This window comes from Macrotis lagotis, chromosome 3 (assembly GCF_037893015.1).
Source record: "Macrotis lagotis isolate mMagLag1 chromosome 3, bilby.v1.9.chrom.fasta, whole genome shotgun sequence".
Classification (NCBI taxonomy): domain Eukaryota; kingdom Metazoa; phylum Chordata; class Mammalia; order Peramelemorphia; family Peramelidae; genus Macrotis; species Macrotis lagotis.
Genome location: NC_133660.1, coordinates 104,083,032 through 104,227,210, shown reverse-complemented (window position 1 = coordinate 104,227,210; position 144,179 = coordinate 104,083,032).

Here is a 144,179-nt window from a genome sequence, read left to right as displayed (position 1 = left end):
TTCTGTCTTCACCTCTTTGTCCACAGAATTTATATAAAATTGGAACCAATTGTACCTTAAATGCTTGATAGAATTTACTTGTGAATCCATCTGGTCCTAGAGATTTTTTTTAGGGAGTTCAATAATGCATTGAATTTCTTTGTTGAATTGGTTGAATTTCTTTTTTTCTTTGAAAGGGTTATTTAGGTATTTAATTTCCTCTTTATTTAACCTAAGAAACTTATTGATTTACATTTTGTTGAATTTCTTTTTCTGAAATAAGGTTGTTTAGTTATTCAATTTCCTCTTCATTTAACAAGGGCAAATCATGTTTTTGTAAATATCCATTTCACCTAGATTTTCAAATTTATTGGCATACTGTTGGGCAAAGTAATTTCCAAATTATTACTTTAATTTCCTCCTCATTCCTGGTGAGTTCACCTTTTTCATTTATAATACTAGCAATTTGGTTTTCTTCTTTATTTATTTTAAATCAAATTAACCAGAAGTCTATCAATTTTATTGATTTTTTCATAAAACCAACTCTTGGTTTTATTTATTAGTTCAATACTTTCTTGCATTTGATATTATTAATTCCTACTTTAATTTTTAGGATTTCTAATTTGGTATTTAATTAGGGATTTTTAGTTTGTTCTTTTACTAATTTTTTTTAGTTGCATGTTTAGTTCATTGATTTACTCTCTCTAATTTATTCATGTAAGGCTTTAAAGTTATAATATATCCCTTGACAACTGCCTTGCCTGTATCCCATAGGTTTTGGTATGCTGTTCTGTTATTGTCATTATCTAGTATAACATCATTAATTCTTTCCATTATTTGTTATTTAATCCACTCAGTCTTTAAAAATGAGGCTGTTTAGTTTCCAATTAGTTTTAGGTCTATCTCTCCCTGACCCATTACTGCATGTGATTTTTATTGCATTATGCTCTGAAAAGGATGTATCACTATTTCTGACTTTCTGTATTTCATTATAAGATTTTTAATGCCCTAGGATATAATCAATTTCTGTGTAAGTGCCATGTACTGCAGAAAAAAAGTATATTACTTTCCTGCCCATTCAATTTCCTCCATAGGTCTATCATATTTATGTTTTCTAACAGTCTCTTTGCTTCCTTATTTCCTTCTTGCTTATTTTATGTTTAGATTTATCTAAATCTGAGAGTTGGAGGTAGTCCCATTTGTCCCACCAATAGACGTTTGCTGCCGTGGCCTTCCTATAACTCATTCTTAACTTCTCTAAGAATTTGGATGCCATGCCACTTGGTCCATACATATTTAGTATTGAAATTGTTTCATTCCCTATGGTACTTTTTTGGAGGATATACTTTCCTTCCTTATCTCTTTTAATGAGCTTTATTTTTGCTACTGCTTTTTCTGAGATAAGGATGCTACCCCTGTTTTTTTTTTACTTCAACTGAAGTAAAATATATTTTGTTCCAACCTTTTTTCCTTTACTCTATATCCATCTCTCTGCTTTGAATGAGTTTCTTGTAAGCAGCATATTGTAGGATTCTGGTTTTTAATCCATTTTTTAAATTCACTTATGTTTAAGAGAGAGTTCATCCCATTCACATGCAAAATTCTAATTACTCTTTATTACCCTCTATGTTATCTTCCCTCTGTTTGTATTTCCCCTTTTTTCACTGTATACATTTTCACAGTATTTTTTCTGAATGTCACCAGAGTGTTTGCCAACCTTATATCCAATCACCTCCCCTTTATTTCCCCTTTCCCTTTGCTGCTCTTCCTTCCTTTCTTTTCGTTAGTTCCTCTTTTCTTCTCCCCTCCCCTTTTCCCCTTTAATATTTGAAAGGGTAATAAGTTTCTTAAATAAGTAAGTGTATGTTAAACCTTATTTGAACCAAATCTTATGAGAGAAAGATTCAGGTGGTTTTCACCTCCTTCCTTCTTCATGTCTATTGCAATAGATCCTTTGTACTACTTTTCATGTAATGTGATTTACCCTATCCAATTTCCTCCATCCATCCTCCTGTCTCTTTGCTGTTCCACTTTTTAAGGAGATATTGTTTCTAAATCATTCTGATCACAGGCAGTCATGAGTGTCCATCACTTTTGACTAATTATATTCTCTTTAATAGAGCTACCTTTCTTGAGAGTTATGAGAATCTTTCCCCCAAAGTGGGAATATAGCCAGTTTCATCTTATTAGATAGCAGTTCTTTCTTTGGTTAACCTTTTCCAGTGCCTCTTGAGGTTCCTGTTTAAAGTCCAAATTTTCTATATAGCTCTGTACTTTTCATAAGAATCAGATGGAAGTCTCCTATTTCATTGAACATAATTTTTTTTTCTCCTGGAAAAGAAGGCTCAGTTGTACTGGATAGGGAATTCTTGGCTGTATTTCAAGCTCACTTGTTTTTTGTAATATCATATTGCAGGACCTTCTATCCCTTAATATTGATGCTGCTAGGTCTTGTGTAATCCTTCTTTCTGGCTGTTTAAAGGATTTTCTCTTTTATCTGACAGTTGTGGAATTTGGCCACACTATTGCTTGGTCTTTTCCTTTTGGGATCCCTTTCAGGAGGGGATCAATGGCTTCTGGTTCCATTATATCAAGGCAGTTTTCCATAACTCAATCCTGTAGTATTAAATCCATGTTGTTTTTCTCTTCAATGTTTTCAGGAAGTCCAGTGATTCTTTAGCTGTCTCTCCTGAATCTAATCTCAAATTCACTGGTTTTGTGGATGACGCATTTGACATTTTCTTCTAATTTTTATTTATTTTGGTATTGTTTAATAAGAAAGATCCTGTAATTGGACTCTGGGAGAATGAAACAGAATCAGAGTAAGGAAGCAAAAGCAGAGGACATCAGTCTTCAAATGATTTTGGTGGACATACTCCTTTCATAAAACAGAGGGCAGAAATTGGTATCAATGAAATAACTGATCAATCAGGATCCCAGAGGACTTGCCACAAAATATTCTAACTACCTCCTGTCCCCAAGAAGAACATTCCTAGAAAGTATATCAGAGCAGGTGAATTTAAGCCATCTATTGGGCAACACTGAGTTTAAACAATATGGGGGAGTTTGAAGGAGGAGGACTGGGGATAGCAATGACTGAAGGGCTCTAAGAAGGGTAGTAGGAAGGATGACTACTTCACAGTTTTACATGAGATCAGTTCTTCTCTTAGGTATCTATTAAAATATTCAAATAACTCAGAACTATTTCATATATTTTATCATGGCTTTAAACTTCAAGGAGTAGCTGTTACTGTTAGGCAGTTTTAGTTATTAAATAATTATGCTTAAGTTAAACAAAACACCTTCTTCTCACCTCCATAATCCAAGTGGTCTCACATGATAAATTTGAATCTAAAAATCTAGAAAATGACCTTTGTGACAGTTTTTGACACCTATAAGTTTCCCCGAAGAAAGTCACAAAGCCTTTATTTTTGTCATTCTATAAAACATTATTTCATAGCAGAAGGAAGATATTAAGCATACTATGCTAAATGATTGCAGATTAAGCACAAAAGTAATGGAAGTAAAAGATGAAATAGATTATCTTGACTTGAGAAACCATTATTATTTTTCATTTACTTATTCTTATTTATTAATGGTCTAAATTTACACAGTGTGTGGAAACAAAAAAAATGGAAACCCTCTAATGCCTCCATTTTGTGGACCCTCCCTCCAACTCAGAAATTGGCTGGAAATTTCCATATTTTCTAAAACTTCACAAATTCATTCCTCCCAATTGATGACAACCAGAAGTGAGGCATCAAATAGGAAAAAAAAAACAGAATGAGACCTTTTCCCCTACAAAACATTTGCCTCTTATTTTCAAGTCTGACTATCCTGGGGATGCTTGACCATGGGTGTTGCCAGATCAAAGTAAGTCCTATGATGGGAACTAGAATAACCTGTTTGGAAAACTTAAAGCCTTCCAATTCTCATCAGATCACTGATTCCTTTCTTCCTGCCATAGCCTGAAGAGCAGATTTATCCTCCTAATATCATTCTGTATCATGTCTCTCCAAGGACTGCATTCCTGGTATGTCTTTGTCCTTCATTAACTTACCTACATCATAAATCCTGGATCCCCCTTCCCCAAAATCTTTGGATATCTTCAGTTAGGCAACAAAATTTACAATATGAAAATTAAAATACACCGAGTAAAAATCTGCTTCTTGTTTAGTACTGTTTTTCTTCTGTGCAAATACTGTCCCTTCAAGACAAATAAAAGAAACTAGTTGTCAAATTGAATAAATCTATATTTCTTTCCCCATATCTCTCTCTCCTCTGTGTTAAACTAACTAAAAGGATGTTTTAGAATTTTAATTGCCTTCATCTTCAGAAGCAAATGCCTCATTTTAGAGACAGGAACATAAGGCATAGAATCAAAAAAAGGATTTTAAGAGGCGATCTCATGGGATGCCATCATTTTAGAGATAAAGAAATTATGGATAAAAGATATGTAGTGATTATCCCAAGGCCAGACATAGACTAAGAAGTGAAACTGGGAATCATATTTTTGTCCTCTGATCCTTACTCCTTTCCACCAACCTCCTACCATTATACTTCTACTGAAATATTCTAGAATTTTTCATCTACAATTTTCATTATAATATATCACCCTGATTATCCTTAAACATGAAACAAAGAAAATGGTTCTGTCATTGAATAAACAGAAAGACATTTCCCTAACTATTCAAGGTTTGTTAAGAAGAAGTTGATTTAATTCCACTTATTTTTATAAACAAAGGATGTGGACTGGGGTGAAATATTCAAAGACATCAAAGTAGGAATTCTCAGAAATGAATAATGGAAAATGACAAAAATGAGTAAAAGCAAAGAAAAAATCTCAAAATTGAAACCTTTTTTCTGTCTATACCATGAAGATATATGCATATCCATATAAACACAAACATACATATTTTGAAAACAATGACTTCTCCAACATGTGGAAATAGGTAGCAACTATTTGTGACAGATTATGGAGAATATAGGCAGGGTGTTTGATATTCATTATGTATTCACTGAACTTGAATCAATTTCAACAACCATTAGTAACAGAACTTGTTTCATTCACTTTCAGCATATTAAAGATAAAAGTTCTTCCACATTCATCAAGATAATTATGTTCAAAGTAAAATTCAGAAATGTTATGGAGACTGAGGTTATTTTTAATGGTGTGTTACAGTTACACACAATTCTAAGATTGGGGAGAAACAAACTATAAGATCACTCTGAATGCCAAATTATCTTCAGACCATAGGTATCATTCATCATCAAACAGAAGAAAAATCACTTCCCTTACAATTATTAGCTTTATGGAATCTCAAAATTTTTAAGTTGTGAATCTGAGTTATGTTTTCAATTAGCATTTATTTGTTCAGGATAGTTATATCGAGATCTGTCAATTTCATGTAGAGTCAAAGAACTTAATTGATCAACCCAATAAATAAATCAATATGTGTTGATCTCTACATTCCTGGACTCTTTTTTAGCAGAAATAAAAAAATATTAAAAAGTGTAAGCCAGAATCTCTAATGAAGTTATCATACTTAAGTTATTCAAGGGGAAAAAAAACAAGTAAATTACCATTAAAAACACTTATTTTTTTTTAAAAAAAAATAGAATGTGCCATTTAGCAATAACTACTAAAGAAGTTCCATGGAAGTAATCATCTCTATAGGTTAGAAAAGTCACAAGTGGGGAAATGGAGATGGTGGAGAGAAGCATCCCTCAAAAATCACATCAAATCAAAATCCAAAATGAATTATAGAGCAACAAAACCCATTAAAAAGTCAGAGCAGAACTATTTTCTAGCTTAAGAAATCATGGAAGGACTTTCAGAAAAGTCTGTCTCACTTGGCAGAGGGGGAACAGAGTCCAGCACAGGTGTAGTGCAGCTGAAACCCCTATATCTAGATTCCACTAAATAGCACCATACCATACCAGACCAGGTGTGGGGGCTTCTTCTGCTGAAGTTTATTGCAACCTCTAATAATACACCATAGTTTGTATAACTAGACTGGAAAATTCTAGTACAGTGGGTAAACCACAAGGACATGACTCAATAGCTCAAATAGTCAGGTAACAGGCCCCTAACCAGCACAAGACACTTACAACTTTTCCTCCTGTGAGATAGTAGCAAAACTCAACTTTAAAAAACCATGACACTAAAAAAAATGACTAAGAAACAGAAAAAAAAAGCCATGAATATAGATAGCTACAATAGGGAGACCAGAGAGATTAAAAAACCATCTCAGATGGAAATATTAGGAAAAAGACTTACATGTGATGTTCTAGAAGGGAATAGGGTGTCAGGTTCAAAAGTCTTCTTGGAAGAGGAAAGAATGTATATTAAAATCAAGATGAAAATTTGAGAAAAAAAGAGAGGTATGTAAGAGAGTTAACCATCTGAAAAAGAAACAAAAAATTAACAGGGAAAAAAACCCTTTCAAAAATCAAATTAACAAAATGGAAAATTGAAAACAACTCTTTAAACAAATTTAACTGACCAATGAGGGAAAATAAATCCACTTAAGAAAAGAGTATCTTTAAAAATAGAAATGACCAAATTGAAACTAAAAAGATATAAAAGTTAACTGAAGAAAATAATTACTCAAAAACTAGAAGTTGCCAAGTGGAAGCAAATAAATCTGAAACATGAAGAATCAGTAAAAGAGGGATAGCTAGCTGATGCAGTGGATAAAGCACAAGCCCTGGCCTCAGATGGATTCAAATCATATTTGACTTGAAGAAGCAATAACATAACATTTAATTTGTTTTCAAATGAAAATCTTGGAAGAAAGGAAGGGAGAGTAGAATTGGGAAGGGAAAGGGCAAAGAAAAGGGGAGGAGTTGAAAGAAAGGAGGGCAGATTGAGGAAGGTAGTAGTCAGAAGCAAAAGACTGAGAGGAAGGGCTGAGTTATGACTACTAGAATCAGAGATTTGTATTAAGATTACTAAAATAAAGTGGAGGAAAATATAGAGTTAGTAATCATAACTGTGAATGTGAAAGGGATGGATTCTCCCATAAAATGGAAGCAGATAGAAGAGTATATTAAAAAATTGAATTTTCCACTGTGGTGTTTACAAGAAACACAATCAAAGCAAAGACATACACAAAAAGGAAAAGGAAAATATTGCAGCAGAATAGATCATACTTCAGCTGAGGTAAAAAAAAGGATAACAATCCTATTATCAGGGGAATCAAAAACAAAACTAGATATAATTAAAATAAATAATGAAAGATACTTCACATTGAAAAAAATTACCATAGACAATGAAGTATTAATACTAAAGACACGTGGAGCAAGGGGTAGAGCACCCAAATGAATTATAGGAATTGGTAGAGATCAAAACTATTCATATAAGGGACTTCAAACTCCCTCTCTCAGAACTATATAAATAAAGCCACAAAATAAAACATACAGAAGTTAAGTAAGTGGATAGAATGTTAAAAACTTTAGATCTGAATAGACCTCTGGAGAAAATTGAATGGGGATAGAAAGGAACGCAACATTTTCTCAGTGTACATGATAGCTATATAAAAAATGAATATGCATTTGGCCATTAAAACCTTAAAATCAATGCAAAAGTCAAATATAGTAAATGCATCCTTTTCATATTATGGTGCAATAAAAATTACACTATATAAAAGGAATAGTTTATCTGTCAGAGCTATGATGAGTGAGGAAGTTTATGAACAAATAATAATTAGAGAAAATTATAAAATGTAAAATGGATAATGTTGAACACATTAAATTAAAATGATTTTCACAAATTAAATGAAATATTATCAAAAGGAATACAGAAAGCTACAGAGCATTTTCTTCTTTTTTTTTTGCTGCCAGAATTTCTGGCAAAGTAGTCATGTCTAAACTATATAGAGAACTGAATCAAATTCATAAGAATACATATCATTCCACAATTGATACATGATCAAAGGATATGAAAAATTAGTTTTCAGAAGAAAATTTTAAAAGTATAGTAATATAAAAATGCTCTAACTATTATTGATTTAGAAATAAAAATTAGAACAATCTGACATAACATGAGATTAATCAATAAGACAAAAAAGGAAAATGACAATTTTGGAAGAGATATGGGAAAACTGTAACACTAATGAACTAATGGTGAATTTGTGAACTAATACATCCATTCTAGAAAACAATTTGGAGCCATGCCCAAAAGACAAAAAATGCATTCTCTTTGATGCTGCTATACCACTGCTAATTTTATATCCTAAAGAGATCATAAAATTGGGGAAAAGGTATGCATCTATAAAAACATAAATCAGGGCAGCTGGGTAGCACAGTTGAGAGAGCACTGGCTCTGGAGGCAGGAGAAACTGAGTTCAAATTCGACCTCAGACATTTAATAATTACTTGGCCATGTGATCTGGAGCAAGTCACTTAACCCCATTGCCTTGTTTAAAGACAAAAAAACATCATACTAGTACAGACTTCAGAAAAGTCTGGGAAGACATATGTGAACTGATGCAGAGTGAAATGAGCATTACACATTAATAGCAATATTTTGTGATTAAATATGAATGACTTGATTCTTCTTAGCAGTGCAATCAAATACAATTCTAAAAGAACTGTGATGAAAAATAACATTTAAATTCAGAGAAAGAACACTGGAGTCAGAATGAAGACCAAATCATAATATTTTCACTGTTTAAATATTTAAAACATTTTTTCCTTAAGTTACGATTATTTTGTCACAACATGATTAGTATGGAAATTTGTTTAAAATAATTATAAATGAGTGGGCAGCTAGGTGCCAGAATGGTAGAGCACATGCCGTGGAGTTACGAGGATCTGAGTTCAAATCTAGTCTCAGACATTTGATGCTTATTAGCTGAGTAACCTTGGACAAGTCAATTAACATCCCCCTTTGACCCATGAAAACAAAACAAAACAAGATTGTACATGTGTATATTATATCTGATTATTCTTGGGAAGAGAGGCGGGGATGAAAGCATAGAGAAAAATACAGAATTCAATAGCATATAATAAACATTCAAAACTATCTGTACGAATTTTACATGTTATTAGAAAAAATTAAATTAAAAGAATTTAAAAGAAAATCTCAAGTGTTTGGAGCTAATGACTTAGAAGTGGATAAGATTTATAGAGGGAGAAATGAGAGGTAAGGCTTCCTGAAGAAGGGAAGGCATGAGCAAAGTGAAAGTCCCAGGAGTGAATCTGGTGTGTTTTTACTTTTACTGTTGATGAACCCAACTTCAGATTAAAGATTAGGAGGAAACATATTTGCATAATAATTGTTAACAGAAGCCTTGAAATTCCATGTTTCACATGAAAAATTTGATTTGAGATACTTCCTAAGACAATTACTAGTTATTTTACCTTCGATAAGACCCTGTGTGTCTTAATTTCCTTATTTGTAAAATGAGAGGGTTTGACTCAACATCTAACATCCCTTCCAATTCCAAATCCATGATCCTATGGTAACTCAGGATAGCAATGCCATTGGACCTCTGAACCTCCCTGATGCTAGCTCAACTACTCAAGCCTTGAAAAATTCTATGGATTCTACAATGTCGTGGAAATATCTTTTTACCTCAGTTGCCTGAAATTCCAAGGGTCTATTAAATGTGAAGGAAGCGTTCACTAAGAATAGGTCTACCTGCTCTCAGAACCCCCAAAGAGAAGTCATGGATAGGGTTATGAGAAAACTATGGAGACAATACAAGAATTTTTTTCTCTTTTCTCCCCTTTTTACCATGTTTTATTAATGTATGTATGTCTCTCTCTCTCTCTCTCTCTCTCTCTCTCTCTCTCATTGCTTAAGTGAAATCAGAAGGCTATTGACCTTTAACTTCCAAGAGTAGTCATATTCATATTATTAACTTATTAACCTACTTAGATGCATATGTAAATTACATTAAATATCTCTTCTATAAAATTATCACCGTTTTAAACCACTCAGGTAATCCTCTGAATGAACTATATCCTCTTTTATCGGACTCAGAATTCTTTCAGGACCCTGGTCTCCTTGGATGCAAATGTCTTCATTCTAAATGAATTAATATTCTTTTCCTCTTCAAATTTACTTGTATGTATAATGAAATCTTGTTGACAAAAAAAAGAAAAATGTGATTTAAAAAAAATACTTTCCAATATCTAGTTCATTGCCCTGAAAATAGCTGATCCTTAACATTTGTTGGTAGTAAAATTAATTCAAAATTTTATGTCACAGAGAACTTGGTGCAATGTTGCTATTCTAACTTCTCTGAGATTTTTGTCAAAGATGCTTCCACTTTCCTTTACTTGTTGATTATCTTGAGTAAAATGTGAATACTGTCTCTAAACTAAAATTGATGCATTATAGAATCTCAGATAACGTCAAGATCAATGTACAATGAGAAAACCAAACTCTTATTGGAGTCTGTTCAAAAATGAATATACTGTTCTTTCTCTTAAAAAAAAAATTAAGTACTGTATGGAACAAGGGTCCGAATTTGGGTGAAGAACCAAATAGTTACTTATTATTCCAGGTCTTTTCAGGAATATTAATTGTTGTCAGGATAGAAGATATAAAGATAGTTTTGTAGTCAGGAGTCCCTTAAAGTCTTCTTTCTGATAGAGATTAGTCATTTGGACATGAATAAGCCATCTAACTTCTCAGGAGCTTAGGAAACTTTTTAGGACAATAAGGTATAAAGATTTTACTTTTATTTATTGATAGGAGAGAGAGGTCAATTTGGGTGTAAATTATTTATTTTTATTTGTATTTTCTATATTTTCATCCATTCGCACATGCATAATTTCAAGTTACAAAATTTCCTTCCACCCTCCATTCCCATCCCCTCCCCTTAGCAATGAATAGTTAGGTTAGCATTATACATACATAAACATGTTTACAGATCTGTATTAGTAAATTTTGCTATTAGGAACTAGGATTAAGGGAGAGTGATACATAAAACATGATTTTAATAATATGTTCATCAAATTCAGAAGGGTTGGTTTTTGTTTGTGTTTGTGTGTGTTTGCATGTGTTTTGCTTTGTTTTTCTTCCTCTGGATGTGGATAACATAATCCATAACCAGTCAAATATATTTGTCCCAGCTTGCTGAACTAGTGAGAGGAGTTTCTTCCATCATGTCTGTTCATCTCACAATGTTGCTTTTGTTATGTACATTGTTCTCTTGATTCTACTCCCTTTTTGCTCAGTATCAGATCCCATAAGTCATTCATGCCTCTCTATACTCTGATCATCTATGTTTTCATATAAAACAATAGTATTCCATACCATTGGGTGCAAATTGCACTAAATAAATCAGAGATCCTCCTCATTTTCAAGAATATGAAACTTTAAGACATATAACATTAACATAATATGTCACATAACATTAACCTCTTTCATCTTCAGATTTGGTTATAATATATATCCTGCTTTCATCTTTCAAAATGATTATGAGGATAAATAGGATAATGATGGTTTGTAAAGCACATTCATTTATGCATGCATTTGATCTTGACAATAATCCTATGAGTTGTGTTATTTTTGCCTAATTTTATAGATGACAGAATTGGGCTGGGTTCAGCTAATAAGAGATAGAAAAATAATGTCAACTCAGATATTCTTGATCAAGTTCAAGCCTCTACTGTCCAACTTACTGAATACAGTGAAGTTTGAAGTATATGGATATCAATGAGAGTAATGATTATTGTTCTATCCTAAGTTACTATGTGGAAATTTAGAATTCTATTAGAAAGACTGATATGGTACTTTTCTTCCAAGAAGACTGATTTCTTTTTATTTACTACTCACCTTGTCATCAAAGAAAACAGTGATTAAAAAATAAATAAGTTAATAAGTGCTTCTGATAATTCTGAATGAGAATTTTTTTAGGTTTTTTTCAAGGCAATGGGGTTAAGTGACCACACAGCTAGGTAATTATTAAGTGTCTGAGGCCTGATTTGAACTCAGGTACTCCTGACTCCAGGGATGGTGCTCTATCCACTCTCCCACCTAGCCACTCCTAACGCTATCTAACCACTACTAGAAATTTTTTGAAAATATTATATTTTATAATCAAAAACATCATTATGAATGAAAAAGGGGAGAAAGTGGAATCTTACAATGTGCCTATAGAATACAGGACAAAGTACGTGCCACATAGGAAAAGTGGGAGAACTAGCATCTCAATAACATTTTAGAGATGTAAGGATTATTAAAAAAAAAGAAGAGAAGAAGAAAAGGAGCTACAAATCTCTTGCAGTTGTCAAGGGAACAGTAGTTATTGATATAATTCCTTGGGAACTGCTTTGAAATTTTAAAGCTGAGAGCTCAAAAGAAGAGTACAAATGCACAAGAAGTTCGAGATTGAAGGCATTTGTGAACCAGTGGTCATATGATTAAGCTTGGGAAAAACTCAAAAAAGTTAAGATCTTTCAATGAAGGCATTTGTGCTCTTTTTGACTATGCCAAAATCGTAATGAGCCAGAACAATTTTTCTGAGTGAGCAGAAACATTTTTTATCTCTTTCCTTGCTCTGTTTCTCCCTCCATCTTACTGTTCCAAAATCCTTGTGAATTTAAAAAAAAAAATTAATTTTTCTTGATTCTAGTCTCTACCTAGCCTCCTCTCTAATTCACCATATAAACCATTGCTCAGTACATATCTAATCACATTATCTTCCTGATCTATGATGAAAACACATGTACATACATTCATACAACTTTTCCTACAGCACAATATTCTTCTATGTTCATATAAAATCTTTATTTTCCATTAAACCAGTTTCCATTTGGTGGGCATTCACTTTGTTTCCAAGTCATTGCTACCACATAGAATATGGATATTTTGATATTTACTTGATCTTTGGTTATGTCCTCCTAGAAGAGCTACCCCACTGTTACATACTGGGATTGCTGGGTTAAAAGGTATGAATTTAGTAGACATTTTATTAAATATATCCAAATTGAATTCAGAATGGCAGATTACTTCACAGCTCTGTCAACAGTTTATTAATGCATCTTTCTCTTCCTACTTCCTCCAATAATGACTGTTAACTTCATTTGTCATCTAAGCCAATTAACATGAAACAGATGCTCAGATTTCTTTTACTTCGCCAGTTATTTGAGGAATGCTTTAATATAGACATTTTACCTTAAAATATTTAAATAAAATCATTGTTTGAAGTCTTGCACTACTTAATATGGGATATTTAGCTTTTGTAAATTTCTGATTTTATTTTTTTGGTTTATTATCTAAACCATCCTTGTATAAGAATTCTGACTCAGCAATTTTTTTTGTTTACTTTGCTTCTTTCATTTTTTTCTCTTTTTTTTCTTCTCTTCTTCCTCCTCTATTTTACAAGTAAGGATAAAATAAACTGAAGTTAAGAGAGATTAAATGAGGTTCCCAAAATTACAAAATGACAAATGAGAACTTTCTCCCAAGCCTCATCCAATATTCTTTCTATTTTAGTTGACTCCAATACTGCAATTTGATTTGGACAATGTGAATATTCCCACCAGTGGTGCCAATGAAAGAATGCCATTCTAGCTTATTGTATGCAACTCTCAAAACCTTCTTCCTGCAATGCTAAATTAAAATATAGTTACCTTATTTATACTTCAAATGACATATAGAATTTTTAAAAGTGGATACTAAGAAACATGGGAAATACAATTTTCTCATGAGGAAGTAACAGTAACTTGATCTGGTCATCTCTGAGGATAATAATATTTGAAAATCTTCACAGAGAAAGCTGCCTCTAGTCATATCATATACACACATTTATGCATGCATACATGTATGATGTTAACCTTTACAAACTTATAATGTTAGGAAATTAAGGAGAAAATTATCAAGAACATATTTAGGAAGTGTCATAAGGTTAAATATTCCTCAGCAACCTGATTATGGCCTAATTTCTTTTGACCCAACAATTCATCTTGAGAGAAAGGAAAACCTCAGGTTATGTAACCTATAATTCAGGTTCAGTCAAATTTCAGGGAAAATTTCTTCATTTAAAATATTCTTTCAGTTAACAAATTCCCTAAACTTTTTAAATTTTAAAAGTAATTGAGATTAAAGAAGAAATACAACTGTTCTGATTACCTATTTGAGAAAATAGTTAAATTATATTTTCCCTCAGGTCTTTAGCTGTTCTAAACACATTGAATAGCTTCAATTAACAATTTTCAGTAGGGTTCTGTCTTTGTTCTGTTAATGAGGAAAACTTTGAATCAGCAGTTCTTGGGAATCATAAGATCTCCCCAATCACAAAACAAACAGATCCTATTCCCACTGAAAGTTATTAACCAACTTACATACATATTCACTTGTTAACAAGAAACAATGCCAATGGAAGTTGCAGGAGAGGGAAACAAGATTGGACATGTTAACTTTCCTCACTAACACATCATGTCCCTATCAGAAGAATTTAAAATTTCCTTATGTTTGCCTGGTCTTACCAGAAAGAATTTATACATATACATATACATATAGATATACATATAGATATACATATAGATATACATGTAGATATACATATACATATACATATACACATACACATACATATACATATATACATATACATATATAATACAGATATAGAGATAGAGATACATATATATATATATATATAAGTATACATATATATATATATATATATGTATAATTGCATTTAATAAGAACATTCACATGTGGACTTTCCTCACAAAGGGTTCTCCTTCTAATAGAACATTTTCAGTTTTTAATTGTAGTAGTTCATGATTCCCGAGAATTATTGCACAGATCTAAAACATTTACAAATGAAAAGCTGCATCAGATGAAATGATAATAATAGTGTTAAAGGTTGGGAAATAAATAATGATAGTGAGATAATATCACCAGAGTGCAGTCTGATATGATGGGAATATTGCCTGGGTGCAAGAGATCTGAGTAACATTTAGAGCCTTGCCATTATGAAATCACCCCCAAAACATAAGAGAATGATCAGAAAATAACATTCAATAATATTATTTCAAGATGCTTCTCTGGGAGTGAGAAGAATAGAGAAATTGGGAGAGGATGGTAAAATTAAAAAAAAAACAATGAAAATGAAAATTTTTAAATATAAATTAAATTACTCATTTAGTGTATAAAATCACCAAAATATTATTATTTGGAGCCGGGAAGAAAGCAACGTCAATCAAATGGAGGAGAAAAAAATGTTAGGAATCTCATAGGTGTCACAGTGGATAGAACACTGTCTTTGGAGTCAGAGTTCAAATCTGACTTGACAGTTGACACAATAGTTATGTGAAGCTAGACAAGTCACTTGTGTCAAATAATACTAGAGAAAAATAATCATGTAAAGTGTTTAGTCCTGAAAAATAAAGATTTTGAAACATCATGAAAACAATGCAAAGAAAGAACACAGAATCATATCATCTGATAAATTCCAAGCCCTTAATTACTGAAATTGAGCCAGAAAATAAAGACTAAAATTTTGTGTCATATTTCAAGTTATCCATTTTATATTATAATTTAAATTCTAAATGCATTTGTAATTTGAGACTCAGAGTGAGATTGTCAAGAAAGTAGAGGAAAAAGGAATAGTCTATAATTAAGGAAAGGTTCCATGACCAACCAAGGAATATAATTTTGTTTTTATAAAATTCTTCCCCCAAAAAACAAAGAAAAATTAACAAAAAGTTAAAGCCATGAGTTTTTGAAAAAAGGAAGCCAAATTATTAACAGTTATAACTGCTCATCTCATTTGACATCAATAGTACTAGTTAGCCTCTACTCCAAAGGTGTGAAGGAAAGAAGAAATAGACCCATATATACAAAAAACACATTAAGTTAATTGATAAAGATACATCTATTAATCAGCACCACTGTGGCAGGCACTAGGCTATGTGGAAGATTTAAAAAAAGAGCAAAAAATAAAACATTTCATGCTCATAGAGCTTATCTTCAACTAGTTCCAAGACTTCCAGAAATTATTTAACCTATCTGAAACTCAGATAATGGTGATAATGAGACGTGAAAAAATATTTTCTGGCAATATACTATGAATAATAAAAATTTAAAAATGAATTATGTAATGTATATTATGATTTTTTTGTAAACCTTGAAGTACAGTATATATGTCATTTATCATCAATGAAATCACAAAAAAGGAATTTGGAATGTGAAACAATAGAAATCTGCTAATAATATGTCTTCAGAAATTTAAAACTATTTCATTAATAAGTGATATAATGAATGATTACTAAATAAGTTAATATTCACTGCTTCATTTTTATTTTGAAATTCAAACTTAATCTCATTGAGTTGTTTAGTTGTGAATTTGTTCTATAGAAAGATAGCTTTCAATACGAAGGTATTTCATATCTTTGTATTTAATTGTTGTAGAATTTAGAAACAAAACTGGAGAATATGGATAAAGTAGAAAAAGGGGAAAAATACAAACAGAGGCTAACTAGTACTATTGATGTCAAATGAGATCACTTGTACCAAAATATTCATAGCAGCCCTGTTTGTCATGGAAAAGAATTGGGGAATGGTTGAACAAATTGTGATATATATATATATATATATATATATATATATATATATATAATTTATAGAACAGTATTGTCCTATTATAAAGCAGGAGGGATGGGAATGCAGGGAAGCCTGGAAGGATTTATATGAACATATGCTAAGGGAGATGAGCAGAAAAACATTGTACACTCTTAACAGCAACATGGGGGTGATGATCAAACTTAATGGACTTTCTCATTCCATCAGTGCAACAATCAGGGACACCTTTGGGGTATCTTTGATGGAGAATACCATCTGTATACAGAGAAAGAATTGTGGAGTTTGAAAAAATGAAAGAATATTACCTTTAATTTAAAAAAGAATGCTATCTTATATAACTTTGCTATCTCATTACATTATTTTTATTTTCATTAAGGATATGATTTCTCTCACATCACATTCATCTTAGATCAATGTTTACCATGCAAAAAACATGTAAAGACGAAAAGATTGCTTTCTTTGGGGGCTGAGGGTGGAGGAGAGTAAGATTAGGGATAAATTGTAAAATTCAAAATTAATAAATAAATTTAATTTTAAAATAGTTGTGCTATGCTGAGAGAGGAACAACAGCAACAACAACAACTAAAGGGGAAAATAATAAACAAACAAGATGTATAAAGTCCATTTTTTTCAAAATACAAAGAATACATGGATAAATAAGACAAAAATGATGCTTCTTAATGTAACTACCATTTCTATAGGGTGGGACTCCATTGACCTTTTGTGTTTTTAATCATGGTATCTTCACATTCTTCCTTACACAATACAATATCTCTCTACCAAGGGCCTTACATTCTCTATAACCAATTTCCAAAATACTTTGGCTAATTTATCCTTTAAACACTTGTTTGTAATTTTCTTACAAGCAAGAAGTCATGCTACTAGAATCCCTCATTCATTGAAAATACAATTTATCAAAATTTGTTTTTAGCTAAGGTACATATGAGGGACATGGAAATTAAGACTATCAAATGGATGCCATTGAATCAACTTCTGAAAAACTAAATATTATAACTATTGATCTGAGATATATATATATATATATATATATATATATATATATATATATATTTGTTTGTGTGTCTGTGTGTGTGTGTGTGTGTGTGTATGTGTGTTTTCATTTTTTGTATTCTATGTTTTTTGGATTCAGAAACTTTTTTGAATAACTATGTTTTGTAATTGCAGTTCTACAGTGTCTTTTGCACTTTTGCCTTGTCTAACCAATCTGTATAAACTCTGCAATAGGTGCCTATAAGTATTCATTCATTTTCTTTTTTTAATTTATTTATTCATTTTCATACATTTGTAAATGCATATTTCCAAGTTACAAAATTTGCCTCCACCCTCCTTTCCCACCTCCCTTCCCCTCAATAAGAAAAGTCAGGTTAGTATTTTACATATATATTTTGTTAAACATTTTTACATATTAATAATTTTTGGCAAGAGGAATTTGGATTAAGGAAAAGAGACACATAAGAGATAATTTATATAAAATGTTTAGATTTGGAAGAGTATTTTCTGTTTGCTTTGTTTTGTTTTGGGTAAGATTATTTTTATTGTTTCAATTGGTTTTATTGAGTCATAGTAAAATATTCAGCATCTTTGTCTTTTTCCACCTTTAATATTTGCCCACTACCAGAACTGATTTGGTTTAAATCAGTGATCTTAATGTCAATGAGAAGGAGCCTTATATAGATTTTAAAAACCTCTAATTAACTCCTGTACTTCATTTAAATTTATTTTGCAAATAGTAACAATTATTTTTTTTACATTTTTAATTTTTCCCAGTTAACATGCAAAATCATGTTTCAACATTCTTTTTAAAACCTTGAGTTCTTTTCTATTACATTAATCCTCTTCATTGAGAAAGCTAGTTATTTGATTTGGTCAAAAATATGTAGTCATGAAAAACATTACCACAACAGTCATGTAATAAAAGTAAACATAATGCACCAACCCCCCCACAAAAAATTAATAAACATTTAGAAAAATAAAATAAAAATATGCCTCAATCTCTATTCAGACATTATTTGTTCAGTTTGGGGGATGGATAGTTTCTTTAGAATAAGTCCTTCAGAATTCTCTTGGGTCATGTCATTGCTGAGAAAAGGTAACTCATTCACAGCTGGGCATCCTATAAATTTGCTTGTGCTTTGTATATAATTTGCTTCCCATTGCATCGCTCATTTAATTTTTTTTTTGAGAAAATCCTATTTCTTAAAACAGAATAGCATTTCATGTTAATCGCATTCTATAATTTCATAAACCATTCCCCAACTGATGGGGAATCTCTCAATTTCCACTTCTCATAAGAAAAGAGTTGTCATAAATATTCATATGTATATATGTAGACACACATACATACAAACACACACACACACACACACATAGCCTTTGCTTTTCTATTAATGGCATTGCTAAGTGAAAGAGTAGGTGGCCATAGTTACGCATAGTTCCAAATTGCTCTACAGTACTGTTGAACCCTTTCACAACTTCTCAAACAGTACATTAGTATCTCATTTTTTTCTACCCACCTTCAACATTTCTCATTTTCCCTTTCTGTCCTATGAGCCAAATCAAAGAGTATAAGGTAGAACCTCAAAATTGTTTCATCCCTCATTTCTCCTCTTAATAGTGAAGACATCTTTTTTAAAAAAATAATTTAAATAGATGGCACTGATCTGAAAACTGTTTTTTTTATCATTTGTCAACTTTGTCAAATGGTTCTTATTTTTAATAAATTTTTAAAAATATATTTGAGAAAGGAAAAAATTGTTTCGTTATTTTTCTCACAGTTGCTATTGCTAACTGTATTTTCCACCATCCTATTGTCACCACCCTATTTTGTTCTATACACTATCTCCTTTAACTCTTCTCAAAAGTATTTTGCATCTGACTAAATCCTCACACAATCATGTATCACCCACCCCCTTTCTCCCAACTCTTTCATCTCCTATTTTCCTGAAGGGTAAGACAGTATTATAGAGCCAATTGAGGTTTTTGTTTGACCTCTCTGAGATGATTCTAATGAGAATAAGACCCAATCATTCCCCCTCTCCACCCCCTCTCTTCCATTCCACAGCAAAAACTTTTTCATGCCTTTTTTTTGCATTTTTTAAAATATTTATTTTATATTATTACAGTAATTACATAATATTAGAGCAATATTATTACAATAATCTTGTGAGTGTAATCATAATCCCCTCCCCCCAACAAAAACGCATGAGAAACCTTATGAACAGTAAAAGACAAAAAAGTGTACTTCAGTTTGTGTTCAGATTCCAACAGCTCTGTCTCTGAAATGAGTTGCCTTCCCCATCATAGCCACCAGAATAGGTGCTTCAATATTTTTCCCATAGTTGTTATCACTAGCTATCACTCCCTCTACTCTATTCCTCCCCACTCTTATCCACTCTTATCCATTCCATTCTCTCATTCTCTCTCTCTCTCTCTCTCTCTCTCTCTCTCTCTCTCTCTCTCTCTCTCTCTCTCTCTCTCTCTCTCTCCTTTAATCCTGTCCTTGTCTAGAAGTGTATTATATCTGAGTACTCTCCCCCATTATCTTCCCTCTCTTCTATAACCTACTACCCGCTTCCATCTCCCCCTTTTCCCCTTATCCCATCTCTTTCCTCTCACTAGGGTGAGATAGATTTTTATACCCTATAAAGTGTATATGTTATTTCTTCTGTGAGCCATGTTCTGATAAGAATGAAGACTCACTCATTCTCCCTCACCTTCCCCCATTTCACTCCATTGAAAAAGCTTTTTCTTGACTCTTATGTGAAATATCTTAGCCCCTTCTTCTTCTCCTTCCCCTTCCCCACAGTAATTTCCTTTATCGCTCATTGACTCCATCTTTTTACAATATTATATCATTTTATTCAGGTCCTTCCTGTGCCTATGGTTCACCTGAGTCCTGTACTTGGAGATCAAACTTTCTGTTCAGCTCTGCTTGTTTCAAAAGGAAAGTTTGAAAGCCCCCTTTCCCCTGAAAGAGGATGTTCAATTTTTCTGGGGAGTTGTGTATATAAACCAAGATCTTTTGCCTTCCAGAATACCATATTCCAAGTCCTATTTTCCATCAATGGAGATGCTGAGAGATCCTGGGTAATCCTGACTATTGAGCCATGGTAGTTGAATTTTTTTTCTTCTTACAGCTTTTAGTATTTTCTCTTTGACTTGGGAGTTCTGTAGGTTGCCTATAATATCCCTGGAAATTTTTCCTTTGAGATCACTTACAGGAGGTGATCGCTGAATTCTCTAAATTTCAATTTTACTCTCTACTTCTAGGATCTCAGGGCAATTTTTCTGTATTATTTTTTGAAAACTGAAGTCTAGGCTCTTTTCCTTGTCATGACTTTCAGGTAACACAGTAATTTTAAAATTATCTCTCTAGATCTGTTTTCAAGGTCAGTTGTTTTGGAATAAGATATTTCACATTTTCTTCTAATTTTCGTTTTTTGGTTTTGTTTTGGTTTTGGTTCTTTGGGGGATTTTTGCTATAGTTTTATTTCATCCTGACTTCACACTTCCAAGGCTTTGGGGAGTTTTGGGAGAACTCACAGGGACCTTAATTCCTCCAAGTTCTTATGGGAGCCTTTGACTGCTCTCTTGCCTGTGTTCATAACATTCCCTCTACTCTGGAGCTATGAGGATGGTCTCTGCTAGGCTATAGTGGTTTTGGAACCCAAACTGAAACCTGGATCTGAGTGCAAGCAAACAGCTAAGTCCTGCCCCAAGAGAGCTGAGAGACCTCTGCAGTCTCCCTGACCAAAAACTGAGAGCTCTGGATGTGCTGCAGGCCTCCCACTGCAGGTACTCACTGCAGGGATGCTTTAAGGCTGGAGTTGCACTCTGGTGCAGCAGAGAGTTCTTTCCCCTCCCCTTACACCTGTTCCTGATGATTAAACCTCCACCTCTTCTACAGATAAAGGCTCCAGGCCCAGGCTGTGCTGCTTTGAGACTGTGACTTTACTATGTCTTTTTTCCAACCCCTGGTCTCCATGGAACAGACCTGTCCTGGAGATATTTTATGTGGTTTTGGACTGGGAAATTGTATTACTCAGTTTTACTGTGGGTTCTTCCCCCTCTCCTGGATATGTTTTCTAGATTAATTTTCAAATGAGATATTTCACAATTCCTCTAGTCTTTCATTCTTTTGTTTAATTTTGTCTTGGGTTCTTATAAAGTCACCAGCTTCCCTTTACTCCATTCTATATTTTAAGGAATCATTTTCTTCAGAGAGCTATTGTATCTTCTTTTTTCATATGACCAGTTCTTCTTTTAAAGACATTCTTCTCCTCATTGACATTTTTGACATCTTTTTCCAGTGTGTTATTTTTTGATTTTGTCTTTATATTTTTCATACAGCAATGGGGTTAAGTGACTTGCCCAAGGTCACACAGCTAAGTTATTATTAAGTGTCTGAGGCCAGATTTGTCCAGGGTCGGTACTCTGCCCACTGTATCATCTAGCTGCCCCTTCAGAGTGGTTTTTAAGATACTATTTTCTTATATATGCTTCTGGATCTTCACCAAGCTGTAAAGTCTATTTTCATGATTTTTACCTCATCATTCTCATTTCTCTTGTCCATTTTTTCCTCTACCTCCCTATTAGCTTTTGAAAATCTTTTTTGAGGTTTTCAAGTAAAAATCAGATATTTCTTGGAGTCTTTGGATGGAGAACCTTTACGTGGTTATCTCCAAGCATGTTTTTTGATCCTCCATATGACCATTGTAACCGTTTATAGTTGAACTTTGTTTTTTATTCTGTTGTTTGTTCATTCCCCAATTCTATGACTAGATTTTAACACTTTCTTAAGGTTTGCTTCCCGGGAGTAGAATGCATTGTCCTAAATTCATGGAGGATTTTGCAGTTGTTTTCAATGATACTTCTAGGGACCTGCAAGTTCTCAGTAATGCCAAGGTCCTATTAGAAGCTCAAACTGTTGTCCTAGCCTGTTCTCTTATCTGTGGGTGATCATAAGCACTCTCCTCTTCTCTGGAGCTTTGAGAAGGATCCCTGCTATACTGGTACTATGAGCTCTATTGTGATTTTACTCCTCTTTCTGAGACTATGGCCTCAGACTGCTACAAAAAGCAATAGAGTCCTGGCTCAAGGGTGACAAAGAGACCCCTGTAATCTCCTTCTGACATACTTACAATAACTGGGCTGAGAGCTCCAGAATCAGGTGCTATCGCAGATTCAATGGCCTAGCTCCCACAGCCTGCTGCTGGTCTTCCAGGTAGGGTACTGCACTACAGGTCTCATTCCAATAGGGAAAGCTTTTCCTACCGACTGTTCAAGTTGTCCTTGTCAATCCCTTTTCTGAGAGGTCTGGAAACCACCATTGGTGCCACTGACTAGTTGCCCATTCCTGAATAATTGCAATTGGTTAACTCCAAATGGACTCATGCTTCTTTGTGTTCCTCTCTGACCCTGGTGCAGCAGACCCTTCCTGCTGATCTTCCAAGATGCTTGTGTTGAAAGATAGTTCCAGTCTTTTTGTGGATTCTGCAATTCTAGAATTTGGTTAGATCCATTATTTATATGTATTTGGAATGGTTTGGTGGAGAGTTCAGTGAGTCCTTGTCTTTACTGCCCACCCTGCAATTAAATTTTAATCTTGTTTTGGTTGCCTTTGAAGATCAGGGGTCTTAATTCTGACATATCTGGTTTAAAATGCCCTAAGACATTTTTCCATTAAAAAGTGTGATTCAATTCTTTATTCTTTGAAAATGAAATTAATCTATAATATGTAATTATCTTTCTGGCTACTGATTAAGTCATATTCAGTATGGGTATTCCATTTTGTGCCAAAACATAAGATTTCTTCTTGTCTTTTTATTGAAGTCTTCAGTAAGTCTTTTCCTCTATGAGTATTTTTATGCTTTATGATTCTATGACTATTTTGATATTTATATAATCTTGAAACAGCAATTTTAAAAATGTTGCTTTTTAATTGTTTGACTATAAATAAATTATATGATTTTTAAGGAGTTTGAGTCTTTTTCATTTTTAGTTTTACATGAAATAAATTAATCTGACCTAATCTGAGTAAAAGTCAATAGAATATGGCTGCTATAAAAATGGGCATTTAGAAATAGCAATCTAGGATAGGATTTTGCCTCCTATCTGGCATTTATGCCCTATGGAGCAAAAAATAAATGTCAACAATAGCTGGTATAAGGATTAATCTACAAGCATGTACATTTGGATATAAACTTGGTAAATTCAATGATATATAGAAACTGACAAGTCTGAATCTACTCTACTCAAAAAAGTGAGTTGATTTTATGAGTATGCCCCTGATATGTTGATGGGACAAAAGTTTGTAATTTTATTATTACTATTTTTTTCAAAATAAATATCTCATTAAAAAAACAATTAAGATAAGTGGTTGAACAGAATTGTGATGCTAGGTATTGTCCAACAGGAGAAGGAAACCAGGCATTGCAGAATTGAGTGGCTGACTTTAGAAATGGGTTACCTTAAATTCTTTAGGGTATCCCTAGATCAATGAGTAAAATAAGTTACCCTTGCTCTCAGACAACAAACCTAGACATGCTTTCTATAACAGTAGAAAATAATCCTAGCATTTAAAATGTTTCTCACAATCCCATCCTGTTCCAACCTATCCTTATAAGCTGATGATGCATATGCTATCTCCCCATTTTGAAGTTCAACTCAATTTGGAAACCTACACAGCTTGAAATAGATATTCTTATCAATAAAATCAGTTATCATTGAAAAATTACTATATTATATTTGACCATTGGTCCATCAGAAAAAAAAATTACAATTAGTAATTAACACTTCTGTTACTCAGTGTTAGAATGATTAATAAAGGGATCCAATAGAATGTAAGCCTTTGGAAGGAGCAACTGTCTGTTTTTTTCTTTTATAATCATTTCTCCCACAGTATCAATAAACTGCAGCTATCTAATAAATCCTGAAAGATCTGAACTTTAATACTAGATACAAGAGAAACAAACTGCATATTGGGGCAGGTATAACATTAATAGTTGAAATAGGAAATAGCTACATTTTATAGGACTTAGGAGAAATATTATTTGCTATTTGTTGTGTGTCAATGTTAGCTTCAGAATAAACATCATTTCAGTTTTTGACTTAGCAAATATAACTCTCAGACTCAAAATTTCATTGTCCAGAAAGCTCTCTGAGGCATTTTGATCTACAAACTGTTTTCTTGCCCTCAGGGCAATAGTTTTTGGCTTTCTTTATAAAAGCTTCCATTTTAAAGTGATGGTTTGATCATCTTACATTGTAAAAAAATAAGCACTGCTCAGCCAGTCTCTGAATTCTCTTTTGATATGCTGATGAATATAGACAGTAAGAGTTCATTATACATATACACATATAAAATTACATATATATATATGCATGATGCATTACATATGTATGCACACATGTAAATTTGCACACATGCACCTATGTAAGTATACATGTATTCTTTGGATATGATGAAGTCCACTTTAACTTTTTTCTAGTGCAAGATTCCCTCCATCTTTACATATAAGGTTTCACAATTACATTTTGTTAGAATTGGGAGTGATGTGTTTGGTTACCAACAATGCGGGTCATCTAAAAAAATATTGAATTTAAACATAGATATCTTTAAGTAGGGAAAAAAGATACAGTAGCAGAAAACTATCGATTTTATCTAAAATATGGCACTGGAAAGGAGAAAGTAAAAATTTTCAAAGTTTAAAATCTAAACAATCTCTTAATTTGGAGGGAGACTACTTTACTTAATATTTCAAGCACAGTAAGATACATTATGTACTCAAATCATATTTCTGGGGCTAAGAAAGTGCAGACTCCCTTCCTTCCCCATCCTTGAATACTGATAAGTGCTTCAGGGGACTAATGAATAATAAACCCTTGTTTTTATGTGCAATCCCTCTCCTGTTCCACTACAATCTTTTTGGCTGTGCCTTCTGGATAGAAGATTTTAGCTTTTTCTGATTGTCTGCTGGTGGCATCTGTGAGAACTGACACTTGGGTTGGAGGGCTGAGGGACCACTTCACCAAGTCAATCTTAAACTTATACTATGAGGAAAGACAAACTCTCCTAAAAAAATGGAATAATGGCTGAGTCTTGACTAACATTAGGGGAATAGTATAATTACTTTGGAATAGAAACAATTTCTATAGTGTGATATATTTAATTTTTTAATTGAATATGAAAAGGATTTGTGCATGCCAGCACAGATACGCACATGCATGCATATTATTTTTTCTCTGTCTGCAAACTGAAAGAGAAAAGAAAAATGATCAGAAAGAGAAAGTGCTGAGATTGTAATAGACTTTATTCAGAACTAGGAATGGTCCCATTGCTGCAATAACAAATGAGTAAGAGGAAATATTCCCTAATCCCTCTTGCAAATTACTGATGGATAAAAATGCTTAAAGAACTGTTTCCATTCCCCTATTCAACATGCAAGCAGTTCCTGAAAACCAGACATGAACCACTCTTTTAATATAGTTTGTTTTTATTTTCTCTCTTCTCTACTGTGATAGTAGTTGGAATTGTAAAAGGATCCAAAGGATTTTATCTAAGGATAAAATAAGTATTATATATATATATATATATATATATATATATATATATATATATATAACCCTAGAAGTTGTTAAATTTTACTAAGTAAAATTATAGATCAAATGTTTGGATATAAAAATTATTTTAAATTTAAATAACATGAAAATCAAAATCAGCTTCATCAGAAGAGCAACAATAGTCAGGCAGTAAAAGTGATGTAGGAATGAAGCCTCAATAAAGTGCCAAAAGTATCCTAGGGCAATCACAAGTAAAGTAATTACTCTAGGAATCTCTAGTTTCCTTAAAGAACTGGCTTCTTACATTCAAGTTCTCTCCTGATATTCACAAATAAATGAAATGACAGCAAGGGTTTGGATCTGGAGTTATGATCACTGCAGTCTAAATCCAACCTGTGACACTTACTAATTCATATGAACCTGGACAAATGACTTAACTATTCTGTCACACAATTTCTTCATTTGATAAAAGGAAGATGATAGTAACACCTCATAGGATTGTTGTGAAGAGAAAATAAAATAATATTTATAAAGAATTTACAAATACTAAAATGATATATTAATATATAGCCTCATCTTCACTATTTTATATTGCCCCTAATTATTAAAACATTTTTGAAATTATTTCACATTATTTTGGTTTTATACATAGAATATATATACATATATTATATAAGCATATGTATGTTTTTATTGATCTGTTTATAAGACATATTAACCAAAAATAAGCTCCTTGTTTATTGTTTTGTTATTTTTGGTTTTATTTTGATTTATTTTGTTTTCTTTTTATCAAGTATGTGGCATTGGTGAGAAGATAGAAGTTGCTGCTAGGCCTGGGTTGGAGAAGGAAATGAAAACCTCAGCAGTTTCTTTGCCAAGAAAATCCCAGATAGGGTCAGGAAGATTCAAACATGACTCAAAAAAATTGAACATCAGGAAAAAATTTAATACCAGTGCTTCATTAAGACCATTGGTCTTGTTCATTCAGTTCAGTTATATCTAACTCTTTGTGTTATAATTTGGGGTTTATGTTGGCAAAGCTACTAGAATACTTTGTGATTTCCTTCTACAGATTATTTTACAGGTGAGGAATTGAAGCAAATAGGATCAAGTTACTTTCTCAGCATTTCACAGTTAGTAAGTGTCAAAGACCAGATTTGAACTCAGAAAGATGAATCTTCCTGATTCCAGGTTCAGCACATATAATAGATACCAAATAAACTTTTTTTTTAGGTTTTTACAAGGCAATGGGGTTAAATGACTTGCCCAAGGTCACACACCTAGGCAATTATTAAATATTTGAGGTTGGATTTGAACTCAGGTACTCCTGACTCCAGGACCAGTGCTCTATACATTGCGCCACCTAGCCACCCTCCAAATAAACATTTTTGACTCAAGTGATTTAAATGGAAGAGAAAAGCAAAAGAAATTTAACACTGACCATAGAAGCAGCTTATTTTGTTGGGAATGGGAAAGGAAGGGGATGGGAATTTAATCTCATGAATTTCTCATACCCTTTATTTGCCTTTTCCCACAAAACTATATAAATATATATATATATACATATATATATATATATATATACATACATGTACATTCACATGCATGTATGTATGTATACATATAAAATCAAACTATGGATTTCCAGTAAAATATATGGTCTGTACAGTTATTTCAGCTATATCAAAAATAAGTGCTCCCTGCCACATGTTTCAAATGTTGAATAGAATTTAAAACTTCTGTTTTTCAAGTCTAGCATTTTGTGGATGCTTAAGTCTAAATTGTTTTAAAGTCACTTTCTTCTTACCCTGTGAAAGAAGCAGTAGAATTTTCCTTAAACATGTTTTGTACATAGCTACTTTTTTTTCTCAGGACATTTCTGATATTTGGAGCTGTGATTTCATTGATACAGAAAACTCTCAGTGGGTAAACTCTCACTACAGACACAGATCAATTTCTAATCCATAATTCAATTTTAGAAGGTGACCTGGAGATCCTGAATAATTGTGAATAGCCCAAGTCAGATAGCTACGATATATCAGAAGCTAGATTTGAATCTGGGTTATTCTGACTCAGAGGTCAGCTCTCTGTCCACTGTCCTTTGCCTTTGTTCTTTATTACTTGTGTTGTCATTAATTAATATTGATTAAACATCCACATTGATATAGTTTAAACTTGGGTACAATGTAGAATACCTGGTCTGAATAGATATGGTCTCCTGTCCAGGGACTTACCATTTATCATGTGGTGTAATGAAGTCAGGTAAATTCCCCCAAATACAAGGCAATATATTTCCCATTTGTAATACTATAAGATGATATATTAGGCCAAATTAAATTTTGTGTCAAATCACCCAACATACTGAACATTTCATTAGTCAGTTATTTGAAATTAAAAAATAGTACTTTCCCTGATAAATTGAAATGTGTTTAGAGTATTATGTAAATCCAAGCTCTCTTTAAAAGATTTTTTAAAAAATGTTTAAAATGGAAAGAAGAATAGAGTTTAAGGCATACAAAAAAATCAGAAATAAGTTTTGTATGCAAAACTATAAATGATACTCATTTTGCAAATACTGGGAAAGCTTTGCTCCAGTGAAGCAGCACAAGTATTCAAAGCAGTAACAAAAGATTTGTGGCTATCCAGAATGTTTCGGTGGAGATGGTTAGGAATGATTTCGGCAACATTTAGAAATGTGATGATTTATTAATTAAGTGATCTGCAGAACAAAGTTGGATATTCTACTGAATTCTGGTTGAGTAATGAGAACTTTAATTGAACTGAAATTCAACATCACTTTTTGTGTTTTTCCACATTCTTAAGTTTCTAGAATCTGACAGAATTAGGAAAGGATCTTCTGAATTATTCTTAGTCCAATGTCTTCATCTTCTAATTGTGCAAGCAAGAACTTAAGAGGGGTCTACTAAGTACTAGATAACAAGGAAGAAAGACTAAAGTGTTTATTAAATTAGAAAGTATTAAATTGGTTTGTGGGAGGTAGACAAGGTAAATAGATTCTTCCAGGTAAAACATGTTAAAACCAATTTCATTTTGGGGACAACTAGGATATGGACCTATCAGAAAGGGACCAATTGAGTAAGTATTTAAAGTATTTCTAAGAGAATAGAATATTAAATAATTTAAAAGGACAATATTTTCAATCTCACGCTAAAATGTTTATTGAAGTTTATGATTTTTATTGACCATCTTTAAAAACTTTCATAGTAGTAGTGAAAAAAGCATAGAGCACCAGCCATGGAGTAAGGAGAACTTTAACTCAAATTTGGCCTCAGACACTTAATACTTATTTAGCTAGATGACCTCAGGGAAGTCACTTAACCCCATTACAATGCAAACATTTTTTTAAAGTAGTCTTTGTGACAGTGTGAATAAGTTAATATTGCTCAATTTATTATCTTTGTGATGATTGTTCAAATAGAGAGAATTTTCTATTTTTCTGTACCTTCTATAATTTTATCTAAATTCTTTTAACAAGCCATTTAAGAAATATTATGTTTTATTTAAAAAGTTTTTGAATACCTGATTACCTTCATCTAGATCTCCTTGTTTGGGGGAAAATAATTTTATTTTAATTTATTTTTCCAATTATAAGAAATGATAGTTTTCAAGATTCATTTTTGTAAATTTTTCTATCTCTGACTCTTCCCTCCCCCCACTCTAAGATTTTAGTAATCTGATATAGGTTATATAATACTACACATAGCTCCATGTTAATCACAGTATGAAAAAGAATTCAAAACAAAAGGGAAAGCTACAAGAAGGAATGAAAAACAAAACAAAATAATTTCAGAAATTGAAAATAGTATGCTTTGATCTGCATTTAGTTACCATGGGTTTTTCCATGAATGCTTAGTAGTTTCCTTTAAAATTCTGGGGGGAAACATTAAGGTAGCATTATCTGAAAAGGCATGTAGCTCACTCTTCTCTTCCTTTGATTTCCCACTTCTATTGCATCTAGTAACTCAGTGTAGAATTGTATCAGGCCTGGAGTCAGGAAAACTCATCTTTTCCAGTGCAAATCCACCCTCAGACATTTACTAAGCTATGTGACCCTGGGCAAATCACTCAACCCTTTTTCCTTTGGTTTCTTCATCTATAAAATGAGCTGGAGAAGGAAATAGCAAACCATTACAGTATCTCTGCCAAGAAAACCCCAAAAAGTCAGTTACAACTGAAAAGTGACTGGACCATAACTGAATCTTTGGAGTATATATACCTTAAAAACTCTGCAGGAGTATATTGGGAATTTAAACTTCTTCATGTAGGTCATAAGACCTAACTTAGAAGGAAAATTACCAAGCAACACTTAATAATTTTTAAATAATTCCAGGCACAACTGAGGGAGCTATGTGTCATTCAGACACATATTTAGTGATGTGGTCACTAGTGTTGGGAAACAATTTCAAGCATTATGACTTGTGGCAACAGAGGAAAGAGCTATAGAGAGTTGAGCTTTCCATCAGGAAAGAAGAGATATCAAGGGTCTGTAATATTGGAGCTGTGAATTACCTTTGCCTCATGTATATTTTACTTCCCTGCTTCAATGCCTTTATATTCTGTGACCATACTTCCTATGGATGTCAGTAGCTGTTATTTCTTCTTAGTACATTTCTTGTATAAAAGGAGTTTGTTATACTGAATGAAGATTAATGGGAAGCACATTAGTATGGTCTCATAAGCTTCAGTATTTGAGACCTGGACCCAAAGGGTAGCAACTAGAAACTGTGGGCATATTGGTCATAATATATTACCATATTCTGTGAAAATAAATATCTTGTGGTCCATGGGGAACACCCTGGAGGAGATCACAATAGAATTCAGAGTAATAAGGAATCTTAAATGACACCAATTTCAATACATTTATTTTACAGAAAAATTCAGTGAGTTTTAGAAAGGTTAAGTGATATTCCCATGGTCACAAAAATAATAAGTATCAAAAGCAAAATTTGCTTATTCCAAGTCTGGGTCTCTCATTCCAACTAAATTTTACTCCATATCATCATTTGTACTTTTCCTTCTCTCTACATTACTGTCTCTCATGACCGAACTTAACCATCCTTCACATAGTTCTGTATTTTAAAATTCTTCCCTCCTTTTCCTTTTTTTTAAACTCAGATATCACCATTTCCAAGTAACATCCCTGACTGTCTGAATGAAAGCAAATTGCAACAAATTTTTAAGAGTAGTTTCAAGGATTTAGTTCACTTACATTTTCTCATATATCATAACTATTGACATGAGTATATTCCCTCACAGCTAATACATTCGGAGTCTTTCTCTCTACTCACATAGATATCAACTTAATTCAGACCTTCATTTCCACTCATCAAAACTTTTTCAGATTTCCAGCCAAGATGGAGGAGAGCAGACATCACTGTGGTAAGGTCTCCTGATCTTCCCTCATATATAATATGAAACAAACCTCTTAACAGAAATTTGATAGAGAAAACCCAGAAAAAAGAAGCTAGGAGAAGAAAATATATCTCAACATTTGTCTTTGGGGATCATGGGTTTGTGGGTACAGGAAGCAGAGCCTGCCAAGAGGGGTGAGAGGCTGACTATCCTAAGACCTGTTGCTGAGGCATTGACTGTGGGAGCCACAGTCCAAAAGCCAACTAGGGTGTGGTGGATTTGGCTTTGCGACTGGAGGTCTGAGGTGCTCCGGAGGCCAATTTCTAACATGAAGAGATGCAGATGTCGATTTGCTGAGCTCCTATGGTCAGGAGGACCTCAGACTCCATACTTTCATTTCAGCAGAGTCCAAACAAGAAGCCACAGTAAGGATTATGCAGGACCTGACTGCATCAACATTGAATGTGAAGACAGAACTCTGACTAACTCTTTCTATGACACCAATATGATGCTGATGCCTAAACCAGGAAGAGTTAAAACAGAGAAAGAAATTTGTAGACCTATCTCCCTGATGAATATAGATGCAAAAATCTTAATCTTTTAGCAATTAGATTACAACAAGTTATCACTAGAATAATACATTATGATTAAGTAGGATTTAACCCAGGAATGCAGGGTTGATAAAATATTAGGAATACTCTTAGTATAATTGATTATATCAATAACAAACCTAACATAAATCATATGATTATATCAATAGAAGCTGATAAAAAGAAATGTAGTAAACTGGGAAAAATATTTGCAATTATTATTTCTGACAAAGGACTCATTTCTAAAATATACAGAGAACTGAGTCATTTTTTTTTAAAAACAAGCCATTCCCCAAAGGTCAAAGGATATGCAAAGGTAATTTACAGAAAAGGAAATAAAAATGATCCATTGTCATATGAAAAAAATTGCTGTAAATCATTACTTATTAGAGAAATGTCAATTAAAGCATCTCTGAGGTACCACCTCACACTTCTCAGACTGTCCAATATGACCAGAAAGGACAATGATCAATGTTGGAAGGGATGTGGGAAATCTGGGATACTAATACCTTGTTGGTAGAGCTGTGAACTCATCCAACCTTTCTGGAGAGCAATTTGGAATTATGCCCAAAGGGTGACAAAAATGTGCATACTCTTTGATCCAACAATATCAGATCTAAATCCTGAAGAGACGATGAAGAAGGGCAAAAACATCACTTGTACAATAATATTCATAGCAGCCTTGTATATGGTGGCAAAGAACTGGAAATAGAATGAATGTCTATCAACTGGGGAATGTCTTAATAGGCTCTAGTATATATATTTGTTGGAAGACTTGTCCTATTAGAAACCAGGAGGGATGAGAATTCAGGGAAACCAGGATGGATTTGCATGAACTGATGCTGAGTGAGATGAGCAGAAGCACACAAAAATTGTACACCATAAACAGCTACGTGGGTGTGTTGATCAACTTTGATGGAATTGTTCATTCCATAGTTCAATAATCAGGCACAATTTGGGGGTATATGTGATGGAAAATACCCTCTGTATTAAGAGAAAGAATTGTGGAGTTTGAGCAAAGATAAAAGACTATTAGCTTTTATGAATAAGAAGAAATGTTTTCTTATTATGTAATTTTGCTTCTTCCTTGATACACCTTACTCAAATCTCTCCTCAATTCAATCCATCCTCCGCACAACAATGTAACGGAATCTCCTTAGTTTCCCATGCTTCTTCCCTATTCAATAATTTTCAGAGGTTCCCTCTAGCTTTTAGGTTAAAAAAAGAAACAGCCTGATTTGTCTCTAAAAATAAACATTTCAGTATTTTTTACAACCTGGACCTAAATTCTCTTACTTTCTTCCTTTTGCATTATTTCCATTTCTACTATGAATAATAGATACAAACTCTCCATTTTTGACTGTTTCTCATATATAGTGCTTTCATCTCCCATTTCCAATCACCCTATTTTTGTGCTATACATAACCTTTACTTGAAATAACCTTTTCACTCACCTTTATCTCACTCTTTCTTTGTTCAATGTAACCTAAAGATTGTGTTTTACATGAGAACCATTTTGGTACCCCCAGACTCTCACCACATCCCTGTAACAATCTTGTATTTATTTAACAACCCAGCATATACCTGTCCAGATGTACATGTTATCACCATTTTGTAGACTGTAAGGTCCTGGAAGGTAGGTGTTGTTTCAATCTTCCTTTGTATCCTTAGAATGAAGTCCTATGTTACCAAATGGTAAGGATTTAATAAGTACTTTATATTATAGATTAAAAGTCATTGTGATAATTTCTATCTCCAGCATCTAGTGCCTGGTATTTCTTGTCCAAACCTATGATTTCTTTAAATTGAAGAGCTCTAGTGAGAATTGGGAAACCTCCCTCTTCCCTAGTAGATATGCAAGTATTGGTTTTCTAAGAATACTGTACCATGCAATGAAAGGTTAAGTGTCCAAAGTCATACAGAAAGGATTTAAAGTTGGATAGTTGTGGTTTTGCTTTTTGTTGTTGTTGTTCAATCCTTTCAGTCATGATTGCCTCTGAAACACTATTTGAATTTTTCTTTCCAAAGATGCTAAAGTGATGTGCATTTCCTTCTCAAGGTCTTTAAAGAAAAAGGAAACTTAAGCAAATAGTGTTAAATGACCCACCCAAGATCGCTTAACTAGTATATGTCTTGGACAACACATATCTTCCTAACTTTCTAACCTGAACATTCTTTCCACTGTTCACCTGATAGTGACAGTAGTATATATACTATATTATAAATTGCTACCTATGATCCTTGTGCTCAGTAGATGCTTAAACAAGTGTCAGAGCTTGCTGAACTGAAGTGGATTAAAAATAAGTTTTACCAGTGGATTTGATTCCTTTATTTCAGTGAAACATTTAAAAACAGATTTTACACATGAGCACACTGGGTTCACATGCACAGAAAAAGTCATATTTTTTATTTTATTTTTTTAAATCACCTCTCTTAAAACATAATTCTGTTTACTATTGCTTTTAGATTGGTGGTTAATGCCTTTGTGCCATGTCCCAGAAAACAGAAAGAAGAAAATGTTTGTTATATTTGCTTTGGACATCAGCCCAAACAAAAAATCCTCCCATTATATGTAACTCCATGTGTTCATTGCCAATCCCAGAAGAAACCAATGAAGTGTAAACTTGTCTTCTTGCCTATTTACAACAAAGTCGGTGATTTAGGGAACATGTGCAGCTTTGTGGCAACCTTTTTTTCTGAAAAGGAAAATTGAGAGGACTCTTTCTAAACATGAAAGGGATCTGGTAGGGGCTTATGTGTTTTTATAGAAAAAGAAATCACTAATTTTCAAAAGCTGTCACAGATTTTATTGTTCCACACCTGGAGATTAACATTTAACATAAAGATAGTAAGTCATAAGGATAATATAGTTCCCTGTTGAAAATACATTCACTCCCAAAATTTTTAGAAATTTTAAATAATTATTTAAAGGCAGTACTTGATAGGAGAAAATATAAAGCTTCTAGTAATAAGTAATCTTATTTTGTTTTCAATTCTCTCTTTTATCAAGATGCTGTAGATTTGTTTTTCTCAGACCTGGTAAATTGTTACCAATTTTGCCCTGTTATACTTTCTAATAATCACAGGTGATATAAACTTGAACAAGAATTTCATAAATATATCAGTGAAGAAGAAATTTTTATTTAATTAAACTTTCCCCTTTTTACTGAACTCTTCATCTTGGAGTTTGAGATTTAGAAAGAAATTTTTAGGAAAGTGGATTTCATCATTTTCATAGAAAGAATATTCAATATACTATAGGTTCGAATTCACAGTAGATGGCAATGTAAGTGGAACAAGATGGTTCTCAAGAATGAAAATTTGAAGAGTAACAATGAGGAAAAACAGAAATCTTTACCTGATAAAAGTCAATGTGAAACATGGGAAACATAGCATTCACTAAATTTTACTAGGTCATATGCAGTCAGTGGAAGGCATGCATTTGAAAAAACTGAATACAAAAGTATGACATGATAGCAAATGAACAGTCCTAGGTTTCTTTAAACCCAGCATGAAGTTATAGTGGAAAGCTAATAATGACAAGTTTTGTTGTTGTTGCTGTTTATTTTAATTGAATGCTATTATGTTATCAAAACTATTTTATTTTATTTTTAGCACATTAAAAAAGGGACAGCTTCACTGATTTTGATACATAGGATAGTGAATTATTTAGACTCTTATTTTGTGTCTGTTCTGTCTATTAAAGGAAATGCTCATTGCCTTAGGGAAGAATAGAAAGGATAATAGAAAATCAAACCCCCAAATAAATAGGAAGACAGTAGAGAAGAGAACATCCTGTTTCCCTTAATAATTCCCTTAATAATGAAATGAAAAGCCTAAGAAATATGATTACTAAGACTCTGTCAATGATCTTTGAAACATCATTCAGAATGGAAGAAGAATCATGGGAGAACAGAAGAACAAACAGTTCAATTTTCAAGAAAGGAAAGAAATGACAATTGCAAGGGATTGTATAGTTTGTTTAACTTTCATTCTTTCCAACATTCTAAAACACAGCAAGTAGCCAGTTATTGTTTATTTAGAATACAAATCAAAAAATCATCATATTCTCAAGTAGTCCAATGGATAGTATTAGCCTGTATTTAATAACACCTCAGTTCAATTTAAGGCTAAGATGCATACTTACTGTGTGACCCTATAGAATATGAACATACATGTTTCATAGGCATGTGATAAGGAAGCTAGATAGCACAATGGAGTGAGCACTAAGCCTAGAAACAGAAAGATTGGAGTTAAAATTTTCATTAGATATTTACAAAACATGTGAACTTCAGCAAGGCACATAACCCTTATTTGCTTCACTTTACATATCTATAAAATCAAGATTATAATAGCATTTATCACCTAAGGTTGCTTTGGGGGTCCAATGACTAATAGTTGCAAAGTGCTTAGTGAAATATTTGACACGTAGTAAGTGATGGATAAATGTATATTATTATCAAATACTGGCCATTATAGACCCACTTGGTTACTAAATTGATATGTCAGAAGAATGTCAAATTTTCAAACTTCTCATACATAAAACTTGCATAAAAAGTTAAATATAGATATATGGGTTAAAGCAAAATATACTCGTATGCATTATAAAGTCATTGAAAAATCATATAAGAAGAGCAGTCAATGGTTTTATGTACAGAAGAGGGATCTGTAATATAAAGGCCTTATTATCTCTGTCTGTACCATAGTTGTTTAGTATTCCTCCCTGTATTTGGAGTAAAGGTGCATATGGTATGCAGAAGACACAAACCTAGGTGTGGAAGGGGAGAACTAGAATATTACACAAAATTCTAAAAACAAAATGATATTGACAGACAAGAGAATTGGGTCAAATAAGACAGGCTTGCTGCCGCTGCCGCTGCTGCTGGTGGTGGTGGTGGTGGTGGTGGTGCTGGTGGTGGTGGTGGTAAAAATGCACAAGTGATAAATGAAAAACTTCACTTATATTTAAAAAAAACAGAATCATAAGATAGGGAAGATATAGTTAGTTGATTGGGCTATTAAAAAACTTTAGTGATTTGTAAGATAAATGGTATGAATTTATAGCCAAGAAAGCCAATGCAAATTCAGAATCATTAAGAATCATGGTTGTTCTTTGATCCATTAGTTCTCATTCTAAACAGATGGGGAAAAAAAGAGGGAAGTTTCCATTAAGTATAAAACTATCTATGACAATTGGGGGGGGGGGTGTAGAAGAAATGGAAAATAAGGAGATAACCTTCAATTTGGGAATGGCTGAAGAAATGGTATATATTTAATTGAATTGTATTATGTTATCAGAAATAGCCAAAGGTTCCTTTTTAGAGAAAGCAGGAAAGACATGTTTGTGTTTATTTAGTTGTTTGATCATATGTCACTCTTTAAGAATCTATTTGTGATTTTTCTTGGTAAAGAAACTGTAGTGGTTTGCCATTTCCTTCTACACTTTACAGAAGAGAAATTAAAACAAACAGGGTTAGGTGACTTTCCAAGGGTCTCACAGCTAGTAAAAATTTTTGGTCAAATTTAATTAAGGAAATTAAATTTTCCTGACTCCAGGCAGCACTCTATAATCAGTAAGTCAACTAGCTTCCCTTATGACTTACTAGGACTTACTAGGACTTAAGGGCGGCTAGGTGGCGTAGTGGATAAAGCACCAGCCTTGCAGTTGAGTACCTGGGTTCAAATCTGGTCTCAGACACATAATAATTACTTAGCTGTGTGGCCTTGGGCAAGCCACTTGACCCCATTTGCCTTGCAAAAAAAACCCCTAAAAATAAAAAAAGACTTAACTTGAGATTAAGTTAATCAAAAATGAACTGAGAAGAATCAGAGCAATTTTTGCCTTAAAAATACCATTGTCAAGGAGCAGTTAAATGGTACAGTGGATAGAACACTAGGCCTAGATTCAGGAGAACTCAAGTTCAAATCTGACTTCAAACACTTAATAATTACCTAGCTGTGTGATTTTGGGCAAATCACTTAATCCCATTGCATTGCAAAACAACAAATAACATTAACAAAATGAATAATTTCAAGTTATTTAAAAAGTCTGATCCATGAAATGATCCATAGTGATTCCAGGGGATATCCCCTGACAGGGAAATAGCAGACTAAAGATAATTAATGATTCACTCATTTTAAAACATGAATAATTTAGGATTTTAAAAATTAATTATGCATACTTGTTTTATGATTTTTTTTAATTATCATTATTATTTTCTAGTATTAGGAGGGAAAAGTGGGAAAGAGAAAGAAAATGGTTTTTTTTCTTAATATATAAAAAAATGAAGAAAGTACCCAGAGAGTTAACACATCAATTTCAATTTAATCACAGGAACGAAGAAATGACTCTGATATAGTCATAGGCCTATGAAAATGACAATTTGATCTTTTCTAGTGAAAAGGTTTTAATAATGGGAGAAAAGGAAAAAAATGAGAGTAAAGTATGCAATTTGGAGGGCAATTAGTGGAAGGAAGAAAAAGTTTTTACAAAGGCAACTTGCATATACAAAAGACAGACAAGCAATATTCCATAATTATTGCTAATGTCAGATCTCTCAGTGAATTTGAGTGGATAACTCAAATTCCAAAAACTCAACTACCAATAAGAGGTCTATTTTAGTTCAGGGGCACCAATTTTTCAGGGAGAAAAATAATAAATGAATAAATATAACATAATATAGTTTGGTTGCACAACTGATGAAGTCATTCAAATGTTATTTATACAAACTGAGATATAGATTGCAATATTGAAAACAATTATTGATGGTGTAGAAATTGTCTCAAATATTCTCACATTCTAATCTATTTTTAAAGGAGTATTTACACATCTACACAATGGATAGCATAAATCTCACTTGTCATTTGATGTGCATTTTTTGTATGTCTTTTAAAAGACAAGAGGTTAAATTGTGACTTCTGACTTTGATGCTCATCAGCCACAGCATGACAATAGAAATAACTGGGAAGCTCAGTATTCTGGGACCAAAAGGGTCATGAGTTCAAATCTGGTCTAAGATACTTATCAGTTTACCTGCTTACCTCAGTTTCTTCAGAAGAAATGTAAAGTCTCTCCAGTGTCTTTGTCAAGAAAACCCCAAAAAGGAGTAAAAAAAAGTTAGGTAATTTTGAAAATAACTGTACGACAACAACAATGTGACTCTAGACAAGTCACTGCCCATTGAACTTCACTTCTATCATCTTTGAATGGAGACAGAAAATACATGTATTTCTAGTGGAAATGACATTATAGAATTTTGCAAATAGTATGCATATCTGTTGCAGATAATGCATATGTGAGACATGTCCACATTGGAACAGGATGTTGAGAATGGGCTAAATTGATTTTAGGAAATTGTAAGCTTCTCAAGAAATCAAAGGACCATCTGGAATTGCTATATATATCTGTAAGACATGCTCCAACTACCTTGAAAAAATTCAAAGTAAGAATCACATAGAAAACAATGGAAACAGTTCTCACATGGAGAACAATAGATCAATAAAGGAGTTATAGAACATCAATTAATACATAGTTACATATATATGTATATCAAAGAAACGAAGAAGAAAAGCAAAAGAGCTGGTCACTTGGCAAGAATGAAGAATGATAAGTGGGCAACTAGATTGCTTCAAAGGTGTCCTCGCAGTTGAAGGAGATAGCAACAGATGTTTTAGACAGCAGATTCCTGTGGCAAACTTTTGGGAAGGGGGAAAAAAATTACAATGGATGCATAGGCACAGATTTACTGTCTGCATCACTAAGAAGAATTACATGGTAGAAGAGAAAACAACTCAATTTGAGCACTTAAGAGCAATACTTTCATTACTGACTTCACAGGACTGAAAAACTTTAAGTTCTATATTAATATATATATATATATATATATATATTATCTATAACATTATAATTTCTACCAATAAATCTAAGTGCACTAGTAATAAATTACATTAATAGTAGAATTTATAATTATTAAAATTAATTTATTTACATACATTTACTTAATGAGATCAATGAGGGACAACTGAGTACTACAGTGCATAGAATGCCAGGCCTAGAGTTGGGAAGACTCATTTTGCAGAATTCAAACCTGATCTCAAAGACTTGCTATCTATATGACACTGTGCAAATGATTTAGCCCTGTGTCACTCAGTTTCCTCACATGAAAAAGGAGTCGAAGAAGGATATGGCAAATAACTCTTCCTTTTTCAAGGAAAAAAATATAAAGGGGAATCACAGAGTAAGACATGACTGAAAGAACTTTGCAATAATAATGAAATGCTCAAGATTTATTCTCTTTTCCTTAATTCATGAACTACTTCTAGAAAATCTAATAACTTCTCTTTTAGATTAACACATGGCAATACAAAATCCAAATGAAAATTAATGTTTTTATAGTCAACTAACTTCTTTTGTTATCCATGTCATTTTTTCATTATAAAAATGCTTTCTAATGGAAAGCCCATTATTGTCAGATAGGCATCTTTCCTTCAAATAAAGAAAGAGGGAGGCTGATCATGACATTGGAAATCTGTTCAGTAAGGAAACATCAATTTAAAACTCTTCAAAATCCTGACAACACATTGCTTTTAAATTAAATAATGTGTCCACTTCCAAATAATTGATTTCTTGACTGAAGAATGGTCCATATAATAATGCTGTCAAAGAAAAGAGACAAAAGGTCTTTAATTCCTTTTTAATTTGTAGCTCTGGAATGTAACCAAGCTTCACAAGTGTACAAAAACATGCTTTTTAATTAATACTATAATTCTTTATTGGACGAGCTAATGATTACTAACCTTCCCAAGATCTACAAGAGAGAGGTTTTATTGATCCCTGGTTAATGGATCTTTTTCCTGTGGTATTGTTCTTGTCACAAGATCTTGAATACTTCCTAAAAAAATAGAAGTTAATATGGTATTTGCTATTATTTAAAAGCTATACCTTCTGTTCAGTATGGAAATGGTAAAATCTAGATGCTGCACACAATACACTTTAAGTGAATGCTGAGAAGAATAAATGACCAGTTTTGAAATTTAAAAAAAGTAATATTTATGAGTCATATATACCTTTATTAATTGATATAATCATCTTTTAATTATGTTCATATGCCAAAAATATCATTCAATAAAATTAAATGTTTCAAAGGAATTTATTTTATATTATCTTGGAAATTAAACATTGGAAATCATGTAAAAACAATTTGAATGCAAAGTTTATGACATACAACATTTCCTGTCCTTGAATTTTGATCTTGAATTTGTGTCTCACATTTAACAAATTTGATGATACATTCAATTGCTAGTTCCTATGTACACTGATTGAGAATCAGTTTAGTGAAATGCAGTTAATGCTGCCCTAAAATCAAAGCCATCATATTAATGTTGACAAATGTTTTAACCTCCATTACCTCAGATAAATATTAAGGATCTTCTCATTCACAATCAGAACACAGTCTGAATCAAGAAAATTGAGAAAAAGATTTTTTTTTAAATAGAATATAGCATGGGTGCAATAAGAAAATGATGACATACTTTACTGAACCATTCTTTATTTTTTAAATAAAAATGGTTAAAGTGAATAATTTTTATTTAATACATCTATTAAAATTATTGAATAATGCTGTTCATATAGATATTCTTTTTAACTTGGAGGATACTCTCTATTTCTTCTTTCTCTCTGTCTCTCTGTTTCACTGTCTCTTTAATCTGTCTCTGTCTCTCTTTTTCAGTTTATATTAATCAATAAATAGTGGCTTCAATGTTTCAGTCACATTACTATTAGGGTATAAAGAAAGGCAAAAGACAATCTTTGAAAAGCTCACATTCTAATGGGGGAGACAACATATAAATATCAGAATACATGGGAATAATCATTGGATGGAAGGAACAAGAATTAATTTATAGTTATATATCATGTATAGTCACATATATTTGCAATACACCTATATATATATATATATATATATATATATATATATATGTGTGTGTGTGTGTGTGTGTGTTTGTGTGTGTATGTTCATGTGTAAATATGTTTATATGAATGCATATGTAATCCACTTTGTTTTTCCAATGTTGATGGATAATATCTTACTTTCTTAATTCCTTTCTCTCTTTCTTTAATTACATAAGTGTGCCTTCTTTAGTATTCTGGAGCTTGAACAATTTGTACACTGTCTTCTGTAAACAGGTACATGATCAACAGAGTTGTTTTTTTGGACTCTTCGTAAGAAACACTAAATGGTTCTGGAAAACATATGAGCAAATATCTACCTCTTTCATGAATCATTTGATGTTAATATCCTGTGGGTCATTGACCAAAATTATGTCTGAAATAGTATCTGTCAAAGAATGTTGTAGAACTTAAAGCTAAGTTATTTTGGGGAAAATTTTATGATAGCATATTATTCTATCAATTCAAATGCTTTGAAAAAAGCAAATAAAGATGTAGAAGCATGTTTTAATCTCAGTATTACTTGTTGTGTGATTATAGAGCTATACTTTGTTGTAGAAAATCATTTATATAAAAACACTTCCTATTATCTTTCCATTTTTCATCAAATATATCTTTAATATATAAATAGGAATATTTTCATTGCTATGAGGCAGAATTGTAAAGATAAATATATATGAAATGAGTTTCTGATATTTTCTCAGTTGTCTGTTTTTGTAACTAAACTGTTAATATAGAGTTTTCCTATTCTTTGAGAATCTTATCAAGAATTACAATGAAATATAATTTAGATTATCATTAAATGTGTTTTCTCTACATACTGTAAAATCAATGAGTTTTCCTAATTTTGTCTTTTTTAGGGTCAGTGTGCTTTGGGTACTAAGGTAGCAATAAAAATGAGATGTTTCCCTGAATAATACTAATAAAACTAGAACCTTATAGAAAAGACAGCAGACATTTCATTTCCTATTTATTGTTTCCATTATAATTTATCTATAAAAATTTCTAAAATAAATTGATTCAGATAAATCTCACATTACATTCCTATTGGTCTCATAATTATTTTTTGATTATTTCAAGAGCAACAATTTGATCACCCAACAATATTATTGGCCAGACCTGAGGGAATGAGGAATGAAACAAGAAGCAAATAAATACAAGGACAAAAATTGAACACATTTTGATTTCACTGGCTAGATATGATTATAGGTTTGAATCATAAAAGAGTTGTGAGCTCTCATAAAAGACTACTGACCATTAATCTGTGTTGAAAAGACCAAATAGCACTAAAATGCTGAACAAGAAGATGACAATTATGAAGAAAAGAATGAACAACAGAAACTGCCAACAACTTCAAGCTCAATAGGGAAAGTAGCTCATAATCTAGTAGAAGAAACAATTAATCAGCAAAGTTAGGCAGATCTGTGAGTAATCAAGTGGCATTCAGGAGCAGAGCTACGTATTGATAGAGTGCAAAGAATCATGGGTCAACCAGGTTACTTAAGTTGCATATTTTAAAAGAATGTTTCCTTTCTCACTAGTGATATGAGTGTCCAAATGCTTGCCTCTGTGCATTGGAAAGAATGCAATTTGAATTTCCTTTTGTAGTCTCTAGTAATTAAATGTCATTTTACCTTGAAGATGAAGATGCTTTGATCAGGTAGAATAGAGAGTATGTAAAAGTGTGTTTGTGTGTGTGTGTGTGTGTGTGTGTGCAATCCATTGTCTTAACATTATATGAAGCTTCCACATCCAGAGGAAGAACAACAAAACAAAACAAAACACACACAAAACAACCCTTCAGAATGTGATGAACACTGTATAAGTATTACCTCTTATGTTTCTCTTTCCCTTAATCCTTATTCCTCATATTTAAAATTACTAATCAATAAACATATTTATCAAAATATCGATGTACAGTGCTAACCTGACTATTTGCTGCTGAGGGTAGGGGAGGTTGGAAGTGAGGGTAGAAGGAAACTTTGTAATTTAAAAAATATACATGTGCATATGGATGAAAATAAATAAATTTTTAGCAAAGAAATTATATGAATCTTTCAGGGATCTTATTGAAACATGTGCTACAATATATAAGATATTTTGCTAATTTTGCATTATAGATAGTATTTTGTTAAGTGAAACTTTTATTAGCTCTGTAATTTTATTTTTTTTGATTTTTTATTTTGCAAGGCAATGGGGCTTGCTCAAGACCACACAGCTAGGTAATTATTACGTGTCTGAGGTCAGATTTAAACTCAGGTACTCCTGACTCCAAGGCCAGTGCTTTATCCACTACGCCACCTAGCCACCCCTGTAATTTTATTTTTAATTATCTTTTGTTAAAATTAATTTTGCCTTTCACTGACATATCTTTTTATTTAAAAGAGTGATAAAATGCCTTGCTAACAAAGGAATTTCATGGATCTTATACACTTCAAGAGCAATTGTTTCATAATGGTTTTATGTTTCTCATTTTAAAAAAATGCAACTTTTTTTTTACCTTACCTGTGTATTTTCTAATTTAGGGAGCTCCCAAGTGGAAATTTCTTCTTCAACAATTCATTACTCTCTATTATTTCCTTAACAGTTCCTCCAGTTTTTGAAAGTGAAAATGATTACTAAATCAAAAAAAACAACTAATTTCTCACCTTTCGGCAAAAAGAGAACTGAACTAGATGCCCAAGTAATTACTTTTTTTTTTATTTTTAAGGTTTTTTTACAAGACAATGGGGTTAAGTGGCTTGCCCAAGGGCACAAAGCTAGGTAATTATTAAGTGTCTGAGGTTGGATTTGAACTCAGGTCCTCCCTGACTCCAGGGCCAGTGCTATATCAACTGCGCCACTAGCCATCCCTTATCATTACTTTTAAAGGACTGTTTTCTGTGATTGCAACCTGCTCACTTAACATGCCATATTAGTCTTCTTTCCAGTCATGTAGTCCATGCTAAACTTCATAAAAAATAATTTTTTGCTTCTACTTTCTTTATGTTATCCAAAGACTTTCTGTATTTTTCATATTTATATCTTCTAGATAATGTAACCTTAAATACTCCTTTTATGCTTGTTCTATTCATTTTGAATGAGGTATACTACTTCCTATCTTTGGACCAATCAAAATTTTTTCAGCCCACCAACATTTAATGATACAGTTTTGTCTCTTTATATTAAGATTTATAGTTCTTTGTATTTGTTGCTGATATTTAATGTAATTACATATATTTTTTTTTACTTAATTTTAAAAGAAAAATTTTGCAAGGTAATAGGGTTAAGTGACTGGCCCAAGGTCACACAGTTTGGCAATTATTAAGTATCTGAGCTCGGATTTGAACTCAGTTTCTCCTGACTCCAGGGCTGGTGCTCTATCCACTGTACCACCTAGCTACCCCTTTAATTACTTTTTTCTTGGATTTTACCCCTTGAGATTTTTTATATAGCTCATTTTTTTTCTTTTTAATGTTTCATTTCCTTCTATAGAATCTACTGAAAGGGCTATTTATAGTCAAGTTTTCCATTTGCATTTTTTTACATTAAGTTTTTTTTTTTATTATTCTTTAGAGATACATGGCAAATGCATTCTTAGGATTGAACCTAATGATTTTCCATTTCTGAAAGAATTTAAGTACTTTCCTTCTATGTAACAGCTGATGAATTTACTTGAATTACTTCCCTCGTATCTTCAGAGTAGAGTGTTGTGGTATACCAAAAGCATACTTTATTACTTGAAAATATGTTTGGGACTTCCAGCCAAGATGGTGGAGAGAATACAGGCAGAGATCTAAAAATCTCCTGATCTTTCCACACAAATGATATGAAACAAACCTCTTAAAAGAAATCTGAATAACAAAACACAGAAAGAAAAGCCAGGAGAATGAACATGTACCTCAGGATTTGTCTTCCACAGTTGTGGGTGAGTCCAGGTAAAGAGGGTTGATAAAAGGGGCATTAGGCGATTAGCCTGATTAGCAGCAGGGTTGGAGTCTGGGAGCCTGAGATCCCAAGAACTGGACCTGCTAGATCAGCAGAGAGGCTAGAGCCTGGTCAACTGTGGGGGCTTAGGTCAACCAGAGAGGAGAGGCAATGGTGTTGACACTGACAATCTGGAGCTTTCTGACAGGGCTGGGGGTCAGGGCAGAGTTTCTGTGCAGGAGAGCTGCAGACAAAATCCTTGGTTTCCTCTGGTCAGAACTCTGAATCTACCTCCATTTTGGCTGAAGCTTCTTCCCAGAGCAAACACAATTTCAGACCTTCTGCCCCAGGTGCATGTGTGTGAGCAGAAAAACCAGCTCAGCTGACAATAGGGAGAGTGATAACCTCACCCCAACATTGATTGAAGGCAAAAGTATGCAAAAGCATCAATCACCCCCTCCAGGCCAAGAGAGAAGGTTTCAAACAAGAACACAGACACTCCAGAAAAAGAAACTAGCACCCCTACTGGAAAACTGTGCATATTGCATTCAGTGAGTAAAGCCTTTAGGGATTCTAACACCAAACCTCTGAGAACCAGCCCCTCCCCAATTCAAGGTCTTAGCAAAATAAAGAAAGGTTGTTGGAAACATGGATCCATATAAAACTTTTTGGAAGGAAAACACCCTAACTCAGAGAGACCTAGAAACTCTGAGGAGAATATGATCTGGTCTCCAGCAGAGAAAGGCTTCCATGAAGAAATAAGGAATGAGTTTAAAAATCAATTGGAAAATTTGGGGAAAGAAATCTAAGAGAAGATTAACACCTTGCAATAAGAACACAAATCATTGGAAAATACAATTGGACAAATATAAAATGAGAATAGTTTTCTCAGATCCTCAATTGGGCAAATGCAAAAAAGAAAATAATGCTCTCAAAACTTCAATTGGTCAAATGGAAATCTCTCTCAAAAATAGAATTGACCAATTGAAAAAGGAGTGCAAAAGGTAAATGAAGAAAACTCCTCCCTAAAAATAAAGATTGGAGTCTGAGGAAACTAATGAATTCATGAGACAGCAACAGCCTGTTAAACAAAACCAAAAAAAAAAAAATAGAAAAAAAATAGAGAAAAATGTAAAATACCTCATGACTAGAACCACTGACCTCGAGAATAGGTCAAAGAGGGACAACCTGAGAATTACAGGCTTTTGTTAAAACATTGAAGAGAAAAAAAAAAAAAACCCTGGTTTAAAATTACAGGATCTAATGATGGAAAATTGCTCTGATATCATGGAACCAGAAGAAAAAAAAGTTATGGAAAAAATATATTTTCCCCTCTATAAAGAGATCCTAAAATGAAAACATCAAGGAATGTTGTGGCCAAATTCCAGAATGATCATAAGAAAAAGAAACTCAGACAAGCAGCCAGAAAGAAACAATTTAAATACCAAGGATCCACCGCAAGGATTACACAGGAGCTGGATGCATCAACAATCCATCAATGAACTCCCTAAGAAAAATCTCCAGGGCCTGATGGATTCACAAGTGAATTCTATGAAACATTTAAGGAACAATTGTTTGGAATTCTATAAAAATATTTTGGAAAAATAGGGGAAGATGAAACTCTGCCTAACTCTTTCTATGAAGCCAATGTGGTGCTGATACCTAAACCACGATGAGTTAAAACAGAGAAACAAAACTATAGACCGAACTCCCTGATGAATATATATGCAAAAATCTTAAATAAAATAATAGCAAAGCAATTACAACAACTTATCATTAGGATAATACATTTTGAACAAGTAGGATTCAACCCAGGAATGCAGGGTTGGTTCAATATTAGGAAAACTGTTAGTATAATTAATTATAACAATAACATACCTATCAGAAATCATATGCTCATATCAATAGATGCTGAAAAAGCTTTTGACAAAATACAGCACCCATTCCTACTAAAAACACTAGAGAGTGTAGGAATAAATGGACTGTTCCTTAAAATCATAAGCAGTATCTATCTGAAACCATCACCAAACATTATATTCAGTGGGAAGAGGCTAGAGGCATTCCCAATAATAATATCAGGTGTGATACAAGGATGACCGCTATCATGACTACTATTCAATATCATATTAGAAATGTTAGCTTCAACAATTAGAGAAGAAAAAGAAATTGGAGGAATTAGAATAAGGAAGATAGAGATAAAACTCTTACTCTTTGCAAATGACATGATGGTATACCTAGAGAATCCCAAGAACTCATCCAAAAAACTACTGGAAACAATTAGCAATTTCAGCAAAGTTGCAGAAGATAAAATAAACCCTCATAAATCCTCAACTTTTCTACATATGACTAGCAAGATACAGCAGGAAGAGCTAGAAAGAGAAATTCCATTCAAAGTAAACTCCGACAATATAAAATACCTGAGAGTGTATTTGCCAAGGTAGACTCAGAAACTTTTTGAAAACAATTATAAAACACTTGTCACACAAATTAAGTCAGATTTAAATAACTGGGCACACATCAACTGCTCATGGATAAGTCAAGCTAATATAATAAAAATGACAATTCTACTGAAACTAGACTACCTGTTTAGTGCCCTACCAATCAAAATTCCAAAAAAAACTACTTTAATGAATTAGAAAAAGTTGTAAGCAAATTCATATGGAGAATTCAAATATCAAGAATTTCCAGGGATTTAATGAAAAAAAAGTGCAAAAGAAGGGGGCTTAGCCCTAACTGTACTAAAATTATATTATAAAGCATCAGTCATCAAAGCTGTAGATAATGGCTAAGAAATAGAGTGGTGAACCAGTGGAACAGAATAGTTATAAGAGCATTAAACGCTTATAGTAATCTGCTATTTTATAAATTGAAAGAGTCCAGCTATTGGGATAAAACCTCTCTCATTGATAAAAGCTGCAGGAAAAATTGAAAGTATGGAAGAAACTTAGATTAGATCAACACCTCATACCCTATACTATGAGAAGATCCAATTGGATACAGGATTTAGACATAAAAAACAATACTATAAGCAAACTAGAAGATCAAGGTCTAGTTTAGCTGTCAGATCTATGGAAAGGGAAGCAGTTTATGACGAAGGAAGAGATGGAGAACATCACTAAGAACAAACTAGATGCTTTCAATTATATAAATTAAAAAGCTTTTGAACAGACAAAACCACTGTAACCAAGATCAAAAGAAATGTAGTAAACTGGGTAACAATCTTTACAAACAAATTTTCTCACAAAGGAGCCATTTCTAAAAGATATAGAGAATCAAGTCAATTTTTTAAAAGCATAGCCATTCCCCAATTGAGAAAAGATCAAAGGTTATACAAAGACAATTTACAGATGAGGACATCAAAGTAATCCACAGTCATATGAAAAATTGCTCTAAACCATTACTTATTAAAGAAATGCAAATTAAAGTTTCTCTGAGGTACCACCTCACACCTCTCAGACTGGCCAATCTAACCAGAATGTATAATGATCATTGTTGGAAGGGTTGTGGGAAATCTGAGCCACTATTACATTGTTGGTGGAGCTATGAACTCATCCATCCTTTCTGGAGAGTAATTTGGAACTATGCCCAAAGGGCTACAAAAATGTGCCTACCCTTTGATCCAGCAATACCACTCCTGGCTCTATACCCTCAAGAGATGATGAAAAAGGGTAAAAACATCACTTGTATGAAAATATTCATAGCAGCGCTGTTTGTGTTGGTAAAAAATTGGAAATCAATTAAATGTCCTTCATTTGGGGAATGGCTTAGAAAATCGTGGTATATATATACATCATGGAATATTATTGTTCTATTAGAAACCAGGAGGTATGTGAGTTCAGGGAAGCCTGGAGGGATTTGCATGAACTGATCCTGAGTGAGATGAACAGAACCAGAAAAAACACTTGACACCCTAACAGCTACATGGGGGTGATGACCAAACTTGATGGACTCGCTCCTTCCATCAGTGCAAAAATCAGGTACAATTTGGGGCTGTGTGGTATGGAGAATACCATCTGTATCCAGAGAAACAACTATTGAGTTTGAACAAAGACCAAGGACTATTACCTTTAATTTAGAAAAAAACTGATTTCTTATTGTCTCATCTTTCTATCTCTTATACTTTATTATTCTTCCTTAAGGATATGATTTCTCTCTCATCACATTCAATTTGGATCAACATATACCATGGAAACAAGGTAAAGACTGGCCAATTGACTTCTGTCAGTGGGAAGGGAAGTAAGAGTAGGGGAAAAATTTTAAAACTCAAAATAATTAAATCTTTAAAAAATAATTTGTTTAAATTGACTCAGATTTATTGATGTAGTAATAGAATTCTCCCTGCTTGAATTTGCATCTTATGAAATCCTCAAAAGCAAAATATGTAATTCAATAAAAAATTTGTGAAATGCTTATAATTTACAGTAAATGACCATATTCCATCATTTTATTATATTGTCAAACACAGTAGAATGTGGAGAAAATGGTCTCTGTTTAGATGGCAGTGCATGCATCTTAGAAAATATGTTCTGTGCATTTGTGTGTCTGTGTGTCTGTGTGTGTGTATATGTGTGTCTCTGTGTGTGTGTGTGTGTGTGTGTGTGTGTGTGTGTGTGTGTGTGAGTTTAAATTCATTTCAGGAGGGATCTATAGACCATTTGTGATTTGATTTGCTTGTGTCATTTCTCAGTCTCCTGGACTCTTTCTCACTTTTTCATTAGCATATACTTAGTGTGCTGGTCAGGTTGACTTTCACCCTAGTCATGTTTATCATTTTTTGTTAGTCTTCTGTTGTTCACATTTGTAGGTAACATCTCATTAGGGACCCAAAAAAGGGGGAGGATAGTTTCTTTTATGAAATGTAAAATCTTTGTAGAGATAGTGAAATAAAGAAAATAAATGAAAAAGATCTTTTAACCCTTAACTTCCCTACTAGCATAATGAAAGATTCAGTTCACAATGCCATTCTGAATTGACCCATCAAAGGTATGATTAGATCTATTTTATTAACCCCAGAGCTATGGATGCACTCACTGTGGAATGATCTAAATCAATAAAAGTCCTTCTAACTCTAATTTCTGATATTTTGAAATACTCATTTTTTTTTTCAAAAGAAACAAAAGAGTTCTTTGAATTTGTACTAGCATTTAGGAAGCAGAATTTGTTCTAGATATTACTGTAGTTGTTGCTAATAGTGAATGAGTTTGTGGGTTGGTGAGGGTAGAGGGATTTGCTATTCATGAATTTCTTTCCCTTGGAGGCTCTATGCAATAATGAAGAGGTCACTGGAGCGAGATGATCAAATCCTCGCTTTTTTTCTTGCTAACTATATGACAATGAAAAGATTATTTATTATCTCCTGGATTCATTTTTCTTTTCTGTAAATTTGAGGATTGTTTTGATGACTTCTAATGTCTCTTCTAATTCTCAGATTTTCTGAACCTTCTCAATTCTCCCTAACTCTTTCTAATATTCATTGTTTTGTATACTTTTTAAAGCTGTCAATTGACTCAGAGTAGGAGCAATTAAGACAGTAAGATTCCTTTGCATGAATTTAAATCTGACCTCAGAAACTAGCTGGGTGACACTGGAGAAGTAGTTTAATTGGAGATGGAAAATGCAAATGACTCCAGTACTTTTTCCAAAAAAAAATCCCAAATAGCATTAAACAAAACTGAATAAAAGACTATAAGCAAGTATTCTAATCTGTAACTTCATTTGGATTCATAAAACTACCCTTTTAGAAGTATCATCTTGGAGTGGCTAGGTGGCGCAGTGGATAGAGTACTGGCCTTCGAGTCAGAGTACCCGGGTTCAAATCCAGTCTCAGACACTTAATAATTACCTAGCTGTGTGTCCTTGGGCAAGCCACTTAACCCCATTTGCCTTGCAAAAATCTAAAAAAAAAAGTGTCATCTTACATTGAATATCATTTTATTCTCCAACTCTGTCACTGTGAAATATTTAATAATAGGAAAGGAAGTAAGCATGTTAAACTTCGCATAAGAATCTCTAACTACTTTACCAACTTTTTGAAAGTTCAGTTAGTCATAATTTCATGTCCTATTGTCCTACAAATCTAAGATATTTTATCAAATATAAGATATTTATTTCATAGGAAAGCTTAGAGATTATCTAGATCAACTGCCTCTTTTTATAAATGGCGAAACTGAGACCAAGGGAAGTTAAATGATTTGCTCAGAATTGCAAATAAAGTTTAGAAGCAGAAATTGAAGTAAAATGTCCAAAGCAAAAATGGTATAATATAATAATACCTAACACGGTATAATATAATAGAAAACATTGTTACAAAGCAGGAAAAAATAATCGTATATTGATAATAAAATATTGGGTTTGAATCATACTTCTGACAAATATTAACCATGAAACCCTAGGCAAGTCATTTTCAAGTGCCCAGTTACATATTTAAAACTCTACCTTGCTAAACAGAAAGAATTTGGGAACAGAAGCTTTTTCTTCGAAACTGCTTCCATAGATGGAATCACTGGAAAACTGATAATATCCTGGATGAAATTTTCTGAAACATATTCTTCCTCTTTTTGAAAATATTCTTATTTAAAATAAATACTCCATTAGTTTTGTAAATTCAAGTGATGATCACAGTCCTATATTAATAGTGTAGTTTATCAGATTCTGCCTTAAAATTGATTAAATTCAAATGCTTTAGAAAAATTAATCAATTGCATTAGTTATGATTTCTTATATTTCCTTGGACTGAATCCTTCACCGTTTCAGCAATTCAGTTTCAAATTCATTCTAATCTCTTAAAATCTGCTTTGTCAAACATAGCTTCCTTTTTTTTTTGATTCAATACTCATTTAGGTTAATACCATGGGACTCATTTTGTAAGAGCTAAGGAATTTTAATAAAGGAAATTTAATTCATTGAAAAAAATATTTTCACATATTCTCAGAGTTGAAGCAGTTCTGGAGGTTTTTCAGTTGAACTATAATAATTCCATATTATTATAAACCTGTAATAATAACAACAAAATATTAATAATGATGTTAATAAATAATAATAATAATAATAATGATAATAATATTTTCTACAAGTGGTCATTTCACTTTTGCTTTCTATTAGTTTCCAAGAAATGTTTTCCTTGACACTTATTTTTCAGCCCCTGTAAAACTTCCATTAAATCTTCTTACTTCTACCTTCTGGTTCCAAACAGCCCAAGGTTAATCCCTCTTCCATATGACATCATTTCAACAACTTGAAGAAAGCTGATTATTAATTTCTGTTTCCCTAAAATCATCTCTTTTCTTCATGACATATTCCTGATTTATTCAATAAATTATGATGTGGCATGAACTGAAAGCCTGTACTCTATTTTCTTTATAATTCACTCCTGGAGGCTCTCCACTTTGTGAATATGCTTTCAAATATATGGTAACAAGAACAAAAAAAAGTAATCTACATACTCCCATCTCCCCCACCCCAACCATCTTGTTAATAAATTATATGTGTGGTGTTCAAACCTAACAAAATTCAGAGAGACTCAACCAATCGGGTCTAAAAATTACAATTTGTTCAATTTTTTTGGCTTCTATTACTCTCAAAGATCATTTCCAATCTTTGTGAAATGAAAGCTCAGTCACAACTTTAATATGAAGTAAACTCTTTAGGGATATGCTATTATTATTTTTGTCTTTGCATACATAGAGTCTAGTATGATATTTGACCTGTAGTAGACACTTAATTTCTTAGTAAATGTTTTGATAAATGAATAAGCTATGATCTTCTTATCAAAGTGTCTACCAACATTGATGAATTAACAGATTCTTGATATACTAAAGTTTTGAAGAAAATGAAAATTACTGTAAACTATGTTTGTAGGGAAGAGGTGGCTATATATATCACATCTGGACTGGGGTATAAAGGGTTGAAGTATTGGAACACAGCATTTTCAACATGAACTAGTTTTGGCGGAAAATATAATGGATGCTTGTCTGTATATAAATGAGATTCACAAAATTGTAAAAAGAGGGTTTTGGAGCAACATGGTGGTGATAATGTTCAATATGATTTTTTAGCTACTTTTAGTAAAAGATTAATGACAGTAAGGGAATGTGACATAGATTTTAGCTTCTGGATTACTTTGTAAGCAGTTCATTTTAACATGGGAGCTACAGGACTTATATCCAAATACAGCAGTGATACATATACTGGGAAGCAATAATGCCAGAATCTGCTTTGTTTCAACAAAGTTTCTCTATTGCTTTCAAAACTAGTCATTTAGTTTCATATCTCCATCTTCCTTAAATATTGGTACATGAAGACTGAAAAAAAAACCTTCCATGTTGACTTTATTATCCCAGGATGGAAGTTGAACTAATGTCCAGAAAGAAATTCTGCTTTCTGGAGAGACTGGTTTGGCATAGAATTCAATGCATAACCTCTGTATTAAATGAAAAGAATTGTTTTTTTCTTTTAACATATTAAAATATTATTTTAACATATTAAATATTATTTTAACCAATTCAAACTTGGAAATAAGATTATGACACTGGCATAAGAACATTTGCATAAATTTGTGAAACAAAAAAGACAATGGATATATAGTCAAAAAATTATGGGTCACAAGTAAATAAAGATCTCTACACTCACAAGGAAACTCTGATTACCCCATAAAGTGGGCAAAACTTAATGGTGAAAGAACTTTTATGAGTTCTGAAGACATAAAGGACTTGATTGGCACTGGGATAACTTGTGACTATGATTACAGGCAATTTTCTTGATTTCTGGTAGATAAGGTGGATCCACTTTATTTTCTCATTCATACAAAATTGAAGTGGCACATAAAATTATTATTATGATAATTTTCCCCAGAATGTACTTTTTATACTAATAGAAACCTTAATTTGAATGTTCTTCATTCTTAAAAATATTTGACATTGGTGCTAAATAGTCATTACAATGTATCCAGTTATTATGTTTATTTTCTTTTATTATGTATAAATCAGTTGAGACACATTTTCCTTTCAAATTCAAAAATTTTCATTGTGTTCATATCTATTTAACACATCATTATACTGATAATCTAACTTGAATGCATATGAGAGCAGTTGTAAATTAAAAGGGGGTACTGATAAAAAATTGCATAAGTTTGTATGAGTATGTGTATGTGTGTAAGAAATTCTATATGTATAGTAGTGAACAAATCATAATTTTATAGGTGTTAATGGTGGGTGATAATGTTTTGCCTGACTAAATGGGATCTGAACTTACATTCATAAAAGTACAAATCCTGTTAATTGATTCACTGAAGAGACAAAATATTGTCCTATTTTCAGAATGTTTTACTAGCTGACTTGACTTTTATGGTCAACCAGGGAAAAGCTGACACCATAAGTAATCCCTAGATGTGATTTATTCTATAATAAGAGAATTTTAATACACACTCTTGAAGCCTCTTTGAAAAGTTTCTAATTATGCTCCTTTGCCACTTTTGTTGCTAAATTGGGCAAAGAGAGAACTTCAGAGTGCCAACACTGCATTTTTAACTGCTTCCATTAACTCATTAAAATGAATTGCCTCCATCCTTCTGCAGGGAGCACTGGAGCTCACTGGAGCTCGAGGTTGCATTGCTTCAGTGCTGATGAAGAGCACCTAAGAGCTTTCCCTTTGGCAAAATATTCCTTTTGCTGAATGTGCAATACACATAACCTGAATGTGACCTCTGTCAGACCCTGAGTCACATGACAATAAAATTCAAAGAAAAATTAAATAATATGCAAGAATGAATGAATCTCTCAAATGAGATACATCAATTAAAAAAAAAAAAGATTGTAAGAAAAATTCCATGGATAAAGGTAATGATCTTTGCTTAAAAAGACATCACAATGATTGACTGTAGCAATAAGTTTTGTTTTTACCATTTCTTGGATGCAAAATTAAAAAGAATGCAAGAAAAGCTCCTAGGCCATGTGTTGTAGGTTTCTTGTTGCAAATTTAAGGAAAGGCAAGATATAAGTAGTAAAGGATGAGAAACTATAGATAAGCTGCTATCTGTATCATTGGAAAGAATGTTCACATTGCGAAGATCATAGTTTCATTAAGATATTGATATTGCTTTTTAAAATTCTAAATGAAAGTTTACATTTTGCTTATTGGAGAAAAAAGCAGACAGACATTTTTTGAATCCATAAATCAGATTTTCTTTAAGTTGCAGCAACAATTCACACCTCAAATGCATTCCTGAAGGGTCAAGAAATATTGAGGGAATTACTTCTCCATGCTAAAGGATGTTATAAGCTCAAAACAGTTTAAGAAAAATTCAGAAGTATACTTCTTCACTTGCTATATATCGGACACAAATTGTTCACTAAAAGCCATAAGAAGCTTTTAAAGCAATGTGTCTCTGTCTTGAGAGGTGGTAAGAGAACCCCTCTGATGCCACCAACCAAACTGGTTAGAGCAAATAAGTCTAAAGAAGTCTCACAGTTTGAAAAATTCAAAATAATTATAGTTGGTTTTCTTGCATAAACTTAACTGAAGATTTCAGAAATGCTGAAGAAATAGTTCTATATTTCACCTTTTCTCTCCATTTTCTCTCTCACCTTGGGATACACATGAATTCCAAACTAGAACTTGAGATTCTAACCTTTCAGGAGGGAGAAGAGGGCTTGAAATTACAAGGATTCCAAACTAAAGTTAATATGAATAAGAAATTTGACTAGCTATCAGCCTGGTTCAGATGCTAATTAATGTAAGATTATTGCATTACTCTAGACCCAAGTGCCAGGCAAATTCCTAGCTTTGGGTAATACATGTAGATCCAGGAATATCACCATGACTCAGAATCTACATCCAATTCTAGAAGAGGATCCCTTTGAATTTGTAGTGGAGTTATTAGAAAGTGACTTTGCCATTTATTTATTTTAATTCAAAATAAATTTCTTACATGCCTACCAAGAGGATCTGCAATAATTTGTGGGTTTTTTTATGTATACTAAAAGCATCTCAGAAGAGTTCAGTACAGAAGATGCTATTCAGTAAAGAAAGAAAATGAAAGCAAAATAATTGGGACCATGGGCCTATGAGATATATTATGTAAAGTGTGATTACTTATGTGCAATAAAAAGAAGTTGCAATAAAATTATGGAAATTTAATATTTGTGTCTTATTCACTATATAAAGAGAAACATTTTGACCCTGTAGACTAAAAACAGTATATGCAGGAAAATAACATGTTGGCCTTTATACATAAGTGAGAAAGGCAGCATGGTATATTTACTAGGGTACCGGTCTTGGAGTCAGGAAGACCTGAATTCCTTTTCACCTGCTAACTAGAAGTGTGACCTCAAGCTTGTCATTTATTCTCACTTTGCCTGTTTTTTGCCAATCTAGAAAATAAGGAGCGTCTAGATTCAAAAATCCTGTGATATTATAAGTCATTTTTGGATAACTATTCCTTGCATTCAGCACACATATATTATTTCTGTGGAGTAGGGTAGAAAGAGGGAACAAGAAGGGGAAGAGACATGTATTTGCATAGGACCCATTACATATCAGCCACTTGATCTTCACAACAATCCTGAAAATTAGGTACTATTTTTTTAGCCCAATTTATACTCAAAAAATTGAGATGGAAAGAGATTTAAGTGATTTGTGAATCATATAGCTAGATGGTACAGAAGAATGAGTCAGGAGTTATAGGAGTTCAAATCCAGTTTCAGATATTTGCACTTACTAGCTGTGTGTTCTTGGGCCAGTTACTTAACCCTGATTGCTTCACATCCAGTTCCATCTCCTGTCATTCTGAATCATATCTGGCCTCTGCTTCTAAATGACTCTGGATGAGAATTGAGGTTGGTTAGCATGGTATTCCCCTCACTCAAATCCAATTCATGTGTATGTCATGGTGTTACATCCTCTGATGTCATGATCTTAGAGAAAGAAGGAAAAATTTCCTCACCATCATCATACTAGCAAGCATCTAAGACAGATTTGAAATCAGGACTTCCTGACCTCAAGCCCAGTCGTCTGTCCACTACAATACCAGCGCCTTCATTTGCTACTTTAAGACTGCTGAGTATAAAACAAGGCTATTTCAAATGTTGTCCTATAAAATGATATCATTTCAAATGGAAAGAAAATTATCTTTTGTTATAAAAATGGATGTTGTGAGTGCAAAAGATGAAAAGAACTTATTAAGGGGGAGGAGGAATCAGTATCACATGGCTTATCACTTCACTTTTGTATTTTATAAACTGTTCCTTCATTTAGACAGCCTTCAGTAGAATTCCTGGGTAGAGCCAAGATGGTGATGTGAAGCTAATTTGCTTCTGGTCCTTTCCCCTACCAAAGATAAATGAAGGCTATCCTGCCAAGATGGTCAAGAGAAAATAGGCATAGTTCTTAACTCTCCTGATCTTTCCCCATCTATGATATGAAACAAAACTCTTAACAAAAATCCAATCCACAAAACCCAGAAAGACAAGCCAGGAGAAAGAACATCTACCTCAGGATTTGGTTTCCATTGGCCTGGGTGAGAACCCAGCACAGAGGGGAGTCAGCCGCGTATCAGCCTGATTAGCAGTGGCATTGGAGCCCCCAGAGCCTGAGGGCCTGAGAGCTGGAACTGCTTGATCAGCAGGGCTAGAGCCTGGTCAACTGTGGGGAGCTTGGGTCAACTAGGGAGAAGAGGTATTGGTGTTGGCATTGACCCTTAGAAGCTTGCCAACAGGGATAGGGGGAGAGTTCCAGTGCAGGAGAGCTGTGGACAACATCACTGGCCTCCTCTTGTCTGAGAAACTCTGAGTCCAGACCTCCAGTGCAGCTGAGGAATCTTGCCAGAACAAACACAATTACAAAATACTTCTGCCCCAGGAACAGATGTGTGAGCAAAAAAACCAACTCAGCTGAGAATAGGGAGAGGGATGACCTCACCCCAGGGTAGATCCCATCACTGACTGAAAACAAAAGTATTTAATAGCTTCATTTACTCCCTCCAGGCTAAGGGAGTAGGCCTAAATCAAGGTCACAGACACTCCAGAGAAAGCAACCAGCATCTCCTACTAGCTGGCTGGAGGTACTGAACTCAATGAGTAAAGCCTCTAGGGATCCCAACACAAAAGCTGTGTGAACCAGCCCCACCCCAAAGCAAGGTCTTAGCAAAATGAAGAAATGTCAGTGGAAAAGTGTATCCATAGAAAAATTCATGGAAGGAAAAGACCCTAACTCAGAAACACCTAGAACCTCTGAGGAGAATATGATCTGGTCTCCAGCAGAGAAAGACTTCTTTGAAGAAATAAGAAAGGAGTTTAAAAATTAATTGGAAAATTTGGGAAAAGAAACCCAAGAGAAGATTAAAACCTTGCTACAAGAAAACAAATCACTGGAAAATACAATTGGACAAATACAAAATAAGAATAATTCTCTCAGATCCTCAATTGGGTAAATGTAAAAACAAAGTAATTCTCTCAAAACCTCAATTGGTCAAGTGTAAAGCTCTTTCAAAAATTGAATTGACCAAATGGAAAAGGAATTGCAAAAGGTAAATGAAGAGAACTCCTCTCTAAAAAAAAAAAAAGAGTGGAGACTGCAGAAACTAATGACTTCAGGAGACAGAAAGAGCCTGGTAAACAATACCAAAAAATAGAAAAAAATCAAAGCAAATGTAAAATAGCACATCAGCAAAATGAATGACTTCGAGAATAGATTGAGGAGGGGAAACCTGAGAAATAGTGGACTTCTTGGAAACATTGAAGAGAAAAAAAAGCCTGGACTTTATATTACTGGATCTAGTGATGGAAAATTGCCCTGATATCATGGAATTAGAGGGCAAAGTAGTTATTGAAAGAATACATTGATCCCCTCCAGAAAGAGATCTTAAAATGAAAACACCAAGGAATATTGTGGCCAGAACTATCACATAAAAGAGAAAATCCTGCAAGCAGCCAGAAAAAAACAATTTAAATACCAAGGATCCACAGCAAGGATTACACAGGAGCTGGATGCTTCAACATTAAGGGATCAAAGGGTCTGGAACAAGATATTCCAAGGAGAAAGGGATCTTAGAATGCATCAAGGAATCCACTATATGGCAAAACTGAACCTTCTTTTTCAGGGGAAAAGATAGACATTTAACAAAATGGAAGAATTCCAAAAATTCCTGATGAAAAGACCAGAGATAAATAGAAAATTTGGACATCAAGCAAGAAGTTTGAGATAAACATGAAAAAGTAAAAAAAAAAAGTAGGGTAAAGAAAAAAACTGCTGTCCAATAAGTTTAATCTAGCTATATCCCAGCATGGGAGAAAAATTCTCATAACTCTTGAGAATTGTAACTCTAACAGAGAGAATATACCTAGCCAGAAGTGATGAACACCCATGACTTTTCCATGAGATTGCTATCCAATGGGATGAAACTGGCTATAACCCTACGTGGGAGAAAGACTCTAATTACTCAAGAATCGTAGCTCTATTAGAGAGAATGTATTTAGCTAGAACTGATGGATACTCAGAATTTTCTAAAGCTCAGAACGGTTTAAAAACACCTCCTCCTTAAGAATGGGGAGAGGAAGGAGACTGGAGGAGGTAGGGGATTGAATGGTGTAAATCACATTACATTAAGAAATACAAAATACCTTTTGGCTATGGGAATAGAGGGGAAGAAAGGAGGACATGAGAAACCCCTGAATCTTTTTCTCATCAGACTTGGCTTAAAGTCAACTTACACATATACTCAGTTAACTTAAAAAACATTTAACATTTCAACTATTAAAATGGGAAAAAGGGGAGAAGGGCATAGAAAGGGAAGGGGAGGAAAAGGGGAATTAACAGAAGGAAGGAAAGGGAAAAGGGAAAGGGGAAAGAAAGGGGAGGGGTGGACATAAGAGAGCAAACACACTGAAGGGGGTGGTATTCAGAAACAAAATACTGGGGTCTATGGAAAAAGAAGGGGGGAAGGGGAAATACAAACAAAGGGAAGATAGCAGTGAGGGTAATAAAGAGTTTACAATTGTAACTTTCAATGTGAATGGGATGAAGTCTCCCTTAAAATGTAAGCAAATAGCAGGGTGGATTAAAAACCAGAATCATACAATATGCTGCTTACAAGAAACTCATTTGAAGCAGAGAGATACATATGGAATAAAAGTAAAAGGTCAGAGCAAAATATATTTTGATTCAGTTGATTTGGAAAAAAGCAGGGGTAGCAATCCTTATCTCAGACAAAGCAACTGCAAAACTAGATAGCATTAAAAGAGATAAGGAAGCAAACTATATCCTCCTAAAAGGTACCATAGACAATAAAGTGAGTTCAATACTGAATATATATGCACTCAATGGGATAGCATCAAAATTCTTAGAAGAGAAGCTGAAAGAAATCAGGACAACTTAGCAAAACTCTACTAGTGGGAAACTTCAACCTCCTCCTCTCAGGTCTAGATAAATCGAATTATAAAATAAATAGGAAAGAAGTTAACGAGGTAAACAGATTATTAGAATGAAACTAGATATGATAGACTTATGGAGGAAAGTGAATGGGGATAGAAAGAAATATACCTTTTGCTCTGAAGTATATAGCATTTATACAACAATTGACCATGAACTAGGGCATAAAAACCTAATGATCAACTGCAGAAAGGCAAAAATAGGAATAAATCCTTCTCAGATCACAATGCAATAAAAGTCATATGCAATATTGGGCCAGGGAGATATGGACCCAGAACTAATAGGAAACTGAATAACCTCATTTTAAAGAATGAGTGGATCAAAAACAAATTATAGAAAGAATTAATTATTTTATCATAGTTAATGAAAAGAATTAAACAACATACTAGAACCCATGGAATTCACTCAAAGAGGCTGTTAGGGAATATTTTATATCTTTAAATGCTTGCATTAATTAATTAGAGAAAGAGGAAATCAATGAAGTAAATATGCAATTTAAAAATTAGAGAAAGAACAAATACAAAATCCCCAATTAAATAACAAATTAGAAATTCTAAAAATTAAAGGAGAAATAAATAATATCAAAAACAAAAAAAAAACTACTGAATTAATTAATAAAACCAAAAGTTGGTTTTATGAAAAAAGCAATAAAATTGACAAACCTCAGGTCAATTTGATTTAAAAAAAAGAAGAAAACCAAATTGGTAGTATCTTAAATGAAAAAAGTGAACTTACCACCAATAAGTAAAATTAAAGTAATAATTCAGAATTATTTTGCCCAACTCTATGCCAATAAATTTGACAATCTAAGTGAAATGGATGAATATTTGCAAAAATATAAGTTGCCCATTTTAAATGAAGAGGAGATTAAATACTTAAACAACAATATTTCAGAAAAAGAAATTCAACAAGCAATCATTGAACTCCCTAAGAAAAATCTCTAGGGCTTGATGGATTCACAAGTGAATTCTACCAAACATTTAAGGAACAATTGGCTCCAATTCTATATAAACTCTTTGGGAAAACAGGGGAAGATGAAACTCTGCCCAACTCTTTCTATGAAACCAATATGGTGCTGTTACTTAAACCAGTATGAGTTAAAAAAGAAAAAGAAAATTATAGATCTATCTATCTGATGAATATAGATGCAAAAATCTTAAATAAAATCTTATCAAAACAATTACAACAAGTTTTCACTAGCATAACACATTTTGGCCAAGTAGGATCCATCCCGGGAATGCAGGGTTGGTTCAATATTAGAAAAACTGTTAGCATAATCAATTATATCAACACCAAATCTATCAGAAAATATCATATCAATAGTTGCTGAAAAAGCTTTTGACAAAATACAGCACCCATTCCTACCAAAAACACTAGATAGTGTAGGAATAAATGGTCTATTTCTTAGAATAATAAGCAGTTATCTACCTGAAACCATCAACAAGCATTATATTCAATGAGGAGAGGCTAGAGGCATTCCCAATAAAATCAGGGGTGAAACAAGGATGTCCATTATCATCACTACTATTCAATATTTTAATAGAAATGTTAGCTTCAGCAATTAGAGGACAAAAAGAAATTGAGTGAATTAGAATTGGGAAGGAAGAAAGAAAATTCTCACTCTTAGCAGATGACATGATGGTATACCTAAATAATCCCAGTAAATCATCCAAAAAACTACTGGAAACAATTAGCAATTTTCACAAAGTAGCAGGATATAAAATAAACCCTCATAAATCATCAAGTTTTGTATATATGACCAGCAAGATACTTCAGGAAGAGCTAGAAAGAGAAATAACATTCAATGCAACCTCAGACAATATAAAATAACTAGGAGTCTATTTGCCAAGTCAGACTCAGGAGCTTTTTTAAAACAATTACAAAACACATCTCAAAAATTAAATCAGATTTAAATAACTGGGCAAACATCAACTACTCATGGATAGGTAAAGGTAACACAATAAAAATGACAATTCTACTAAAACTAAATGACTTAACAATCAAAATTCCAAAATATTACTTTAATGATTTAAAAAAAAGTTATAAGTAAATTCATATGGAGAAATAAAAAGTCATGAATTTCCAGGGATTCAATGAAAAAAAGCTCAAAAGAAGGTGGCTTAGCCCTACTTGTTCAAAAATTATAATATAAGGCATCAGGCATCAGTACTGTCTTGTATTAGCTAAGATTTTGACTGGTGGACCAGTGGAATAGGAATAGACTGGGTCCAATAACAGGACGCACTTATAGTTATTTGCTGTTTTAAAAACCCAAAGAGTCCAGTATTGAAATAAAAACTCTCTCTTTGATAAAAATTCCTTGGAAAATTGAAAGCTAGTATGGAAGAAACTTAGATTAGATCAACACCTCACACTCTATACTAGGATAAGATCCAAATGGATACAGGATTTAGACATAAAAAATACTATAAGCAAATTAGAAGGTCAAGGACTAGTTTACCTGTCAGATCGATGGAAAAGGAAGCAGTTTGTGTCTAAGGAAGAGACAGAGAACATCACTAAAAACAAACTAGATGATTTTGATTACATTAAATTAAAAAGTTATTGTAGAGACCAAACCCCTGTAACCAAGATCAAAAGAAATGTCATAAACTGGGAAACAATGTTTACAACTAATGTTTTGACAAAGGACTCATTTCTAAAATATACAGAGAACTGAATCATAATTATTTTAAAAAATCCATTCCCCAATTGACTATGGTCAAAGGATATGCAAAGTCAATTTACAGATGAGGACATCAAAGCAATCCATAGCCATACGAAAAATTGCTCTAAATCATTGCTTATTAGAGCTACCTCTCAGACTGGTCAATATGACTAGAAAGGATAATGATAATTTTTGGAAGGATGGTGGGAAATCTGGGACACTATTACATTGTGAGTGGAACTATAAAGTCATCTACCTTTCTGTAGAGAAATTTGGAACTATGCCCAAAGGGCAACAGAAATGTGCATACCCTTTGATCCAGCAATACTAAGACAGTGTCTATAACCTGATGAGATGATGAAAAAGGTAAAAAATATCATTTGTACAAAAATATTCATAGCTTCCCTGTTTCTGCTGTTAAAGAAATGGAAATCAAGTAAATGTCCTTGAATTGGGGAATGGCTTAGTAAACTGTGGTTTATGTATGTCATGGAACAATATTGTTCTATTAGAAACCAGGAGTAATGGGAATTCGGGGAAGCTTGGAGGTATTTGCATGAACTGATGCTGAGTGAGATGAGCAGAACTAGAAATCTCTGTAATATAGGGGTGATGATCAATCTTGATGAACTCACTCATTTCATCAGTGCAACAATCAGGGAAAATTTTGGTTCATCTCCAATGGAGAATATCATCTGTTGCCAGATTAAGAACCATGGATTTTGAACAAAGTCCAAGGACTATTTCCTTTAATTTAGAAAAAAAATACTGATAACTTATGGTCTGATCTTGTTATCTCTTATACTTTATGTTTCTTCCTTAAGGATATGATTTCTCTCTCATCACACCCAATTTGGATCAATGCATAACATGGAAACAATGTAGAGACTGAAAAATTGCCTTCTGTGGGGTGTGAGGGGAGGGAAGTAAGAGTAGGGGAAAAATTATAAAACTCAAAATAAATATAATCCTTAATGAGAAAAAAAGATAACTCATATAGTACGTGCTCATCCCTTCAGTGCAATAACCTGGGTAAATTTTCGGTTATCTGCAATGGAGAATCTAGAGAAAGATTTATGGACTTTGAATAAAGACCAAAGACCAAAGACTATTACCATCAAATTAGAAAAAAAGTTATATTAATCAGTAATTTTTCTAATTCATACTTTTTTTCCCTTAAGGATATGATTTCTCTGTCAGTCACATTCAACTAGGAACAATGTATGACAGGGAAGCAATGTAAAGACTAAAAGACTGCCTTCTGTGTGGGGTGGGGGAAGGGAAACAAGAATGGGTGAAAATTTGTAAAACTCAAAATAAATAAAATCCTTCTTAAAAAGATAAATGAAGCTTCTGCATGGACATTAAAGCTACAAATTCCATCAAGAAAAAAGACAAGATTCAAAGAAGTTTTCAGTGGTAGGCCACATGGAGGATATTCATTAAAGGCCTGTCTCTTTGGAGGGAAAGGGAAAATATAGGCCACATAAATAGGAGAGTGCAAAAGCCAGGAGGAGGCTTTAAGTCACAGTGCATTGCAGGTCCCTACAGCTTGTCAACGGCAGAGGTCCTTACAGTTATAGAACAAGTCAGCAGGGAGGATTCCAAACACAGATAAAGTCTGAACTCTGCAAATACCAGGGCAAAATATAGGACTGGCTTGGGAACAAACCACTACATAGTCAGAACCTGGATGCAAAGAAGGAAAGTAACCTCTACAAAAGCAAGACTCAGTTTGCATAGGCAACACCTTGGTCAATGACAATCCAGGGAACAGACTCCAGCCCCACTATAAAAAGTATGGATCTACTTGCCCCATAACCCAGGAGCAAAGCTCAAACAACAAAGTTAAACAAAAATGTTCAAAGAGTGTTCACTAAAGAAAACTATATTTCATTTAAAGATGATAATAATTCCATGCCAAAAGAAATAATCAGTGAAAACTTCATCATATGGGAAGATTCAAAATAGTCTATGAATTTAATTCAAATCCAAAAACTCATAAAAGAACTTAAAAAAGTATTTAAAAACCAAAGAGGAGAAGAAAAATGGAAAAAAGAAACAAGAGTCATGTAGGAAATTTATGAAAAATTGTTGAAAGAAATCAGCTCCTTTCAAAGTAAAAATAACCAATAGGAAAAAGAAACTGAGAAGTTTATTGCAGAAAATAAAATCCCAAGAAATATAATTGAAGAAATATAAGCCAATTACTATATGAGGCTACAAGATTCCATCAAAAAAATATAAAAAGACTGAAAACATTGGAGAAATGAAAGTACCTTTTAGGAAAAGCAAACAACATGGAAAAAAGATTCAGGAGAGAAAATTTACCAATCCTTTGCTACCAGAGAGTCTAGACCAAAAAAATGTACCTGGAAAATATCATGATGGAAATCATCAAAGAAAACTGTTCAAATCTGCTAGAATAAGTAGACAATCTATGAATTCTAGGGTGAAGCCAAGGTGGTGGTGGGAAACTAACATGCTCCTGAAGCATTTCACTAACAAAGATAAATGAAGACTCTCTTCTGAAGTTCAAACTACAGATCCCATCAAGAAAAAGAGAAGATTCAAAGAAGTTTTCAATTGTAGACATCATAAATGACTTTTTTTTGCAAGGCAATGAGGTTAAGTGGCTTGCCCAAGGTAACAGAGTTAAGTAATTATAAAGTGTCTGAGGCCAGATTTGAACTCAGGTACTCCTGACTCTAGGGCCAGTGTTCTATCCACTGAGCCACCTAGCCGCCCCCATAAATGACATTCAATGGAGGTCTGTCTTTGGGGGGAAAGGGGAAGCAATGTCCAGGAGCCAGGAGAGCTGGAAAGCCAAGAGGAATTTCGTAACCACAGATCAATCCAGGTCCAGTCAGCTTAACAGTAGCAGAAGTCCCAGCATCTAGACAGCAAGCCATCAGGGAGGACTCCAAACCCAAACAAAGAATGAACCATGAGAACACCAGGGTAAAGTACAGGAGTGGGTCAGGACTAAACCATTGTTAAGTCAGAAACTGGATATAATGGAGGGAAAATATTTTTGCAAAGGCAATATATTGACCAACAACAAGCCAGAGATCAGACCCTAGTCACAGAAAAAAATAAATGAATCTATACTCCCTGTACCTTTGGAGCAGAGCTAAAGATAAAAAAGATGAATTAAAAAAAGGTAAAAGAGTGCTCACTATAGAAAACTACTTTACAGACAAAGATGCCATGTCTAAAGAAGAAAACAGTGAAAAATCACTTAGAAGATAAGTATCAAAACAGTCTATAAACTGTACTCAAATACAAAAGCTCATTGAAGAGCTTTAAAAAAGAATTTAAAAAAGAAGAGAGGAATAAAAAGTTGAAAAAAATTATGAAAAATTGATGAAAGAAATCAACTCCAGTAAAAGTAAAAAATAACCAACTGGAAAAGGCAACACAAAAGGTAACTAAAGAAAATAAAACCCCCCAAATTAGAATTAAACAAATAGGAAACCATTGAATCTACAAGACTACAAGATCCCCTCAAATAAAATAAATGTGTGAAAAAATTGAAGAAAATTTAAAATATGTTTTATGGAAAATGAATGACCTGGGAAACAGATCCAGAAAAGACAATTTACAAATCATTGAATTACTTAGGAAACCTGGATCTAGAAAAGAACCTGGAAAAACATCATGCAAGAAATTAAAAGGGAGAACTGTCCAAAGCTACTAGAACAAGATAACAATATAACTATTGAAAGAATGCATAGGACCCCTCCAGAAAGGCATCCCAGGATAAAAACTCCAAGTTCTGTAATAGCCAAATTCCAGAATTCTCAACTAAAGGAGAAAATATTTCAAGTAGCAAAAAGAAATTCAAATACAAAGGAAACACAATCAGACTCACACAGGACCTATCAGCTTCAACACTGAAAGATCAGAAGACATGAAATAGCACATGTCAAAGAGCAAAGGACCTGGGATTACAACCCAAAATGTAACACCCTGCAAAATTCAGCATATACTGTAGGAGAAATGGAGGTATGTTCAACAAAATAGAGGACTTCCAGAATTTCCTAACACAAAGACAAGAATTGAATGAGAATCCAATCACCAAATAAGAAAGTCAAGTGTTACATAAAAAAGACAAATGAAAAGGGGAAGTAAAAACAAAATAAAAAAAAAAAAAACAAATATTCACCAAGACCATTAAATTGTATACAATCCTAAAAGGGAAGATATAACACTTCTAATTGTTTAGAACGTTACTTCTCTTAGGATAATTAAAGGGTACCATATAGTTGGAGAGAGTAAACCTAAAGGATGTGGATATAATTGAGTCTTATTTCTCAATTAAAAAGGTCCAAGATGATATCACTATGCCTGAGACAAAGAGCCCTGAAGAAAAGCAGGGGTGTTACTTTAAACCTAAGTGTTTAATTATCCTTTGACCCACTTTAATTCTACTGTATTTAGAACCATGTCTAATGATGCCATCATAAACTTTGAGGTCCTGAGACAGTGTCTCTGTAATTTATAATTATTTGTAAGGTACTCTGGTGAGACCTCAACAACCTTCTTGTACTTGGAGATCTTTAAAATTTTTGCAGTTGATTATATCAGGGCTAGACGTAACTGGTACTTCACTGAACAAGGGTTTAAGTACCCTGGGTGGGGGAGGGGGAGCAAAGTGGGAGAGAGAATAGGTCTTGCTCATTTTAACAACGAGTTAAGAACCCTTACCCTCTATGGGTTAGGGGGGAGGGGGGCAAAATGTGAGAGAAAATAGGCCTGGGGTGATGGGCACAAATACTTCAAGAAATGGTATGGCTTTGGATGTTACAATGGCTTATGAAGAGAAATTTATGAACTTGAAAGATACTTAAAAAGTTGTATGGTTATGAATAATTATAATTATAATTTGATACAATTTGAGTCAATGTTGCTTATCAAGCAAACAAGCAATCTGCGATATCTTGATAACAATATGAGTTTATCAAGCAATCAAATGATCAAACTGTGATTGTTGATACCTGATTAATAGTATTAGAGCAATAAATAACACTGAGGGAAGAGGCACAGAGATTTACAATTTTAGAGGGAAAGAAGGGAGAATGTGAATCCTGAGTAAATTCTATTCAATAGATTTAGCCCAGAGAGGAAATAAGATATATTCCCTCTTGGGATTAACAATCTAACTTAACCTATAGGGAGGTGGGGCCTGGGAAAAGGAAAGAAAAGGAGAAGAAGGGCTGATAAAAGGGAAGAGAAGGCATAAGTGAAAATAAACTGGAAGTTAAATTTTTAAAAGAAAAGTCAAAGGGGAAAGTTAGTAAATTTTGCTGAGGTGGAATAAGAGAAAATGAAATAGAGAAATATAAATGGATAAAGTTAGCATGGAGGGAAATACAGAATTAGTAATCTTATCTGTAAATGTGAATGGGATGATCTGTCCCATAAAACCGAAGCAAATATCAGAATGGATTAAAAATCAGAATCTTGAGACTTATTTGCAACAGAAAGGTACACACAGGGTAAAGGTAAAAGGTTGGATTAAAGTACGTTATGGCTCAGCTAAAGAAAAAAAGTCTGGGGTAGCAATGTTAATCACTGTAAAGTAAAAGAAAAAAATTAGTCTCAACTTTAGTGATAAGGAAGGAAATTACAACTTCATCCAAGGCACCACTGGTAATGAAGCTATGTCATTACTAACATATATGTACCTAGTGATATAGCATCCACATTCCTAGAAGAAATGCTAAATGAATTACAAGAAGACATATACAACAAATCTTTGATAAAGTGAGACCTTGATCTCTCTCACTCAGAACTAGATAAATCTAACAACAAAAATAAACAAGAAGGAAGTTAAGAAGATGAATGAAATTTTAGAAAACTTAGATATTATAATTTTGGAGAAAACTTAATAGGGATAGAAAACAATAAATGTTTGTCTCAGCAGCACATGGTACATACACCAAAAGTGATGATGTACTAGGAATCAAAAACCTTACAATCAGATGTACAAAGGCAGAAATAATAAATAACCACTTCTCAGACCATGACATAATAAACACATGTAATAAAGGGTCATGGAAAGATACACCAAGAATGATTGTAATTTAAATAATTTTATCTTAAATAATGGGTGAATCAACCAGCAAATAATATAAACAATAAATAATTATATCCAAGAAATTTACAAGAAAATTACACTAATGAGACTTTATACCAAAACTTTTGGGGGGCTGCAATGGCAGTTTTGAAAGGAAACATTTATCTCTAAATGCCTATATGAATAAAATGAAGAGGAGATCAGTGAATTAGGTGGTTAAGCAACTAAGCTAGAAAAGGAACAAATTAAAGATTCCTAATTAGATACTAAATTAGAAATTCTGAAAATCAGGGGAGAGAATAATAAATTTAAAAGTAAGAAAACCATTGATCTCATACATAAAAGTATGAGCTGGTTTCATGAAAAAAAATAATATAGACAAACCTTTGGTTAAGCTGATTAAAATAAAGAAAGAAGACCAAATTTTCTGTATCAAAAATGAAAAGGGTAAACAAACCACTAATGAAGAGGAAATGAAAGAGATAATTTGGAGCTACTTTGCGAAAGTGTATACCAATAAATTGGGTAACCTGAGTGAAATGGATGAATACAAAAAATAGCCATCCCAGATTAACAGAAGAAGAAATAAATTACTTAAATAACCCCATTTTAGGAAAAAAAGACAATGAAGAAGCCATCAATAAACTCCCTAAGAAAAGGTGTCCAGGTATAGATGGATTACAAGTGAATTCTAATAAACATTTAAGGAATAATTAGTTCCTATCCTAAATGACCTATTTTAAAAATAGGAGAGGAAGGAGTTCTACCAAACTCCTTTCATGACACCAATATGTTGCTGATTCTTAAAGCAGGAAGAACCAGAATAGTCAAAGACTACTAAAGATCAATTTTCCTAATGAATATAGATGCAAAAATCTTAAATGATATTTTAGCAATGAGACAATAACCAGTAATTCCTAAGATAATCCACCATGATTAGGTAAGATTTATACCAGGTACAAAGAGATGGTTCAACATTAGAAAAACACTCAACATAATTAAACATCTCAATAGCAAAACCAATTGAATTTATATGAATATCTCAATAGATGCTGAAAAAAGCTTTGATAAAATACAACATCCATTCCTATTATAAACAATAGGAAGTTTAGGAGTAAATGGAGTTTTACTTAAAATATTAAATAGTATCTATTTAAAACCATCAACAGATATTATATGTAATGGGAATAAATTTGGAGCATTTCCAATAAAATTGGGTTTTAAATAAGGAGCCCCATTATTACCATTACTATTCAATATATTATCAGAAATGCTAACTATAGCAATAAGAGAAGAAAAAGAGATTGGAGGAATCAGTATTGACTATGTGGAAGAAAAACTTTCACTCTTTGCAAAAGATTCAATGGTATACTTGGAGAATCCAGGAAAATAATATCAAAAAATTCCTTGAAACAATTATCAAATTCAGCAAAATCACATGACATACAATAAACCAATATAAGTCATCAGTATTTCTGTTTAGGAACAACAAAGCCAAGGAGTAAAAGAAAGAAAGATAAATAGCACTTAAAATAACTACAGACAGCATCAAATACTTGGGAATCTACATCCCAAGGCAAACCCAGAAACTCTATTAACAAAATTATAAAGCACATCTCACCCAAGTAAAGTCAAATCTAACTAATTGAAAATATTTCAAATAATAATGATTATGTGGAGCTAATATAATAAAAATGACAATTCTACCCAAATTAAATTATTTATTCAGTGCCATACCAGTCAACCTACTAAGTAACTGCTTAACTGATGTGTAACAAAATTCATTTGGAGCAACAAAATGTCAAGAACAGCAAGGGAACAGATGAAAAATTTTGTAAAGGAAAGTGGCCTAACTCTACCAGATCTAAAACTGTACTACAAAGTGGCAGTCATCAAAACTGACTGGTACTGACTAAGAAATAGAGAAATGCCTAGCCGTGTGGCCTCAGGCAAGCCACTTAACCCCATTGCCTTGCAAAAACCTAAAAAAAAAAGAAATGGATCACTGAATTATGATAGGTTCTAAAGAAGTCACAATAAATGACGACAGCAATGTACTATTTGACAAACCCAAAACATCAGCTCCTGGGAAAAGAGATCATATTTGGCAAAAATTGTGGGGAAAATTGGAAAATAGGTTGGCAAAAATTAGGCATCCACATCTCATACTCTATAGCAATATAAGGTCAAAACATATACAGAATTTAGACATAAATGTGATACCATGGATAAATTAATATCAATCTTTCAGATCTATGGATAGAGGCTAAATTTATGACCAAACAAGAATCAGAGTGCATTATAAAAAGAAAAATGAATGATTTTGACTATATTAAATTAAAAAATTTTGCACTAATAAAATCAATGCTGCAAAAATTAGAAAGAAAGCAGAAAGCTGGGAGATATTCTTCTCAGCTAGGATTTCTAATGACAGGCCTATTCCATATATATATATATATATATATATGGAAATGTATCAGATTTATAAGGTCACAAGTCATTACCTAATTGATAAATGGTCAAAGGATATGAACAGTTCTCAAATGGAGAAATTAAAGCTATAATCATATAAAAATGCTCCAAATCATTATTGATTAGAGAAATGCAAATTACAACAACAATGAGGAATCATTTCACACCTATCGGATTGGCCAAGATGTGAAAAAAAGAAGATGATCAGAGACAGTGGGAGGGTTGGGATATTGATGCATTCCTGGTGGAATTATGAAGAGATCTGATCTTTCTGGAGAGCAATATGGAACTATACCCAAAGACTAATAAAAATGTTCATAGCTTTGACTCAACAATTCCAATTCTAGGTCCATAATAAAAAAATTAAAAAGGAAAGGTTCTACATATTCCAAAATATTCATAGCAGCCCTTTTTTCTAGTGGCAAAGAATTAAATAGTTTTGGGATGCCCATCAATTGGGAAATGGCTAAACCTGTAATTGTACCAAGAATACTATGGGATATTATTGTTCTATAAGAAACCTTAAAATTATTGAACTCTAATGAAATCTGTAATGACTTAAGAGATCTGATGCTGAGTGAGGGGAGTAGAAACAAGAGAACAATGTGCATATCAACATTAACATTGTGAGATTAACACATTTGTTGAAAGCAACTCCTCTTAGAAGTTCAGAGTGCTAGGACAAGGGAAATAGTTTGGCTATGGGCTATGTTATCAGCATCCAGAGGAAGAAAAACAAAACAAAACAAACAAACAAACAAACAAAAAACACTCAAGAAAAAATGAGCTTTCTGAATCTAATGAACACTTTATGAAATCTATCTCTCATATATCTCTTTCCCTTAATCCTAATTATTTATATAAAAAATAAGTAATACTAATCTGTACATATGTTTATGAAAATATGTATGTATGATTGTAACCTGACTGTATGCCTCTGAAGGGAGGGGGGGGTAGGAAGGGATGGTGGAAGGAAATATTGTAACTTGAAAATATATATGCATGTGCAAATTGATGAAAATAAATTTATTAATTAAATAAAAAATAAAATAAAATATTTAGTGAATTGCATCAAATTTATAAGGTTTCACATCATCCCCAATTGAAAAATGCTCTTGTGATATAGATAGATTTCAAATGAAAAATTTGAAGCTATATATATAGTCATGTGAAACAAATGCCACAAATCATTATTGATTAGAGAAATGCAATTAAAACAACGCTGAGTTATCACCTCATACCTTTCATTTTGATTAAAATGAGAAAAAAGGCATGATTAATATTGAAGAGTTTGTGGCTATATTGGGACATCAATGCATTGTTAGTAGAGTTGTGAACTGTTCCAACCATTATGTAGAGCAAAATAGAATTAGACTCAAAGAGCAATAAAACTGTTCATACCCTTTGACACAGCAATTCCATTTGTAGGTCGATATGCAGAAGAAATCATAAAAAATGGGAAAAGTCCCACATGTTCCAAAATATTCACAGCAGCTCTTTTCATAGTGCAAATAATTGGAATTTGAGGGGATGTCCATCAATTGGGGAATGATTAAACAGGTTTTGCTATATGATTTTTATGGAATGCTATTTCTCTTTGAAAACAACCACAAATGATCAGACTCTACAGAAAGATGTAATGAATCACAAAATATGATACTGAGCAAAGGAAGCAAAACCAAGAGTACTGGGTACACATGAACAACAGCATTGTTCAATTATCGGCCTTGATGAATTAAATTCATCTCAGCAGTTCAGTGATAGAAAACCATATTAGACTGGCTATGGATAATGTTATCCCCATTAAGAGGAAGAAAAACAAGGCAAAACAAAACAAAGCAAACAAGCAAAAGACCATTCATGATCTGATCAACATTAGATTCAATTTTTAAAAAATTCTGTTTGTATTTATTTTCTTTAATTTTAATTACTCATAATGAAAATGACCAATATGTAAACCTTTTTCTAATTTGATCATGATTTTTAGACAGTCCAGTAATATTTTTAGGTTTTCTTCAAGGCAATGGGGTTAAGTAACCTGCCCAAGGCCACACAGTAAGGTAATTATTAATTGTCTGAGGCCAGATTCCAGACTCTAGGGCTGGTGCTCTATCCACTGCACCACCTAGTTGCCTCAAGTCCAGTAATTTTTAAATTCTCTTCTTTATCTATTTTCCAGGTCAGTTGCTTTTCAACTGAGATATTTCATATTGCCTTCAATTTTTGAATCTTTTGGTTGTTTTTATTTTTTCTTGATTTCCTCATAAAGTCATTAACTTAAATTTACTCAATTCTAAATTTTAGGAAATTATTTTCTTCAATGATTTTTGTATCTCCTTTTTCATTGCACTGATTAAGTTTATTAAGGCAGTTTTCTCATGAATTTTGGAGCTTTTTTACCATTTAACCTAGTATTTATTTTTATCAAGGTCTTGATTTCTTCGGCATTTGTGTTAGGTGTATGTGTATGTGTATGTGTATGTGTATGTGTATGTGTATGTGTATGTGTATGTGTATGTGTATGTGTATGTGTATGTGTATGTATGTGTCTCCAATTCCAAGTTGTTAATTCACTTTTCATTGTTTTCTTGCATAACTCTCATTTCTTTTCCCCTTTTTCTACTCTCTCTCTCTCTCTTACTAGATTTTCAAAATCCTTTTTGAGATCTTCCATAGCATCAGACCATTTTATATTTTTTCTTGGAAGGTTTACTGTAGGAACTTTCACTTTATTTTCTGAGTGTGTGTTTTGATCGTCCCTGCCACCATAGTAATTTTCCATGGTTAGCGTTTTTTTTCCTCATTTCTCCAGCTTACTACTTGACTTGATTTTTAACCCTATTAAAGTAGGGCTCTAGCTTCAATGGTTTTGTGAAGTTTTCAATGATACACTTAGGGACCTTTAGGTTTTCCCTTCTTCTAAAGTAGCATGATCTAAGGACAGGTGTGTTAACTAATCTCTGGGACTGTGCTTTGGTTTGTGATTGAACACTATCACTTTTTTTTCTTCACTGGAACTGTGGGGAGGTCCCTTCTCCCACAATTTTGGTATGCTAGGTTAAAAAAAGTTATTGTGGGAAAGAATGCCTCAAAAAGAAAATTGGTCAGATAGAAAAAGAGATACAAAGCATCATTAAAAATATTTTTTTTATTTCATTTATTTCATTTTGCAATTTTTACCTAATCTTTCTTCCCTCCCCTCCATCCCACAGAAGGCAGTTTGTTAGTCTTCACAATGTTTCCATATTCTAAGTTGAATGTGATAAGAGAGAAATCATATACTTAATGAAGAAAAATAAAGTATAACAGATAGCAGAATTATATAGTAAGATAATAGGGTTCCCTCCCAAATTAAAGGTAATGGTCTTTGGTCTTTATTTTCAAGTTCCACAATGAGTAAGTACATCAAGGTTGTACATCACCCCCATGTTGCTCTTAGGGTGTACAATGTTTTTCTGGTTCTGCTCATCTCTCTCAGCATAAGTTCATGCAAATCTTTCAGGCTTCCATGAATTCCGATCCCTCCTGTTTTTTTTTGTTTTGTTTTTTTTTTGCCAGTGAAGTTTATTATTACTATTATTACAATAATTTTGTTATAAGTGTAAACATAAATCCCCTCCCCCCAAGAAAATGAGAAACCTCAAGAATAGTGGGAGAGAGAGAGAGAGAGAGAGAGAGAGAGAGAGAGAGAGAGAGAGAGAGAGAGAGAGAGAGAGAATGTACTTTAATCTGTGTTCAGATTCCAATAACTCTGCCTATGGGGTGATTTGCTTTTTTTTTAGTTTTTTTTTCAAGGCAAACGGGGTTAAGTGGCTTGCCCAAGGCCACACAGCTAGGTAATTATTAAGTGTCTGAAACCAAATTTGAACCCAGGTACTCCTGACTCCAGGGTCTGTGCTTTATCTACTACGCCACCTAGCCGCCCGATTTGCTTTCTTTATCATAAGTCCACCAGAGAAGTTGCTTCAATATTTTTCCCACATCTGCTATTACTAGATGTACCTCTACTCTATTCCCTCCCACATTTATTTATTCAATTCTCTCTCTCCTCTTTCATCCTGGCCCTGTCCAAATGTGTGCTGTATCTGAGTACTCTCTGCCTTGATCTTTCCTTCCTTCTATCACCTATTCCCCCCCGTTTCCTCCCCCCATTTCCCCTATCCTGTCTTTTCATCTCATACTTCTCTAGAGTAAGATACATTTCCTCACCCTATTAAGTGTGTGTCATTTCCTCTCTGAGCCATTTCTAATGAAAATGAAGGCTCATTCATTGCCCCTTGACTGTCCCCTTTCCACCCCATTGTAAAAGCTTTTTCTTGACTCTTATGTGAAATTTCTCACCTTCTTCTTCATCTCCTTTCCCTTCTTCACAGTATTTTCCTTTATTACCCATTGACTCCATTCTTTTACAATATTATACCATTATATTCTACCTGTGTCCTGTCTATATATGCTCCTTCTTATAGCTCTTATAAATTAGAAAGTTCATATGTGTTATCAATATCTTCTTTTCATGCAGGAATACAAACAGTTCAATATCATTAAGATCCTTATAGTTAGTCCTTCTCCTCTAGGGTTCACCAGAGTCCTGTACTTGGAGATCAAACTTTCTGTTCAGCTCTGGTTGTTTCAGTAAGAAAGTTTGAAAGTCCCCTGTTTCATTGAAAGCCCATCTTTTCCCCTGAAAGATGTTGTTCAGTTTTGCTGGGTAGTTGATTCTCGATTGTAAACTAAGATCTTTTGCCTTCCAGAATATCATATTCCAATCACTATGAGACCTTAATGTAGATGCTGCCAGATCCTGTGTAATCCTGACTGTAGAGCCTCTGTAATTGATTTTTTTTTTCTGGCAGCTTTTCGAATTTTCTCTTTGATTTGGGAGTTTTGGAATTTGGCTATAATTTTCCTGGAAGTTTGTCTTCTTGGATCTGTTTCAGGAGGTGACCAGTGATTTCCCTCAATTTCTATTTTACCCTCTGCTTCTAGGATCTCAGGGAAATTTTGCTGTATTATTTCTTGAAAAATGAAGTCTAGGCTCTTTACCTGATTGCAACTTTCAGATAGCCCAGTAATTTTTAAAATATTTCTTCTGGACCTGATTTCAAGGTTGGTTGCTTTTCCAATGAGATATTTCACATTTTCTTATAATTTTTGACTTTCTTGGAAGTTACATTTCTTCCTAAAACTTTCTGATTTCTTCCTGATTTCTTGCAAACTCATAACCTTCCTTTAGTTCCATTCGGCATTTGCAGGAGGCATTTTCTTCAGAGAGCTTTTTCAGCTCTTTTTCCACCTGGACATTTCTACTTTTTAAGGCATTATTCTATTTTGCCTTTTGTTTTCCTTTTTTCCATTAGGACTAAACTGGTTTTTAATATGCATATTATTTACTTCAGTATTTTTTGCATTTCTTTCACCAAGGTGTTGATTTGTTTTTCATGATTTTTCTGCATCACTTTTATTTCTCCTCCCAACTTTTCTTCCAGCTCCCTTAATTGCTTTGCAAAGTCTTTTTTGAGCTCTTCCATAGAATGACCTCATTTTCTGTTTTCCTTGGAAGTTTTTGATATGGAAGCTTTGATTTTGTCATCATCTGAGTATTTCTTTTGATCTTCCATGGGACTAAATTAATTCTCTATGGTCAGATTCTTCTTTTCCTGTTGTTTACTCATTTCCTCAGCCCAACACCAATCCACAGCACTTCCAAGGCTTTGGGCTTTTTTTTGGGAGGGACACCCCACTGGGACCTTTATTCCTCTAATGTCTTATGCTCTCTTGCCTGTGCTTTGATATGTAGATTGCCCCTCTACTTCCCTCTGCTCTGGACCTGTAAGGAGGAGTCCTGCTCTGCTATCTTAGTATGGAAACCCAAACTGCAACCTGGATCTGAGTGTAGGCAAACAGCAGAGTTCTACCCAGAGGGAGAGCAGAGAAATCTCTGCAGTCTTCCCTGACCACCTTACTGTATCTGGGGATGCAGGCTGCTTTCTCTAGATTTTCTCTGCAGGTTCAAGCAGCCAGTCAGTGCTCCCTCACTCCACACTCATTATGGTGTAGCAAAATTCTCTCCTCACCCCTTCAATTTGTTCCTGCCCCGTGCTGTGACCAAGAATTTTTCCAACTCCAAATCTTGGTAAAACACACCTTTCTCATGGAACTTCTAAGTTATCTTGAACTAGGGAAAAGTATCACTTAGTCTTTCTGTGGGTTTTGCCCTCTAAATTTTGGTTAGAATCATAATTTGTTGGCCTTTGGAATTTTGTGGGGCTCTGCCCTCCAGAAAATAATTTCTTAAAAATTAAAATTTTTCATCATTGCCTTGAGGTTGCCACTCCTGGATTGCCACCCAGATCTGAGTTGGGCAAAACACTAGTTTTGCTCCTGTGTTAGCAATTAGACCCTAATAATCTCCTTCTGATAAGTTGTTTACCATCTATGGGCTAAGAACTCCCGATTCAGTGCTACTGATTTAGTGGCTCCCAAGACCAGCTCCTGGTTTATTGGGCTCAGGGCTAGTCTGGAATGATTTGTGCTGTACTAGGTTACTGTCTAATCCTGGTGCAATACCTTTTCTACTGAACTTCTATTTTGTCTTTGTTGTCTGTGACCAGAAAGAACTAAAAATTTCTACTGTTGCCAATTATTTATTAAGCCTGAGGTCTATTCCTGGTTTGGTGGATCTGGTTTGCAGTTGCCATGGCTTGTGATGGATGGTACTCCTCTTTCACTGTGGTGCAATAGACTTTTCCTTAAGACCTTCAAATTGTCTTAGATGAGAAAAAACTTTTCATTCTGTATTTTTGTGGATTCTGATCCTCCAGAATTTCATTAGAGTCTTTATTTAAAGGGATTTAGAGGGATTTGCAGAAGTGTTCAGGTGAGTCACTGTCTTTACCCCATCATCTTAACCCTCCTAGTGGTCTCTCTCAACTTTAATCCAACACTCATTGAGTCGACAGAGTGCTTTTTCTAAAGCACAAGTTTTACCTTGATGCTGCTCTAATCAATAAACTTTTGCTTCCAGAATCAAATACAAAATTTTGTAAATGACATTCAAAGCACTTCATAACCTAGCCTCCTCCTACCTTTCTAATTTTCTTACAACTTACTCCATGTTATACCCTCTTTGATTCAGTGACATAGATCTGATTTCTTTTCTTTGAAAAAGACTCCCCACTTCTCAGTTTTACTAATTATCTCTATCTGGCTTGCTTGGAATGGTCTCTCATATCTTCTATGCCTAATGATTTGTCTGGTTTCCTTCAAATTCTTATTAAAATTTCATTTTTACAGAAATATTTTGCCTACCTCACTTAATTCTTGTGCCTTATTTAAATTTTTCCTATTTACTTTTATATAACTTGTTTTCCATTATGATATTTATTTTTTCATTTGTTCTCATTCATTATAGGATCATTGAAAGAGGAAAATGCTTATTTAAAAATGTTTCTCATGTGTCTGCAATACTTAAAAAATGCCTATTGATGGATTAATTATTGCCAATTAGGGAGAATATGGTTTGACAAAACAGAATTTGGTTATTCATGGTGAAAAACAATCAAGAAAAAAGATCATCTTTCACAAGTGCAATAATCTAATAGAAATAATAAATTCCTATTTCAATAATCAATTGGAAAATGCTAAAATGTTACTATAGTGTATGGGGGTGAGTAGAACTAAATATGGAAAAATATTTGAGTTCAATATATCTTCAATTAGCTTAAAGTATACTGAGAAAATTAAGCCATGCACTGGAGGAAAGAGACTTTCAAAAAGCAAAGTATATTGTTTGGGTAGTCTTGCTAAGAGGCTGTAGCCCAATATCCAAAAATAAAGAACCAAAAACCTAAGTCTCTGTATCAGAATGGTTTTCAGGGTTTTTTTTTTTTCTATGCTTCCTGTTTTTATATTATTGCATCAATTAAAAAGTGATCGCTTTGAGGGATCTGAATGTGTTTCCTATGGTATCAATAATCCTTTGATAAATGTTTTTTGATTGAATAAGAGACTGATTCTCTGGAAAGGATAACATGCGACATCATCCCAACTAATAACAAAACCTCTTCCGATATTATCCATCATCATTATAGAATACATTGATATTATTCCAGAAACAAGAAATGCTTTATATTTAATAAAGTACACTTGGGTTCCAAAGGATCATTCAAAATTGCCTGGATGATTTTACTGGTTGTAAAAGTAGTCACAGACTAAAATTTTATTATTATCATTATTTATTGTCTTAGATGCCTTTGTTATGTTTTCAGTTGATCTATCATCACTCTACTTACATTTTCTGCTAACAGAAAACAAGATAAGAAGTCTCTAACTTTTTTTTTTAATTTTCATCTAGCTGAAATGTGGATTTGTGATGAGATATTTAGGTCTTCAGGCAGTTAGGTGGTGCAGTGGATAGAGCACTGACCATGGAGTCAGGATGACCTGAGTTCAAATCCAGCCTCAGATACTTAATAATTACCTTGTTGTGTGACCTTGGGCAAGTCACTTAACCTCATTGCCTTGCAAAAAAATAAAAACAGCAAACAAAGATATTTAGGTCTTCTCAAAGTCATAAGTAAATACAAACAAAAAGGAAATATACAAAGAACAGATAAGTCAGCTTAAAAAAATACCTAATCTTACTCCTTTACTGCATACCTATCTACAAATAAGCTGGCATCAATAGAAGATGGAATGGTATCAAATACCAAAAAATCAAATATTGTTAAATCATAAAATCAATATAAATAAAACCAAAGAAGAGTAAGAATTCATTTTATTTGGGCTCTCTGATCTTGACTATATTAAAAAAACTATGACTATCATTTGTTTGTATAATAAAATTACCTTTTTATATTTTCTAGGACATTAGGAGGTCTGGGAATGAATAGAATTCCTTGTCAATCACCTTATCATGCAAAATCTGAGAAGTAATCCATGGTCTTTGAATTACACTATCACTATCTACATGCTTCAAGATCATGGACAAGAGAAAAAATTTTGAAGGGTATCAGCCTCTTTATGAAACCTGATGTATGCACAAAACATACCAATCAAGTGAAAAACAAAGATTATATTGCACTCTATTTTCCTTTTTTATCTAATTTGGTGCATATAATGTATAGGTTCTTGTTTGTCCTTCATTTTTGAAAAAGATATTGACATCAGGGATGTGATATCATGTTAAGCAAGCCAATTGAATTTAAAGAAAGGAGACTGTGCAATGCCAGCAGCTTCACTTTCACTTTCTCCTCTAGAGTTATCTGAGTCCAGGGGCCAGATGCAGATCAGGACAAGTGGAGATGATCCTAGATCCATTGGGAGTCCTTGGACTTTCTAAGCTAGGGTCAATTACACCCATCACTTTGACTGATTTAAGTCCCTGATAAGAAGGAAATACGGCAGAGATTGACCATTTTAACTGAATCATAAAATATATTTAAAAAATCAATTTGGGAGGAGGTAGAAACTCAGGGCTTCTATCCAAAATAGAAAGAATTGTTATTTGCATTCACTCTTAACCAAACAGCAATGAAACAATGCCCAAGTGTAATTTTACCTTGTTATTTGTTCATTATTCAGACTCTGGTTTCAGCTTGGACCACCCCATTGCTGTAGAGCATGGACTCTCCTCACAACTCCAGGGCAGAAGGGTGTGCTTGTGGTCATCCACAAAGCACAGGCAGGAGGACAGTTAGATTCTCTCATAAGACCTTGAAGGAACTACGATCCTTGCAGGGATGTCTCAATAATGCTTAAAGTCTCAAGAAGCATCCCATAACCTGGACACAGGCTCGGGAAATAAATTAACAGAAAAAAGGAACCTGATCATAGACATTTAATTTGGTGCCATGGAGAATCAGAACACACACTCAGAAGATGAAAATTTAAAGCATCTGTATACCAAACCACAAAGAAATATAGGAATTGTGCTCAAGCTATGGCAGAGCTCAAAAAATGTGAAAATCAAGTAAGGGAGGTAGAAAAAATTGGAAGGAAAAATGAGATAGTGACAGTAAAAACATGAAAATCAAGTCAGCTGCATAGTTAAGGGGATCCAAACAAAATGTTGAAGAAAACAACATGTTAAAACCCATTTAAGTCAAATGGAAAAAGCAGTTCAAAAAGTTAATGACAAGAATGCCTTAAAAAAGCAGAATTAGTCAGGTGACAAAGAGATAAGAAAAATCTCTGAAGAAAGCAACCCAAAAAAATGTAGGGTGGAGTTAAAGGAAACTGATGACTTTGCAATCAATCAAGAAACAATAAAACAAGAGCAAATGAATGAAAAACGAGAAGGAAACACGAAATAACTCATTGAAAAGAAAACTGATCTGGAAAACAGAATCAAGAGAGACAATTTAAAAGTTATTGGACTACCTGAAAGTCATGAACAGAAAAAGAGCCTTAACTACATTTTTATGCAATTTCTACAAGAAAATTGCCCTGATATCCTAGAAGTAGAAGGGAAAATAGAGATTGAGAGAATCCACCAATCTCTTCCTGAAAGAGATCCAAAAAAATAACCTCCAGGAATGTTATAGCCAAGTTCCAGAACTCCCAAGTCAAAGAGAAAATATTATGACCAGAAAAAATGGAAGGAAACAATTCAAATATCGTGGAGCTATAATCAGGATTACATAGGACTTAGCAGCATCCATATTAAGGGATTGTAGGCACTAGGAATATGATATTCTGCAAGGCAAAAGTAGAGCCTGGAATGCAACCAAGAATCAACTACACAGTAAAACTGAACATTATCTTCCAGGGAAAAAAAAGATGGAATTTCAATGAAATGGGAATTTCAGTTGTTTCTGTTGAAATGATCAGAGCTGAACAGAAGTTTGAACTTCAAGTACAGGACTCAGGTGAAGCATAGAGAGTGTGTATGGGAAGAGCAAATTATGAGGAATTTAATGATGTTCGAACTGTGTGTATTACTGCATGGGAAGAAGATACTGATAGCTCACATGAACCTTCTCATTTATAAAAGCAGTTAGAAGAGTATATGCATAGACAAGGCACAGGAGGGAACTGAATATAAAGGTATAATATATTATAAAGATGGAGTCAATAGATGAAAAAGTAATGAACTGGGGAAAAAAGGAAAGCAGAGGTAGAATGGGCTAAGATATTTCACATAAAAGCCATAAGCAAAAGGTTTCACTATGAAGTGGAAGGGGGAAGGTCAGAGGGAATGAGAGAAGATTTATTCTCATCAGAAATGGATCAGAAGAGAAGTAATATACACACTCAATGAGGTATAGAAATCAATCTTACTGTAGAGGAAAAATTAGTGGAATAGGATGGGATAAAAGTGATAGGTGGAGGGAAGGGGTGGTAGGTAATAGAAGAAAGGGAAGATTGTGGGACAGGGTGGTTAGATACAACACACTTTTGAGGAAAGACAGGTGAAAGGAAAGAGAATAGAATAAATGGGAGTGGAGAGGAATAGAATGGAGGGAAATACAGATAACAGTAGAAACTGTGGGGGGAAAATGAAGCAACTTCTCTGATGGAGTTTTGATAAAGAATTCATCCCATCCCAGAGACAGAGCAGATGGTATCTGAATAAAGACTAAAGTACACTTTTTTCTCTCCCTTTATTTTTCTCTAAATTTGTCTGCCTTTTGGGGTTGAGGGAGGTTATGTTTACTTTCCCAGTATGATTACTGTAGTAATGTGAAAATAAATAACTCAATCATTGAATAATTTAAAAAAAATTAATGGAAAGGGGAAGCTAGAAATTATGGTGAATAGATGACCATCCCTGGAGTGAGGAGAAACTAAATTCATATTCAGACTCAGGCACTTGATACTTGCTAACTGTTTGAACTTGGGCAAATTTTTAACCCCATTTCCATAAAAAAGGAAACAAATGAATGGCAAAGAATAGATATGTAGTGCAAACTGTTCACCAAAGTTTGATTAACTTCAAGGTCAACAGGAAAAGTAACATGAAGGAAATAAATCAGAATGGTCACTCTAATGTGGCCTCTCTATTTGACTGAATAGACTGTTTACATCATGGCAAAGAAAACTGAAATCCATTGCCTTTACTAAACTAACATGTCACTCAAAGAGAATAGAAGTATTTATCTTTAACAAAAAGACAAATAACTTCACTTTCTGGTAGCCTAAAATAAATATTTTAAGAACACTTAAGGCTATAGAATGAGAACACAATAGAGAGACAGTTGCTACCAATTTTAGTATTTGTGGAAAGCTGTAGGGAAAAATGATGATGATGACTTCAAACTACTGAAAGATCTTAATTTCATGAGTGTAAATGACCAAGAATGTATGGAATCCAGAAGCCAATTCTGGAAAATATATAGAGAAAGTGATATATTTCTTGTTGTTTCTATGTGATTATTGATAATACCCTTGAATATAGTATTTTCCTAAATGACTGTAATGTTCTAATGCTAAACCATAGAATATTAGAGTTGGAAGGTTGTTTGGGGATCTTTCCCCAAAGAGTAAAAACTGTGATTAAAAAAATTTAAGTTCCTTTCAGGCAGCAGATGAGAATGTGTATGTATACACATATACATCTTTATATAATTGATGATGATGATGATGATGATGATGATGATGAGTATAATGATAAGGAAAAAGCTGCCATTTATATAGTATCTTTTATATCAGGCACTATGCTTAATGCTTTATCAAATTTATCTCATTTTTTTCATATAATAAACCTGAGACATAGGTGTTATTATTTTCCCTGTTTTGCAAAAGAGGAAATTGAGGAAAACTGAGGATAAATATCATCCTTAGGCTGTCTGATGCTGTAGTGCTCTAAAATGTGTGAACTATTTTGCTTTAACAAACTCATTTGATTCTTACCATGCCTAAGTAAGATAAATGCCACTATTATATGCATTTTATGGTTGAGCCAAAAAGAGGTTAGGTGATTTTCCTCAGATCACATAGTTAGTAATTATTTAAGGCTGATTTTTTTTCTTTTTTAGATTTTTCAAGGCAATGGGGTTAAGTGGTTTGCCCAAGGCCACACGGCTAGGTAATTATTAAGTGTCTGAGGTCAGATTTGAACCCAGGTATTCCTGACTCCAAGGCCAGTGTTCTATCCACTGCGCCACCTAGCCACCCCTAAGGCTCATTTTCAACTGAAGTATTTCTCATTCCAGACCCAATGCTCTATTCAATGCAGGCCCTTAGCATTTGTCATGCTTTTTTTTAAAGACACTTTACATAGATATAAAGAGATACATGTCTTCAGATCATACATTTTTATATTTATATATATACAAATTTGTATCATATATATAATGCATGAGTTTATATTCATACATGCATATGTATGCAAATATGAATACATATAGATGAATGCACTTTATGTGTATATGTAGGGAATGTTTGTATTTAGTTACTAAAATAGTTCATCTAGCAAATCATTGAAATAATCTTAATATCTAGGGGTTTATTTTTTTAATAATGAAACAAAAAAAGATGAAAAATCAATCTGCAAGGCAAAATGGATGTGTTCAAATTCTGGTTTCCTCAAGTAATGAGGAGACTCTATCAGTATAGTCAGAGATAGAAGAGGAGGTACTTAGATGCTGTACTGTAAAAAAGACTTTTCAGGGGTAACAATATCTATTGATAGATGGAGACACAAACTGGATTCACATTGTTTATCAAAATATGGAATGCAAATCAAGCAAAAAGAGATGCACCTGAGGTTCAACAAATAAAAACACCAACACTGGGAAATTTTGTAAATCAAGGATCATTTAACTCTAAGAAACAATCAATCTTGCTCTTATATTCTTTGAGATTTTATACTTTAAGAACTTTCTGATTCATGATCATGCATCCTTTTTTTTCCTGTTCTGAGCATTTTCCCCTTATTTCTGCTGATCCACTGGTATGGTACTTGCAGTTCTAATTATTCAAATTCCTCTCCTCCCAGACCCCCCTCCCGCAAAAAAAAAGTTAGTTTTTTTTTTCACTTTGGTCAATGTGGAATTTAGATTATTGATTGATTAATAGTTAAGAAACCAAATTAGTAACAGAAATTAGTATATATAGATCAAATATGATTTTAATTAAATAGATATAAGTAATAGTGTTTGTAAGAGTTTGTTTCCCAATTTTAAGAGCTTCATCTGGTCCTGTCTCAAGAGAGAGATAAGCAAGATGGGTGGAGGATGAGTTAATATGGTCAGGAGATGTTTGCCTAGCACTGGATCACGATGGTATTAAGTGGCATCTGCCACAAGACTTTCCAGAGTCTGGTTCCCCCCATTGCTATAGATTCTGGATACCCCTTCTTGCAAGTAAGGAAGATTAAGCAAAAATATCAGATGAGTTTATCAATTTTATTACCATATATTTTGTTTAAAATGTACTAATTTAATAGTTGTATGGAGAAATGCAAATTAGAACAATTCTTAGATACTACCTTATTCCTGTTGGATTAACTAATATGGAAGAAAGGAAAAATGACAAGAATTGGAGGGTATGTAGGGTAAATGAGATATTAGTACACTATTGGAGGAGTTGTAGAACAATTTGAAACTATGACTAAAGGGGATAAAACCATGCCTTCTCTTTGATCTAGCAATGACACGTATAAGTTTATATTCCAGAAGGGAAGAAAATGAAGAAAGAATAGAACTTACATGCATAAACACCTTTCTAACGCTTCTTTTGGCAAGGAATTAGAAATTGAGAGATGCCCTTTAGTTGTGGAATAGGTAAACAAAATGTGGCATGGGATTATGATGGAATCTTATTCTGTTATTAAAAGAATAATGGACAGAATGCTCCTGTAAAAACCTGGAAACACATGAGTAAATGAATTGGGAAATGTACTGAATATAAAGGAACAACAATATTGTAGGATGATCAGCTGGAAGTGACTTAGCTTATCTTAGCAGTTTTGTGCTAATTCTGCAACATTGTAGAGATAATGATGTCTGAATACAAACTGAAGCAGTTGGTTTTTAAAACTTGATTTATCTTGAGATTTCTTTATTGGGGGAGTCTATGTTTTCTTTCACAACCTGACTATTTTGAAAATGCTTTTCATGATTACACATTTTCAATCCCTATCAAATAACTTGCTCTCTCAATGACAGGGTGGGGGTGGGAAAGAAGGAAGAAGAAAGGATGTTAAAACTTTTTTTTTACATGTAACTATCAAAAATAAAATAAAATATGAGGATTTAATGAAAAGGTTTTCTGAAAAAAATATTTAATTTCAGGATGTATCTGCAAAGCGATGACAGAATAATAAATTCTATTGTAGAACTGGGCTATCTTTAATTATAGCTTTCAGACATAAGGAGTAGATAATCCCTGTTTAACGTGGTCAGGGCAGACTTTGTAGTATTATGCTTACTATATGACTCAATACTTTAGCACCAAGCCTGGACAATGTCCAGAGGTGGGCAGCCAGAATGGCAAAGGGAATTGAGTTATTGTTTTAAGAGGATCAATTGAAAAATTGGGTTTGAAAAATTGGGCCACAAGGAGGAATGTGACATGCTATTTATTTTAATATTTGTCTTATGGAAGATTTCACAGTCAACATAAAAATGACAGCTCATATTTATAGTTTTCTTTATAATTTATGAGATTCTTCCCATATCAGTTCCTTAGAGTTCTATAAGCTAATAAAGAAAATACTCATTTCCTTATAAAGTATTAAGGCCAATGTGAGCAAAATGGTAAGGGAAAAAAATTATGTTCAATGTCATTAAATCTTTCCTAACAGAGTTGTACTAAGGTGAAATGGATTTTTTTTTGAGATAATTAGTTTTCTTCATTGGAATTATTCTCATAGCAATTGGATAATCACATTTTGGACATATGATTATAGTGATTCCTTTTTGTTATAAGTTAAACTAGAATACTGCTCATATCCCTTTCAACTTCAAAGATTTCTGATTCAGATTTTCTGACTTTGCAGAAGTCACTTAATCTCTTCAGATTTCAATTCTATCTTTTGGAATTTTGGAGTTTTGTTTTAACTGATTTGTAAGTAAATCTTAGGACCCCAAATTCTAAGCAAACTTTACTATTGTTCTAGAAGAAACAACAAATGGCCAAACTCTAGTGAAACATGGAAAAAATTACAGGATGATACTGATTGATGGCAGGAAAACCAAGAGAACAATATACACATAAACAACAAAATTGTGAGATTAACCTTGATGGAAGCAGCTGTTCTCAACATTTCAAACAACCATGACAACCCTATTAGACCAGAAATGGGAAATGCTATTCCCCATTCATAGGAAGGAAAACTAAGCAAAACAAAACAAAATAAAATAAAAAATCATTCATATCTTTCCTCTTCTAGGGTAAGATAGATTTCTATAACCAAGTGAAGTGGAGGTTATTTCCTCTTTGAGCCAATTCCAATGAATGTAAGGCTCACTCACTACCCTTTACCTCCCCTCTCTTCCACTCTACTTCACAACTTTTTTGCCTATTTTATATAAAATAACTTACCTGATTCTATCCCCCCTTTCCCTTTCCTCCAGGACATTCATTTCTCTCATTAATTCCAATTTTTAAATATAAAATACCTTCATATTTACCCTCTATCTATGCTTTGTCTATATATGCTCTTTCTAACTGTCCTAATAAATGAGAAAATCCATGAGTTATCAACATCATGTTCCTATGCAGGAATATAAGTAGTTCAACATCATTAAGTCCCTTATGCTTTCCCTTTCTTTTCTTTTTTCTTTTCTTTTTTTTTTTACATCTCTATGCTTCACTTCCATCTTGTATTTGGTCATTTCATCAGGAAAGGCTTACAGTTCCCTGTTTCACTGAATTTCCATTTTTCCCCTGAAAGAGTGTGTAAGGTTTTGCTGAATATGATTTGATTTTTGGTTGTAAACCAAGTTCTGTTGCCCTCTAGAATATAATATTCCATGCTCTACAATCATTTAATGATATCTGAATTATTTCTTTCTGGTAGGTTGCAATATTTCTTCTTAGACTTAGTTCTGAAATCTGACTATAATATTCCTGACAGTTTTCATTTTGGGATCTCTTTCAGAAGGTGAGTGGTGAATTCTTTCAATTTTTATTTTTCCCTCTGCTTTTAGAATACCAGGAAAATTTTCATTTGCAATTTCTTGAAAAAATAATATCTAGGCTCCTTTTGTGGTCTTGGCATTCAGGTAGTCCAACAAATTTTTAGATTATCACTCCTGGATCTGTTTTCAAGATCATCTAGTCTTTCAATGAGATATTTCATACTTTCTTCTGGATTTTCATAATTTTTGTTTTGTGTGATTGTTTCTTGATTTCTTACAAAGTCATGAACTTCCCTTTCCTGGAGTCTATTTTGTAAGGAATTAATTTTTTTTAGTAATTGTTTGTATCTCTTTTTTCTATTTTGTCAGTTTTTAAGGCATTCTTCCCCTCATTGATTTTATAACTATTTTTCCATTTGAGTCATTGTGGTTTTTTTATTATTTAAGATTTTATTTATTTTGAATTTTGCAAATTTTCTCCTAATCATCTTCCACCCCCCCCCCAGAAGGCAGTATGCTAGTCTTTTGATTCTTTCTGTGGTATATTTTCATCTAAGTTGAATGTGATGAGAGAGAAATCCTATCTTTAAGGAAGAAAAATTAAGTCTAAGAGACAGCAGAATTATATAATAAGACAACAGCTTTTTTTCCCTAAATTAAAGGTAATATTCTTTCATCTTTGTTCAAACTCCACTATTTTTTTTTTAGGTTTTTGCAAGGCAAATGGGGTTAAGTGGCTTGCCCAAGGCCACACAGCTAGGTAATTATTAAGTGTCTGAGACCGGATTTGAACCCAGGTACTCCTGACTCCAGTGTTGGTGCTTTATCCACTGTGCCACCTAGCCGCCCCTCCACTATTCTTTTTATGGATACAGATGGTATTTTCCATCACAGATAGCCCCAAATTGTCCCTGATTGTCACACTGATGGAATGAGCAAGTCCATCAAGGTTGGTCATCACCCCTATATTGCTGTAGGGTGTACAATGATTTCTGCTTCTGCTCATCTCACCCAGCATCATTTCATGCAAATCCTTCCAGGCTTCCCTCAATTCTCATCCCTCCTGGTTTCTAATAGAACAGTAATTCCAAGATATACATATATATATATATATATATATATATATATATATATATAGATAGATAGATATAGATAGATATATCTGTATCTATATATATATATATATATATATATATATATATAGATATATATATATATATATCACTGTTTGTTAAACCATTCCCCAGTTGAAAGACATTAAGACATTTACTTGATTTCCAATTCATTGCTACCACAACCAGAGTTGCTATGAATATTTTTCTACAAGTCATGTTTTTTACCCTTTTTCATTATCTCTTCAGGTATAAAGGCAGTAGTGTTATTACTGGATCAAAGGATATGCACATTTTTGTTGCCCTTTGAGCATAATTCCAAATTTCTCTCCAGAAATGTTGGATGAGTTCACAGCTCCACTAACAATGAATTAATGTCACAGATTTCCCACATCCCTTCAACCATTGATCAATGTCCTTTTTGGTCATATTGGCCAGTCTGAGAGGTGTGAGGTGGTACCTCAGTGATGATTCAATTTAGCCATTCTGTTTTTTAAGGTGCTAGTCTCTTCATTAAATTTTTCTTCTTCTTCACAAAGCTGCTGACTTGGTTTTCTTGATCTTCCCACATTACTCTCATTTCTATTTCTATTTTTGCTCTACTTCCTTTTGTTGGTTTTCAAAATTGTTTTTGAGCTCTTCCATGGCCTGAGATCAAAGCCTATGTTTCCTGTACATTTAGGATGTAGGAGTTTTATTAACTTTGTTATCTTGAGTGTGTAATTTGATATTTCCAATCACCATAATGAGTTTCTATTGAACAGATAATTTTATTTATACTTTGCTCATTTTCTCAGACCTTTACTTGCTTTTTTTAGCTGGGTCTTTGCTTCCAGGATTCCCTGACCCAGGATTTTGGGGATTTTAAGCATTTTTTGAGAGATACTTCTAGGAACTTGTAAATTTTCAGTTCTTCCAAGGTGGTATGATCCAAGGAGATATACTTATTTCTTTCCTTGTCTGTACTCTAGTCTGTGGGTATTTACAAAAATTCCTTTCTGCTCTGGAACTGTGAAGAGGATCCCTGATCCACTGAGACAGCAAGGTCTCTATGTTACCTCTCCTCCACTTACTTGGAATGTGCCTTACTGACAAACAGACCCCCTATAATTTCACTTTGATTCCTTTGCCATCTGTGCAATGAAATAACACCAGAAGCAACTGCCTCTACCAGTTCAGTGTCCCTTGGTCATTGGGTCTGTGTCTGTTGGGATGGGGTCTCTTCTGCTGAGGCCTGTGCTCAACTGTGTTCTACTCTCACATAAGTCAAAAGACTTTTGCTACTTAATTTCAAGTTTTCATTGGCATTATCTGGGGTGAGAGGTCTGGCAAACCATACTACTGCCCTTGATTCAGTCAAATTGCAAGCATGTTCCTGATTTACTAGGGGTGATCCAAGTCGTGTGGCACATGTTATAGTGCTCCACTCCCAAGCTCGTAAAATAGAACTTTCCTGATGATCTTCCAAGTTATCCTTTCCTGGGAAAATGTCTCAGGCAGTCTTTTGGTGGGTTCTGTCACCCTAAAATTTGTTTAGAGTTATTATTTTTTTTAATTTTAAGATTTTTCCCCTAATCTTGCTTCCCTCCTTCACAGCCCCTGGAAATCAATCTGATAGTCTTTACATTGTTTCCATGTTATACATTGATCAAGATTGAATGTATTGAGGGGCAGCTAGGTGGCATAGTGGATAAAACACCCACCCTGGAATCAGGAGTACCTGGGTTCAAATCCGGTCTCAGACTTTTTATAATTACCTAGCTGTGTGGCCTTGGGCAAGCCACTTAACCCCATTTGCCTAGCAAACACCTAAAAGAAAAGGTTGTTGAGAGAGAAATCAAATCCTTGAAGAAAAAATAAAATATGATGTAGTAAAATTACATAATGAGAAATATTTTTAAATTAAAGGTAAAAGTATTTTGACTTTGTTTAAACTCCACAATTCTTTATTTGCATAAAGATGGTATTCTCCATCTCAGATACACTAAAAGTGCCCCTCATTGTTGCACTGATGAAATTAGCAAGTTAATTAAGATTGATCATCAATTGGATGTTGTTCTTAGGGTGTACAATGTTCTGCTTTTTCTTATCTTGTTCAGCATCCCTTCAATCAATTCCTTCCCAGCTTCTCTTAATTCCCATCTGCTCTGGTATCTAATACAATAATAGGGTTCCATAATGTACATATACCAGTTTGCTCAGCCATTCCACTATTGATGGACATTCATTCAAATTCCAATTCTTTTCCACCACAAACAGAGCTTCTATGAATACCTTTGTACAAGTAGTTTTTACCACTTTTCTAGATCTTTTCAGGGTATAGACCCTGTAGTTGTATGATGGACCAAAGGATATGCATATTTTTTTCCCTTTTGCTGCAATTCCAAATTAATCTCCAGAAAGTTTGGAATAGATCATAGCTCCAACAACAATGCATTAGTGTCCAAGATTTCCCACATCCCTTCCAAAATTGATCATTGTTCTTTCTGGTCAAAGTGGCCAATTAGAGAGGTGTGGGGAAGTACTTAAAATATGTTGTAATTTGCATTTCTCCAATCAGTAAAGATATAGAGCAATATTTCATAAGACTATGCATCTCTTTGATTTCCTCATCTTTAAATTGCCTTGTGTATCCTTTAATGATTTGTCATTTGGGAAATAGCTTGTTTTTTTTTTTTTCATAAAATTGACTCAGCTTTCTATATAATGTAGCAGAGTCCTTTGTCAGAAATGCCAGTTGTAAAAATTGTTTCTCAATTTGCTACATTTCTTTTGATCTTGGTTACAGTGGTTTAGTTTGTGTAGAAGTTTTTTAATTTAACATAATCACTATTGTCCTGTTTGTTTTTAATGATCTCCATCTCTTCCTTGATCATAAACTGCTTCCTTTTCTATAGATCTTGAGTGAGAACTATTCTGTAAACTATTCCTTGATCTCCTAGTTCGTTTATAATATTTCTCTTTATGTCTATATACTATACCCATTTTAATCTTATAATGGTATAGGGTGTGAGGTATTGGTCTAATCCAGGTTTCTGCTGTACTAACTTTCAATTTTCCCAGCAGTTTTCATTGAAGAGAGACTTTTTATCACCAAAACTTGAATCTATGGGTTTATCAAATAGGAGATTGTTATAATCATTCCCTACTCTTGGAACTAATCAATTCCACTGATCCACAACTCTATTTTTAGCCATAAGCAGACAGCTTTTTTTTGTTTTTTTTGCAAGGCAAACGGGGTTAAGTGCCTTGCCCAAGACCACAAAGCTAGGTAATTATTAAGTGTCTGAGACCGGATTTGAACCCAGGTACTCCTGACTCCAGGGCCAGTGCTTTATCCACTATGCCACCTAGCCGCCCCTACCAGACAGTTTTGATGACTGATGATTTATAATATAATTTTAAAACCTGTAGTGCTAAGCCAAATTCTTTTGTACATTTTTTTCATTAAATCCCTGGTTATTCTTCACTTCTTAGTTCTTCATACAAATTTAACTATAATTTTTTCTAACTTATTCAATTAATTTTTTGGAATTATGATTGGTCAGGTATGACCAAAGTAGCTCAATTTAGGTTGAATTGTAATTTTCATTAGAAGTAATTGATATTTACGCAGTTATTTAAATCTGATTTTATTTGTGTGAGAAGATTTTTGTAGCTCTTTCCATGGAGACTTTGTTTCTCCCTTGGCAGGTATACTCCTAAGTATTTTATATTGTCTGATGTAACTTTGAATGGGATTTATCTTTCTATCTCTTGTTGCTTTATCTTGCTAGCAATATAAAGAAATGCTGGGATTTGTAAGGGTTAATTTTATATCCTATAACTTTGTTAATGTTGCTAAATACTTTCTAGCAGTTTTTTAGGTGATTTTTAGTATTCTCTGGGTATACCATCATGTCATCTGCAATGAGTGAGAGTTGTGTTTCTTCCTACCCAATTCTAATTCCTTATATTTCTTTTCCTTCTCTTATTGCTGAAACCAACATTTCTTACACAATATTTAATAGCAGTGTGATAATTGACATCCTTGTTTTACCCCGATCTTATTGGGAATGTCTCTAGTTTATCCCCAATACATATAATGCAATATAATGTTTTCAGGTAGATAATGCTTACCATTATAAGGAAAAATCTATTTATTCCTATGTTTCCTAGTGTTTTTAATAGGAATGGATACTATAGTTCATCAAAGGCCTTTTCAGTATATATTGGTATAATTATTATTTATGATAGATTTGTTATTGATTTGGTTTATTAAACTAACATTTTTCCTAATATTGAACTATCCCTGCATTTCTGGCATAAATCCTGTTTGGTCATAGTGTGTTATTATAGTGATAACTTGATGTAATTGATTTGCTAAGATTTTATTAAATTTTTTGCATCTATATTCATTAAGTTGATAAGGATGCAATTTTCTTTCTCTGTTTTGACTCTTCCTGTTTTAGGTATTAGCACTATATTGGTATAATTGAAAGAAATAAGCAGAGTTCCCTTTTCACCTATTTTTCCAGAGTTTATATAGAATTGGAACAAATTGTTCCTTAAATTTTTGATAGAATTCACTTGCGAATCCATCTAGCCCTGGAAATTTTTTTTAAGAAGTTCAATAATGACATATCGCTGTCCTTTTTTCTGAGATAGGGTTATTTAGGTGTTTGATTTCCTTTTCATTTAAACTAGGCAATCTATATTTTTGTAAATATTCATCCATTTCACCTTTATTGTCAAATTTATTGGCATACAGTTGAGCAAAATAATTCTGAACTATTATTTTAATTTCCTCCACATTGGTAGTGAGTTAACCATTTTATGATACTAGCAATGTTGCTTTCTGCTTTCTTTTTTTAATCAAATTAACCAGAATTTTATCAATTTCATTTTGTTTCAAAAAAAAACCTCTTAGTTTCATTTATTACTTCAATTGTTTTGTGGGGGGTGCAAGGCAAATGGGGTAAAGTGGCCTGCCCAAGGCCATACAGATAGGTAATTATTAAGTGTCTGAGATTTGAACCCAGGTACTCCTGACTCCAGGACCGGTGCTTTATCTACTGTGCTACCTAGCCACCCTGTTCAATTATTTTCTTGCTTTTGATTTTATTAATTTTTCTTTTAATTTTTAGAATTTCCAATTTGGCATTTAATTGGGTTTTAAATTTGTTTTGTCTCTATTTTTTGTTGCATGTTTTGTTCATTGATTTCCTCTTTCTATCATTTATTCAAGCAAGCATTTAAAGTTAGAATATATCCCCTGACAATTGCCTTGGCTGTATCCCATAAGTTTGGGTATGTTGAATCATTATTGTCATTATCTAGTTTGAAATCATTAATTCTTCATAAAATTTGTTGATTGATCCATTCACTTTTTAAAATGAGGTTATTTGCTTTCCAATTAGCTTTAGGTCTCTCACTAGGCCTTTATTAATTTTTATTGCATTATGCTTTGAGAAGGACGAATTCACTACTTCTGCCTTTCTGCATATGATTATAAGATTTTTATGCCGCAATACAAGATCAGTTTTGGTGTAAGTTCCATGTACTGCAGAAAAAGAAGTATTATCCTTTCTATCCCCTTTCAATTTTTTTTCCAAAACTCTATAATGTCTAGGTTTTCTAAAATCTATTTTCTTCCTTATTTTCTTCTTGTATATATTATGGTTAGATTTATCTAAATCTGAGAGTAAGAGATTGAGGTTCCCACCAGTAGTTTTAACTGTCTTTGTCTTCCTGTTACTCATGCAAATTCTCCTGTTAAGAATTTCCATGCTGTGCCACTTGGTGCATGCATATTTAGTATTGAAATTGTTTCATTGTTTATGGTAACTTTTAGGAGGATATGATTTCCTTCCTTTTCTCTTTTAATGACATCTATTTTTCAAGCTGCCTTATTTGAGATAGGGATTACTATCCCTGCTTTTTTTCACTTCAGCTGAAGCAAAATATATTTTGCTCCCACCTTTTACTTTTAGTCTTTATGTATCTCTCTAAATCAAATGAGTTTCTTGTAAGCAGTATAATGTAGGATTATGGTTTTTAATCCACTCTGCTAATGATTTACATTTTATTGGAGAGGTCATCCTTTTCACATTCTAAGTTATAGTTATGAATTTTTTATTGCTGTCAATTTTGGGATTCCTTTCAGGAGGGGATCAATGTGTTCTTCTAATAACCATTTTTCCCACTAGTTGATATAGGTGAATTTTCCATCACTAAATCCTGTAATTTTGTGTCCAGACTTTTTTTTCCTCTCAAATGTTTTGATGGAATTCACTGATTCTTAAGTGGTTTCTCCTGTATCTATTCTTGAGGTAAGCAGTTTTGCTGATGAGAAATTTCACATTTTCTTTTATTTTGTTGATTTTTTCCTCTTGTTTAACAGATTCTTGTTGTCTCATGAAGTCATAAGTTCCACAGACTCCATTACTTTTTTTAGAGAAGAATTTTCTTCATTTACCTTTTTCAACTCCTTTATCAATTGATCAATTCTATATTTGAAGGAATTTTCCATTTACCATATTGAGGTTTTGAAAGAAATAGACTTTTTGCATTTATCCAATTGTTTTTTCAAAGGATTCTTTTTCTTATGCCAAAAATTAATTTCCTCTTGTGTTTTTTCCCCAGTTTTTCCAATTGAGATATTTTTTCAAGGCAATGGGGTTAAGTGACTTGTCCAAGGTCACAAATATAGGTAATTACTAATTGTCTGAGGCTGGTTTTTAACTCAGGTCCTCTTGACTACAAGGCCTGTGCTCTATTCACTGTGCCATCTAGCTGCCCCTCCAATTGATTTTGAAAATCCTTCCTGATTTCTTCTAGGAAGTCTTTCTAGGCTGAAGAGCAATTCATATTCTCCTCAGAAGTATTACATCTCTCTAGGTTAGGATCTTTGCCTTCAAGATAGTTATCAATGCACCCCCCCTCCCTGGGCTTTCTTCATTCTCCTAAGATCTTGTGGTGAGGAAGGGTCTGTTTCACAGATCTTCAGTGTTGAAAATTCTAGAGGCTTTACTCACTGGATTTAGTAACTCCAAGTGGGCTGACCAGTAGGCAATGCAGTTTGTTTTCTCTAGAGTGTTTTAACCTTGATTTTAGGTCCTCTCAATGGGCCTGGAGGGGGTGGGGGGCCCAGCTGTATTCTGCTATCCTTGAACAATATGTTCTGGGGCCCTGGGGATAGGTAGTTATCCATCGTGATCAGCTGAGAGAGTTCAGCTGCACAAGCCTGAGGTTGGGTGGGATGGGGGGTGATGTTACTGTGTTTGTTCTGGGAAGAGGACTCCACTGAAAATAGAGAGCACAGTCCTCCAGGCCAGCTGAATTAAGGGAAAAAATGCCCAGTTGCACTCTGCAACTTTCTGTGCTGGAACTTGCCCTCTAGCCCTACTGGGGATCCCCAAACCACTGCTTCCACAGTCAAAGACGCCATGGGTGAGGTTGGTCCTTCTTCACCCTTCTGCTCCAAGGCTGGCTCCCTGCTATCTGCCCTGGCTCACCTATGCTCCACTGAGACAGACCTTGTTGGGAGATATTATTCTCTTAGTTTCTTTTTCTGGGTTTTATCAATCAAATTTCTGTTAAGAGGTTGGTTTCATATTATTTCTGAGGGAATGTCCAGAGACCTTAGCACCTGACTTCTCTCTGTCTTCTTGGCTGCAAGTCTAGAGTTATTATTTAAATGTATTTTAATGTTTTGGAAAAGAGATCAGGGGAGTCCCTGACTTTCCTCTGCTATGTTAACTCTGTCACTTAGATAAATTTCTAATTTCTTGTTTTCTCATTTGCACAACATTCTGTTTTAAAGTCAAAGTTTATGAAATAACATTTACCTTTACCGAATAGAAGTAAATATCCTAGTCTGTCAAAGATCTTTTCCTTTAACTGTCAAGTATGTTAGCTCTCTCCCACAGTATTATATCATCTATATGTTTATTAAGCATGCAGTATATATATATATATATATATATATTAATATATCATTGATAGGAATATTGAATAACAAATATAGCTAACAAATCTTTGGGGCACTACTTTAGAGACCTTTTGCCAAATTAATTTAACTACCTCTAGCTTCTTTTTTGAAAAAAAAATGTTCAATAGTCTCTAATTATCGAATTATGTTAAAGACTACTTTGCAAATCATTAGGTCATAGAATCAGATCTCAACAAGACCTTCTATGTCCAACCACTTCATTGTAAAAAGAAAAAGAATGAGGCTGAGAGAACTTAAATTACTTGCTCAGGGTCAAATAAGTATTAAGTGTCTAAGGACTAATGACTAATTGGTCTTAAAAAGATGAGTATGGGTAAGGTCACCAAATACTTTACTAAAATTTAAGTAACCTGTATTTTAAGTATTTCCTTTAAATATTATGTTAGTAACTCTGACAAAAATAGTTAGATTGGCATGCATAAAATCTTTCTAATAAAGTCATGGAATAGTTTTTTTTTTCCTTGAAGATGTTCAGCTTGTCACATTAATTATTTATTTTACAAGTTTCCTAGTAAAGAGTCATTGATAGAAAATCAGTCATAATATCAAAGCTCATTGTATATTATGTGCAGAATCTATTCTCTTCTTTTCATAAGTGAAAATTGGGACAATATATGACTTTCTCCTATACTTTGGTAATCCTGTTCTTCTATCATGTCCTTGTCTTTTATATCTCCTAGACAGTGGCTAGGAAAAAACAATCAGCAGTTGTCAAAGAAACAGTTCATATTGTCAAGGTGACTTGGACTTCTCAAGGGCAAGAAGGTGACCTCTTCTTTTTAATCCTCTTGCTAATCATCAGTATCAATTGACTATTAACCCATTTTTGCTAACATTTCCACCAGAAAACTCACTTCCCTTGTTAGTGAAATTAGGAAAAAATAGGAAAAATTGTAGTTTTAATTGGCCTGTTACCTGTGCATTCATAGTATTTTATTTAAAGAATTTACATTTTACCTTTTATTTGGAATTGTTTCCCTTCTTTACGTTTAGAATTTCTTTTGTGTGGATATTTCTTTTCTTGTTCTTATTTCTCTTTTATAATTTAAGTCCAAGAGATTCAATTATCCTTTGTCTGAACCCTTTTAAACCCAAGCTTTACAACAGCTGGGAACCCTCTCTAAATCTGTAACATTATTCATCTCAATTATAAATTCTTGGATAGGAGTTGAGTTCTTCTGGGGGTTCCCATAATAGGACTTGCAAAAAAATTAATAAAACATTAAAAAATACATTTCTTACATATTAGTGAGAATTAGTATGTGAATAAATTTTCCATTGTTTCCTCTGCAGGTTGATGTCATTATTAAGGGTCATATGCTTTCGGTAGGGATAGATTTGCAAGACATGTCTGGATGACTGAAGTTTTCCAGAACTACTACATAATGTTTCTACTCCAGGCCTCTGGTATCCTCATATATTTTTCAGTTCCCCTACCCAAGATTATTGGTAAAAAATATGAATAACAGTTGATTTTCCATTAATATCCAACCTGTGTTCTTAGAAGATTTTGTAAAACCTGTATTAACTATCTTATCTGATTGTAGTAATAAATGCTCTGTGGACCTAACCTGCCAATTCAAGAAAAAGTTTGGGAATGTTGTATTTCTTTTTCTCCTCTGACTCTTCCTCCTTTCTCTCTTCCCCTTTATTCCCTCTCTTCTTCTGCATCCTTCCCTTATTCCTTTTCTCCTTTCCATTTTTACTCATTCTACCTTTCTTTTTCCCTTCCACCTTTCCATTCTCCTTGTTTTTCATTCCTCTTCACAAATAAAGGATAAATAACAGAAAACTGGGTTTACTCAAATTATGATCCTTTTTAATAATAGAGTATTTTAAGTTTTCCTTTTTAAATTTGATTTTCTTATTTTTAACTATTTTATTTTCTCCAATTACATTAAATAAAGTTTAACATCTGTTTAAGTTACATGTTCTATATTAATATGTCCTATTTTTTTTAAAAAAGAAATATTTTACCATGGAGTGGAAAATTCTAATCTTGGATTTCATTGTAACAAGTTATCATGATGATAAAAAGGAAAAATTTGTCACTTTAGATTTGGAACTTCTCTTCTTGGCTATAGTCTACACTTTGATCATTTGCCTAAACACATAATATATTATATATAATATATATACGCATATATATAGACACATGCATATATATACATAATTTTATTGCTAGTTTTAATTTTTACATTATTTAATTTTACATACATCTCTTTATTTCCTTTATAATTTTTATACTGTTTGTTTTTTGTTTTTCTTTTTTAGATCAAATTCTTTCTTCCCATATCTTATTCTGATAAACTCCACCTTCAGAACTTTAGAAGTTGGTAATGTGCAAATCTAGAATCAGAATTGACATTCATTGATTCCAAATTCACTGTTCTTTAATTACAATGCTTTATCTCTACTTGTCAATATGTAATATATGTTTACCATATGTGAAAGGACCCCGAGACAGAAATAAAAACACGAATTTACAAAATTCAAATCAATTCGTAGATCAATAAGAAGCTGTTATTTTATTTAATGATGAAATGAATATTATGATAAATTTGGTCAACCATATTTGGTTAGTTTCTCAGCCCACTCTCCTAACAAGATGTTTCCATAACCTATTGCATTTTGTTGTAGTCATAATTGTTACTGTTTTAATTTTGAGGATGTATATTTCATAAAAACTCCTGAATTCTTCATTATTGTTATGTTTTTGATTTGGATATATTAAATAACCTTTTGAAAATGCATTATTGGGGGCAGCTAGGTGGTGCAGTAGATAGACCACCAGTCCTGGAGTCAGGAGTACCTGACTTCAAATCCAGCCTCAGACACTAAATAATTACCTAGCTGTGTGGCCTCAGGCAAGCCACTTAACCCCATTTGCCTTGCAAAAGCCTAAAAACAATTCATTATTGTCAGAAAAGGTATAGCAGAAAACCCTTTCCTAATTATGTGGTTGCAATCCATTTTAAGCATCTATAATTCATTCATGTTTATGATATTTTTAATAAAATTTTATCTAACACACTTAACTCAGCAAGAATTAGACAAATAAGCAGGCTTAACTATTAATGTTCAAACTTGTGCTAAATGATAAGTTTTAAATTACTGAAGAACTAGAAAAGCTGTGCTTTGGGAGTATAGTATGATTGGAATGTTCTATTTTTTGAAAATAAATTGAGAAAATTGTTTTAATAAGACCATCAATAAATTATTTTTGTTTAATAATGACTTCATTGAAAACAAGTTTTTGAAGATTTATTCTCTTTATATGAGATTGCTCTTATGGTTATACTATCAATAGAACATATCTGAATTTTTCCCCTTAAGTAGGGAATTGTGCCATTACCACTGAAAGAAGAAGTATTATTTGCAAGACAGTTAATCTTTTTTGAGATTAAAGATTTTATTTATTTTGAGCTTTACAATTTTTCCCTTAATCTTGCTTGCCTCCCACCAGCCCCCACAGAAGGTAATTTGTCAGTCTTTATATTGTTTCCATGGTATACATTGCTCCAAATTGAGTGTGATGAGAGAGAAATCATATCCTTAAGGAAGAAACATAAAGTATGAGAAATAGAAAGATCACACAATAAGATATCAGGATTTTTTTTTTAATTTAAGGTAATAGTCCTTGGTCTTTGTTCAAACTCCACAGTTGTTTCAATGGATACAGATGGTATTCTCCATTGCAGACAGCCCTAAATTGTCCCTGATTGCTGCACGATGGAATGAGCAGGTCCATCAAGGTTGATCATGACTCCATGTTGCTGTTAGGATGTAAAGTGTTTTTCGGGTTCTGCTCATCTCGCTCAGCATCAGTTCATGCAATTCTATCTAGGTTTCCCTGAATGTCCTTCTCTCCTGGTTTCTAATAGAACAATACTGTTCCATGACATATATGTATATATATATATATATATATATATATATATATATATATATATATATATATATATATATATCCAGAGTTTGCTAAGCCATCCCCAAAATTGAAGGACATTTAACTGATTTACAATTCTTTGTCAACACAGAGATGCTATGAATATTTTTGTACAAGTAATCTTTTTACACTTTTGCATAATCTCTTCAGAGTATAGACCCAGTAGGGATATTGCTGGATCAAAGGGTATGCATATTTTTTTCTTGCCATTTGGGCATAGTTCTAAATTTCTCTCCAGAAAGGTTGGATGAGTTCACAGCTCCACCAACAATGTATATTGTACCAGATTTCCCACAACCCTTCCAAAAATGATCATTATCTTTTCTGGTCTTATTGGCCAGTTCTAAGAGCTGTGAGGTGGTACCTCAGAGATGCTTTAATTTCCATTTCTCTCATAATTAATGATTCAGAGCAATTTTTCATATGAATATGGATTGCTTTGATCTCCTCATCTGTAAATTGACTTTGCATATACTTTGACCATTTGTCAATTCGGGAATGACTTTTTTAAAATAAAAAATATGACTGAGTTCTCTGTATATTTTAGAAATAAGTACTTTGTCAGAAACATTAGTTGTAAAGATTGTTTCCCAGTTTTACTACATTTCTTTTGATCTTGGTTACAGCGTTTTTGTCTGTGCAAAAGCTTTTTAATTTAATGTAATTTAAATCATCTAGTTTGTTTTTAGTGATGTTCTCCATCTCTTCCTTAGTCATAAACTGCTTCCCTTTACATAGGTCTGACAGGTAAACTAGTCCTTGTTTTTCTAATTTGCATATAGTATTGTTTCTAATGTTCAAGTTCTGCATCCATTTGGATCTTATCATGATATGGAATGTGAGGTGTTGGTCTAATCTAAGTTTCTTCCATATTAACTTCCAATTTTCCCAGTAGTTTTTATCAAAGAGAGAGTTTTTATAACAAACACTCGGATTCTTTGGGTTTATCAAACAGCAGATTACTATAATCATTACCTGCTATTGTACCTACTCTGTTCAATTGGTCCATCATTCTATTTTTTTTAAATAAAAAGTTGCAATAGAATTTATTATGCTTCAGCTAAAGTAAAATAGGCAGGCATAGCAATCAGTCTCAGACAAAGCAAAAGCAAAATAGACCTAATTAAAACAGATAATCAGAAAACCTACATTTTGCTTCAAGGTACCATGGAATTAATATCAACACTAAACATACATTGCTAAATGGCATAATATAAGCATTATTTTTTTTTAAGACAATAGGATTGATAACTTACCCAAGGTCACACAATTAGGAAATCATTAAGTGTCTGAGACCACTTTTGAACTCCGGTCCTCCTGACTCCAGGGCTGGTGTTCTATCCACTGCATCATCAAGTTGTCCCTATCCATATTCTTTTTTATTAAAGATTTTATTTATTTTGAGTTTTACAATTTTTCCTCCTGTCTTACTTCCCTGCCCCCCCCACAGAAAGCAATTTATCAGTCTTTATTTTGTTTCCATGTTGTGCATTGATCCAAACTGAGTGTGATGAGAGAGAAATCATATCCTTAAGGAAGAAACATAAAGTATAAAAGATAACAAGATCAGATAATAAGATATCTGTTTTTTTCTAAATTTAAGGCAATAATCCTTAAACTTTGTTCAAACTCCATGGTTCTTTATCTGGAAACAGACAGAATTTTCTGTTGTAGACAGCCCCAAATTGTCCCTGATTGTTGCACTGATGGGATCAAAGCTGATCATCACCCCCTTGTTGCTGTTAGGGTATACAGTGTATTTCTGGTTCTGCTTGTGTGACTCACCATCAGTTCATGCAAATCCCTCCAGGTTACCCTGAATTCCCACCCCTCCTGCTTCTTAAAAAACAATAGTGTTCCAAGATATACATATACCATAGTTTGTTAAGCCATTGCAAAATTAAAGAACATTTGCTTGATTTCCAATCATTTGTCACCACAAACAGGACTTCTTTGAATATTTTTCTGCAAGAGATCTTTTTACCCTTTTTTCAACAGCTCTTCCCGTGTATAGACCCAGTAGTGGTATTGCTGGATGAAAGGGTAAGAATGTTTTTGTTGCCCTTTGGACGTATTTCCAAATTTCTCTCCAGAAAAATTGGATGAGTTCACAGCCCCACCAACAATGTAATAGTATCATAGATTTCCCACAATCATTCTAACAATGGTCATTATCTTTTCTGGTCATATCTACCAGTCTGAGAGCTGTGAGGGCATACCTGAGAGCAGCTTTAATTTGCATTTTTCTGATAATTAATGATTTAGAGGAATTTTTCATATGACAAAGGATGGCTTTCATCTCCTCATCTGTAAATTGCCTTTGCATATCCTTTGACCATTTGTCAACTGGGAAATGGCTTTTATTTTAAAAATATGACTCATTTCTCTGTATATTTTAGAAATGAGACCATTGTCAGAATCATTAGTTATAAAGATTGTTTCCCAGTTTACTACGTTTCTTTTGATCTTGTTTACAGTGGTTTTGTCTTTGCAAAAGGTTTTTAATTTAATGTAATCAAAAACATCTAGTTTGTTTTTAGTGATGTTCTCCATCTCTTCCTTAGTCATAAACTTCTTCCCTTTTCATAGATCTGACATGTAAACTGGTTCTTGCTTTTCTAATTTGCTTATATTATTATTCATTGTGTCTAAATCCTGTATCTATTTGGATTTTATCTTGGTATGGGGTGTGAGCTGTTGGTCTAATGTAAGTATCTTCCATACTAATTTCCAATTTTCCTAACAGTTTTTAGCAAAGAGGATTTTTTTTATCCCAATAACTGAACTCTTTAGGTTTATCAAATAGCATATAATTATAATCATTTCCTGCTATTCCACCTAGTCTGTTACACTGATCCACGACTTTATTTCTTAGCCAATATCAGACAGTTTTGAGGACTGATAATTTATAATATAATTTTAGATCTTGTAAGGCTAAGCGACCTTCTTTTGCACTTTTTTTAATTGAATCCCTGGAATTTCTTGACTTTTTCTTTCTCCATATAAATTTACTTACAACATTTTCTTAATCATTAAAGGAATTTTTTGAAATTTTAATTGGTAGGGTGCTAAACCGTAGTTTAGTTTTTGGTTGAATTATCATTTTTATTAGATTAGTTTGACCTACCCATGAACAGTTGATATTTGCCCAGGTATTTAAATCTGACTTTATTTGTGTGACTAGAGTTTTGTAATTGTTTTCAAAAAGTTCTTGAGTCTTCCTTGGCAGGTAGACTCCTGGGTATTGTATTTTTTTTTCTGAGGTTGCTTTGAATGGGATTTCTCTTTCTAGCTCTTTCTGCTGTATCTTCTTAGCCATTTATGGAAATGTTGAGGATTTATGAGAGTTTATTTAATATCCTGCTACTTTGCTAAAATTGCTAATTGTTTCCAGTAGTTTTTTGGATGATTTCTTGGGATTCTCTAGGTATACCATCATGTCATCTGCAAAGAGTGAGAGTTTTGTCTCCTCCTTCACTATTCTAATTCCTTCAATTTCTTTTTCTTCTCTTATTGCTGAGGCTAACATTTCTAAAATGATATTGAATAGTAGTGGTAATAATGGGCATCCTTGTTTCTCCCCTGATCTTATTGGGAATGCTGCTAGCCTATCTCTATTGCATATAATGCTTATTGATGGTTTCATATAGATTCTACATATTATTCTAAATAACAAACCATTTTTTCCTATACTCTCAAGTGCTTTTATTAGGAATGGTGCTCTATTTTATCAAAAGCATTTTCAGCATCTATTGATATGATCATATGATTTCAGATAAGTATGTTATTGGTATAATTAATTATACTAGCAGTTTTTCTAGTATTGAACAAACCCTGCATATTATACTATTGAGAACTTGATGTAATCATTTTGCTAAGACTTTAAGATTTTTGCATCTATATTCATCAGGGAGATAGGTCTATAATTTTCTTTCTCTGTTTTAATTCTTCCTGGTTTACGTATCAGCACCACATTGGCTTCATAGAAAGTGTTAGGCAGAATTCTGACTTCACCTACTTTTCCAAAGAGGTTATATAGAATTAGAAACAATTGTTCTTTAAATGTTTTATAGAATTCATTTGTGAATCCATCTGGCCTTGGAGATTTTTTTCTTAGGTAGTTCAATAATGGGATTTTGAATTTCTTTTTCTGTGACAGGTTTATTTTTATGAATATTTTTAATTTTCACTTCATTTAATCTGGGCAATTTATCTTTTGGTAAATATTTGTCCATTTCACTGAGATTGTCAAATTTATTGGCATAAAGTTGAGCAAAATAATTCTGAATTCTTACTTTAATTTCTTCCTCGTTGTTGTTGAGCTCACCTTTTTAATATATGATACTAGCAACTTGGTTTCCTCATTTCTTTCTTTTTAATCATATTGCCCAGAGGTCTATCAATTTTATTGTTTTATTTATTAGTTCAATAATTTTCTTGCTTTCAATTTTATTAATTTCTCCTTTAATTTTTAGAATTCTCACTTGGTATTTAATTGGGGATTTTTAATTTGTCATTTTTCTAATTTTTTTAGTTGTATATTTAGTTCACTGGTTTCTTCTTTCTGTAACTTACTCATGTAAGAATTTAAAGATATAATATATCCCCTGACATCCACTTTGAGTGTATCCCATAGTTTTTGGTATGTTGTGTCATTATTGTCATTATCTAGGATGAAATAATTCCTTCTATAATTTTTGCTTGATTCATTAATTCTTTAAAGTGAGGTTATTTAGTTTGTAATTAGTTCTGGATCTATATCTTCCTGGCCCAGTTTTGCATCTGATTTTTATTGCCTTATTGTCTGAGAAAGATATATTCACTATTTCCACCTTTCTGCAATTGATCATTAGGTGTTTATGTCCTATTACATGGTGAATTTTTCTGTAAGTGCCATGTACTACAGAAAAAAAAAATGTCTATTCCTTTCTATACCCATTCAGTTTCTTCCATAGGTCTATGATAGCTATGTTTTCTAACAATCTATGTCATTAACTTCATCTTAGCTTTTTTTTATGATTTGATTTATGTAGATGTGAGAGTGGAAGGTTGATGTCTCCCACTAGTAGAGTTTTGCTCTCTATGTCTTTCTGTAGCTCTTTCAATTTCTCCTCTAGGTATTTGGATGCTGTTCCATTGGGTGTGTACATATGTAGTATGGAAATTACTTTATTGTCTGTGGTACATTTTAGGAGAATATAGTTTCCGTCCTTACCTTTTAATGCTATCTATTTTTGCAGCTGCTTTGTCTGAGATAAGGATTCCTATCCCTGCTTTTTGCACTTCAGTTCAAGCAAAATATATTTGCTCCAACCTTTCACCTTTAATCTGTATCTCTCTACTTCACATGAGGTTCTTGTAAGCATCATATTGTAGGATTCTGTTTTTTAATTCATTCAGCTATCTGCTTACATTTTAAAGGAGAGTTTATCCCATTCACATTCAAAGTTATAATTATTAATGCTTTATGGCCCTCCATGCTGTCTTCCCTCTGTTTGTATTTTTCCCCTCCTCCCCTTCATCCTTATTCCCCAGTATGTTGTTTCTAAATACCACCCTTTTCAGTGTGTTTGCCCCATTCCCTTTTCTTTCCCCTTTACCTTTTTTCCCATTTCCCTTCCATCTGTTAGTTCACCTTTTTCTCCCCCTCCTTGCAACCCTCTCTTCTCTTCCCTTTTTTAATGGTTGAAAAGTAAGATAAGTTACTTAACTTGATTAAATGTGTCTAAATTAACTTTAAGTCAAGTCTAATGAGATGAAGATTCATGTGGTTCACAACTCTTTCTTCCTCCCCTCACTTACAATAGGTCTTTTGTACCTTTTGATGTAATGAGAATTACCTCATTCAGTCTCCTACTAACATCCATTCTCCGTACTGGCCCCCTTTTTAAGAAGGTATTGTTTTTAAATCATTCTGAGTCCCAGAAAAGGTACTAGTTTCCATCACTTCTCAGTATGTATAATCTCTCTAAAAGAGTTACAATTCTCAAGTTTTGTGAGATTCTTTCTCCCAAGTGGGTATATAGCCAGTTTAATCTTATTGTATAGCAATTATTTATTTTTTTTATCTTTTCATTTGTCTCTTGAGCCTCCTGTTTGATGTCCAAACTTTCTATTTAGCTCCGGTCTTTTTATTATGAAATCTTGGAAGTCTTCTCTTTCATTAAATGTCCATCTTTTTCCCTGGAAGAGATGGCTTAGCTTTGCTGGGTGATAGATTCTTGGCTGCATTCCAAGCTCCCTTGCTTTTCAGAGTATCTTGTTCCAGGCCCTTCAGTCCCTTAATGCTACTATTGCCAGGTCCTGTGTGATCCTTACTGTGGCTCCTTGGTACTCAATTTTTTTCTTGCTGGTTGCTTGCAGGATTTTTTTTTATCTGATAGGGCTGGAATTTTACTACAACATTTCTTGTTGTTTTCACTTTAGGATCTCTGGAGGCAATTGATGTATTCTTTCAATAACTATTTTGCCCTCTGGTTCCATGATATCAGGGCAATTTTCCATCACTAGATCCTGTAATATTAAATCCAGGCTTTTTTTTTCCTCTTCAATGTTCTCAGGAAGGCCAATATTTCTCAGATTCTCCCTTCTTGATTGATTCGAGGTCAGTTGTTTTGCTGATGAGGTATATTACATTTTTTTCTATTTTTTTGACATTTTGGTTTTGTTTAACACAATTTTGTTGTCTCATGAAGTCTTTAGCTTCCACCAATTTGATTCTTTTTCTTAGAGGAGAAGATTTTTCTTCCTTTATATTTTGCACCTCCTTTTCCAGTTGCTTCATTCTATTTTTGAAGGACTTATCTATTTGCCCAAATGCAGTTTTGAGAGAATCATTTCATTTTTGTATTTGCCCAATTGAACATTTGAGAGAATCATTTTCTTTTTGCATTTGAGAGTTATTCTCATTTTGTATTTGTCCAACTGTATTTTCCAAGGATTTATTTTCTTGATGCAAGAAGCTAATTTTCTCTTGCAATGTGCCAATTTTTCTCTTCGGTTTCTTTTCCCAATTCTTCCAATTGGTTTTTAAAGTCCTTCCTTATTTCTTCAAGGAAGTCTTTCTGGGCTGGAGACCAATTCATATTGTCCTCAGCAGTGCTAGACTTTTCTGGGTTAGAATCTATCCCTTCTAAGTATTTCTCCATGGGCTCTCCTTTTTTATGGCCTTTTTCATCTTGTGTTGGGGGGTGGAGAGCAGGTTCTCAGAGGTTTCCTTTTGAGGATCCTAGAGGATTTTGTTCACTTGTCTTAGTAATTCTGAGGGCCAGCTAGTTGGGGGTGCTAGTTGCTTTCTCTGTAGTGAGGTCCTTAGTAGCATGGTCTGACATTGAAAACTGGGCTGGGCCCTAGGGGAAGGAATTAATCTCCATTGAGTGAACTCTGCAGCCATGAAGGGTCAAGGTGGGGTTGTTTATTGTTTGTTCTGAGCAAAGGACTCTACCAAAGGTATGGAGCTCATGTCCCTGGCCCAGCTGGTTGTTCTCAAGGTGGGCTCTGAGACTCTGACCTGGAACTCACCTTCCTGCAGCTCTTCTCCCCCTGGCCAAAGACTTCTGCAGCTAAAGCTGGATCTTGCACCCTCTGATTTCTCCACCACTGAGGCTGACCTTCTTGCCTCCCCCAGTTGCCATCCTCAGTGCTGATCCTCTGCTCTCATCTCCTGGTTCACCCACTGTGCCCTCACAGTCGACCTCCTTGGTGGGTGATCTTCTCCTAGCTTCTCTTTCTGAGTTTTGTTGATTGAATTTCTATTAAGAGGTTTCTCTGATGTTATTTCTGAGAGGGAAGTGAGAGCAATATCAAAGTGTCTCTTCTCTCCACCATCTTGGCCAGAAGTCCAAGATAGTTAATCTTGATGAAGACTACAATTGGTAAAATAATAAAATTATACATATCAGAGTTATGTGGAAATTCATAAAAGGTGATTTGGAGAGAGAGAACTCTTTTCATCAATAGGATAACTATTCTGTATGTTTAGATAACCAGAATTTTAATCAATATTAAGGGTAAATTCATAAATCAATCAAACATTAAATGTTTCTTAAGCACTTACTAAGTACTAGGCACTTGTTTTGCTGGAGATACAAGTCTAAAGATTGCAATATCTTTGCTCACAAGAGGTCAGCATACAAATGAAGGAAACAAGGACATGTTTCAATCTTTAGAACATAAATAAAAAAATAAAATATATACAAAATATTTAAATATTGGGGAAAATGTATAGTTAAAAAGGGTTTCATGGAGAAATTGGAATTTTGTACAAGAGCACAAAATATTTAGAGAAAATGGATGACATTTTTCTACTTCCAGCAGAATAAATACAAAATCAAAACAAAATAGTGGAGATATTCATTTTTTTAAAAATTTCATGAACCTGGGGCTCTATCCCACTTGATTTCCTCTTGCTATCCCCATTACACTCTCTCTAAACTCCAGAAAGTGAACTTCCAGGTTTATTCTCCATAACTCCAGACTAAATTTCTGAAAAATTAAAAAAAAAATCTCAGTTGCTTAAATTGAATTTCTCTTAATATTTATTCCAGGAATGTTTTACTGAGGTGCTTACTCCAAAAGTGCTAATTAAAATTCCCTCAGGGCATACATACATGTTTGGAACATAGATGGCAATGTGATCAAATCTTTGAGAGAGAAGGAAATGGCTATGCTCATGATCTATACCTGATTATATCTAATCAACCCATAAGTTATTGTTCTATGTTCAAATTTTTCAGAAATTCATGGGGGATAGGGAGGACATTCCACACCAAAGAACAGTATTTTTTTTTCTCCAGGAGATTGGATATAATATTTTTGAAAAAAATGTATTTCTTCCCTGGATAACATTGTAAATATTGGAAATAGTGATTTAAATATTTTTGAAAGATTTGTAGAAATGAATTCATTCAAAGGCATCATGAAATGCCAAGAGGAACTCCCTCCCCCCCCAAAAAATTGAGAAAAATAATTTTCCACAAATTCAGTTAGTTGTACTTTAAATTCTTTCTTTTTTGCTTGACAATGTTTTACAAAATACATAACAATGCATTACCCACTCATTTTAGTACATCAGTGTATTTCTTATATGTTTTATATCACTTTTACAAGTAATAAAAAATGTTGAAAAGATATTATTTTCTGCTTAACTGCCTCTGTATAATCTGGGGCAAGTCATATAACACCATTGAGTCTCAGCTTTATTGGCTGCAAAATTATTGCATTGAACTAGATGTTTTCTGAAAGACTTTTTCAATATGCTTAAGGTAAATGTTTCAATCTGGATTTTTTTGGGGGGTTTAGTTTGTTTTGTTTTGTTTTTTGGGGGAAAGTATTTTTTGACTTCCAGTCAAGATGATAGAGAGAAACCAGGCACTGTTTTTCCTGGTTTCCCTGAAGAGACATGAATCAAGTCTATTGACAAAAGAATGGAAAGGAACATCTTCCTTCAAGGTCTGTCACTGGGGAACATAGGCACGCCCAGGACAGAGAGCAGAGATGCAACTGATGGGCAACAGGGTGAGGCAAGTGACTAATCCTGAGAACCACAGCAGTGGGATCCAAAGTCTTTGTGGTTTATGTGGCATATTGGAAGAGCTCCAGTGATAAGAAAGTTCCATCGGTACTCCCAAATACAATCATTTAGCCAACTGGGCTTTTCTAGAAGGCCGACAAGAGAACTCCCCATTATTCAAAGATGAGACTCTGGCTTTCCTGTAAGAAAACCTGACTTTCTCTAGTACAAACCCAGAAACTACCCCTGATAGTCCCACTTTTCCCCAAGGCCTGTGTGTCTGGGCAAGGGACTATCCAGAGAGACCTTCAGGTTTTTTTTTTTTTCAACTCTGACCACCTGACTCACTGCTTGAGTTGTGTAAGGACAGCATAGCTATAATCCCTGGCCTAGGTAGTGGGCAGCTAATATCTCTAGCTCAGATAATGTAGGAAAAGTTTCTACCATTACTTATTGGTTTATCCACTGAGTAATCCTTATGGAGTGATCCACTGGATTGCCTAACCCCAGTAAGCAAGGTCTCCAGGGTTCTGCAAATCAGTCTCTCCAACCCAAGACCCTAGGGAAATCTAACATCCCAAAAAGAAAAAAAAATGTCAACACAAAGCAAGGTCTATTGAATGTTACTTGATAAGGATAAAAGCTAATAAAAGGAGGATAGAAGGGATTCTTTATGTGAAGCTTCAGAGGGGATTATAGTCTGCAGCTCAGAAAGAATTCTGTGAAGAGATCATAAATTAGCTTAAAAATCAAATGGAAAAATTGAGAAAATAAATACAAGAGAAATTTAAAACACTCATGGTTAGGTCAAGCTAATATAATAAAAATGATAATTCTACCCAAATTAAATTACTTACTCAGTGCCATACCAACCAAGAGAACAATGTACACATCAACATAATGGGATGAACAATTTTGATGGAACCAACTCCTCTTGACAAACCAAAGAGGTAGACAACTGTATTAGACTGGTAATGGCCTATATTATCCGGAACCAGAGGAAGAAAGGCAAAACAAAACACACAGACAAGAAAAATAAACACCCCTACTGATTCTGATGAACTCTTTATAAAAATATCTCTTATGCATCTCTTTACTTCAATTCTAATGGTTCATGCCAAAAATTACTAATTTGTAAATAAGTTTAACAAAATATATATGTGAAATAATAACCTGACTGTTCCTTACTGAGGGAAGGTGGATGGCAAGGGAGGGTGGAGGGGAATTTTGTAACTTGGAAATATACTTGTATAAATGGATGAAAATAAAGAAAAACATTTTAGAATTTTAAATGAACTGCAAGAAAAAATTAAAATCTTACCCCAAAAAATGACAGAAGAAAAGAAATCCTTTAACAATACAATTGAACAATTGCAAAAAAGAAAATAATTCTCTTAAAAATACAATTGGGTAAATGGAAAAAGATAACAACTACTAAATTAGAATTGTCCTAATGGAAAATAAGATACAAAATCTAAATGGAGAAAAATATTTTTTTGAAAAAGAGATTGAAATATGTGGAAGTTAATGAAGTCATGAGACACCAACAAAATTTCAAAAAATAGAAGAAAATATAAGATTATTCACTGGTTAAACAACTGACCTGGGAAATAGATCCAGAATAGACAATTTGAGAATCATAGGACCACTTCAAAACCTTGATCCAAAAAGATGCTGGAATACTTACTTCAGGACACAGTTAAAGAGAACTGTCTTTGTATCCTGGAACTAGAAGGCAAGAGTCATTGAAAGAACCCATTGGAGGCGGCTAGGTGGCACAGTGTATAAAACATCAACCCTGAATTCAGGAGTACCTGGGTTCAAATCCAGTCTCAGACACTTAATAATTACATAGCTGTGTGGCCTTGGGCAAGCCACTTAACCAAATTTGCCTTGCAAAAAAAAAAAACAAAACAAACCTAAAAAAATATGAATCCATTTATCCCCTTCTGAAAGGGCTCCCAAAATAAAAATACCAAGGAGTATTGTGGCCAAATTGCAGAATTATCAGATCAAAGAGAAAATCATGCAAGCACTCAAAAAGGAGCATTTCAAACATGAAAGAGTCACAGTCAGGATTACATAGGACATGACTGGGGAGCAAAATTGAGCTTTCTCTATTTTTTTTAAAGCAATAGAATGTTTATTAAAGATATTATTTGAGATTTACAGTTTTCCCCCAATCTTGCTTCCCTCCCCCCCACCCCCACCCCACAGATAGCACTATGTCAGTCTTTACTTTTTTCCATGTTGTACCTCGATCCAAATTGGGTGTGATGAGAGAGAAATCATATCCTTGAAGAGAACAGAATTCTCAGAGGTAACCAGATCAAACCATAAGACATCTGGGTGTTTTTTTTTTCCGAATTAAAGGGAATAGTCCTTGTACTTTGTTCAAACTCCACAGCTCCTTATCTGGATACAGATGGTACTCTACTTTGCAGACAGCCAAAAATTGTTCCCAATTGTTGCACTGATGGAATGATCAAGTCCTTCAAGGTTGAACATCACTCCCATGTTGCTGTTACAGTGTACAGTGTTTTTCTGGTTCTGCTCATCTCACTCAGCATCAGTTCATGCAAATCCCTCCAGGTTTCCCTGAAATCCTGTCCCTCCTGATTTCTAATAGAACAATAGTATTCCATGACATACATATACCACAGTTTGCTAAACCATTCCCCAATTGAAGGACATTTACTGGATTTCCAATTCTTTGCCACCACAAACAGGGCTGCTATAAATATTTTTTGTACAAGTAATGTTTTTACCCTTTTTCCTCATCTCTTCAGGATATAGACCCAGTAGTGGTATTGCTGGGTCAAAGGGTATGCATATTTTTGTTGCCCTTTGGGCATAGTTCCAAATAGCTCTCCAGAAGGGTTGGATGAGTTCACAGCTCTACCAACAGTGTAATAGTGTCCCAGATTTCCCACATCCCTTCCAACAATGATCATTATCCTCCCTGGTCATACTGGCCAATCTGAGAAGTGTGAGGTGGTACCTCAACAAAGCTTTAATTTGCATTTCTCTAATAATTAATGATTTAGAGCATTTTTTCATATGGCTTTGGATTGCTTTGATCTCCTCATCTGTAAATTGCCTTTGCATATCCTTTGACCACTTGACAATTGGGGAATGGCATTTTGTTTTAAAAATATGACTCAGTTATCTGTATATTTTAGAAATGAGTCCTTTGTCAGAATCATTAGTTGTAAAGATTGTTTCCCAATTTACTACTTTTCTTTTGATTTTGATTACATTGGTTTTATCTGTGCAAAAACTTTTTAATTTGATGTAATCGAAATCATCTAATTGGTTTTTAGTGATGTTCTCCAACTCTTCCTTAGTCATACACTTTTCCCCTTTCCATAGATCTGACAGGTAGACTAGTCCTTGATCTTCTAATTTGCTTATAGTATTGTTTTTTATGTCTCTGTCCTGTAACCATTTGGATCTTATCTTGGTAAGGGGTGTGAGGTGTTGGTCTAATCTAAGTTTCTTCCACACTAAGTTCCAATTATCACAGCAGTTTTTATCAAAGAGGGAGGTTTTATCATGGTGGCCTGACTCTTTGGGTTTATCAAACAGCAGATTACTATAATCCTCTCCTGCTTTTACACCTAGTCTATTCCACTGGTCCACCACTCTATTTCTTAGCCAATAACAAACAGTTTTGATGACTGATGCTTTATAATATAATTTTAGATCTGGTAGTGCTAAGCCACCTTCGTTTGCATTTTTTTTCATTAAGCTCCTGGCAATTCTTGACTTTTTATTTCTCCATATGAATTTACTTACAATTTTTTCTAGCTCATTAAAGCAATTTTTTAGAATTTTGATTGGTAGGGCACTAAACAGATAGTTTAGTTTCGGTAGAATTGTCATTTTTATTTCATTAGCTCTACCTATCCATGAACAGTTGATATTTACCCAGTTATTTAAATCTGATTTAATTTGTATGAGAAGTGTTTTATAATTGTTTTCAAAAAGATTCTGAGTTTGTCTTGGCAAATAGACTCCCAAGTATTTTACACTGTCTCAGGTTACTTTGAATGGAATTTCTCTTTCTAGCTCTTCCTGCTGTTTCTTGCTAGTCATATATAGGAAAGTTGAGGATTCACGGGGGTTTATTTTATAACCTCCAACTTTGCTAAAATTGCTAATTGTTTCCAGTAGTTGTTTAGATGATTTCTTGGGATTCTCTAGGTAGACCATCATGTCATCTGCGAATAGTGAGAGTTTGGTCTCTTCATTCCCAATTCTAATTCCTTTAATTTCTTTTTCTTCTGTAATTGCTGATGCTAACATTTCTAATACAATATTGAATAGTAGTGGTGATAATGGGCACCCTTGTTTAACCCCTGATCTTATTGGCAATGCCTCTAGCCTCTCCCCATTGAGTATAATGCTTGTTGATGGTTTCAGATAGATACTAGTAATTATTTTAAGGAACAGTCCATTTATTCCTACACTGTCTAGTGTTTTTAATAGGAATGGATGCTGTATTTTGTCAAAAGCTTTTTCAGCATCTATTGATATGATCATATGGTTTCTGATAAGTTTGTTACTGATGTAATTGAGTATACTACCAGTTTTCCTAATATTGAACCAACTCTGCATCCCTGGAATAAATCCTACTTGATCATATTGTATTATGTAGTCGTTTTGCTAAGATTTTATTTAGGATTTTTGCATCTATATTCATGAGGGTAATAGGTCTATAATTTTCTTTCTCTGTTTTACCTCTTCCTGGTTTAGGTAGCAGTACCATATTGGTTTCATAGAAAGAGGTAGGCAGAGTTCCATCTTTCCCTATTTTTCCAAAGAGTTTATATAGGATTGGAACCAATTGTTCCTTAAATGTTTGGTAGAATTCACTTGTGAATCCATTGGGCCCTGGAGATTTTTTTTAGGGAGTTCACTAATGGCTTGTTGAATTTCTTTTTCTGAGATAGGGTTGTTCAGGTATTTAATCTCTTCTTCATTGAACCTGGGCAACCTATATTTTTGTAAATATTCATCCATTTCACTTAGATTATCAAATTTATTGGCATAAAGTTGGGCAAAATAATTTGGAATTATTACTTTAATTTCCTCCTTATTGGTGGTGAGTTCACCTTTTTCCTTCATAATTCTAGCAATTTGGTTTTGTTCTTTCTATTTTTTAATCAAATTGACAAGAGTTTTATCAATTTTATTGGTTTTTTCATAATAATAATTTTTGGTTTTATTTATTAATTCAATAGTTTTTTTGCTTTCCATATTATTATTTTCTCCTTTGATTTTTAAAATTTCTAATTTGGTATTTGATTGGGGATATTTTATTTGTTCTTTCTCTAATTTTTTTAGTTGCATGTTTAGTTCATTGATTTCCTCTTTCTCCAATTTATTCATATAAGCATTTACAGCTATAATATATCCCCTGAGATTTGCTTTGAATGAATCCCATAGGTTTTGGTATGTTGTTTCATTATTATCATTATCTAGGATACAATGGTTAATTCTTTCTATAATTTGTTTTTTGAGTCAACTCACTTTTTAAGATGAGGTTATTCAGTTTCCAATTTAGTCTGGGTCTATATATCCTTGGCCCAGTATTGCATATGACTTTTATTGCATTGTGGTCTGAGAAAGATGTATTCACTATTTCTGCCTTTCTGCAGTTGATCATTAGGTTTTTATGTCCTAGTACATGGTCAATTTTTGTATAAGTTCCATGTACTGCAGAGAAAAAGGTATATTCCTTCCTATCCACATTCAGTTTCCTCCAAAAGTCTACCATATCTAATTTTTCTAACAATCTATTTACCTCCCTAATTTCTTTCTTGTTTGTTTTATGATTTGATTTATCTAGATCTGATAGCGGGAGGTTGAGTTCTCCTATTAGTAGAGTTTTGCTGTCTATGTCTTCTTGTAATTCTTTCAGCTTCTCCTCTAAGAATTTGGGTGCTGTCCCACTGGGTGCATATATATTCAATATTGAAATGACTTTATTGTCTATGGTACCTTTTAGGAGGATAAAGTTTCCTTCCTTATCTCTTTTAAAGCTATCTATTTTTGCTGCTGCTTTGTCTGAGATAAGGATTGCTACCCCTGCTGTTTTTACTTCAGCTGAAGCAAAATATATTTTGCTCTAACCTTTTACCTTTACTCTATATGTATCTCTTTGCTTCAGATGAGTTTCTTGTAAGCAGCATATTGTAGGAATCTGGTTTTTAATCCACTCTGCTATTTGCTTACATTTTACGGGAGAGTTCATCCCATTCACATTTAATGTTATGATTACTAATTCTTTATTGCCCTCTGTGCTATCTTCCCTCTGTTTTTATTTCCCCCCTTTTCCCCCTTTTATCCATATTCCCCAGTATTCTGTTTTTGAATACCACCCCCTTCAGTGTGTTTGCCCTTCTATATTACTCCCTCCCCTTTCTTTCCCCTTGCCCTGTTCCCTTCCCTTCCTTTTGTTATTTCCCCTTATTTCCTCCACTCCCCTTTCCTTTCTCTGTCCCCCCTCCCCTTTTCCCCTTTTACTTCTTGAAAAGGTTAGATGTTTCATAAGTTAGCTTAGTATGTGTAGGTTGACTTTAAGCCAAGTCTGATGAGAAGAAGATTCAGGTGTTTCTCCTCTACTCCCTTCTTCCCCTCTATTACCATAGGTTTTTTTGTACCTCTTAGTGTAATGAGATTTGTCCCATTCAATCCCCTCCCTCCTCCTGTCTCTTTCCTGTCCCCCTTTTTAGGGAGGTTGTGTATTTTTTTCAGATCATTCTATCTAAGTCATAGAAAATTCTGAGTGTCTGAGCCTTCTAGTTCAATATATTCTGTTGAATAGAGTCCAAATTCCTGAGAGTTATTAGAGTCTTTCTCCCCAGTGGAGTTAAAGCCAGTTACATCCCATTAGATATCTCCTGGATAGGACATGGATGTCCAGCATTTCTGGCTAGGTATATTCTCTCTGTTAGAGTTACATTTCTCAGGATTCTCAGTATTTATGAGAGTCTATACCCCACCATGCTGGCATATAGCCAGTTTCAAATTGCTGGATTGCATTTTTTCCTTTTACTGCCGCCCCCTTTTTTTTACGTTTTCATGTGTCTCTTGAACCTCCTGTTTGATATTCAAATTTTCTGTTTAGCTCTGGTCTTTTCATCAGAAATTTTTGGAATTCTTCCATTTCGTTAAATGTCCATCTTTTTTCCCTGGAAGAGAAGGCTCAGCTTTGCAGGAAAGTAGATTCTTAGCTGCATTCCAAGCTCCCGTGCTCTTCGAAATATCTCATTCCAGGCCCTTCGTTCCCTTAAAGTTGATGCAGCCAGGTCCTGCATGATCCTTACTGTGGCTCCTTGATATTTAAATTGTTTCTTTCTGGCTGCTTGCAGGATTTTCTCTTTTATCTGATAGTTCTGGAGTTTGGCCACAGCATTCCTTGGTGTTTCCCTTTTAGGATCTTTTTCTGGTGGGTATCGATGTACTGTTTCAATAACTACTTTGCCCTCTGATTCCATGATGTCAGGGCAGTTTTCCATCACTAGATCTTGTAATATTAAGTCCAGGCTTTTTTTTCTCTTCAATGTTTTCTGGAAGTCCTATAATTTTCAGGTTTCCCCTCCTCAATCTATTCTCGAGGTCAGTGGCTTTTTTGATAACGTATTTCACATTTGCTTCTATTTTTTTCTATTTTTTGATTTTGTTTAACTGACTCTTGCTGTATCATGGAGTCATTAGTTTCTGTAGACTCCATTATTTTTTGGGGGGAGGAGTTTTCTTCATTAACCTTTTCCAAATGGTCGGTTCTACTTTTGAAAGAGCTTTCCATTTGACCAATTGAGGTTTTGAGAGAATTAATTTCTTTTTGCATTTGCTCATTTGAGGATCTGAGAGAATGATTCTCATTTTGCAAGGTACTAATTGTCTCCCCCCCAATTTTCCAGTTGATTTTTAAACTCCTTCATTATTTCTTCAAGCAAGTTTTTCTGTGCTGGAGACCAGATTATATTCTCCTTAGAGGTTCCAGGTCTCTCTGGGTTGGGGGTCTTTCCCTTCCAGGAATTTTTCTATGGATCCACCTTTCTCCTGAACCTTCTTCATTATGCTAAGACCTTGAGTTGGGTGGAGCTGGTCCACCTGGGATTGGGATCTCTAAAGGCTTTACTGAGAGCAGTTTCTTTGGCTGGCCAGTAGGAGGAGCTGGTTGCCCTCTCTGGGGTGTCTATGACCTTGGTTGCCAGGCCTTCTCCCTTTGCTTGAGGGATGGAATTGGAGATATTGAATTCTTTTGCCTTCAATCAATGGTGGGCTTTACCCTGGCCTGAGGTGATTCCTCAGCTGGGCTGGTTCTTTTGCTCACACACCTGGGCCTGAGGCAGAAGTAATTTGCATTGGTTTGGGAGGAGACCTTAGTGCAATGGAGGCATGGGCTCAGAGTTTCTCAGACCTGAGGAGCCCAGGCATGATGTCCGCAGCTCTCCTGCAACAGACCTCTCCCCGCAGCCCCTTCCCCAAGCTCCAAGGGGACAGCACCAACACCAGCGCCTCTGCTTCCCCGCGGACCCAAGCCCCCTTCATCCAGCCCCACCACTGATCCAGCAGGTCCAACTCTCGGGCCCTCAGACTCCCGGTTCCAATTCATCTGTTGGTCTGGCTGATCTTCCCTGGAAGCTCAGACTCACCTGCTGGTACTCATCCAAGGCTGCTGCGGTAGACAAATCCTGAGGTAGATTTTCCTCTCCTGGCTTTTCTTTCTGGGTTTCCTGGTTCAGATTTCTTTTAAGAGGTTTGTTTCATGTGATAGATGGGGAGGAGATCAGGAGACTTTAGAACTTTGCCTGTCTTCTCTCCGTCATCTTGGCCTTCGAACTTTCTATTTCAGGAAAAAAAAAATGGACATTTGAAGAAATAGGAGACTTTCAAACTTTCCAGATTAAAGGACCAGAACTGAATAGAAAATTTGATCTTCAAATAGGAGACCCAAATGACTACACTACCTGATAATGTAAGCACAGGAAAAGAAAAAAAAAAAACTGTCATCCAATAAGATTAAATTTGTTACATTCACACATGGGAGGAAGATTCTCAGAATTCCTGAGAATTGTAACTCTATTAGAAGGAATGAACCTAGACTAAAGGTATTCTTAATATGTTCATGTCATTAATGGAATGATTAAAAATATGTATTTCAGCAAAAAAGGGAGTGGGAATTGTAAAGAGATGGTAGGAAGGGTGAGGTTGAGTGAGGTAAATTAAACCATATTAAAGGGTGCAAAGGACCTTTTGCCATAGAAAGAAGGAAGATAGGAGGTGAGCACCATCTGAATCTTACTTCCATTGAATCGTACTTAAAGAGTTATTAATATATACATTCAGTTCAATTCTAGGTCTATATCCAGAAGAAATTAAAAAAAAAAATGAAAAAAGTCCTTCATGTTCCAAAAAATTCATGGCAACACTTTTTTGTAGTGGCAAAGAATTAGAAATTGAGGGGATGTCCATAAATTGGGGAATGGCTCAACAAATTATGGTACATGAATTTTATGGAATATTATTGTTATATAAGAAACCATAAGTGGTCAGAGTCTAGAGAAGTATGGAATGAAGTACAGGAACTGATGTTGAGTGAAGGAAGCAGAACCAAGAGAACAATGTACACATTTAACAAAAACATTGTGAGATGATCAACCTTGATGGAAACAGCTCCTCTCAGCAGTTCAGAAAGCTAAGACAACAATATTAAACCTGCTATTGACAATGTTATGCCCATCCAGAGGAATAAAAACAAACAGAAAAGATATAACAAAACAAAACAGAAAAAACAGCCCTTCAGAATCTGATGAAAACTTTATACAAATTATCTCTTATGTGTCACTTTCCCTTAATTCTTACCCCTCATACCAAAAATTACTAATTTGTAATAATGTCTATAAAAAAATATGTATGTACAATGCTAACATGACTGTTCATTACTGAGGGGAGAGAGGTCAGAAGGGTAGGAGGAAGGAAATTTTGTAACTTAATAATATACATATGCATATGCATGATAAAAATGATTATTAATTAAAAAATAACTGACTCCCCTTTCCAAATCTGACAGGTAAACTATTCTTTCTTCTATTAATTTGCTTAGAATATTGCCTTTCATGTCTAAATCTTGCACCAATTTCTACCTTATCATGACTGTGAGATGTTGGCCTATGTCAAGTTTCTGTTTATAGTATCTTCCAGTTTTACCAGCAGTTTTTATCAAAATCTGAGTGTTTATCCCAGAATTTGGAATCTTTAAGTTTATCAAACAATATATCATTATGGTTATATTTATCGACTGCTGTATCTTTTGCACATAATAATTCCACTGATTCATCACTCTATTTTTTTACCAACACCAAACAGTTTTGAGGATTGATGTTTTGTAATATAATTTTAGATGGGGTTTGGTTAAGCCACTTTCCTTTGCATTTATTTTCTATTTGTTCTCTTGATATACTTCACTTTTTGATCCTCCACATGAAATTAGTTAAATCTCTTTATTTCACTAAATAATTGTTGGAAGTTTAATTGACATGGAACTATGTAAATTATTATTTTATATAGTATTACTATTTTTTGTTATACTAACTTGGCGTAACCATGATCAATTGACATTTGCCCAAGTATTTAGATCTGATTTTATTTGTGTGAAGAGTGCTTTAAAGTTGTTTTCATAAAGTTGCTGAGTCTGCTTTAACAGGAAGACTCCCAAGTATTTTATGTTGTCTGAAGTTATTTTAAATTGTATTTTTTTTTCTATATCTTACTGCTGTGTCTTTTTAGCAATATATAGATATAGTGAGGATTTATGCGGACTTATTTTATATCTTGTGACTTTTTTGAAGCTGCTAATTGTTTCCTTAATTTTTTTTTTGTTTTTTTGTTTTTTTGTTTTTTGTTTGCAAGGCAAACTGGATTAAGTGGCTTGCACAAGGCCACACAGCTAGGTAATTATTAAGTGTCTGAGACCGGATTTGAACCCAGGTACTCCTGGCTCCAGGGCCTGTGCTTTATCCACTACACCACCTAGCTGCCCCCTCCTGTAGTTTTTTAGATGATTTTCTAGGATTCTTTTGGCATAGCATCATATGTTATACAAAGAATGAGAGTTTTGTTTCTTCTTTACCAAATCTGATTCCTTCAATTTCTTTTTCTTTTCTTATTTCTAAAACAATTTTGAACAATAGGGGTGATAAGAAGCATCTTTGTTTCTCCTCTGATCTTATTGGAAATACTTCTAGCTAGTTGATTTCAGATAGAAATTGCTTATCATGTTAAGGAACAATTTATTTACTCCTAGGCTCACTAATGTTTTTAGTAGGAATGGGTCCTGTATTTTTTCAAAAACTTTTTCAGAATCTAGAGATAATAATATGATTTCTGCTATGTTTGTTATTTGTATGGTGAATTATGCTCATAGTTTTCCTCTAAATTCTTCTGGATTTTGGTACATTCTCCTAGAGACAGCTTGCTGCATATATTTTGCTAATTCCTTATTTAAATTTTTTGCATCTATTTTCATTAGAGAAATTGTTCTATAATTTTCTTTCTCTGTTATGAATCTTTTTTGGTTTGGGTATTAGCACCAGATTTGTGTCATAGAAGAATTTGTCAGGCCTCCTTCTTCACCTATATTTTCAAGTAGTTATTATCCAATTGGAACCAATTGTTCCTTGATTGGGAGAATTTACTTGTGAATCTATCAGTCCCTGGAAACATTTATAATTGTTTTCAAAACAACCCTATGGAATTCATTGAAGGTTCATTGAATATCTCTTTCTAAGGTAGGATTATTTAAGTATTTAAGCATCTTCTTTTAACCTGGAATATTTATATTTTTGAAAATATATATTTCACATAGGCTATCAAATTTGTTAGCATATAATTGGGCAAAAGAGGTACAAATTATTACATTCTTTTGTTCCTTTTTGTGGTGAATTCATCTCTTTCATGTTTAATACCAGTTCTTTTACTTTCTTTTTTCTTTTTATAATCAAATTAACCAAAGTTTTATCTATTTAGTTGTTTTCTTTTCATAAAACCAACTCATGGTTTTATTTGTTTTGATTTCATTAATTTCACCTTTAAATTTTAGAAAATTCTAATTTGACATTGAATCGAGGATTTTTCATTTTTCATTTATCTTTTTTAATTTTTTTAAATTTATTTATTTATTTTGAATTTTCCCTTAATCTCATTTCCCTCCTCCACCCCCCAAAGATGGCTTTTTGTTATTATTTACATTATATCCATAGTATACAGTGATCTAAATTGAATGTGATGAGAGAGAAATTGTATCCCTGAGGAAAAAAATAAAGTATAAGACAAAGCAAAATTACATAGTAAAGATAAGTTTTTTTTTAATTAAAGCTAATAGTTTTGTGGCTTTGTTCAAATTCCAGAATTTTTTCTCTGGATACAGATGGTACTCTCTACTGCAGATATCCCCAAATTGTGCCTGATGGTTTTTCTAATGGCATGAGCAAGTCCATTGAGGTAGATCATCACACCCATGTTGCTGTTAGGGTGTACAGTGTTCTGGTTCTGCTCATCTCATTCAGTATCAGTTCCTTGAAAATCCTTCCAGCTTCCCCAAATTACCATCCCTCTTTGTTTCAAATAGAACAAAGATGTTCCATCACATACATATACCACAGTTGAATGTCATTCCCCAATTGAAGGACATTCACTCAATTTCCATTTCTTTGCCACCAGAGACAGGGCTGCTATAAATATTTTTGTGCAAGTAATGTTTTTACCATTTTTCATAATCTCTTCAGGGTAAATTGGGAAACAAATTTTACAATTAGTGTTTTGACAAAGAACTCATTTGTAAAATATGTAGATAACTGAGTCAAAGCTATAAAAAAAGCCATTTTCCCAATTGACAAATGGTCAAAGGATGTGCAAAAGCAACTTGCAGATGAAGAAATTAAATTTATCTATAGACATATGAAAAAGTGCTCTAAATCATTACTGATTAGATAAATCTAAATTAAATCCTCTCTGTGGTACCACCTCCAACCACTCAGATTGGCCAATATGACCAACAAGAACAATGATCAAAGTTGGAAGGCATGTAGGAAATCTGTACCACTAATGCATTGTTGTTGGAGCTGTGATCTGATCCAGCCTTTCTGGAGAGCAATTTGGGTTCATGTGCTATGGACAATAAAAATGTGCATACCTTTTAATCCTTCAATACCTCTACTGGGTCTATATCCTGAATAGATCATGAAAAAAGAGTAAAAACAACACTTGTACAAAAATATTTGTAGCAACTCTTTTTGTAGTGGTGAAGAATTGGAAATGGAGGGGATGTTCATCAATTGGGGAATGGGTGAAGAAATTGTGGTACAAGAATGTTATGAATACTAATTTTCTATTAGAAACCAAGAGGGCTGTGATTTCAGAGAAGCTTGGATAAACTTTCATGAATTGATGCTTAGTGAGATCAGCAGAACCAGAAGAGCATTATATATCCTAACAGAAAGATGGGGTGTGATGATCAACATTAATGTACTTGCTCATTCCATTAGTGCAATAATCAGGGATAATGTTGAGGTATCTTCAAATAACATCTGTATCCACAGAAGGAATTTTATAGTTTAAGCAAAGACAAAAAATTACTGCGTTCAATTTAAAAGAATTGTCTTCTGTAAGACAAAATTTTACGCTTTTTATAATTTATTTCTTCCTCAAGGATATGGTTTTTCTCCCAACATTCAATTTTGATCTATGCATAGCATGGATAAAATGTAAATATTATCAGATTGCCTTCTGTGGGTGTGGAGGGAGAGAGAAGCAAGGGTGGGGGAAAATTGTGAAATTCAATACTTTACAAAAAATGATAGGTTAAAAACTACTATTAAAAATAATTGGAAAACAAATGAAATAGTCATATAATAAAAACAAATAAAGAATATAATTGCAGTTCTCTGAAACATTAGTATTGCTTTTGAATATCTTTGTACTTTCAACAGTTTTAAGGGTGAATAATCATTATACTTCAAGGTTTTTGCTTTCTGCAATTTTGAGATAATCAGATTTGTGAGGTATGTTTTCTTTTAATGGGATCATTTATGTTCACATTCATAATGTTGCAGTAGGTTAGTATGGAAATTCATAATAGTTAATTATTTGATGTACAATTATTGAAACTTATTGATATTTAAACTTTTAAAATAAATATTTATTAATTATATTAGTTTATAATTCTATTTCATTAGTTTATTTTTACCAGAGGTACACATTGAGTTCTTTTTTATAATACAAAAGCAATTTGTTAGCATGATTTTTCAGTTTGGGAAATAAGTTGTAAATCTGTATTTTTTTTTATCAAGATGTATTTTTTCTATGATTATAGTTGAATTAGTTTTTATTCCCTCTCCTTTTAGGCAAATTTTCTGTTTCTTTATTCAGTCATTTAGGTTATTTCTGATGTATTTTATTAAACTGGGTATTATCTATTTCTTTAGCTAATATTTTATTGGTTTTGAATTATCAGATTTGTTACAAGGCAATTGAAATTTATGATAATCCATTTTTATTTTCTTCTGGGGACAGTATCACTTTCATTTTTCTAAGGAAATTGGTAATTTAATGTTTCTACTATTCTCTTTTTAATCATGTTGATTAAATGAATGAAATTTTTAGAGATTCTGACCCCTAATGTATACAAAAATGACCCATATTATTTTAGAAGTTATTTTACTTTATTTTTTGACTTGCATACAATGATATTTTTAACATTCATTTTTTTGTAAATTTTTAAGGACCACATTTTTCTACAATTTCCTTTCCCCATGACAGTGAGGAGTCCGATGTAGGTTGTACAGATACAATCATGTTTAACATACTTCCATATTGGTTATACAAGAAAAAATTATGATAATGAAAAATCATGATAAAAAGGGAAAAATAATTTTTAAAAAGTGATTATATTATTCTTCACGCTACATTAAATTTCCATGGTTTGTTTCCCTCTCCCCTCTCTGGATGTAGATAGCATCTTCCCTCATAAATCATTTAAAATTTATTTTGATCACTGAACTGCTGAGAGGATCTGAGTTCAACATATTTAATAATCTCATATTATTTTTGTTAGTCTATGAAATGTTCTCCTGATTCTCTTCATTTCATTAAACACTAGTTCATGTAAGACTTCATAGGTTTTTCTGAAAGTCACTCACTCATATGCTCTTTTTTTGTTTTTTTTTCAAGGCAATGTACTTAAGTGGCTTTCCCAAGGTCACACAGCTAGGTAATTATTAAGTCTCTGAGGCCAGATTTGAACTCAGGTACTCCTGACTCCAGGGTTGGTGCTCTATACACTGTGCCACCCAGCTGCCCCATGCTCATATGTTCTTACAGAACAACATTACTCCATCACATTCATATTTCATATATTCATAATTTGGTCAGTCATTCCCCAATTGGTGGACATTCCTTAAATTCCAATTCTTTGCCACTATCAAAAGAGCTGTTATAAATACTTGTGTACACCTGGATCTCTCCCCCCAAAACTTTTTAAGATCTCTTTAAGATGAGACTTAGTAGTGTTATTGGTGGATCAAAGAGTATTATGAAAAAAAAACTATTAAATTTGATTTAATTGAAATTATCCATTTTCATTTTATAATGTTCTCTAACACTTGTTTGATCATAAAGTCCTACACTCCCCATAGATCTGACAGATAATTCTATCTTTTCCTCCTAATGGCCAACATTATTTTAATATTGCTGTCTTTATCACGATTAATCCATGAGATATTTGAAAGCAGGTTCAGTTTTTAATGAAATAAAACACTGTGCATGTAATTAGAAAGGAAACTATGTTGGAGGGGGAGGAATCTTTCATCAAATATCTTTGTTAATGAATTGTTTTTCAAGATATGCAGAAAATGAAGAAACATATATTACTTAGAACCATTCCTCAGTGAATATTTGGTCAAAAACTTTGAACAATTTATATAGGAAGAATATCAGTTTTTTTAAATGCTTTGTGAAATTGCCTCATTGTGTGACCTTGGGCAAGTCACTTAACCTCAGTTCCATAAATAAAATAAAAAATAAAAATAATAATTTGTGAAATAATATCCATAGTTATAAAGGAATCTGAGACTAGATTTGATTTTAATTACTTTTGGTTCCAGGCCAGGTAATTTATCCATTGTAATACTAGCTGTCAATTAAGAGCAAGCTACTGTGAGCACTAGTATAATACAAGCATTTGATTGATTCACCTAACAACAGAGAAAGTTTTACAGGAATGCCTTGTGAACTGAAAACTTCTCTCTATTAAGGCAATTCAGTCAACATACGTTTGTAAGGGACTGCTATTTGTGGGAGTACTGTAAACTTTCATCACCTGGTGTCCTCAAACACCAGAGCCTTATTTTACTGGTTGATTGTAGAGTGACACAAGAGTCAGAGTGGACCAGGGACTAGAGAGGATATTAAGCACTTGTATTTGGTTTAATAAATGGACATCTTGGAGATCTAGTAGAATTTATGGAGACCTTGCGCTCCTTGTGTCCCTCCCCTTCAATGTTTGCCTGGGTAAGGATAAGCTATCTGGCAGGAAGCTAACACTTCTTGAACTACTAGTCTAACAGGAACATAACATAGAGTATTCTTGATTTTCTAAAGCTATTGTTATTCACTCAGATCCTGTTAACTTAAAAAAAATTGTATCTTGATAATGTTATATTTTGATTATAATTTGTTTCTTTTACAATTCTAAGCATTATATTATGTTTATTAAAAAAGTGGAAGTGGGTTTGACCAAACTAACAAATGGACTTTTCATGAAAAAAAATGTTCTAGAGTCTCATTTCTTAGGGGTTTAGACAAGTTTGATTTACTTTACAGAATAATGAAAATTCCCAACTCCATAGGAAATTCAGCCTTTCTTGGATTTATGACTTATCAATGAACCATGGCCATGTATGTAGCATACAGCTAAATTTGCAAAACCTGGGTCTATGTAATTATAACTATATGTATATAGATATCATTTACACATATATGCATATATATAGATAATATTATATATATAGGAAAATATCTACCATCTCTCTGTACATATATATATATATATATATATATATATATGTATTATATATCTTCATTAGTAGATATGGAATAAAAAACGGGGTTAGGGAGATTAAATCAACATATCTTCAAATTTAAAGCCATGACTATACTTGCAGATTGTTCCTATGACTATAGACCAAGAACAAGATAGAAATTGTTATTAACTGATATTAACGCATATTAACTGATTTCTCAAATCCACCAACAAGGTTTTAACAAAACAAATTTTTGTAATGAAGAATGTCCAGGTTCTGTTCCATCCATGTCTTTCAGTGAGGTAGTAAGGATTTGGGTGAGATGTCCTAAAGTAATAATTTTTTGTTACTCTTTACATGAATCAGCTCCTATCTAAAGGCAGCAGAATATTATTGGGAGAATTTGGTGCTTCAGTCAGAATAGTCCTTCTACCTCATTATCATCTACTTTGCTTGTATCATTTGCCCCTTCCGGTCTCTTTCTGTGTTCTTTCCAAATGACAAAACAAAACGTACCATTTCTTTAGTACCATAATGCACCATTTCCCATCTGAGTTTCTCTTTAGCTCTGGTCATGCTATCCAAGCTTGACCTTGAAGGTGACCTTAGGGGCATTATGAATGGAAACTGCCCAAGTAAAAAGTCCATAAATTTATATTAGAATTCTGTGGTTAAAAATAAAGACAATTGCCTTTAAAGAAATTGAACTACTTAAATGGGTTTTAAGTGAAATAACTTTAGATAACATTATTTTAATGAAGACTTGGTTGTAAGTTAAGTTTACTTTAGGGAACCTATTTATTTAGGGAAATTTAGGGAAATTATTTAACTTTTTGCTATTAGTATTTTTTATGATTAAGTAATTGTTCAGAATTTATCAAAAACTTTATTCCTTTTTCCATGATTTTGATAAGACCAAACTAATATAAATATTTTTAAATAGTATTACTAGCCAATTGTATTACTAGCCAAATTCTAGAGAGGCAGAACCCACAGAAAGACCGAGTGAAACAATTTTCCAGTCTAAGACAAACTTAATGATCCATGGGAAGGATCTCTTGCACCAGGATGTACCACAATTGTAGCCCAAGTCAAGCTGGACTTGTCTGTGAAAACAGCTTCAAAACCCTCACAAGCTTAGGACATGTAGCCTACACTTTGAAAACAGAGCCCTATATTAACAAAGAGTTAAAATCAAGTCATAGACTGGGGAAATGAGCAAACAATAAAAGGGAAAAAAATCTGACCATAGAAAATTTCTTTGGTCCTTTGGAGGATCAAAAAACACTCAGAAGAAAAAGTCAAATCTTCTGCATCCAAAGCCTCCAAGAAAATTTAAATTTGTCTCAGGCCATGAAAAATTCAAAAAAGATTTTGAAAGATTTTAAAATCAAGTTAGGGAGCTAGAGGGAAAATTGGAATAAAGAAATGAGTGATATTGGAAAATCATGAAAACAAAGTCAGCAGCTTGGCAGAATAAATTTAAAATACTGAAGAAAATAACAAATTAAAAACAAACAGTTCAAATGGAAAAGAAAATTTCCTTAAAATTTCACACAGACGTCTGGGAAACTGGTGACTTTGTGAAAAAATCAAGAAACAATAAAATAAAATAAATAGAATGAAAAACTAGAAGAGAATATGAAATATCTCACTAGAAAAATAAGTGACCCAAAAATCAGATTCAGTAGAGATCATTTAAATACTATTGAACTGGGGTGGCTAGGTGGCACCAGCCCTGGAGTAAGTAGTACCTGGGTCTCAAACATTTAATAATTACCTAGCTGTGTGGCCTTGAGCAAACCACGTAACCCCATTTGCCTTGAAAAAACCTAAAAAAATACTTTTGAACTACCTGAAATATGAAAAAGCCTAGACAATCTATATGATTTCAAGAAATCATCCAGGAAGAATGGCCTGATGTCTAAAAGCTGAGGGTAAAAGAAAGATTGAAAGAATACCCTCATCACCTCCTGTAAGTGAACCCAAAAAGAAATAAAAGTTAGGAATATTTTAACAAAATTACAGAATTTCGTAGTTAAGGAGAAATTATTGCAAGAAGCAAGAATGAAATAATTCGAATACCTTGTAGTTACAGTCAGGATAACACAAGATTTAGCAGCTTCTACATTAAGTCTTTGTAGAGCTGGGAATATAATATTCCAGAAGGCAAAAGACCTTGGATTGCAACCAAGAACAAACTGCCTAAAAAACTGAACATACTCTTCCAGGATGAAAGATGGATTTTCCATGAAATAAGGAACTTTCAAACTTTCCTTTTAAAATTTTGAAATTTATTTATTTTAACTTTTTCATAAATATGTACTTGTATATTTTCAAGTGACAAAATATCCTTCCACCCATCCTTCCCACATCCCTCCCCTCAGTGACAAACTGTCAGGTCAGCATTGTAGATACATATTTCTAATAAACATCTTTGCAGATTATTCATTTTCTATATTAGTAATTAGGATTAAGGGAAACAGATACATGAGACATAATTTATATATAGAGTTCAACAAATTCTGAGCGGTTCTTCATTTTTTTCTTTGTTTTTTTTTCCTCTATATTGGGATAACATTGTCCATAGCCAGTCTAAAACAGTTGTCCTAGCTCTCTGAATTGCTGAGTGCAACTATATCTATCAAGGCTGATTATCTCACAATATCGTGGTGAATGTGTACATTGTTAGCTTGGTTCTCCTCCCTTCACTCAGCATCAGGTATTGTGAGTCATTCCATACTTCTCTAGAGTAAGACCACATATGGTTTCTTATAGAAAAATAATATTCCATAGAATTCATGTACCAAAATTTTTCATTCCCCATTGGATGGGCATACCCTGAGTCTCCAGTTCTTTGTCACTAAAAAAGAGCTGGAATGACTATTTTGGGAGATGTGGGACCATTACCTTTTTTTTTATTTCTTCTGGATATAGGCCTAGAATTAGTAGCTGGATCAAAGGGAATGAACATTTTATTGCTCTTTGGGAATAGTTCTATATTGTTCTCCAGAATAGTTCACACAACTCCACCAGCAATGCATCAATGTACCAATCTTCCCACAGCATCTACAACATTGATCATATTTGTGGTATGATGTCCCATTAATATCATTTGATTGGATATATTTATTGATTATTTTCTGTTTAATCCACCCATTATTTAATATTAAGCTATTTATTTTCCAATTACTTTTTGGTTTATCTTTCCATGACCATTTATTACATGTAATTTTTATTACATCATGGCCTGAGGAGTGTGTGTCTTTATTATTTCTGCCTTTCTGAATTTGATTATAAGGATTTTGTGCCCTAGTACCTGATCAATTTATGTATAGATGCCATATGCTGCCTATTAAAAGGTACATTCTTTTCTATCCAGAGGTCTACCATCTCTAAGTTTTCTAGGATCTCATTCACCTTCTCAACTTCCTTCTTATTCATTTTTATGGTTAGACTTATCTATTTCTGGTCACCATTATTATACTTTTGCTGTCTGTTTCTCCTTGTTATTCACTACCTTTTCCTGTAGAAATTTGGATGCTTTACCACCAGGTGCAAACATGTTCAGGAGTGTTTTATTTTCATTATCAATGGTACCTTTTAAGAAGATGTAGTTTTCTTTCTTATTCCTTTTAATGAGATTGATTTTTGCTTTTTACTTTACCTGAGATCAGAATTGTCACTCCTGATTTTTTTGACTTTAGCTAAGGTGTAATACATTTTGTGCCAACCTTTTACCTTTACCTTTATGTAACTCTCTGCTTCAAATGTGTTTCTTGTAAACAACAGATTGTAGGATTCTGGTTTTTAATCCATTCTGCTATCCTCTTCAATATTATGGGACACTTCATCACATTCACATTTACAGTTAAGATTACCAATTCTTTATTTCCTCTATGTTAACTTTCCCTTTAATGTTTTTGTCTTTCCTTTCCTTTTATTCCTTCTCACCAAATTTTTCTTCCCTTTACCGTTTGATTTTCCTTTTAACTTTCAGTTTATTTTCACTTTTACTTTGCCTTCCATTTATCATTCCTTTTTCGAATTATCTTTCACTTTCCCCATCCTCACCCCCTTTCCTTTAGGTTGGGATAGATTTTTAATCCAAATTGGGAATGTATCTTATTCCCTCTCTGGATCAAAACTGTTGAATAGCATTTATTCAGCATTCACATTCTCCCTTCTTTCCCTCAAAAGTTATAAATCTTTGTGCCTCTTCCCCTCCTCTTATTTATCACTCTAGTACTATTAAGCAGGTATCCTCAATCACAGTTTCATTATTTGATTGAGTGATGTGCTCATAATAATTATCCCACAGATTGATTGCTTGATAAGAAACATTATCTCAATTTACATTTGATTGTGATTATAATCAGGTTTGCCTTGCTCCTTTTATAAGTACCCTCCAAGTACACAAAATGCTCCTCATGAGCCAAAGTATCATCTAATGCTATATTGTTTCTTGAACTATTTGTGCCCTCCCCGCCAAACCTATTTTCTCTCACATTTTACTGTGCCTCCTCACCCAGGGTACTTGCCCCCTTGTTAAGAGAAGCACAGATCAAGTCAAACCTTGATATAATTATCTACGAACATCTTAAAGATTTCTAAAGATTGGGAGGTTCTGAAAGTCTCATCTGAGGCCTTTACAAATGATTCTAAGTTATGGGAGACATTAACTCAGGACTGCCCATTTTATGATTTCCTCACTAGGCAAGGTGCTAAGCTTTTGTCAGCACAGCAGAATTAAAGTGGGTCAATAGATAATGAGACACTTAAGTTTAAATTTAACATCCCTGCTTTTCATCAGAATTTTTTGTCTCAAACATTGTCATGTAATCTTGGGCCTCTTCGATAGAGAAAACCTAACTTTACCTGTATCCTTTAAGACCAATCTTTTCAATTATATTCAACCCATTAATTATCCTAAGAGAAATAAAGCTCTAAAGAATTAGAAGTTTTATATTTTTTAAGGTTGCATACAATTTGATGGTCATAACCAGAATTTGTTTGGTTTTGTACTGTTTTTCCTTACCCGTTTAATTTACCTTTTTATTTTTCTTTTTGTTTTCATCCATATGCACATGAATATTTTTAAGTAACAAAATTTCCTTCCACCCACCCTTCCCAACCCCCACCCATCAGAAGCAAACAGTCAGGTTACAATTGTATATACATATTTTGGATGGATCTGTTTACATAGTGGTCATTTTCAGTATGAGGAATTAAGATTAAGGGAAAGAGATACATAAGACATACTTTTTATGAAGTGTTCATCAAATTCTGAAAAGTTGGCTTTTCTTCTTTTTTGTTTTGTTTTGTTTTTCTTCCTCTGCAAGGGGATCACATTGACTAATATGTTTCTTCTAGCTCTCTGAACTTGCTATCTATAGAGGAGCTGTTTCCATTAAGGTTGATCATATCATAATGTTTTTGTTAATGTGTACTTTTTGCTCTTTGTTATGCTCCCCTCAATCTACATCAGATCTGATAATTCATTGCATGCTTTTTTATAAGTTGACCATTTATGGTTTCTTATAAAACTATACTATCCTGTAGTATTTATGTACCATATCTTGTTTAGTCATTGACCAATTACCGGGAATCCCTTCAATTTCAAGTTCTTTGCCATTACAAAAAGAGCTGCTACATATATTATGGAACATCATTTACCTTTTTATGCAACTCTTGATTCATATATTTGGTGAATGAATTTTCTATTCAGTTCTAGTCTTTCTGTCAAGAAATTCTGTAAGTCTTTTGTTCCCCTGACAATGTATGCTAAATTTTGCGGGGTAGTATATGCTGGGTTGGAATTCTAATCCTTCAATGTTGAGGTTGATAGGTCCTCTGTGAGTCTGATTATGTTTCCTTTGTATTTGAATTATTTTCTTTTTGCTGCTTGCATTATTATCTCCTTTATTTGAGGGTTCAGTCATTTGACTATAAAAGCCCTTGGAGTCTTTATCCTGGGGTCTTTTTCTGGAGGGAATCTGCATATTCCTTCAGTAGTTATATCATTTCTTATTTTTGCAGATTTGGATAAATTCCCCTTATAAGTAATAGGTAATAGGTAACTACATGATGCTTTCCAGGGTCTTTTTTTGATCTAGACTTTTTGGTGGTCCATTGATTCATAGATTGTCTCTCCTGGATGTAGTTTCCAGGTCACTTGTTTTCCCTAAATGGTACTCTACATTTTCATCCTTTTTCTGTTTTGTTTTATGGAATCTTGTAGGGTCACAGTTGAGTCTGATGCTTGATTTGAAGGCAGGTCTTATTCTTACTAGTCCCAATGTTTTAAACACTGTGCATCCTATATGATGGAAGGAACCTTGTGAAAATCATGTATAATAAAATTAAAATCAGTTCTGCATCATAAATAAATGGCAGAAATTATTGTTCTCCCTTTAAAAAATAATACTAGTTCCAACAGAAGTCATATTATACAGTAAGAACATTTCTATTTTTATCTCTGTGTGTGTCTCTCTAAATCTATTTACTCTATCTTTCTATCCTATCTAGTCTCTTGGAATATCTTATCTACATATCTATTTATGTATCTGTGTATCTATCAAACTATTTAAATGCCTGTCTGGCTTCTCCTAAGCAGTTAACACTGAATAATTTTAATCCATTTAACTTTCAGAATGAGAAAATGACCTGTACAGGTTATGTCTGAAGTGATACATTGAAGCTAGAAAATTCTAGTGGCTTTTTTTCACCCTGTTATTTTTGTTATCCCTGTTCATTAAAGCTATTAGTAATTTCATCAATAATTTTATCAATAATGAATACCCTATAAATGTCAATGAATAGCAAAAGTTAATAACCAATATTTTAATGAGATATCAGCATAGTATATATATATATATATATATATATATATATGTATGATTGGTGTGAGAGGCAGATTGATGTAGATAATAGAGTTATCTTTGGATATAATCAAAACAATTGTGTTCAAAGTTCTGATTATATATGTTTGTGTATAAATATATATATATATATATATATATATATATATATATATATATATATAGTTGTCTTTACAAGTGCTTCCCACATGAATAAAATCATAGTTCTATTCCAAAAACTTTGCAACTAAAATATTTATGGAAATTTTGTATATGACTATTATATGATGGACAAGTACAAGTATATATTTAGCAATTAAACCACCTGTACAACTGTTCTATAAGAAACCCTGAATGATCAGACTCTAGAAAAGCATGGAATAAATTACAAGAACTGATGCTGAATGAAGGGAGTAGAACCAATAGAACATTATTCACATTAACAATAGCATTGTTAATGGATGCAGCTGCTCTCAGCAGTTCAGAGATCTAGGATAATCTGGGAGACCTGTTATAGACAATGTTATCCAAATCCAGAGGAAGGAAAAAAAAAACAGAATGAAAACAAACAAATCAAAAACCCTACAAAACCTGAATGAACACTACATTGACTTTTTAAAAATTTCTCTTATGTATTTCTTTCCTACCTCATGGATTTCTTTATTTTCCCTTAATCTTAATTCTTATACCCAAAATGACTACTCCATAAACATGTTAAGTAGAAATGTATATTTATAATATTCTCCTGGCTATTTGCTGCTGAGGAGAGTGGAGTGGGAAAGGAGGTTGGAAGAAAATCATGTAACTTAAAAATATGCATTTGGATGAATGTTGAAAAACATTCATAATATTTAATTGGGAAAGTAAAATAAAATATCATTTAAATAAAAATGTAAGTAAACCACTTGGATGCTAATCTCTTTTGTTTTCTAAACATTAAGTGTTTCAAAATTTTAACTCAGTTCATTCTGCAATTCTTTATTCTTTGACAAGTTCAGTGGGCTAGGAAATGAACTTTGGACTTGATGTGTAGAGCCCAGCTCTTTAACAATTTGTTCTGTGACTTTAGCAATTCATTTATCTTCCTATACTTCATTTTCCTTGTCAAAAAGATAGCAGTTAATAATACTGACCTATCTTAAAGAGTTTTCAGCATGATTATAAGTGATTACAATACACTTTTTCAAGGGTAAAAAGTGCTATATAAATGCTAAATACCTCTAATAGTAAGAATAAAATAAGTAATTAAATACACTAGGTAAGAGTATTAAAAATCTAAAAGACAGAATGGTTGCTTGAGTACACGTTGAAAACCAAGCTTCAAATGAATAGTGAAAGAAAAATTAATTTCTGATGGGGAAGCAATTTCAATCTCTTCTGTGAATACATTTATTATTTCAGCATCTTAATTCTTTCTCTCATTATCTATTCTCACTATAAATACTACTGAAATCTATTCTTATCATCAATGAAAATGAAACTACTGTATTCCAACTTGAATATCTCTTTATCCAGTGTGCTATATGAACAAGTGAAATGGATATCAAGGAAATGAAGTCTGGAGAGCAGCTGATCTCAACCTAAAGCATGCAGAGAGATAATTGATGCTAGAGGCAACACAATTTTAATGACATTCATCTATCAATTTCCAAGACTTCCTTTGAAAAGGAATATTTTATGGAAAAGACTACACACACACACACACACACACACACACACACACACACACACACTCATTGTGATACTTCATTGGATTCATAATGTCTCTGATGCTTTCAGTTTTTCCACTAAGGCAGATAGACACCCATCAAAGTGTTCTAATTGCTTGGAATTCTATACTACCATATATCATATTTTAAAGGAGGAAAGGAATTTAGAAGTAATTTGTTTTATTTCTACCCATTAATTTTACAGATGAAGAGAACCAGGCCTAAGCATTAAACTATTTATCTATGATTACACATAGATAGACTGGCAAAAAAAAAAGATTGGAACCTAATCTTCTTACTCCAAATCCAACAAACTTTTCATTTATCCATCTATATATGCTGTGGATCATGGTATTCCCAAGTCTCTTGTCAAAGTATTAAGAAGGCCCAGTTTTATTTATATTCCATGATTAAATGAGATCAGACATAATTAGGGTAATGCAAAAATCATTTAACAACTCTTTATTTCCATAAAAAAATGACCAATTATATTTTGGTTTACTGTATGTAATGTATTACTATGTCTAAGTATAGAATATATGAATGAAGCAGATGCTATTCAGTTTATTTGAACAAAACACTGGGCTAATCACTGGACATATGAAAATAGCATTATCAATTCTTTTCTCAAGGAATTTCTTTTTTTTTTCAAGAGAGACAATATTTGCACAAAGTTTTAGGTATAAGTCAAATGTAAAGAATCTATGGGTCTTCTTAGTGTGTGGCAGCAAAGCAGATGATATTACTTCTTTTATTTTCATTTTCACTGCAAAATAATATTGCTTTCCTATATCCCAAGAGCAAGAAAAGTGATCATATCCTTTGACTCAGCAATACCAATAATAGGCCTATACCCGAAAAAAATCATAAAAATATGAAAAGTCCCACATTCCAAAATATTCATAGTAGCTCTTTTTGTAGTGGCAAAGAATTGGAAGTTGAGAGGTTGCCCATCATTCGAGAAATGGTTGAACAAGCTATGGAATATGAATGTTATAGAATACTATTGTTCTATAAGAAACCATGAAAGGTCAGATTCTAGAGAAGCATGGAACAAATTACAGGAACCAATGCTGAATGAAGGGAGCAGAACCAAGAGAAAACTATACACAGTAACAGCAGCTTTGTGAGTTGATCAGCCTTAATGGATGCAGCTACTCTCAGCAGTTGAGACAATAGGACAAACCTAGCATACTAGCCTTGGACAATGCTATCCCCATCCAGTGGAAGAAAAACAAAACCAAACAAAAGAAAAGAAAAAAACATATAGTAGGTATCTGAATAAGCAGTAAATTCAGTTTGTAAAAATCTTTCCTCATTTGTTCCTTTCCTATCTCATGGTTTTCTTTCTATTCCCTTAATCCTAACATATATCAAACATGACTAATCTGTAAATATGTTAAGCACAAATGCATATGTACAGTATTCATCTGACTTTTCATTGACATGGGAAAGCAAGTGGGAATGCAGGATGGAAGGAAATTATGTAACTTAAAATATGCATGTGCATGTGTATCTGTTGAAAAACTTTCAAAACATGTAATAATAAAACTAAAATATAAATTAAATATTATTTTTTCTACTCCTAAGTCATATGACAATGAGAATGACTTCATTGACAACAATTTTATTTTCTTAGATCTTCAGAGGTTGTAACTATAACACTAGAAGGAATGACTGTCAAGCACACTTCCATAGAGGCTCCTTATCTGGATAATAACTGCACGTATCAGGCTGATAGCAATGTTCATCCCAATGGTCTTGAGTTTAATTTATTTAACATTTCCTACAATATTTTCATTGACCTATCTGTCAGAATTTATTCTACCTTCTTATTCCATACTATTCCTCCATTCTTTATACTGCTGAGTAAATTGTGTTATTATAAAGATATTGCTTGCTAATCCATTCCTAAATGTATAGCCCTGTCTACTACTACCTTGTCCAATTACGTTTTTTTATTTTTAATATATATATATATATATATATATATTTATTAAAATTTTCATCCACTTAAACATGCATTTATCCAAGTTACAAATTTTCCCTCCACCCTTCCTTCCCACCCTTCATCCCTCATTAGGGAAGAGTCAGGTTAGCATTTTATATGCATATTTTGTTAAACAGATATACAATTTAGTAATATTTGGCATGAAACATTAGGATTAAGGGAAAGAGATAATTTTTATAAAGTGTTCATCAGATTCATCAGGGCTGGGTTTTTTTTCTGTGTTTTGTTTAGTTTTTCTCCCTCTGATTAGGGATAATATAGACCATAACCAGTCAAATACAGTTGCCCTAGCTTTCTTGACTGTTGAGAGGAGTTGCTTCCATAAAGGTTGTTCATCTCATAATATTTCTGATGTGTATATTGTTCTTTTGGCTCTACTTCCTTTACTCAGGATAAAATCTCAAAAGTCATTCCATACTTCTCTAGAGTCTGACCATTTAGGCCACCTTCCTTTACATTTTTTTCATCAGCTGCTATTCTTGCAATTCTGATACCCAATATATATTTTCTTACTATTTTTTCTAGCTCAGTAAAGTAGTTATTTGGGAGTTTGATTGATATGGCACTGAATAAGTAATTTGAATAGAATTATCATTTTTATTATAAATTAGCTTGACCTAACCCTGAATATTTGACATTTTCCCAATTATTTAAATTTGACTTTATTTGGGTGATGAGAGCTTTATAATTGTCTTCATACAGTTTCTGAGTTTGTCTTGGGAAGAAGATTGTCAATTGTTTAATGCTGTCTACAGTTATTTTAAATGGAATTTCTCTTTATGTCTCTTGTTTATGGGCATTGCTGTGCAAGTATAGAAATGCTGAAGATTCATTTGGATTTATTTTATATACTGCTACTTTGCTGAATTTGTTTATTGTTTCAAGGAATTTTTAGATGACTTTCTCAGGTTCTCAAGGTATATCATCATATCAGCAAAGAATGAATGTTTTGCTTGCTCAGTTTCTTTGTCTTCTCTTACTGCACTTGTCAAACATTTCCACTACCATAATGAATAGTAATCGCAGTAATGGAAATCCTTGTTTCACTATTGAATTTATTGGAAATGCTCTGTTTATTTCCATTAAATATATTTGTTGATAGTTTTAGATAGTCATTATTAATAATTTAAGGAAAACTCCATTATTTCTAAACTTTCTAGTGTTTTAAGAGGACTAGATGTTATATTTCATGAAAGGCTTTTTCAGCATCAATTAAGATAACTGTATGAATCCTCTTGGTTTACTATTGATCTGCTTAATTATATTGATTTTTTTTCGCTAATGTTGACCCATCCCTGACTGTCTGATATAAATCCAACTTGAATATGGAGTATTATCCTGGTAATAACTTGCTGTAGTCTCATTGATAAAATTTTATGTAAAATTTTGCATCAATATTCATTACAGAGATTGGTCTATAATTTTCTTAGTCTGTTTTGATTATTCCCGGTTTAGTTACCAGCACCATGTTAAAAGCATCATCATAAAAGGAGTTTGGCAGAAAATTTCCCCTCAAAACTGACTTTTCTGCATCCCATAAATTTTGGTATGATGTCTCATTATTATCATTTTCTTGGATATACTTGTTGATTATTTCTATTATTTGCTTTTGACCCACCCATTATTTAAGATAAAGCTATTTATTTTTCTAATTGTCAAATCTAATTTTTTTTTCTAAGATTTCATTCACCTTCTTAATTTACTTCTTATTTATTTTGTTTATTTTTCTAATTCAAGGACTTCTAGCCAAGATGGCAGAGAAAGAAAGGCAGGCACTGCTGTAAGTGCTCCTGGTTTCCCCTCAAAAATAATATGAAAATACCTCTTAACAGAAATTCAATTGACAAAACCCCAAAGAAAGAAGCTTGGAGAAGCACACCTACCAACAAAGTCTGACTCAGGGGACCATAGGTGAACAAGGAGTGGAGACCAGGAGGTCAGAGCAGGGACAGCAGCATGGGGAAGCCAGAGGACCTGCCTTGGCTGGAGAGGCTTTGGTGAGTTGCAGGTCCAAGTCCAATCTTTTTCTGAGGGAAAGGAACTCTGGTGATTCCCTGTTGAAGGAAGAGTGATTTCCAAAAGAGACTTGCAGAGCACATCTAGAAATAAGCATGCTTGGCAAGGTACCTGAGCTCCATAAATTTTGAGGAGCATTCTTCCAAAAACGAACAGTAAACACTCCCCACACATCCACATCCCCTCAAGCTCAGAGTGGGAAATAGAGTTTACTTTGCTGAAAGGGAGATTAAATCCCTCCACCAGGGTGCAGCCCGTTGATCAAGGTCAACTCAGACCATGCTGATGAGGGCCTCAAACACTCTAGGGAAAGCAACCAGTGTACCCTACTGGCCAGTCCTTGGAATTACTAAGCCAAGTGAACAAAGACTCTAGGGTTTTTAAAAGCAAACCTCTGAGAGGCAGGCACCCCAACACAAGATCCCAGGAAAATGAAGAAAGGCCATCAGAGGGGGGGTCATGGAGAAATATTCAGAAGAAAAAGATTATAACCCAGTGAGATATAGCACTTCTGAGGAGAATATGAATTGATCTCCAGACTTCCTTGAACAAATAAGGAAGGAGCTTAAAAATCAATTGTAAAAACTTGGAAAAGAAACTTGAGAGAGGGGCAGCTAGGTGGCACAGTGAATAGAGCACCAGTCCTGGAGTCAGGAGTACCTGAGTTCAAATCTGGCCTCAGGGACTTAATAATTACCTAGCTGTGTGACCTTAGGCAAGCCACTTAACCCCATTTACTTGAAAAACTAAAAAAAAAGAAACTCAAGAGAAAATCAATATATTGCAAGAGAAAATTAACATTTCATAGCAAGAAAACAAAACATTGGAAAATACAATTGCACAAATTCAAAATGAGACTAATTGTCTTAGACCCTCTATTGGGCAAATGCAAAAATAAATTAATTCTCTCATATCCTCAATTTGGCAAATGGAAAAATCCTTCAAAAATAAAATTGGCCAAATGGAAAAGGAGTTGCAAAAGGTAAATGAAGAAAATTCTTCTCTAAAAAGAAGAATGGAATCTATGAAAACTAATGATTTTATAAGACATCAAGATTCCATTAAAGAAAACCAAAAGACTGGAAAAATAGAAGAAAAGGTAGGATACCTCATTAGGCAAACCACTGATATGGAGAATAGATCGATAAGGGAGCAACCTGGGAATTATTGGTCTTACTGAAAATATTGAAGAGAAAAAAAAATCCTGGACTTAATATTACAGTGATTGAAAGTTGCCCAGATATCATGGAAGCAGAGGGTAAAATAGAAATTGAATTAATACATTGAGTGACTCCTGAAAGAGATCCAAAAATGAAAACCCCAAGGAATGTTGTGGTCAAATTCCAGAACTACCAGATGAAACAGAAAATCCTGCAAGAAGCCAGAAAGAAAAAAAAAATTAAACTCCAAGGAGCCACAGTAAAGATTATGGAGGACTTGTGTACATCAACATTAAGGGATCGAAGGGCCTGGGATGAAATATTTTGAAGATCAAGGGAGCTAGGAATGCAGCTAAGAATCCACTATCCAGAAAGGTTGAGCCTTCACTTCCAGGGAAAAAGATGGACATTTAACAAAATGGGAGACTTCTGACATTTTATGATGAAAATACCAGAGCTAAATCTAAAATTTGGGCATCAAACAGGAGACTCAGGAGACACATGAAAATGTGAAAAACAAAGATAAAGAAAAAAATGCGGTATCCAATAAAATTAAACTGTCTATATCCCCACATGGGACAGAAATTCTCCTAACTTTTGACAATTGCAACTCTATTATAGAGAATATACTTAGCCAGATGTGATGGTCACTCATGAATTATCCATGAGACTGTGATCCACTAAGGTGGAACAGGCTATATCCTTACCTTGGAGAAAGACTAATAACTCTCGAGAACTGTAACTCTATTAGAGAGAATATACTTAGCCAGAAGTGATGGATACTCATGAGTTTTCTGTGACTCAGATAGAATGATTTAAAAACAATACCTCCCTAAAAAGGGGGACAGTAAGGAGACAGGAGGATGGAGGAGACTGAATGAGGTAAAACTCATTAAATTAAGAGGTACAAGAGACTTAGTGTAATAGAGGGGAAGAAAGGAGGAGGTGAGAACCAACTAAATCTTCATCTCATCAGAATTGGCTTAAAGTTAACTTACACACACTCAGTTAAGTTAAGAAACATCTTACTTTTCAAGAATTAAATGTGTAAAAAGGGAGGGGGGGCAAGGATGGGGAGAAGAGAGGGAACTAATAGAAGAAAAGAAAGGAAGAAGGGGGAAAGGGAAAGGGGAAAGAAAGTCCAAGGGCTGTTGATATAGGAGGA